Genomic DNA, 143763 nt, shown 5'->3' with positions numbered 1-143763 from the left:
GATCGGATGCATCTGATCTATTTGGGAGCAAATAACAAAAGTCCCTGTTCTATAATATGAACGTAATGCTGTATAACACTACAGTAAATTTATAGGGATTAAATTTTGTGAACAGAATTAGGTAGGTGAACACAATTATAGATATTTACAATTCCAAAAAAAAAAAATAACAACCTTGTTTGGAAATGTGTATTGAGGTGCTTTCATTACACCTCATAACTTGACTGAGGTCATCAAAATGCACTCAGAGAGTTTTAAGGTCGTCAGGTGACATTTTGGAATAAAGGAAGCCAGCTGACTGATCCAAACAATACACAGCTACATGCAAAAACCAAAATTAAGCTAAATCAAGTTTGCACAAATCTAATTCTTTGGGAAATCAGTAACACATGGTAGTTTGCTCTATTCAGGCCCAACAGCTTGACAACAGGAGCTGAGCTGAGCTGCACTGTGGGTGTGTGTTCTGCTGCTTCCCCCTAAAGGCAGAGGGCAGTAATCACATGGTCAGTGGTGTAACTCGATAGGCCTTGTCTTTTTTTGGGTTTATGGCTCCCACGTTAAACGCCTGTGTGAAATTAATGTCCACGGACCCGTTGCACTTGTCAAGTCATCAATCACCGCTAACAAGCTCAGAGACTCAACAGAGAAAGCAGAGAAAGTAGCTTTTATCTCCCTTGTATTAATGCACTGCTGCCTGTTGAGTGTATAGAGGTGTTCGTTCAATTCTATGTTCAGCGGTGCTGACATGTGTTTCTAATATTCTGCCCCCCCTCATTTATATAAGTAGGGAGGACAAAAAAATTAGAAACACCTCTCAATATAATGTAGTCCAGTATGAAACCCCTACAAACTACAACCTCGAGAATAAACACAGAATTATCCACAATGTCAACAAAAACTGAACATTATAAACTTTGTTAAAAGGTAATAAAGTGGCCACTGAGTGTGTGTATATATATATATTTCTGATATATATTCCTGAGGTCAGATTTGAACCCAAGACACTGCGATCAGGACTCAGCCTTAACAAGTGCTACGCAATATAATAATGAATAACTAAAATGATGTAGATAGATACTTAATTATAACGTAAACAGATTCCCTTTGCATTTGAAATAAGGACAGGCTTGACCTCATAAGAAGTGGAAAAAAACTGCAGACCCTCAGAGAGAATTAGTCCTCCTCAACTTCATACACCTGTCAGTGTGTGTGTGCATCTGTATGGATTTGCATGTACATCTGTGTGTAGGCTATGTGTGGGTCTGTGCTGAAGTATTATGTCCAGGGTATGACGGCGACACCATCTGCTCCTTCTGTTAATATCTCCTTGGTTTGGTTGTGAGTCTTGTTGTGTAACAGTAGGCGGCATCTGTGCACTGACAAGGAGACAGACACAGGTCCACTGCTTCACATACAGCACAGCAGTGGACTTCATCAGATACCTTCCTTCTGTAAAATCAATGTACCTCTGAATTTAAAGACCAAACATCTAAAAAAAAAAAAAAAAAAATGCATATCTTAACCCCTTTTTGTTGTCAAAGCCAAGATTCTGCTTTATGCTTGTCAAAAAAAACATCTATCCATCAATTGTCCACATCTGCTTGAGCTTATCTATGGTGATCTAGGGCAGATGGGGCTGGATCCTATCCCAGCATGCAATGGGCAGCAGGTATTGAAACACCTTGAACAGGTCACCAGCTGTCAGAAAAACAGAGGAATTAAAGCATGGCCATGGAGGAAACATCACTTTTCGATCCAGTTTTAGAGCGATTATACTAAAAATATTTTGGGAATAAGTTAGGGATGTATTTCGAAGTCTTAAAACTGGCGTGAGCACGACGGGATCTGCAGCCACTGGCGGACAGAGGTGGCTATATGGCTGAGATCTCATCTTTACAAGTTAAATATTGGTCCTCTGTCACTTTTTCCCTCTGCCACCCCATAACATTCACCATTTCATCCCCATTTCCAGTTTGTCTGTTTGAACTTTTGCAGAATGTGTATACATACATATTATACACTCAGTGTCCACTTTGTCAAGTCCACCTGTACAATCTAATGCAGGTCAAGGCAACAGTTCTGGCTTAAATTCTACCTTTTAACAAAGTTTATGATGTTCAGTTTTTGTTGACATTGTGCAGAATGTGTCAATTTAATTCTGTTTATTATCGAGGTTGTGGTTTGCAGAGGTCTTGTACTGGACTACATTATACTGAGAGGTGTTTCTAATTTTTTGTCCTCCCCATTTATATACATGAGGGAGGACAGAATAGTGGAAACAGCTCTCAATAAAATACAGTACAGTCCAACAGCAGCACTAACTATGAGCTCAATGCCAAACACAGAACTGAATGAACACCTCTATTACTGTGACAAAAAGAAAACCTGAGCATTAAAGGCAGCAGAAAAGGAAACTTGATGGCAGAACAGTTGGATTGGATTAGATTGTGCAGGTGGACCTAATAAAGTGAGAATTATATGGAGGTCCACTCAGTGCCATCTAGCGCATGTTATACATAGTTACTTAAACTTGTTAATCATACTGCATACTGCCAATATGGTCGTCATCATGTTTATTAATCTGTGTGTGTGTGTGTGTGTGTGTGTGTGTGTGTGTGTGGGTGTGTGTGTGTCGGTGTGTGTGTGTTAATTTGGGGTGTGCTGCTTTACTGCACAAAGGCCAAAAGGCTTTTGAAATAGAAAACTTTTTACAACTAATCTTTATAAAAACATAAACAGACATGATTATGCATAAGGAAGTTATTACTGTTGATGACAATGATATTAATCTAATAATAATAATTTTATATCCTTATAATATTACTGCTACATATTATATTGATAATTCTTATGCGTAATAATAGTTTTGAAGATGTTTCATAAACCCAGAGGTGGGACAACTTTCTTCACTCATAGAGGAGCAGGTAAGCCCTCAAATTAAGTTAAACTATGAAAGTCGACAAAAACTGGAGATGCAAGGTTTTAACTCGATTGCTGCCAACATTAAACAATAAGAAGAACATGTGTGTTCAGGTTACAGCTGAGAAAGTAAAGACATCTTCGCTTGTCAGGAGCCCAAAGACAGGTCACACCAGGTCGAGCGGTGAAAGAACATGAAGCAGAGCCCAGCGGAAATAAATATGGCTTTATTCTGGAACAACAGCTCTCTAGACTAGACTTGGCAGTGCAAGGAGGTAAGGTGCATAGATCTACTGAAATGGTCACAGTTGATGATGATTACATGGAAATATGATCCAGGACTTCTACATCGGTTTCTCCTACATTTTGTGCTCTACTCCAACGCTACATCAACAGTGAAAATGAGTTCTGGATTCAACTTTCACTCACATTTTGGCCACCTGGGACTGTAGTCCGACTCATGCGGTTTTATAATCCTTCAGCGTCACAATCAATCAACAAAGCAGGCAGAATGCAGAGGCATATTGCACATAAAATTTAAACATCTGACAGAAGTTAAAGTGTGTAATATTGAGTATCTGTGCTGATTTAAAAAATAGGTTTTCTTCTTCCAGGGATACTTTTGGATGATTTTGGTGTCTAGTCTCATCACTGAACATGTAAACTGGCCAATAGCACAATCTCCCAAAAACGTGGTGTATTCCTTTAAGCGTCCATATAGGTCAATAGAAGGAAACTGTGGAAATTATGGGGTTGTCCTCCTCTCACTCGGTCTGGTAACATCATGAGCACATTGTTCCATGACACAGTTGGGGCTCTCATCCCTACAGTAACAGCCATAACAGATATTTTGGGCCGGGGCCAGGCTGACATGCTACTGTTTAGTAAACTGGCGCTGTTACTCATTCATCAAATGCTCATTTTGCGAGGGAAGAGATTTGCGTCACAAAGGAAAAAATTCACCCTGAAAGGTACTGGAAGTTGTAGCCACAGTTTGTCTTTTGTCGCCTTCTTTCCACATGGTCAGATAGCAGCAAAGTGCAGCAGGTCACTGCAAATACTTTTAAATTTAGAGGTATCATGTATCTTCACGTGGATCCTATTTAAAAAAAAAAAAAAAAAAAAAAGCCCATTTGCACAAAAAGGCATTATTAACAGTATTGGAAGCATTATTGTCATTATTATAGAGTTTTAGTGTCACGTGGTCTGTGGAAAAACACTGAATACTTGCAGTGATTTTGGATTTTGTTGTCAAATTTAAAGGTATTGTATGTGAGAAAAACAGCTATTAGCAGCTTCAATCCAAAGATATCATTACTGGTATTATTGGGTTAATATTATAACTTTGAATGGACCTTATTTGGTCATTATTTACACCCGTAAGCATCTTAACCTTCCCAAAAGGAATCTCTTGCATTGGGACAGTCAGGCATGCAAAGGTTACATATAATCCATGAATCGAGGACTGTTGAAAAGTTCACGTGGTGTGTTGCGGTGTCGGTCCTTGCTGGTTGTTCTGGTTCAGCTCCTCAGGCAGGGCGGGGCCGCCTCAGGCTCGGTTGGTGAAGCGGGCGGAGTCAGCCGGCAGAACTGACCCTGAGCCGGTCCAATAGAAGCCTTCCTTACAATGGGGCTGCACCAATGCAAAGGAAATATACAGTCAGGCGGACAGTCATAATCTTAAAAGAATACTCCGACTTTTTGGGTAAAATATCCTTTTTCTGAATTATCCAGACTGAGATAAGATGTTAGATACCATTTTCACATCTGTACGTCCAGTGGTTCAGCTCCTATGGGAAGCTTTTCCTATTAGCTTAGCATAAAGACTTTAAGTCTATAGGAGTCATCAAAGTAAAAAAATAAACCTTACAGCAACTATGAAGCTGTCTCATTTACACAATACATCATGGGTATTTGAAATACATTTCTTGGAATGTTTCTGAACAAAATGAGAGGTGTTTTAGGAGATGTTAGATGGTGGAACTGTATCCTGTCGAACAGCGCAGTGATCCACACACTGCTGAAGAGATAAGGTAAATTCAGCACAAATTAACTTATCCTAAAACCAGTCATGTTTTTTTTTTTGTTTTTTTTAAGTTCCCAGACATGTATTTCAAATCCACATGATCCACCATGAAAATCAGCAGCTTCAGAGTTGCTGTAAGGTTTATTTTTTCACTTTAACTGAGCCAGGCTAATGACTCCCATAGACTTCAAGTCTTTATGCTAAGCTAACATGAAATGCTATCCATAAGAACCAGTATCGAACATCTTGCCTCAGTCTAGGTAAGTCGGAAAAAAGAGTATTTTGCCCAAAATGTTGAATTATTCCTTTAAGAAAGCACACTTTTTCCAATTACAATACAATTCAGATTGCATGTTTTTATGGCCCTGAAGGCCAAATAGTAAATAATAATGTAACAGAAGATGCAATAACTAGTCAAAAGATGTTTTTCTCTCGTCCAAATGCAAAGCCCAGCTGTGAGTGTTGCTAATTACCGAGCCGCAGAGCTCAAAGGACACAAATAGAGTTACATCATTCTTGTTCCTGTGCAGCTGTCTAATTAGCATTAGCTCGCTAACCTAAGGTACCAAAGGGCACAACACTGTTAAAAATTAAAACGGACGAGGGAAAGTTAGCGATTGCTACAATTCTGCCTGAAGAAAAGCATGAAGAGCTCATTCTGAAATACAGCGTGCAGCTAAAATTAACATGACCCAGACAGCAGAAACTGTAAAAGGCTGATTCCTGCCGTCAATGTGCTGCTGTTTCGTCGTTATTGTTATTGTTATTGTTGTTGTCGTTGTTGCCATGGCAATACATGTTTGGTTTGTCTTATTGTACAACCAAGGGTGCAGCTACAATCGACTTCTCCATTTTGACTTCTGTTGCTCATGTTGTGACCTGAGATTTAGGTCGTCCTGGGCAATCTGACCAGTGACGCTGACGTAATGCATGTTCCAGACCAACAAACAACTATAACAGCACAGCAAGTTTCAAAAGCACCATAGTTTTAATGAGACGCTGATAAGAGATGAAGGAGATGACCAAACCAAATGACTGGGTTAAAAGGCGCCTGTGTAACCATGGACCCCAGTGGCTGAAAGCTTAATAAATCTTGTCCATGTAATAAATTACCAGATAATACAACAACAATCCTCAGAGTGATAAAGTTTCACCTGTTATAATGTAACAATTGCCTCAATGCTTTCCATGTTATTTTGTAAGGAGAAGCTCGTTACAATTACGGCTTTATTATATTTGTGACATACATTTTTCGGCATGAGAAAATGGTCAAATTTAGAATGAACGCTGGTCCAAAATGTGCAGCTTCCATTCAAAAACACTGGTTTTAGCCCTCAACAGGCTTTACAGGGCAAACCCTACGACAGACCTGGGTGAAGGTAAGGAGCGATGGGGTAGAAAAGGCAATAAAAATGCCACTATTACTACTCCGTGGGTGTATTTTTTTCACCATCATCATCACCACCTCGAGGGAGACAGTATAGAGCCAGCAGACAAGCTGAGGAAGTTCACTTATACCATGGTCTGGGCAAATACTCCTTTCTTATTGGCCGGAGCATGTGTGTTAACACTGTGTAATGCACACCTTGTCCGGCTCAAGTTTAATCACTTTTCTAAAATGCATATTTTGCCCGTAAGGTTTTGAACTAATCAAGGTAATCATGGCAACAGACTGAATCTTAAGTGTTTGCCTATCTTAGCCATTAGCTGCCAAAACTGATATGTTTTTAAAATACTGATTGCTTCAAACCCATTGTGATCATTAACACCTGCATAATTTTAACACTTTAAAAAGAGGCAGAGAAAAAGGCAGAAAAAAATATATTTCCAGAGCCTATCACTTGCTAAATTAATGATCTTTCCCTATTTTTAATTGCTGGAAAGTGACCATAGTATAGGCGGTATAATCTGCAATGAGGTGTCCATTAAAGGGTAAAACTGACCAAGATTACTGGATGTTACTGAATTCATGATGAGTCTATTAAATAAAACACTGGTTTGGACATTAGTCTGACATGAACTCTCTGTTTCAGGGAATGGAAACAAGATTAGTTGTTTTTTTTTTATCAGTGCTTTGTGAGCACGCTGCACGCCAGTAATAAAAACTTTAGACTGATGTCTCATGTTTCAGCTATCATAGATAACTGCAGCATAGCTGTGGAAACACGTCAGCGCAGAGCCATAAATCACCCTTCATGGTTCTTACCCTTCCTCCATGTCCTCTTGTTGCTCCCCGTCCCCACAGCCCTCTGTCTGATCGGCGGAGCTGTCCTCCTCCTGATTATTGCCCATGTAGCATCGTGGAGGCCAGCACAGCTCCCCGCTCTCCAGCTCGCTCTGCTCCGTGGGCTCCACAACGATGGAGGGAAGACGCTCCCTCTGGTAGCGAAAGTCTTCAGGATAGCTGCTGTCCGACTCTGTGTCCATGTTTATTTCAGGGAAGATCTGGACAGGGCAAGAGACAGAAAGACATCAAAATGTTTCTGTGATATGAAAAGGACAATGGAGTGATGTGACCAATAGTTTGGCCCACTGGTCCAATCTATAGGCTATAGAAGGAAAAAAATAATACCAAGTTTGGCTTACTAAAGAGATGTATCTTCATACTTTGGATGATGCTGATAAGATACAAATGTAAATGAAGTGATTGCAACTTTCAAAGGTGGTCTTGAATTGTACCTGGTACGCCCTGCTCCCTCGTCTCTGTACCGGACTCTCCTCCATGGGCGAATCTACTTGGCCGAGTGTTGTGATCATACTGCACACGCACACACACACACACACACACACACACACACACACACACACACACACACACACACAAACAAACAAACAAACACATTGGATTAACATTACTAAATACTGTTTGAAACTCATACAACCAAGATGAACCCTCATACGCAAAACCAATTTGAACAACCAACAATTTGAAACAAGACGGAGGTGCCAGGCCATGAGATCCAGCGTTCAAAGGATCCAAAGATGCCAAAAAAATCTACCCAAATCTTGTCCAAAATCTGTATTAAATCAGAATTAAGGCGCCAATGATGTGCTGACAGGATGAATTGGCATAAAAGAACTGCAAAAAAAAAAAAACACCAGTTCAGGTGAAAAAGATCCATACAATATCAAAAGTTACCTTGCCTGACTCAAAAATGCTTGGACCCTTGATGTTCTACAGATGCAGCCTTATAAATAGTTTCTTCAGGACTAATCCGAGACACATTTATTCTGTTGCAAGACTGAAGCCAACGAGAGCACAGTCTGCATGAGCAACGTAACACTGGCGTTTGAATGCAAGACTGATAGCATTTTTCCACCAAATGCCAATATTCAGTATCTTAAAATATCCCCCAGAATTATTTTGTCAGGGTGTAAATGTCTCTGAAATATTTAGGTTATCATGGGACACCACAACTCTCCACTGAAGCCCAGACTAATGAATTTCCTTTCGAGTTCTTTAAAGACAGCTTCATTATTAATTGCGCTGCGTGTCGGCGAGCTGCAATCCCTCTTGAGTTCTTGCTGCCCCATCAAAGTTCACAAGTTAGCACCCACTTAATCCCCAGCCCAGGCTGTATGGCTGGAGTTTTTAAAGACTCCATAGCCCGCACAGATGCCTCATAAAACTTGACCTAAGATCAGAGAGCTTCATCTCCAAGGGATTACAAACTGAGCTCCGGCCCACGAGGAGCGGTGGCTGGAGGAGTGTGCTGCTGCTGCTGCATGTTTAGGCCAGACACGTTGTGATGCGGGTAACTGGGTAGCATGGACGATAAGCGTGTTAAGAAGAGGAGGAGCAGGGCAGGGCGAGCGTTTGCCCTGCTGTGCCAATCTGCACATAAGAATAAGAACTTAATGACATAACGAGCTTGGAGAATGAGCGACTCTTCAACTCCCAGGAGGGGGGCGGCGAGAGCGTGGGGGGGGAGAAGAAGGTATGGGATGGAGTAATTGTGATGAAGAAGCAATTAAGAGAACATGGGTCCTCTTAATGGCATTAATGGAATATACCAGGTCCTGTAGTTTATCCAAGCTCTGAGAATTACACCTCAGAATGGTTGAAAAGGCCAACAAAAGAGTGTTTTCTGAAAGTCGAGAGTAAGAAGGATGAAAAACTGAGCTGATTTGAACAAATACTAGAAGCTCGAAAAGGGCAGTGATGCAGCGTGCGTTTGTCATATGGTTGAATTCAGACTGACAGATTGTCGATGGCGAAATAAGCTTAACCTGGAAAAGGAAAACTATCAGTCCTATTCAGATGAAACTATAACTTAAAAATTGGGCATAGTGATTTTATCGATGTGTTCGTGAATATCCAGAGCAGTTTAGAATTAACTGATTGAATCATCACTGACATGTCCGCTATCGAAATAGTGATTTATTATCTAGGACACTGGACAGAACGGAGATTAAGAAAAGGCCAAACTAGAGCACAGTGCAGAGTGCCGGAGGAGGAGGAGGAGGGGGCAGAGAAAAGAAAAAAAAATATCATTAAGGGGAGATTTAGTAGTATTAGTAGTATTTAGACTATGTGGAGCTGTAGGAGCGTTAACTGTTTGAGAGATGGCTGCGCCGAGTCTTGGCAGGGATGGTTCCCAAATCACCCTCATTACACAACTGCATGCTCCCCGCGGCCAAAAACAGCCCGCGTCTCTGCACTTCTGGCATCTTCACCGTACATCTTCGTACACCTCGAAAAACAATCTCAGAGGGTGTTGTACAGCAGTCAGGACCTGCACTGGGTACATTTAAGGGACGTCTGGACCTCCCTTGAAATTAAGAGCAGTTTTAAGTCAAAAGAAACTCGCTAAACACAAGTTTTAGTGTGAAAGTAAAATGAAGGGGTTTTCCTTTTATTTTCCACTTAAGGCCACTTAAGGGTTTTTGAGATATTGTCCTGTTGATCAGTTTACCCGTTAAGTTAGGAGAGCAACGCCAAAATCATCCATACGTCCCCGGTAGATCGGCCGCCTCCCGATCTCCGTTTTAACACTTAATGTTGAGTGAGAGCAGGCTGCTAACGCTATAAGGAAGACAAAACCGCCACACTTAGCGGAATATCATTTAGAAATAGTTTCACTTTAGCTTTGCAACTGCGACAAGTCCTCTCTTTTTTCAAACTTTGGAGATAATCTCTGTAGTGATCACCTAATATCATCAGCATATTGTAACGCCAAGGCATGGTGCATGGGAACCAGCAATCTGTTGGGGACCGATGCATGATTTTGGTGTCTGTGACAGCCTGTTTACTGAAAAGACAGGCTTACCTGTTTCTGTTGTTGTATGTATTGGCCTTGAAATGTGCGCTGAGCTGTTCAAATTGGATCAATGATTGACTGGATCCCATCAAATTAGGCAAGTTGCTGGTGTCTAATCCCATTTCCACTTTTAGGTTTCGATAAATTTAGTTTGAAGTACAGGGAAACCTAATGAATCATTAATCTTGTTAGCTTATTAAACTTTCTTTTGTCACCCAAACCTTCAATGTAAAAGGAAATACAGTGTCCTCATTATTGTAATGATGGCAGATTGTGTTTCTATCGTTGTACTCTGCTGTTGTAACAGTTTCTCACCGCTATAGCAGACTCAGCATGTTGTAACACATTGTTTTTATATTAAGAATAATATTAGAGAAATCAAACTTGGGCCAGTGCTGCACCATCATGCTCCACTTCTCCACAGTTGAACTGTTTCACCTTCCAGCTTACCTGTGTGAGGCAGGAATACAGCTCATCTTCACTGGGACGTAGAACCAAGGACCCAGGGAACCAAAGTAGGAAGTTAGTCCAAATGTGTCCCCTCAGAAAAGTGACAAAGAAAGTTGCCTTTTCTAATCCAGAGTCTGCCGGTGTGTACTGTCGGTCACTTTCCTTTCCTTGTATTTTTCTAGCCTCTCACCCTCCGTACTCTATCTGCCCCCTCCTTCCCTCCCTTTGTTTTCACACAGCGTCTCTTTCAGTGACGCACACAGCCTCACATTCAGATAGACGCGCAAACCAGCTTTCCAAAGCGACAGGCTTAGCGTCACCTTCGATTAGAGACAAAGCCCTGACATGACATGTGAGTGTGCAGCGGCACACGGCCGCACAGATAGGAGATTACCAGGTGAGCTGCTGTGGCCGCACAGATACATCACATTTTGCAGATTATTTTATATAACATAATGCCAGATGTGCTCCCCAAAATAGCCCTGGCTAAACTGTCGGTCATTCAGCTCAGTTGTTGATGCCACAGAAGATTATGAGATTCCCTGAAGAGGCGTCCTAATAGGGAATCAAAGAGGATTGTTGGTAGTTGGTTTCCAATCAACACAGTTTGGGGGTGAAAACAGTTCTATCAAGTGGGTATTCTGGGAATCACAGTTGAGTGTAAGTTGCCAAGGCTACAGCTCGACCAGGAAAACAGCAAAACACACTCCACCACGCTGACTGAAAGGTCAGTCCAGACCAAAGTTATTTTCTGTGTACCCGCACGAACACTTGAAGTAAATTTATCTGTCTATTTTTAGTCAGTGTTCTTGTCAATTCTGATTCAATCTTAATCCAGCAGCCAAGGGAGTCTTTTTGTAAACCAACCACTAAGAGGCGCTAGCACATTTGGGGCAGTATTGTGCTCCACTGGTGCATTTTGCCATCGACCACCTTGCAGCAGGAGGTGTGGTCCTCAGTGTGTTCAGCTCCGTGCTGCAGCTGATTTCACAGCCTGACCGTCACCCGAAGGTGGAGAAAGATTCATTTTTGAAATCAACAGCCAGATTGAGCGTCCCTTGCGCTCACATTCACTCCTTTCCCCCCATCTCCCCTCCCCCTCCCCCTTCCCCCCTGTCCTGTGCATGAACTCCGCCGCTGATTGGCTAGAGTCGTGTTGTGCGGCCACTGTGGTCCGAGCCGCTGTGTTTGTTTCCCATTTTCAGAGCCGGGGCTGCACACGCACATCAGATGTGTTTTATCAGCACACACACACACACACACACACACATATTCGTTGAATTTGTTGAGTTGCAATCAATCAACAAACTCAGCATCCTCAGAATCGCTGATTCCACCTTTAAACGCCTGCGTGCTCTCCAGTAAACACAAAGGTTTTCGACATTTTTTTAATGTTATTTTTACTTTTTTTTTTTTTCCTTCACTAAACACTTGTCATTCTTCATTGGCTTCATAATAACATGACTTTTTTAGTGCAATATTTGGTGCAGTGTACTAGAGATTTTATTTTTTTTTTAATCATGTTACAAATGTCTCATGTGCAAATAAGTAAGTAAGTGAGTAATAACTAAAATTTTAAAATTAATTAATAAATAAATGGTTTGATAAATTATTGCATAAATTAATAGATTGATAGATGAATGAATAATTAAATAAATAAAGTAAAATTCAAAATGGCAATGTGGGTAGATTCTGATGTAACATTTACAAAAATTAAAAATAAGGAAAAAAGAAAGAAACCAATAAGATAGAGAACACTGGCAGCATGGGTGGCCTTGAGATCTTTTTACAGGACAGCCCATGTGGGCCAGGCCTCCACCCTGCTGAAGTATCCTGGAGCTGCTCGCTGAGTCACTATCAGCTGCAGGGCTGCTGCTCTGGGACTGGCACTGACCTCTGACTCCTCTAAAGGGGGCGGGGGTCCCTGTGAGGATCTCTGAAGTTTAAAAATATTATAACCAATAAGGTAAGACTGTAAGAGAATGAAAACAGCTAGGGCTAAGAAAAAAAGAAAGAAAGAAGAAAAGAGGGGAGGCGGGGGAAACAATGAAGGGAACTTCCAAAAGCCTAAAAAAGGACCAGAAGGTGGGCACAGTCAAACACTTACATTAAGCTTCCTTGACATCCTGCCAGTTCATAAATCACAGGTGTAACACGACCTAAATATTGTTTGACAGCACCCGCTCAGCTTTTCTGACTCAATCAGAAGAGAAAAACAAAAGAACAACACATGTGAATTGAACTACTTTTGTAAAGTTTTACTCACAGGCTGTTAACCTGTTGCTGCCGACATCAAACTGCCCATAAAGAGTCTTCTGCTGTTTCTCATTTAGCAGGCGGGCTGCTTTCTCAATGCCTTCACCTTTCCAGTGAAAATAATAAGAATTCTACCATCAAAAATACACCTGCATAATATGAGCTGCAAATGCACAACACAAATCATTTCAGAGCCTCCTGATATTATTCTATTATTTGCCTAAGCTATTCTCGTGGCAGGCATCAGCGGCTGGAAGGGCGACAGCACCCAGTGGTGAATGCTGCAGTTTGGCCAGGTCGCCATTTTCAGAGCAAATCATTCCAGCAAACAGTGTGTGGACTACGCAGACCCTGGTGTATGGGCCGTACATCAGTATTATCCACAGTTATCATGTATGCAATGCCCTGTAGACTACCTGCAAATCCTGTGGGCTACAAATATCCACTCAGTGGCCGCTTTATTAGGTCCCCCTGCACAATCTAATCCAATCCAATCCAACTGTTCTACCATAAAGTTTCCTTTCCTGCTGCCTATAATGCTCAGGTTTTCTTGTTGTCACAGTAATAGAGGTGTTCATTCAATTCTATGTTTGGCATTGAGCTTATGGACTGCATTTTATTGAGAGGTGTTTCCACCATTCTGTCCCTCCTCATTGTATATTAATAGTGAGGACAAAAAATCGGAAACACATCTCAATATAATGTAGTCCAGTGCAAGACTTCTGCAAACTACAACCTCAATAATAAAAATAGAATTAAATTTACACATTCTCCGTGATCTTAATAAAAAACTAAACTTTCTTGAAAACTAAAATTTATGGTGTACATAGTAGCCACTGATGCATATTCAGTCATTATTATGAGAATATTATTCCATGTTGAACAGGGTTAGCATCATCATCCCAAATCAACTCATGTTTCTGCCTGTAAAATCACAATCCATGTGCCTTTTATCCATGTCCAGTGTTTCCTGAGGCATGCAACAAATAATCACCCATCTACTCGTAATAAATCTAATCTCATTACTGCTGTTTTTTTCACATACCCCATCATAGCAATGAGATTATCCTATCTTGTCCTACAATCTGAAAGTCTGCACGGAAACCCTGCATAAAAGCAAACACACTCCGCCCATTCATTCAAAAAATAAGCCAGCAAAACACACACACACACACACACACACACACACACAAGCTTATGTTTCCATGTGTATCAGAGTGGCTGTGGATTGAGAAAAACACACACACCCTACACCTATGAGGTATTTTTTCAGATAGAGGTGCAAAAGTTTTTTTTGTTTGTTTTTTTGTTTTGTTTTGTTTTTTGTTTTAATTTGAAGGAGATAATGCAGTTTTAAATGAAATGCAACCGAGAGATTGACCCAGGAACAATAAAAATTGAGGCGGTGCTGTCTAACAGCTGTGGGGTATTTATAAAGAGAGAAGAGGAAGGAGGCAGTTCACTCAAAAAGTCAAAACAGAAAAGCTGGGGAGGAGAGACACACAGAGAGAGGAGAGAGAGAGAGAGGAGACAGGGAGAGAGAGAGAGAGAGAGAGAGAGTACAGACACAGCGAGCGAGAGACACCGCAGGAGAAGAGGAGAGGGACAGGGAGAGTGAACGGGTGAAGGGACAGACGCAGAGTGGAGGATTTTCAAAGCCAGTGAACTGGGTGAGAGGAGAAGATGACCGCTGCATCTCAGAAAAAGAGTGAGTGAGTGAAGGAGGGAGGGAGGGAGGGAGAGGTAGACATTAAGTGGGGAGGACTGTGCAGGGTGACAAAAGTGAGAAAAGGGTGAGACAGCGGGGGTGCAAAAAAAAAAAAAAAAAAATCAAGGCACCGAAAAAGATCCTTGGATGGTTGACAAAATAAGAGATTTGCGCTCTTCAAAACAGGACAGAGTGTAACAGCAACAGCTTCCACTGATTCAGGTCAGTGGTTCCTGTTTGTTCTGTAACAGTGGGAAGTAAAAGGCGGGGAAAAAGCAAACAAGGCCAGGTAATGAGAAATAATTAACCGACTGGGGGAAGAGGACAGAGGAATCTCTTTTGGAGCATATAGTTTTCTCCACCGGGCTACATTGTTGTGATATAAAGTTTGGAGCACTTTGAATAGAGGGAGTGGGAAGAGAGGGAGAGGGAGAAAGGCTGAGAGAGAGAGAGAGAGAGAGAGAGAGAGAGAGAGAGAGAGAGAGACTCAAAGACCAAAAAAGGTCTGGAGTCAGAGCTGGAGAAATTGCAGGCTTGACAGATGCTGCACAGCCATGGAGAGAGAAGAATAAGGAGAGAGAGAGAGAGAGGGAGAGAGAGAGAAAGAGAGAGAGAGAGAGGACAGACATATAAAGACAAATAGGACCGGAAAGATTAAATAAAGAAAAAAAAAAAAAAACAGACCGACAAGCAGATTAGGAGCAAAAGGGAAGGGAAATAACAAACCAACGGGAACATGAAATGTGAAAAGAGGATGCATGTGTAGGAAACACACCCTCCCATACTGTGATTAAGCAGAGTAAAAAAAAAAAAAAGAGAGAGAGAGACAGACAGAGAGAGAGACAGGTCAGGAGGAGGTGGGGGGGGTGGGTGGTCATCCAGAGAGACATCCAGAGGGGTGAGGGGAGCCGTCCAAAAAAGATAGGCGAGGGTGGGCCGTTACAGTAAGTGTGATAGAGTGCAAGAGAGCAGCCGGAGTGACTGTAAAACCACAAGGCAGGACGAGACCCAGCCTGCCTTCACTGTAACTCCGAGACTTGAGAGCCAGACACCCGGGCACCGATGGACACCGGGGGTCCACTGGAGCGCTGAACCCGACCGAGGCCCCTCACCCGCCGGGCGTCATGTCGACGGGCCCTGGCCTCGGGGAGCCGGGCCTGGCCGAGGGCACCCAGGCCACAGGACCGGTGGGGCTCCAGACTCTGCTGGACCTGCTGGTGGGCGTCTACCAGGAGTTCTGCTCCTCGCACCTCGCAAGGGAGAAGTATGTCTCAGGTTTCTTGCAATGGGGTGAGCATTTTCTTCCAATTTTATGTGTATATTTGGATATTTGCTTTTTTTTTTTAAATGAAAGATATAGCGCCAGTCCTCAGTTCTGATTAGCTGAGTTGTAAACATCTTTGGCCATATAAAAGTTCATCTGAATGTTAACTGACTCGTCCTGGTACTTGTGCGTCGCTGAGCAGCCACTTTCTTTAGCCAACAATTAATGAATGCAAATCAGCACTCATACTGAATCATGTGACTTCACGGCTTTACAGTCTTTAGCTGCTTCTTTGAAAAAACTCCTGCACTTTTGTTGACTTTGAAACGCCTCGAGTCCCTCAGTGGAAGTCTTTGACAAGAGCTGTGGCAAAGTGGCTGACCCCTCCACACAGGGAGAGGGCAAATGAGTCCGCTGAGGAGGTGACGTGAAATTTGTAAAAAAATGCGAAATAAATGACGGAACTGGAACAAATATGCATGTGAGAGAGTCACACATGGTACAAGATGTGTTCATCAGGAGCCAAGTTCAGGGCAGTCAACCTGTTAATGAAAATAGATTTGCAGCTCTACAGAGTCATATTTTTTGTGAAAAAAAAAATACATTTCTTGGTGGCAAATATTTTTATGACAACTACACTGAGCTTGCAAAGCAGTTTATTGCATATCAGATATAATTACTTTGCCCAATGCTAATCAAACAGCTCTTGCTCATTTTGTCACAGTGGCTTTTAGAAGTGCACTGGCCAACTCATATGTAACTCAAGATATTTTACTGGTGAATATTACATAAATCTAAAATATAAATAGTGTGCTTGCAAGGCCGGTTTACCTCACAGCAAACAAAACATGTTGGCATAGCCTACAGGTTACAAGCATGCTTGAAACATCTGTTTGTTGGTTGGTTTTTGTTGGTTTTTGTTTGTTTGTTTACCCACAACTACCTTTAGAAAAAAGGCAGGTGACATCATTGAAATTATCAGAAGTCCTGTACAGACTAAATTCAGACACACTTGGACAGACACACTTGGAGGTGCGTATCGCAGGAAGACCCGCCCCTTCTCTGTCTCTGATTGGCTAGTAATCACTGCCTTCGGTTAGGGTTAGCCAATCAGAGACAGCTCGGGAGCCATTTGAGGCCTTCTACCGTTTGACATGAACAGCAGGTAAACACAGGGGTTACTAAGATATTCATGATGGTTACGTCACATTTAAGTGTAGCAGAACACGGTGATTTATTGGTAATTTATCAAATATGCATAGTTTAATAACAGACTTGAGCAGAGTCAGCATTGGGCTTTGGTTTATGCCAAGTCACCAAAGTGTTGGCAGAAGAGTTTCTTCATGTCAGTGACAGCAGTAAGTTTAACATCAAGAATGTTCTTTTGTCTCTAAAAATCATGTACAAGTCTAGTATTTTCATTAAAAAATTAAATAAAAAAAATTAAAAGTTGGCTTTGGGAGTGGTCACGCTGCATCTGGTAGGTCGGCCACGTTGCCATGAGGCCTGTTGACAAAAACAGAGCAAATATTCACTGACACCGTGATTAAATCAGCTGCTTTTACCCTTAACTTTACCTTATTGAGCTGGCGTGACAGAGGCTGGTGTGCCTGCTAATTATAGCAATATGAGCCAGAGTAACATCTTGTGGACCAAATTAAATTATCTGTATCTTGGTTTAGATCGCTTGTGTAGATATCTTGCATTACCAGCAAATTTATTGTTACTTGGTTTTTTTTGTCGGGACTGAACTGTCAGTAAAGTTATTCCATTGGTTCCCAAAATCAATTTCATTTCTGTGGGTTAAAGCTGCACTGAGAAAAATTCATTGGAGTTTAGGACTTGAATGCAGGGTCGACTTGTTTGCACTTAAGTCTCACAAGTGGGCGGGTTTTTATTTTCAGTGTCTAAGATACTGAGCGTCATGACCCTGAGTGTAGCTGTGTAGCGGACTGGATCTACTCCTCTCGATGATACGCTGGATTATTGATGTGCTAATCCTGATTAATCCAGGACAAGTAACTTCAACCACAGCAACAGTTGATGCTGCACACCGAGCAAGGTGCTGTGGGACTGGACAGCATCTGGACTTGCCTCAGTATTGGTTCACAGGAGTCCTCTTCCTGTTTGGATTCAGGGCCCTCCTTTGTGCTATGACTTGACTCTTGTACATTTTGCACCCAGTGTATCCCAGGATATAAAGCAACACATCTGCTTTCATTGGGAGAGTTTCACGTTGGGGCTGTAATTGTTACTTAATGCATTTACCAAGTCAACCACTTTGTTTAGCTGCTGTTCGAGAATAGATTTCCTTTGAAGAAAAACAGCATTGCAAAGAAATTCTTTTACCATTATGTTCCTTTCTGTTACAGTGGTGTGTGATGGCAGGTTTATAAATGTAATAGGCCCCTTTAAGGCAATGGTTTACAGTGATTTAAGACCCGCTAATAGGAGCAGCATCGCTAACAAGGCCTCTTAGCTGTTCTCAAATCAATGTAAACCACATCCTCGAGTGGCTTATTGCTTAAAATGATGCCACCCAAGGTTGATACCAGGAAACATGAGAGGAACTCTAAACACAATGGCGGCTTTCGCTGTGTCACGCACTTCAGCTGAAACGAGCCTCCGAGCACAGCTTGTTAATCAAAGCATGATTCTAAAATGTCGGCAGGATTGATCTGTGGTTATTCTGGTGTTCTCCAAACTCCTGGCATTCTGGTGTATTTTGCCTATAAATGGTCTGTTAAGTTGATTTTTCTTACAATCTCGGCAAACATCAAGTGGCAATTTTGATCTTTTTGTAAAGAACATTTGGATTCCTCAAACCTATTTGTATGTTTTCTGTACGTTAGTATTTCCACACACAATAAGGAGGAGGGTCAGCAGTACATTAAAACTCCAAAGCCTGTTTGCATGGATCGCTCACCTGCTAAAGGTAGAAACACCTCTGGCAACTGAGTTTGTTAATCCAAAGATTAGTATCTGAGATTCTGCCCTCATCTTACAAGAGGAAGGAAGAATGAACTGTGAGGCTGTTTTATCATGATGGGAAAATGATATTACAGGGTGTGTTTTTCCAATGTGTGACCATGAAGTAGATTTTGCTTTGGGCCTCAAATGAATCATATCACACTGAAAAAAAAAAAATATTGTAAGTAATATGGAGGTTGTGGTTTGTTATACTTCTACTAAAGATAAAAGTATAAATTAGTAGTATCTGCCTCTCATGGCTGTTCAGGTAATATGTGCATAAATTACAGCATGACTGTCCCTGTCTACGATGTGATGCTTTATGACTTCCATGGGGGGATATAGTATTTCTTGAACCCTCCGCTGCGGGGTCAAAGGTCAGGTTCAGATCTGGAACAGCAGCTTTGGTGGCTGATAGGGATTCAGGGTGTTGCTCAAGGGCTCCTCAGGGGTGCAGATACTTGCTGACACAGGAGCCGAACCTGAGTTGCTCAGCTGAATGACGATGTCTTTAAATCCCCAGACCACCCTGATAGCGGAGTTAAAGGTTTTAGATTATCTTTTATTTCAGGATTATTCTACTTTTGCTGCTCTTCTGTACTCTCCATCAGAGTACTTCAACCCAGTGTAACCTATGTGGCATACTGCTGGATCACATTCAGTTTCTGCTCTAAGATAGAGAACTCAGAGGACAGAGAGGACGCTTTTGTGTTAGTGAATAGGCAATAAGGGCCTTATAAGTCCTTTATAAGATTTGTGTATTAATAATAACATTATAAACATGTTTTAGATTATAAGACATTTAGAGGCATTATGCTTTTTGCAGTTGCCACATCTGAAATGAGCACTACATGAAGTCAAAACCTTATTTAAAAAAAAGCCTTGCCCACATTTTTTCTTGACTTTTATGCTTTTGTAGTTCTCTGCATTTTGATTCTGTGTTTGAGTCCAATTAACTGCATGCAGTACAAAAATAAATAAATAAAAATAAATAAGATGAAAATGCATATATGTTTATATTTCATGACTAATACATCATATTCATAGTTGAAACGCTGATTGACTTCACATAAAACCACAGGCATGCAGGGTCAAAATTTCCCAGGGATTACAGTGCTTTGAGAAGTTTCAGGCACCACACCTCTAAAAGGATTCCCTTAGTTTTTGGGCGCAGGGTGTGTTTGAACACCTTTCAGAGCAGAGGTGGGACACGCCACACAATCTAAGAGATATGGCTCAGAATACACTGCCTGTACAAGAAATGGGACCAACACAAGGTCATGTAAGCCTGCACTCCTCTCCTGACGCTCTGCCAGCCCCCCTAAACCCCCTGGGAGTTTTTAACTAGTGTCATCTTGTTAAGACCACCATGAGTCACCTACAGACACATGGGGAAACATGCACGTGTTCGTCATAATGCACCCAGAGACACAAAAGTGACACGCACTGCCTGCACACAGCCCCCTGAGGATATTTCAGTTGATTTCGCCCTGTCATGCTGATTATTTATGTCATTTATGGGCAAATATACACACACACACACACATACACACATGGAATGGCTTGTAAATGACTGCCATTGTGGCAACACTGGCCGGCTGCCATCACTCTGTGTGTACCTCTGTTGTCTCGTTTCAACCCCTCAACTTTCACCCCCTTCCATCCTCGCTCCCTCCTTCTTTCTCTATTGACAGTCTCTGTCCATGCATGTGACTGTGACTATGTGTGCACTCATGCATTGTTCAGTGGCCAAGGGGGTATCATATGTCCCCAAGTGATGGGGTTTTCCAAATTTAACCACACCATGTGTCCACGATGAGGATTCAGTGTCGGAGTTGGCCGGCCGACTGGTGATGAAGCAGGTTTCAGGGTTTAAGCGGACTTTAGGCCGGACAATTAGAGTAAATCTGCTTAACACAGCTAGAGTGGATTAAAAAGAATAATAGGTGTTTTAAAGCTACAATGCAGGACTCTTTACTTTTAGGCAGTAAAGACAAGTGTATTGCAAGCCCTGCCCTCTGCTCCACCAATTAGGGCACCCCTCAACGCTTGTCAGTCATCTTAACAAGCTGTCTTCTTTGAAACTGCATCTAACCAGGATGAATCAGCTGCAGCCACGATACTGGTGTCCATCTGTATTTCTTTTAGTGAGAGACTCAAATACGTAAAGCAGCTGGTACCACAAATGCGGATATAGATGTTGAGGGAGTTCCCAGGGCCCTGTATTTGTGCTTTTTTTTTTTTTTTTTTTTCATAAACCATTTTCAAACAAGGTTTTCCTCACTGAACGTCAGATTACACATTTTTTGTTAATATCCCAGAGAACATAGACATTATGGACATTTTTATGTTGAGGTAACATAAGATTGTGTCGGTTGCTAATTAATAATTAACTTTATGCATCTGGCCGATGCTGTTCAAGCCAATGCTAATGTCAAACCTGTTCATATTTTGTAATGCTAATAGAACAAAAAAGTATGTTTGTATCTTTGGAATCAGCTCGAGCAATAATAACATTTTAGATATTATTCCAATGGAACACGGGATTGAGAGAATTTGAGGCTGATTTTAATTTGAAATAAATAAATAAATAAATAAATACATTGAGGTAACATGTAACCCTGAGAACATAAGGGGGGGACCCTGAAGTGGACTAAAGCAAATATTATCACTGGCCTATCATCTGTCACCGTGGTTATGGGTTAATCTAGGAAGGTTAATCCTGTGGGGTAATCTGGCACTGCTATGCTATGTAGAAACCTAACTAATACCTGGCTAGCATCCGAGCTTTGCATTGCATCTTTGCTTTTTTGTTTCCTTCAGACACCAAAGTCACTGCAGATGTTCAAGATGTTTCTGAATGAGTCACACAGTTAGCTGTGCAGTACTTTATTTTATTTTATTTTATTTTTATTTTTATTTTTTTTGTATTCTTGAGTGTTGGGATGTAGGATTACCTGGATGTTAATGAGTTCACATGGTGGTGAGATGTCCTCCTTGGTTGCTCTTTCCTTCTCCGGGCTGCTAATCCACAATACTGCATTTGTGTCCCTCCATTCACTTCCATAGCAAAACAGCTCCCAAAATAACACTTTCAGCACCTCAACAACCTCCAACAATGTAGATTATTCCTCTAAGAGAGAACAGATTGCACCCATTTTTGGAAAATAGATCCAGCAGGTTGTATCTGCAGGAAACTTCTGCAGAATAACATTGTGCCCGGAAGAAATGACCTGCCTACCTAGCACTTTCACATAGAACTGTAATTTCATAGGGGGAAATGGGTATCAAGGCTTGTTTTTTATGTTGGCATAATCCGCTTTGCTCATTTATGTGTTAAAAGTGTTATTTTGAGAGCTTTTTTGCTGCACTACGTAAGTGAATGGAGAGATGGAACTACACTATTGTGGATTAGCAGCCCAGAGGAGCACAGAGCAACTAATGCGGATATTTCACCACCATGTGGACGCATATAACACCCTGGAAACTATAGAACCCAACACTCTACCAAAGTTCAGTTTACCTTTAAGTTACATTACACATGTTAGTATAGTATTATTACAATAGTGATTGTCCAAGTTGTGGGCTGTATTGTGAAGATCAGTGCACAGGCCCATGTCAGTCAGACAAGTTCAGAATCTGGATTAAAGTCTGGATTAAGTCTTTGAGCTAAATTAAAAGGAGCATTTCTGGGATGATGTTGCTGAACACTGAGATCAAGTCAACAAAATCTAGGCTCTCATCAACTTCCCAGTTCCATTCTTCAGTTTCCATTTACCTTTCTCTGTGTCGGTCCTGCCCTGCCTCCCTGCCTTTCTCTGCCTGGGTCGCTCACGGTCCTGTCACTCCCTACATGGCTCTCTAAACACGACAAGCCAGTTGATGGGTACAAAGCCAGAGTCAATATTTAGGGGAACCAGCCATGACTCCATCACTGTTGTTGCTCTTTGCCATGTTATGGCCTCAACGATATCATTAGGGAATATCACGTGCCAGTAGAGTTGGCAGTTTATGTAGCCTGGTGTGTTAATCATGATAGTTGCACACAGTCATTTTGGGTCAAACTACACTGAAGCTAATATGGGGATGTGCACACATCCAAATTCTATCTTGGCACGGAATAACATTTTATCTTTTTAGATATTGTTGAAATGAGGTGCAGAGGGCAAATATGATGGTGTGATTCCAACTAATACATCTTATGTAATGGCCCAGTGCTCTCAGATGACCTAGTTGGACTAATAAGGGTTTTAAATTTGTATGATATTACAATACCCAATTTACTATATGATGTAAAATGGATGAAAATCAATTGAAAATGTTGAAAGCCTATAAAAATGTCAATTAGCAATGATTTTACCTCATATTTGTGGACTTGGAGCATGAATGGATCTATTCCAGTAGATGGGATTTTCAAGGCATACTGACCAAGATATTGGAGCAAACTTCATGAATGGTCATTAGTCATCAGCATGTGAATTTGTGGTGGAGTCATAAGATATGATCACAAGACTCGCTTCAGCGTTTCAGATCTGTTTCTAATCCCTTCACGTCCCATTGAGAATTCTTTCCACATGCCTGGAGGTATATTATGTGAGTGATAGTTAGAAATATCATCAGCAAACTGTGTATGTGCACTCTGCCACCTAAATGTCCGACACCACTGCAAATCCATTTGTAACTGTGGTGACAAAACCGATTCGCTGTCTTGATTTTCCTCTCTTTGCCCCGTGTCCCTCCTCATGGAGTGGAAGAATTTCTGTCCATGAGCCCAGTCGGCTGGCAGAGGGGTTGGGAGGGCACTAATGGTGACTGTCCTGAATAAACACAAGCAGCCACAGACAAAGGATTGCCTCTACCTACACACACATAGACACACAGACATAAACACACCTTTCCATTAAGACCTTGCTTTTTTGGGAGGATACAGCTGCAGGAAGTCCAGAGAACAGGATGAGCTGAAATGTCCCTATCCTGCACAGCAACAACAGTTCTCCTTCATTGTGGGAGTCTGAAATATTACAAGGCGGGCACCAGGAAAAATGTTGGCATTTTATGCATGTTTTCTGCAAACCAAGGATACGTTCAAATGTCATGTTTTCCAGCTTCCTGACTTGACATAAAATAAGTAAATAACACTATATTAGCAGGTAGGTGTGGTTGATGGCACAATCAGCAGGACTTTGCCTCTACACAACAGAGTCCTGTTTCGAGCAAAAGCTGTTGTGTTTAGCTAACGTTTGCAAGCTGTTATTCGTGAATTTTAACTATGACCCTTTCCTACCCTTAACCATGAAAACAAACTTTTTCCTAACACTAACCATGACCTTTTCCAAACCTTAACCGTGAAAACAAACCTTTCCCAAACATTCACTTTGACTTTTCCTCACATTAAGCATGACAACAAAGCCTTTTCTAACATTAACCATGACCTTTTCCTATCCTTAACCATGAAAACAAACTTTATACTAAAGCTAACTATGACCTTTTCCAAACCTTAACCATGAAAACAAACCTTTCCCAACATTAACTATTACCTTTCCTAACCTTAACCGTCAAAATAAACCTTTTCCTAACTTTAACCATGACAACCAACATAGCAAGCATCTCCACATGCACAACATTTACAGTCACGTGATGATGATGCAGGCTCCATCACATTGACTGTGACTGTAAATGTGGAGTTGCAGCATATTTCTGGTTCAGAAACTGTTGACATTTTAATGTGTTTGTTGGTTTGCAGAAAGGTAAGATGGCAGTATTTTATTGTGGCGATTGGGTTGAATATTAATGCCAATAACTCAGCACGTTGAATCATACAGTTGTTGTGGTTCTGTGGTTTTTGGACTTTTTGGACAAGGCTTTCATGTTCTGACTCATGTTTTGGACCTATATTTTCTCTTTTCCCAGTGTTTCATCGTCTCATTTTGCTCCTATTGTTCTTCCATAGTCTTGTCAGATCGCTCATCTCCACACCTGTCCTGCATTGTGTCATTAGCCTCATGTTGTTTCAGCCTGTCCTCTGTTCCCTGCAGTCTTGTGTCCCTCCAATTCTCCAGGTGTGTTCAATTTGCCAATCAGGTTGTATTTAAGTCATGTCTAGCTCTTTGTTGGCTCATTGTGTTTGCCAGCCTCTGTGCAGCATGTGTGTTCCTTGTGCTGTCTTCTTTGTCCCTGGTTGCCTATGTTCAGTTTTCATCAAATAAGATTCTTCATTTCAAGCCTGTTTCCCTGCCGTCTCCTGTGTTTGGGTCCTTCAGCACGTCTCTCCATAAAAACAACAACTTTGTACTTGAAATGCAATCTGATTCTTGGCAGATATGTTAGTTTACAGATATATAGGGCCAGTATTGGTGCACCTCTCATCTTATCTGAGAGTTTGATACATATTTACTGTATAATTCAGTATTCATTGTTATTGGGAGACCATTAAACTGAACTGATGGTGATGGTAATGAAGATAAAAAATGGGGTTAGATCATTTCTTTCCAATGCAAATCAAATTGTTTCAGTAACTTCATTGGCTCTTTGGTCTTTTTCTTGAATCCAGCAGGGGGATCTGTCGAATCGCGCTTTGTTTCAAGATATTGACTAATTCCTGAAACAAACTGTGTTGCAGAAAAGAGCAGTTATTTCACCATATATGGCAGAATTTATCAGTTGTTTTCAGAAGAATCTTCTCAAACTGAATATGACACTAAATGACTCGTGTGGTTGGCTTTAACATGGCTGTCATTTCTGTTTGCCTCGTAAATTGTGAATGATAAATGCATTCAAAGAAAAAAAAAAAAAAAGCCACAAGCCTGTGCCAAAGCAAAAGTCACATGGCAGTCACAGTCTGGTCTTCAATTCTAGGAATTTATAAAGGATCCTATTCATAGTATTTTTTTTTTTTATTGATTTTTTTTTTTTTTTTTTTTTTTTTTTGTTACTTTAGAAGGCTTTTAAGGTCCAATTGACCTTCATGTGTCTAAAAGTTGCTCTCTCTATCTAAAACAGTTAACATTTGCCTCTGTCTCTCTTACATTCCTTTCAGTGTGAGCGGAGGTGTGGTATGAAAATAAAAATAAAGGCCTGGAAAACTTGCTTCTATTCATAAATGGTAGCTGCTATTTTTAGCTGCGCAGAGTGACTCTAATTCAAACAGTCTCTCTGTTAAAGAGGAACTCTATGTTGCAAATAGATTTTTTTACCAACAGGCCTACATGTTCAATCATACATGTTCATGACGTGTGTTGCATTTCGCTGGAGGCTGCAGTGGAAAGCTCTGGTGCACGGAAGTGTTTGTTTGAAGGGCAAAAGGAAATGGAAGGGCCATGTTTGAGACAAGGAAGTGCATGACGAGATTCCACTTTCTGAGACTTCTGGGAATTCAGAAAGTCTGTCCACTCGTCCGACTGGCTATATTTACGTAACCAAGCAACATCCAGGCCACAAACAGTGGATTTTTTTCCCTTCATTTTTTTCCTTTTTTTCTCTGCAAACATTAGAAAGTTTTGCCCCTAATCAAAAGGAAGGACGTCAAAGTCTACGACTATCTATATGAAGTGTCTGTGGCATCTTAAAGCTGCTATGTGTCATATTTTAATATCAACAAAGCATCTGACTTTGAGACGTTAGTGTGATTACCATTAACCAGTGAGACCATCGCTGAGAAGATCGGCAGTGGCATTTTTAGTTGTGTGCCGTCAGATCAAATTTGGCAGGAAATCTGCTGGAATTACGCCACAAAACGAGAAGAGGTTGCTGTTTCTCCGGCTACACTGAAAGCTTTCAGTTTCTGGAAATGGCAGGTAGTGGAAGTAAAGCTGTTGAGCAAACAAACATGTTTGAAATGATGCAGGTGCTTTAACAATGAGCGCATTTACATGCACACCATATTCCTGTATTATTCAGAATATCCTCAATATTCCGGTTGCACATGAGTCATGTAAACACGCACCGAACCCGATTAAGGTCATATTCCGGTTGGACAAAATTCAGAATCAGACACCTGGCATATGCCTGTTCCGGAATATTGTGCCATGTAAACGCCTTAATCGGAAAATGCATACTCAGTCGGAATATTCAGTCACGACTGCGCATACTCGATTCACGAGGAATCCTGGGGCGTCTTTGTTGCTATGGTTACTGCAAGCGGTGAGGACAACATGGCGAACAGCAGCAAGAGCCAGGAGACTGCAGTCCGCCTTCAGCTGATCAAAGACTTAGGCTGTGTCCGAAATCACTCCCTAATCACAATATAGTGCACTATATAGTGATTGCGCCATTTTGTAGGGGTGTCTGAATGTTTAGTGATTATTAATGTTCACTATATAGTCCACTGGATGTATCCCACAATCCACCGCGAAATGTAGTGGACATCCGATGGTCACTAACCAGGCAATATATCCCGTCATGCATTGCGGAACGGCGCCAAACAACGAACGAAGTAGTGTCCGAAATGGTCCGCTATTGAGTTCACTATATAGTCCACTACATTGAATTCCCTATATAGTAAGTAGAGAATAGTGAGCGAGTGAGTGATTTCGGACACAGCCTTAAATATCATGGTGTATCGATGGGAGAAAACACAGAAATAGCGACAGCTTCTTCTTCTTCTTCTTCTTCTGTATTTCAGGCAGACCAGACGCCTATATGCGTATTGCTGCCCCCCGCAGGTTGAGTGTTGCATTACATAAGAGCGTGGAATACGCCGAAACACAGGAATATACCCAGTAACATGTAAATGAATATTCCAGTTTCCGCAGCTTATTCGGAAAATTACCTTAACCAGAATATTGACCCGAATCGGAATATGCTGTGCATGTAAACGTAGTTACTGTGATTTATAGTGATTTAGCAAGTGCTCACGCTGCCCCCAATGGCCAGACAGCTATACTGCACTCTTCTTAATGGCCGTGGTTCAGCTTTCTCTGTCCATAGCGGCTCTGGTCACACTCTCTGTTTCCTCCCCCTGATCCCAGCGGAGCCCCTGGTGAGGCAGGTGAAGAGGACTCGCATCAAGAGAGATGACTTCCACATCTTGAAGGTGATTGGCCGAGGCACTTTCAGCGAGGTGAGGCCAAGTTCCAACCAGCTTTGTGTTTGGTTACAAAATACAAACTGTGATTTTTGTTTTTGCATGCTTTCTTCAGTTAATCTGTCATAGCTGGACATGACCACATTAGCAACCCTGCCTATTCAACAGCTGAAAATCCTCTTTTTTTTTTTTTTTTTTTTCTTGCACCATGACCTCTGTCTTTCAGAGTGCAAATAAATGTCAACAATCTACTATTTACATTTGGACTAAGGTTTGTTTCTTCAGTGTCTTTTTAAACAAACATCATATCTCTGCCAGTCACCACAGTCCAGCTCACCAGAATTTATTATTTTTGTTGTATTTATATTTGTTGTGTATTTGATTTAGGTTCATGACCCCAGTTACATTTCATTCCCTCTGTGTTTTATTATTTTTCCTGTCACTCTTTGTACATTCTGTTCTCTGTAAAAGCACAAATGCCATGAAATAATACGGAATAATAATCTCTCCCCTCTTGTTTTGTTTTGCTCTTCTCCTCCTCAGTTTGGCCAACCTTTTTTCAGCACTGCCTCATTTCATTATCACTGACTGCATCATGCCTGCACACAATTTGTGTGTGAAGTAATGCTTGGATCATTTTTCATGCTTTATTTGTGTATTTCTTTGATAGATTTTTATCTGGTTACAATTATTACGTCTCTTGTTGCCTTATCTGCAGGTTGCTGTGGCAAGGATGCGACGCACACAACAAGTTTATGCTCTGAAGATTATGAACAAGTGGGACATGCTGAGGCGAGGGGAGGTAAACACACACAAATCTATATGTACTTCTATGAATAAATCACAGGATGAAGCAGTCAAGGTTTTTTACGCTGATTTCAGGAGGAATGCACGTTTGTCTTTCTGTTTGTGTTGCTTGCAGACGGCGTGTTACCAGGAGGAAAGGGAAGTGTTGCTGAAGGGAGACAGACGGTGGATCACAGAGTTGCACTACGCCTTTCAGGACGACAACTACCTGGTATATTTGAACGTAACCAATCAATCCTGCCAGTGTAAATATACCTGAAAAATGTCCCGTGGGTCAATGGCACACACATGCTTGAGCTCATTTCCCCTCCTCCCTCAGTACTTGGTGATGGACTACTACGTGGGAGGTGACCTGCTGACGCTGCTCAGTAAGTTTGGAGACCGGATCCCGGAGGACATGGCTCAGTTCTACCTGGCTGAGATGGTCATGGCCATCGACTCCGTCCACAGACTGGGTTACGTGCACAGGTAGACCCGCACACAGGAAAATGACCTCCAAGTTTCCTCACAGAGAAAAGTGCTCATATTGCAGGGTCTGATTCACCTTGTATCCAGCACACTGCAAAAACGCAAAATCTTACCAAGATTATTTGTCTTATTTCAAGTCAAAAACGTCTTATTTCTAGTCAAAATATCTTATTACACTTAAAATAAGACATGATCACCTCAGAAGTGAATTGATTTTAGACAATTTTCACTTGTTTCAAGTGAAAATTTTGCCAATGAAACAAGCAAATTTTCATTTGTTTCAAGTGAATTTTCAATATTTTAAGTGTAATGAGATATTTTGACTAGTAATAAGACATTTTTGACTTGAAATAAGACAAATAATCTTGGTAAGATTTTGCATTTTTGCAGTGCATGAGGCTATTATGAGGGCATTATAAGTCTCACCAGTGTTGCTGTTTCACTCGTTGTATCATTTGGGTTGGCCAATCAATCTAATTAGCCTTTATTTCCTCTGCTATCACCCTGTAATCTAAAAACTATTTCCCGCCCCATCCCCTCGTTCATTTATGTAATGATTATCCATGAAACAAAGCCCCTCAGTTCGAATTAGATGAGAAATTATTTTTAAAAAAGAATGTCGAGGACATTAGACATCAACACTATTTGGTTTATTTTTATTTTTAAGGGTAAGAGAGAATGTCATCACCAATTTTGAGGGTGTACCGGAAAAGCAGTATGTAGCATACTACTTTTCAGATTAACTGAAAATGAAATGGTTGTTGAATAGGCCGATTTTTTTGAGTAAAAAACCAAGAACTGATGCACTGTGTCCTGGAACTATGAAGTGAACTGGATTGAAAACGCCTGTGCTATGTTCCTGGTGCAATTTGAACTACAGAGATGCAAACACTGTCGCTCTCCCTGTGTTTCTCTCAGAGACATCAAACCCGACAACATCCTGCTCACAGCAGAGGGACACATCAGGCTCGGGGACTTTGGTTCCTGTTTGAGAGTGCTAGAGGACGGGATGGTGAGTGTTCCCTGAGGGCCCATAGGCTAAAATATGAATGAAAACAAAAAAAAAAAAAAAACTCATATGACCACAGGTTGTCTGTTCCAACCCTCTAATACGACCTAAAGGACCGTTTCCAGAGCGAGTTAGCCACTAAAACACTTGGCTAAGGTCAGGAAAAGATTATTGTTACAGTTTGGGAAAGCTTTGTCATAATTAAAGTCAGGAAAAGGTCAGGGTTGAGGTCATAAAATAATACTTGCTTTAGGTGGGATTTGAACTCAGGTTGGCTGAGTGAAAGGTGTGTTCATAGACCCATTCGCCAACCATCAACTTACAGAAACATGATATAATAAGAACTTGCTGTTTGTAAGTAAGTTTCTCTGTTTCTATAAGAGATAAAGATGGTGGGCAGCTGGAGACTGTGTGCAGCTCACATGGCCACATGGCAGCTCACTTGAAATAAAATAAACTTGGCTAAATTAACTTCTGACACACTAATATATGATTTTATATAATATAATGTAGGAATCTGAGGTTGGATAATGAAATCACAAACAGCTTTTCATCAGTTAAGTCAACTCTCTTATTTTGGATACTGACAGTATCATATAGCCATTAACATGAGCCACTACATCAGTTTTAGCGTGATGATTTACAAAATTTCAACATTCAAAACAGTCAAAAGTGGAAAGTTTCTCTGGGTATCAATGGAAAATATGGAAAGTGATGGAAACTCAGAAGAGTTAAAGGTAAATTGTGAAGAATATATGCCTGAGCTCAATCAATCAAACCATTCATATAGCACTTTTCATAAAAATGAATGCAATAGAAAGTGCTTCACGAAAATAAAATAAGCAAAATCAAACAGAAATCACCAAAAAAAGAACAAAGGCAACGTGAAATGTATGTAAAAGTATGAGGAGCATTTGCTGTGTCATATCCAGACAGAATCATGAACATTTTGCCTCAGAAAAAAAGACATTTCCAGTGGAATAAAACAGACAGTGTCTTTGAGTTGAACTTGAATGAAATGGCTTTACTCTTTACAGTACTGCTGTATGAAGTGAGTGTATGATGTGAGTGCTACTCGTCTGAGGACTGGATCAGTGTGATTATGTGAACGTTATGGAGGAGTGGAAGGATGCACAGTGCAGGGTTGCATATCAACTGAATTCCCATTGAATTTGGATGGTTTAATCATATTCCCTATCACTGACTTGCTTAAAAACATTCCAAAAACTTTCTCGGGCATGAATAAGTTTCTGCATCTTTGCAACCCTACTACTATCCCTCAACGTAGTGTGTGTGTCAGAGCGCATGGAGCACACAGATAATTTTGCCTGTCCTCAACAATTTTGAACTCCTTTTATCAGCTGAAACCACCATATCCTAAAAAGTGCATGGTTTATGGGACACTCCCTTTCGACAGTCTGTGTTGTCTTTGCAGGTCCACTCGTCCCTAGCGGTCGGGACCCCTGACTATTTGTCCCCAGAGATACTGAGGGCAGTCGAAGGAGGGGGAGGCTACGGTCCCGAATGTGACTGGTGGGCCCTGGGGATCTGTGCCTATGAGATGCTGCTGGGGACCACACCCTTCTTCGCGGATTCCATCTCTGAGACATATGCTAAGATAATCCACTTTCAGGTTGACACTCATTCTGACACAGTCGATAAACGAGTGAAGTGAGAATGTTGAGGAGTCTGAGAATGTAAACAACACCCACATGACACTGTGAGCGGGATTGTTGAGCCCTTTTAGATTTTGCCCCAGTGTTTATATAGCCACTGGACTCAAGTAGAATCAACCAATCGCGGCTTGAGAATGGGGTTGGGCCTCCGGTGTTGCCCGCCAATCAGAGAAGTGGCTCATTCTGCTTTGGTGCCAAGTCCCAAAAATAGCCTGTGGCATTTCTGAGTAGAAGAGAAGCACAACAATGGTCAAAAATACTTCTAAACATTTTTAGTGGAAGGAAAAAATAACAAAGTGTCTGGTCGTGACATAAAATTGCTGAAAAGGGGAAAAACAAGCCCTCTTCAAGTGCCAGTGCTCTAATATGGTTGTATTATTTTTACTTACTTACGTCCATTTTAGTGGTAATAGTAGTAGCAGTAGCCATAGTAATTGTCGTAGCAGTAGTGCTAATGATAACAGTGATAGTAGTACAGTAATTGTAACAGTAGTAGTAGTAATAGTAGTATCACTAGCTAAAGCAAAGGTAGTAGTATAAACAAAGACTGCCACATGGTCACCCAAAGTCAAAGTTGTTGTTTTTTTTTTTTTTCTTGTAATCCCCAGGAGTATTTTGAGTTCCCTCCATCTGGCCCAGAGATTTCAGACGAGGCTCGTTCTTTCATCACGGGACTCATCTGTGAGAGAGACGTTCGACTAGGGAGTAAAGGCTCCAGTGATTTCAGGAGCCATCCGTTTTTCTGTGGACTAGACTGGGGTTCCCTCCATAAGATCCCCGCCCCGTTCTTACCCGAAGTATCTAATCCCACCGACACCTCCAACTTTGACATTTTGGACGACGGCCTAAGTGAAATGGTATCGCCTTTGGAGAATATAACTCTTTATGTGCTGCAAGCATGATATCGTCTTAAGTTGCAGCTTAAGGGAAAGTCCAGAAAAATCAGTTGCTTGTACACACTGCAAATCTGCAGACACAACGTTTTTGACATCATCATTCCATCATTTTGATGAGTTAATATAACTTGCAAGCAAGCAAGAATTAGATAGCATTAATCAAACCAAGCATTTTGCATTTACGTAACTATTTTCCATGAAATTAACCCACATGAGTTGGAAAATACACCGTGGAAATCTGTCAATGACCATAAAAAGTTCAGCCAAGGCCAGTTGTTCTCACCTGACAAGCTCGCTGAGCTTCCACTCAGCAGTTTTCCTGCACACTAGGATGCAAAGGTCTTCTGGTTTTTATCTTGTTGCTTCTAGTTTGACCACATGGAAACTTTAATTTTAACAAAATGATATTAACTGGTGGTTGGTGTACAAATTGGTAGTGTGACTTTGCACCATTGTGTTGTGTCTTGCAGGAGACGCTGTCCGATGTAATGGACAGAGCTCCAGTTGGGGTACACTTGGCTTTTGTCGGATACTCTTACACGGCAACCAGGTGATCTTAACTTCATATATCATATGTCTCATGTCCATCACCCCGCTGAAGCCTCACTGTTATAAATAGAACCACGATGGGTATCGTTTAATTGGTCTTCCTTCTATAGCCAGACAGGTGCCATCGACCGCAGTCACGACATCATGATGCAGATTGACCACAGGACACTCAGGGAGCGCGAGGGCCTTTACTCCCCAGAGAAACTGGTGAGAAGGCCGAGGGGTGTGAACCAGTCCAGTAACTCAATTTGGTGCATTTGTCCCAATACATCAACTGCATCCCAAAAGTGACTGGAATATATGATGTGTACCATTTATCAGACAGCTGTGTACGCTTCTGATCTGCACATGTTTCCTCATGGTGTGTCTGGTGTGTGACCGGTGTGTGTGTGTGTTTCAGAGTGAACTGTGGCAGCTCCGAGACACTCTGCCAGATGACCTGCCTGCCTTGCTGGAGCTTCCTCTAACCCTGGAGCAAGGCACTACAGCATCCACACACACCACAACAGAGGAGGAAGAGGAGGCCGACCAAATATCAGGGCTTGATGAAGATTTGCACAGGTAGCGTGTTAGAGGCTGGCTCACTATAGGGCGTTTTCCTAGACAGGGATTAAGCCTAGTTGTAGACTAAAATGCCTTTTTAAGATGGAATGACTTTAATTCACATTCTAGGTCATGGATTGAAACAGTCCTGGATTTAGGAAGTAAATGAAGTAAATGAAGGTTTACATCAAATCTCAAAGGAAGCAGGTGTAATTTCAGATTACTGCTGTTTGTCAGAGGAGAAACGACATCCATCCTGTTTCTCAGTTCTGCACAGTTCAGGGCTTATCTACATCCAGTCCTGTATTTATGAGTTTTATAAGTTAATAGTGATAGTTTTTTAATTATTTTTTACTGGTACTGGTGTTTGTTTTGTAACTTTTTTAAACCTGCATCTGCTCCATGAAAGCTTTCACATTTTGCACATATTCTAAATTCCTATGAGAATAGACGGCTGTTTCCCTGAAAAGCATCCTTCATAAGTGATGTTTTATGTTTATAGAGACAACAACAGTAGGTTGTTTGTAATAAATATGAGACAGGTATTACGCAGGGCAGACGCTTGCACCGAATGCCGAAGCAATGAGCACTTCTCACCAAAGGTGTTACCAAAAACAAGAAAAACATGGATCTGCGTCACTTAAATTCAGTCAAGGACTCCATGGTCCAGAAGTAACTAAAGTAGAGTTGACATGTGTTTTAGAAAGTCACTTTTTAGGCCATGATTAACAATTCAGATTAAGATTAGTCCCATTTTATTTTAATCCTGCCCCCATATGTACAGGAGCAGGGCCGCTGATGTTGGAGGAACACCAGGTCAGTCGTCCCGGGTCCTGGGTCAGGGGAGGGCCCAAAATGGCTCTCTAACCTTTTAAATAATCTGCTGGGGGACATTTGGAGATCATCTTGTCCTGGGCAAGAGCAAGACACACGGCTGTCCTGTACAGGAGCCACTCATTAGTCAAAGGGGAAAATCCACACCCTTTCACATTTCAAAAGAACAAGGAACAAACAAGGAACGGCTCAGTGTGTCAGAATCAATCTGCCAGCCATATCTTCAGGGAAACATGTTCTACACTAAAAATTACACACATAGAAGAGGCAATTTCATGTCAAAATTGTGGATCATTTGCAATTATCAATTTGTAAATAATTACCTTATTGCACAACTCTTAATACTTTACCCTAAAGGAACGGTTTAGGGTTAGGGTTAGGTTAGGGTTAGTTTCTGCCCATGCGATTTTGTATGCATAACCTCATATACATATAATTACGCTCAAAACTACAAATAAATCCTTTCAAACAATTCTGTCTTCTGCTATTACTAACTATGGAAGTATATGGACCAGCTTGCCTGCACATAAACCTCTATGAGAGGCTGCTGTGGCTCTGTGGAGAAGGTTGGGAACGCAGTGGTGCCAACCTTCTGAGGACAAGGGCTTTGAAGTCAAATTCTGGGTCACTCGAAGGCAGCACTAGAGTAGACATTTGGCATACTTGTAGCAAAATAAAACCTCAGCGTATAAATCTAGTTACCGCTGTTCGTATGACAGTCAAGGCTAAAAGTGGCCCGTTGGTATATTTTAAGTCAGCGATTTGTATTATGTTACACTTTTTTTTTTTCTTTTGTGGCAGAAACATATTCATTTGCAAATAGTCCATGTATTGCATTTGAATGTGGGTTTATCCTTTTAAACAAAACAAAACAAAAAATAATAATTGCATTGCATCATTTCCATTTTAATGCACTTCAAGGGGTGAAAATGAAACAAGAGGATATGATGAACGTTTGAAAGCTCAGTCTTTTCCCCTTGCTCACCAGACGGCTGCAGGAAGCAGAGAGGAGATACTGCGAGCTGGAAAAAGAGATGGAGAGACTGAAGGGGGAGATCCAGGACTGGAGGGCCCCCAAGGAGACAGGCAAGGGATTAACACCTGCGCTTCCTCATTGCCTCCTCACCATCATCATCGAGGCTCTCATAATCATCCATCCTCTGCAGCCTGGTTTGCCCCCCTGCATTCTACTTTGTATGATGTCTAGTTTTATTATGTCCATAAATGTGTCATGGCACATTTATGACAACCTACCTTTTAAGTTTAGTCGTAAATCCGATCACAGTGTAGCTGATAGATGGCTCCATAAAAACTGGTATCATTGAGGTGAGAGCAGTTATGGTATGATGGAACAGCATGGCAGTTGTCTCTTATTTTGCTTTCCACATGAATTTATGAAAAAGCAGTAAACATGTAGGGAAAACACTTAAAGCCAAGGCCATATAGAGCTAGAGATGTGGTTTCCTCTCTGGTTTGCCATTACAGATTTGACCCACTTGATAAAAAAAAAAGAAAAAAGAAAAAAACTTCTAAAGCTGTTGTCAGAATGCCAGGTACTTGTGTAACATTACCTAATCACACAGACATCCACACAACCCAAGGACTACTTTACTGCTCTCACTCTCTTAAGAACAACATAAATGGGACGTGGAATGAGTTCCAGACAATATGAGCCACTCTGAATAAACACAGTGCTGCATAGCGCCAGCAGCATCTGCTTATATTGGAGCCCTCAGTCAGAACATAGTGATAAATATCCAGTCTAAGAATAGCCGCGGTATGCAGGAGCTTGGATGCCCATTTCCATAAATCAATACAGTGTCATGAGCTTTTTAAAGATGCAGTGTTGAGGGTCTTCCTGCTGCTTGACTGATGGATGAAGGTGTTATGAGTAACGACCACAACTCCTGTAAAGGCAACAGCATGTGGACAGACAGCACGTACCTCGCTCCACCTGTGACTTTAAAAAACACACGTACTTCAAACTTTTTCCATCACTGTCTCTCTCTCTCTCTCTCCTTTCACTCACTCAGCCACGCGATCATGCTTTTCATCACTGCAAATGTGTTGGTTTTTTTTTTGGGTCCTGTCTTTTTTTTTTTCTTTCTTTCTTTCTTTCTTTTTGTTATTACAAATCTGGCTGGCCAGCAGTGCACCCCAAGGCTGAATGCCTGCAACAGCGCCGCCGCACATCATGGGCTCTGATGTTCCTCTCTCTCCTCCAATCACAGAGCTGAGTATCTGCCCAGCATCTCTTGCTCTGCCTGCCCACTGTGTGGACGCACCAGGGGATGTAAGCCTATCTTTACTCCACTTTTATATTCTGCCTGAGATGGAAAAAAAACACTCTTTTAGGAGGGCATGTAACATGTTTGACTGTCTAATTCATTGCAGCATTGTCATTGTTGTGTTAGTAGCCGTGGCTGGGCTTTGCTAAGGGGCAAAAAGATTTTCTGTGAGAGCAGAGGTGCACAACAGGCCAAAGTCTTACTCAGCAGGTCAGCCTCTGTGTCTGTCCCTGCTAAGCTGCTGTCTGTTCACCGGCTTGACTTAAATGTGTTGCAGAGGGAGAGAGCGCCCCCTGCCTGTCATTACCCGCTGGTGATTCCTCGACACCGCCACCTGCTCCTGTTTCACAGGGTATGGAGATAATGGGAAAAGTTATTCAAAAATGGTTCAAAAATAGGGTTTGACTGCTTTGAAGACATAGAAGAGCTGCTAATAACTGTAATTTTGCCCTGATGTTCATTATTTCCAAATTTCAGCATTTTCATGCACAAAACATTTAAAAATATATTCAAATATTATTTAAAAATATTTTTGAAAAAGTGTTTAGTGTTTAACAATAATAATGATAATTATGACACACTGATCAAAGATTAGAATCATTTCATTTGAATCAGTTCAGGGGCTCCTCATATACAACCAGGGTATTATTTATCAGTTGCACAATAAATATGTGATCAATTAAACAACTCCAACCTATAACCAACTTTTAATAAAAGGCCAAAACTGGCAACATGTTTTAGTTTGTTTATTGCCAATCAATAGAAATAATCTTGATAATCTTGTTTTCTGTCTGTCTGCCTGTGTTTTCCTGTAGCATTTGTGCTATAACCGTCCCTCATTTGCCTCTCAGGTCCGCCTGCCACAGGTGAGGAGTGAGTCGTACCTGCTGGTGTGTGCAGAAGGGGGGGAGCTCCAAGCTTGGGAGAGACAGTGTTCCACCGAGCTTTCCTGATCACACCTCGGGGTGTCGCCCGCTGACATGAGAACAGGAGGCCGCCCCTGCTCTATGGTCACTCCCGCCCGCCCCCCCTTTCTAAACCTCCTAAGCTTCCCAAGAAGAAGGAAAAGTGGAACAAAAACCAACCAAAACCAAAAAACAAGAGCTGTTGAGACACATTTACTGTACAGGAGATGACTGTTTCATAAAGCAGCCTGGAGGATTTTTCTGCAGGGCGACGTTTCCCGGTTGATGAGGTGGGAGAGGCACGTCAGACGTCTGCAGGGTGGTTTGTTTAACGGACCAGAAAGGAATTATGAAGGCCGTCTGCTGGACTACCACGCCTGCTGTAGCACAGATACACTGAATCCAGAGCATACTGAGAAAAAGAGACTGCTTAATTCAGTGTCGCGCAATGAAAATGATGATGATGATGATGTGGATTTGAGTGACACTGACAGGGTCCAGGGAGATCCATGAGCTTACTATCTCCAGCCAAGTTAGACCATATTGGTGCATTTAGATGTTACAGTGAATACGATTTATCTTTTATATCCTGTGTTTGCACCTAGAGGTGGTTTGTACTTGTTGTGTTGCACTACTATAGGCATGTTTTTGTTGTGCCTGTTTTAGTATTCAAGAGGTTTATAAAAAACAAAAAAACTATCTGGCTTTTAATGGTATTTTAATGGTTTATGCATTTTAACTTAGGGCCATACTTACATGGGTTATTTCAGCATGAAGGGTGTGCAGCATGATTAAAGGAATACAGGTAGAACTGAGGAGTAAAGTAAGATTTTGGTTCAAATGCCATATTGCAGGGTGTGGTGTGAGAATTCATTTTCATTAAAGTGATAATCCGGGAGATGCTGTTTTCTTTTTTCTAGTGACACCTTTGGTGAAATGTGGTCATTGCTTTGGTGTTTTGCTTTTACTGTAGACACTGGCCCCATATAATGCAATAACAAAGACAGTCAATGTCAGTGGTTCTCAATCTGAGGGTCAGGATCCCCTAGGGGGTCGCGGGTGGTTTGCAAGATGATTAAGACATAGGGGAAAGAAAAAAACATTTTTAGTATGCAAAAACTTTTTTTTTTTTTTTTTTTTTTTCAGAGCTTACAGTTTTAGTTAGTAGTTTGTTTTTTGGGGGGGATTGAATATGGAGTAGTTTAGAAGCAAGTACTTTAGAAGCAAGTGCTCCTCTGATAATTAAGCAGATGAAGCAAACTGAAAAGGTCGGTCATTCAACATCATTCTTTGGGTGTTGATCTAAAGAATGTACCTGCATATGCAGCCTGTGACAGAGGGGCCTGGGTAGGTATTGCCTTGTTTTTATGGGTCACAAGCCAAAAAGATTTGAGAACCACTGGCCAGCCATCGGAACCACTGGTGGAACCACTGCAGCTAATAAACAATAGCAAAAGCTACCAATTCAAAAGAAAGGCTATAATGTATTTTACAGAGAATAAGAATATATGTAAGGTAGACGAAAGAGTTCAGCCAATACTAACATATCTGTGCTTTAACACTTAGGACTAAGTCTGGGGTAATGCTATCAATTTTTCAGGTTCACCTGAATTAGAATCAGCATCAGTGTTTTATTATCCCTGCTGTTCAGTGGCTCCCTTTTTACTGCAGGTTAAGATCAGGCAGTACATATCAAGAATATTTATATCAATCAATGAAGTGAAGGAGTAGTGGTTATAGTAGTGAGGCAGCAGAAATGGAAATAGTCAGCTACAACTTATTTCATTAGGCATTTTATTCTCAAAGGAGAATGAGTGTTTCCCCTGTTACCTTCTTTATCACAGCAAATGGGAGCATTTTGGATTTCTTTGAGGCCTATAAGAGAATATATGGTGATGTGATGTGACTTTTAAATATCTGATATTGTATGTTTTTAGGCTGTTATGGACAGGCTACAAGAGTGTAAAATATAAACAACAATCGGTCAGTTTGGCAAGGTGTTGAATCCATTTCTCTAGAAAACATTATAGCCTACAGTCTTACATCATACAAACATTTTGATTCAGCTGATTTTGAAATAGCTTGTAATCCTCTAAAGGTTTACATGTGGCTGTATCAGCCTGTGTGCTGAAGGTTTTGTCATCTTTTTGAGACAAATATTGGGCTTTTCAGGTAGTCTACATCTCACAAACAGGGTTTGGTATTACATTCAATCTGCCAAACAGCAGCACACACATCCTCACGCACAACAGATGTCCTAGACCTGGCTTAGCACCACACAACCTTCCATCAAGTGGATTTGATTATTTTACAAGTACCATACATCATCATCACATCAAAAATCTGGTTAAAGCCACTAAAGCAAAAGGCTCTTCACATTTTGCAAAACTGGTTCTTTGGTACGTGCTGTGATCATAGCAGAATTATTTTTTTTATGTTATAAGGCACCCACACTCAAAGACTCCTAACTGTTCTGACAAAATTTTCTAGGACTCTGCATCAACATGTGTGGTTGTCTCAATGTTTGCCTCAGCAGCAAATTCCACCTCATCAACTTTTTAAATAGGAAGAGCCGAAGAACACCAAAATCCACTTCAAAGAACCACCAGACAAAGAAGAGAACCAGAACTCTGCTGTGTGCACACAAAATTCAATACAAGTTGACGATATTACAGCAGCATCTGCAATTTGGTATCATTACCCTCTCGTAGTATTCACTGTAGAAATCAAGACAATCACAGCGGCACCAGAATGAGACGAGGGCAGAAACTAGGCTACAGGAGAGTGTTCAGCTCTCACCATTCAGGGTATATATGGATAATGTGACAACTATAACTACAACATCTCTCTGTACACACTGTACTTGGCTGCTTCCCAAGTTTAATGGTAACCTAAAATGGACTGGGATGAAAGTGAAGCTTGCAAATAAGGAAGCAGCTGTATTGTTCCAAGGAAACCAGTAACAAATTCGACATTTTCAGGGCTTAGAGTCATGGTGTTTTTTACACAAACCCTACAGACAAACAGCAAACCACATCATCAGTTAAAAAAAAAAAAAAAAAAAAAAAGTCATTAGATGGATTTAAAGTGTCATGTACCTTTCAGCCAGATTATCTGCATTTTGAATGTCTTGAACATCTGCAGCTCGTTGGCCATGACGTCTCTCAACATGTGGATGTAGAGAGTAACATTTCCTTACATGCTGGCTTCAACCTCGCTGCTGTCCTCCTTTGTGTTGAGGGATTACATTCGGGTTCAATTTAATTATTGAAATGTCCTATATAATGCTCTGTACTGACTTTGCTTAAGCCCTATTTTTTTTCCAGCCGTCTCTAAAATGTTGGAGATCAGTTTGATAGACCTATTAAATTTTAGCAAATTATTGGTTGGTAGCTGGTTTGTGCCGCCATCACCTTTCCACACTAAACACACACCAAATTATTTTATTTGATAGAAATTACATTGATATGCTAGTAATGTGGTGTAATAAAAAGAACAGGGCCAATTCTTCAGACAACACAGAAAACAAGCTCATTTTTCAACCCTCAAGTTTCAAGTTTAATCCTTACCAGCAACAATGTAAACAATGTGCAAGTGCAAATAAAATATATGTAGTAATAAAAGCAGAAATGTAACTTTTAGTCATATTGAAAAACACTGAGCACAGCAGATAGTTGAAAGTTCAGCAATGTACCAACCAAAGATGTAAACTTAGGACATATGGACAGATATTAAAGATAGCTTACAAAAGGACAGAGTCTGCCTTCATCAGTGGACCGCAAAAACTAAAGTGGGTAGGTTAGCTGATAAGTTCACCAGATAAACCAGCAGGTGGACTGAGGAGCAGTATTAGAATGAGCATTAGTCTCACATATAGTATGCAGGGGTCGGGTACAGAAGATAAGGGTTGAGTTTACGGTCAGCCGGTGCAAAGCTACTGTTCTCGTGGGCCTGGCGGCGGTAGTATCTGCGCAGGGCAGGGCTTCCGGGGTGGCACTGCCGCACGTGGAGGAAGTACTCATCGGGGCGGCTCGAAGTGTAACCGCAGTCCTCACACACAAAGATCTTGGAGCGTCGCTGGCGGTAGGCGTACTGCTGGTGGACGCCGTGGATCTTCCTCATGTGGGACTCCAGAGAACATCGCTGTGTGAAGGCTTTCTCACACAGCTCACACCTGTAAGGCCGGATACCTGCAGCAGGGGGAGGGAAGTGGGGTTTTGAGTGTGTGTGTGTGTGTGTGTGTAGATGCAGGTACACACTCAAGAGTATAGAGGTTCTGCAGTATCTGAAAATCTCCATCACAGGCTCCACCATGGAGATCTGTTAAAGAAATGGCTGTGTGCTACTAAAGGACACAAATAAATCAGCAGTGATGATGACATCCCCCATGATTGGTGCAGGTTGCTACGGGTGTAATTTGATGTGCGGTGTCTGAGACATTGCTGCTTGAGGTTTGGGGACTTTTTGGCCTGTTGGTGGCGCTGTGGTGGGCCGATCTCTTCCATTTTGTGCACGGGAAACTGTAAATATGCATCACTCCCCAGAGTTTCAACAAATATGACCCAGAAATGTCCCAAGTATTGAGCATGAACCATAGGACCTCAGTGTCAAAATCCATGATCCCCCCCAAGTTTCCTAAAAAAAAAATAGGCCAATAGAGGCACAGAAATCACATGTGACGGACAGATAAACAGATGGACAAGTAGGCGAAGGTTAATCTGGAGAGCCGAAGTGAGAATTGTCCAAAAATTGGTCAACATATCCAAATCTGGACCGCTATGAGACCGGAAAGTGTCTTGTTATTAGGCCATGCCCCTGTGGTCCATGTCCCTACTCTGAAATTTTGTCTTTGTTACCTTGCTAAGTAATCAAGTGCCTAATTTAACAAAGCAGCAAATATTACTGTTAATACGTGACTACTAACCACTACTAATGTTAGCTTCTACTAAGTTACAGGGGATAGCTCATTTTCAGATCCAAAAAGGCAGTGATGGGTAGCTGAGCAAATTGTTAGTTGTTGCCATTTGCTGGGAGGCCAAGTTATGTTTAGAAACGCAGTTGTTCTTAACTAGCTGTTCTTATCTTGGCCCAAGAGCTGATCGCCAACATCCCATCATCTGAAAACCCTTTCTGAAAGGACTTTCCACAGTCAACCCCTGTGTGGGATCCAGGTATTAAAGTTTTGTTACACCTTTTTGCCTTCAAAAATAAATACATAAATTCATAAATAAATAAAACAAAAGGAAAAAAAAAACCTATCCTATTGTCCTCCTTAGAATCCAGGTCATACAGCAGATTATTCTGACTAGAGGTGGGGATATTGACAGGAGATTAGGGTTAGGATTAGGGATTGCCAGACAGATCTTTTTTAGACCCAATCTTTGAATACATTGCTCTGGGTCTGATTGATTTTGTTGTAAATAAATGAAGAATTTATGATCTATGTTTATATCAGTGGTTCTCAACCCGAGGGTCAGGACCCCCCAGGGGGTCATGAGATGACTAAGACATACAGGAAAGAAAAAACGAGTGGAAAAAAATTAGTATGCGAAATTATGGATGATTATTTTCTCAGATTTGACCCTTTTTTTTACTGTTTCCTTGGAAACACTAAGTAGTTTTAAAATGCGAGGCCTCTTCTGATAATTAAGGGAATTAAACAACTGGTGGTCATTCTATAGGTGGACTGTCCTGCACTCTACATATGCAGCCTGTGACAAGGGGTCATGAGTGGGTCATGAGTTTTTTTTTTTTTCTTCTTCTTCTTTAAAGGGTCACCAGGAAAAAAGGTTGAGAACCACTGGTTTATATGTTGGCCAACATTTCATCACATGTAACAATTATTATCTTTGTGGATGTACTTTGTAAATATTGGGTAGGCTCAATGTATTTCTTGACGGTCACTGTACTATATACTGTGCCTTCTGTTTCACAGTCCATCACATACTCCATAGACTACAATACCCTTGAACTCAAGTCACTTGATGGCACTGTAAGCCTGAGGAAGATCTCTGAAAGCATGTAATGTCTGATATTTGCATGAACTGGAGTGTGTGGATGCTCATTTCTTTCCAGTTCAGTTAAAGTTTGGCTCTAGAAACCCGACCAGGCCAGGTTTTTGCCCAGCTGACAGGAGAGGCCTAAGAACGGCCGCTTTGGTCAGTCCATCTGTCTGTTCGTCCAGCACTTAACTCCAAGGCAACATTATAATGAAATTCATGATTGGGATTGTCTTGCAACTGTAGAGACACATTTTTGCTCCCCAGATGATGAACCACATCAACCCTCTGATGAGCTTTCTTCTAGAGCCACACTCAGGCCAAAAGGCCAACTTTGCATACAGTACATCAAATCTGACCTGCACACGGCATATCTCTAAATGTAATAAATTTAATACATTTGATAAGCTTGTTTATTGGTCTTGCTCCCCACAGGATGAACCCTCTCAATTCTGTTGACCTCATCGTCCTAGTGCTGCCACCCTCAGGCCAAAACATCAAATTTGCACACGCCATGTCATTAAATCAAATTAGCAGATTGCTATGATGTTTGATGAGTGCAGTCATACTCCTCAAAGGAATACTCCTCTTCATTTTTGATGACCTGATCACTTTACTCCAGTGCCACCCTGAGGCCAGACTGTCAGATCTGGTATCTCAAAATGCATTGGACTAATTGCTTGTAAATTTGTTAAAAAGGTTGTGTTATTGTTGCCATAGGTTTCTATGTCTTGTGGCTTGTCAGTCATCTGTCATCATCAGAAATTTGTGAATATAAGCAAGATTTAAATCTTGACAGCAAATGATATTTAGATCCAGGGACTTTTCCAAGGGTTAGGGATTAGTTAATTAACACCCTGAGCACATACCTTAATTATTTTGTTTCTGGTAACTGGAAGAGGAGAGAGACTTTGTATATTTGAACATCAGTGAACTTGATTTGTAAAGCTGATGTGTAAATCCCTCGAGGCCACTGCTTTCAGTGTGGCTGACACTGTGTAACACTATTGTGTGGCTCACACAATACACACCTGTGCGTATGCTCACCTGTATGTGTGCGCATATGCCTCTTGAGGTCGAAGGTATCGTTGAATCCTTTACCGCAGAAACGACAAGGGTGTCTCTTCACCAGGCTGTGGCACTTGAGGTGGCGTGTCAACATGCGCTGAAGCGGGAACACCTTGTGGCATACCGAACACAGGAAGTCCCCTGAGCTGGGAGACGTGCGGGTGCGGGGCTAGAAGAAGGAAAAATGTTGTGGTCACAGTGAAAAAGTGCTTTGACAACCCCTCCACGTGAAAAATTATTTTACTACTATTACTACTAGTAATAATAACAACAATAATAATTATAATAATACTGTTGTTGTTGTTGTTTTATCAAACCAAGCTCAAGGCATATCCCTTATACCCCTACAAAGTACAGTAATTTGTAGTTTGCTAATAGAAAAGAAGTCATTCTCATCAAAAATAAATAAACTGCTTCTAAAACAGTGATTCAACTGAGCAAATTGGGGGCAGGCAAGCAATTGATCTTGGCTGCATTTTACAATGTGTTTTTTCCTAGGAACCACGTCTGACAGTGTATTTCACAAACAAATCCTGACCTTACCTTAGCTCGGCTGGCCAGCACCAGTGCACTGGGGTGATAGAAGGGGTTCTGGGGTACCAGGGCGGGCCAGTCCTGCCTCGTTCCAGCCCCCGGCCTGTCCGATCCTGCCAGAGGTACTGGCGCTCTTATTTCTGGTGCTGGCCCGGGTCCAAAGGTGGCTACAGGCTGAGGGAGAGTGGCAGGCTTTTGGGCATCAGGGCCGCTGAGAGTGCTGTGTGAAGCTTTCTCACTCGCTAGGAGGGATCAGAACAAGTTCAATTATCTACCATTAGTAGATTTACAGGTTCTACTGAATTATATCTGGTAATTAATTGAAACGTAGTCTTAATAATCTGTCACCATTATTGTACAGGGATTAATACTATAGGTAAAATTACTTCTTTGTAATTTTAGTTAACAATTAAAATGGTTAAATGACTGTAAAATGAAAATGATAATAAAACAGTGTACTTGGTTGATACTCTTACCTGTTATATTGTCTTCTTTCCACTCTATCTGCTCTGGTTCTTTCCATCGCCACGCTCCATAGGCCGCCTGTTTCTTTTTGACAAGGAAAGATCTTGGCATGCTTCGCTTCCTTCCCTACTTTTTTCTTTTGCTTCTGTTCCTGCTGATCTGCCTCTAATCTGACCTCCAAACTGTACTGTTTGCATTAAAATGCCACAAAATGCTTCGAGTTTCTGATCAGCCACTGGACGGGACCGATCACAGAATCACCGTAGCTCGCCCTCAACAGCTCATCTTCATCCCTGAGCAACTTCCAGGTAGCCCAACGAAAAATCACTGCTCTCATTTCCATAACACTCTCTTGGAGGAGTGGTGAAGGTTTGGAGTTGGGGGGTGGAACGGGGAGTGTTTTGACTGGTGTACACCTGTGTTGACTGTGCGCGTGCGCTGCTTTAACTGGTCCCCCACTGGTTTTGCATGTCAGGCAGTGAGAATCCGGGGGCCTATGCACTCAAGTGGCCCTCGGCATGCAAATTTGGGCCCTGGACCAAGCCCTGGCCCCAGACAAAGGGCACGGTCTGAGTAACAGGAGTATGCACAGAGGAGCCACAACCTTAACTGCTAGGTAAATCAGCCCTTTCTCTTTTTTTTGCCCCTTTCTGTTTCAATTGTTCAGTGGGATTACAGAGCTTCTAGTAATGCAGACAAAGACCATTCAAAGGCATTGAGGAGATGTCAGGCATGCATGTTTGCTGTCCGTTGACTGAGTGGTTATACAGACATACAAGATGACACTATATTCCTGAGGTGTCACTGATTTCACAACTAGGCTGCTGTGTTTTTAAGGATTAAGATGCCTGCTGCTGTCAAATGTCCATAATGCACCTCTGTCTAGCGATTCTACCACTGAAGAGTGGAGAGTTTGTAATTCAACTTTGTCTAATGATCTGCATAGCCGGTAAGAAAGTGCTCACGCAAGAGGAAATGAACTCATCATGCATCTTATTTCACTGGATTCTGCATGGCAAATAGAGATGCAGCCTGCGACTAAATCCCATCATGCAAATATCAATAGAGGTCAGTCCAAGAACGCCTCAGCTCATCAGAGGAATCATCAACAGTGTACATGTGTTTTTCACGTCTTTATTCTACGCATGTCCACAATTTCAGCAGCATTTCCCGAAGATTAGTGGTACCTGTTTTTCTCCTTTGGATTTAATGTTGATCTGCAAAGCTGGCTGCCAAGGACATGTAAATAATGGAAGAAATCAAGAAATCAAATATCAAATCAAGGGCTCTTGTATATTTAGGAAATCTGTGTTTACACTCAATTTACTGTAAGTCGCTGTGGCCTAAAATGTAAGTGTAAAATGTATTGCTTGCATATTGGTGAATCTATTCAGGTGCAGGTAATAATAAAAACACACCTATTACTTTTTGAAAAATCTCTTCAGACTATAAGTTAGGGTTTGTAGTGCCAGCGTTGCCTATAGCGCCTACAGGAGACTGTTGGCTGTACCGTGTGTTGCTAGCCTCCGGAGCTGCGCTCTAACTGTATGCAAAGCAGCAGCCTGTGTGCTGCAGCATGGAAATCAAATGGTAAAAAGGCAGCTCCTCTTTACTTTGCACACACAGATGGTGGAAAGGATCTATTGTGACTCATCAAACATGCGAGACAGAAACCCTTTAAATGACTCACTGTCCTTGGAAGCATTTCTTATATGGACAACAGCAGTTTTTCCACTTGATTTCCAGATTAGAGAAAAAAAATATGGCTAAAGGTATGAGAGATATCCAGCATGGAGAACATTCTGTTAGGCTACACACAGCACATTAACATCATCGTATTCATTAAAAATCATTATAATATAGCGCATTATAGAGCAAACAAACAAAACTGACACTAAAAAGACTGGCTGTAGCATCTTTTACCTCTGCATTTTATGTTGCGTTGCACCAGGTCAGAATTTGCTGATGTGCTTTGTGGCACAAAAGGAAATTAGTTTATGGCACAAAACAGGAAGAGTGGAGACCCTAGTATAAAAAAAAAAAAAAAAGTTTGACGACCGTTTGATAACCATTGTTAACCTTTGCTAGATGCTGCCTGTACTTTGTTTGAGTACTTGTGCCGTAGAAAATTAACTTGCCAGAGGCATTATCCTCCGTGTGACCCTGCACTCAGCGGACTGACAGCGATGACACAGAATAAAACCGCTGATCCTCTGGCGGGTCTGATTTGCTCCAGGTGACTGACCAGCCTGAACATGAGCAGACGTGTACGGTCTGCCACACCCTCGCTCTTCTTTCATGTACAGGGATAGCAGTGTGTGTATGTGTGTGTTTGACTAATTTATGCTGCTCTTTAGTTATACAAACTAGGCTGTTACAGACTACTACAAGTTTAGGGTCAGTACTCTCTCTATGTGTGGAATATTTCAGTATATCATTCGCAAATGAATTGTAATAGTAATATATGGCTGTAGAAATTGAGACCATTAAATGACTTGGTTCAAAGATGCAGCCTCAGGCAATACAGGCAGAGGACTCACTTTGTATTTGCTCTATTTATTGGCACAGAAACAAATACAGACACTTACAAATGCTGATCAGTTCCACAACATCTGAAATTACCACCTGGAGAACAGATCCACTCTACAATACACTGGTAGGTTGCAGCACAGTGAGTCATTTTGTACACATTTTGCTAAATAAAATCACCCCCAGTAATTGGTCTTCATCATAAAACGTGATGGTGACACACAAAAACATTTCAGACGTTACATGCTGTTTCTTATTTGCCATGCACTATCCAGATTGATTCCTTTTATCAAGTTCATTTCATGTCAATTATGTTGTGGCTGCAGCTACTGAAGCACGAGAGAATCATAAGATAGGTAATGTCGTATTCCTAGAGGGGCGTTTTGCTCCTTTCCTCCATCAGACTTGCACACTCATTAGCTCCTGTTGGGAGCACCAGAGGGGCGTTTGGTGAAATTGAGGTTTGCTTCTCTCATTTAAAGGCTTACATAGCAGGTAGACCTAGTTTGTAGTTTTGGGTAGCTCCTATTGTGTGGTAAACACTTGATCCGTGATTTGCATTCTTTTGTTTATCTCTGTAGATTGACGATACAAATGCAGCATGTTGTTCTGGACTGAGTGACTTTCATTCTCAGAGGAGACTTCAGGCAGACTTTTCTGTGTTGATCTGGTCTGCTTTAAAAGCCGTACCTGCTTGATTGACGACAGATTCGGTGGACAGAAAAGGAATACACCTCCTTCAAAAAATGTCAATGTTTTGTTAACCTATAGCCCAGAATTAAAATGCAATCAAGCTATATTTTTTTCAATCTACACACAATACTTACAGGTTTTGGTTGCAGCTCTACTCTTTCACACCATGTAAGGTCCATGCACCTTCATGCACGCCCTGTTCAGGTAGATTTGTTTCAACCAGTCAGCATGAAGCCCTTAAATGGATCAGGTGTGAAAGAGCAGAGCTGAAACAAAAACCTGCAGGACAGGGGGTCTATCAGGACCGAGTTGGGGACCAATGTCTTAAATTATCTCAGGAATAATCAGCTGCATTTAAAATCGCATGATAATCCAACATCTGTGTTAACACCTGTGTAGAATCACAGCAATGAGCCACCACGGCTGTTTACTACATTATTATTACAAATCCCAAAGCTGTGGAAAGGTGCACAGCAGATGAGGGGTATAAAAAGATTTCTAAGGCTTTGAAAATTCCTCAAGCCACTGCTAAGTCCATCAGTAAGAAGTGGGAAATGCATGGGACTACCCACAGTCTGCCAAAATCAGGTTGCCCGTCAAAACTAAATGACAGGGAGAGAACAGGATTGGTCAGAAAGGCTGCCAGGAATCCAATGGCAATCTTTAAAAAATATAAATAAATAAATAATGAATAAACGTGCATCATAAAACAAGTTATTAAACAAATCTGACCTTTTTCTGTCGGATAATTAAACACTCTCTCTTGTCCAATTAAAATTATTTCACTGCATTCATATGGTACGTTGTTTACTTTGGATGAGGGCGAAATAGGTCCCATTTGATTCCATGGAACGTACAGACACAACAAAAGCTTTGAGGGGAGGTGCATTCATTTCCTATCCACTGTATATTATATCTGTTTATGTCTTGCCTGGCAGAGCAGGTAGTAGCTAGCAATGCAAGAAACTGGAAATTTGATTTTGCCAAACTGAATTTGAATTCCTAACCCAGAAATTAGGCCAATGATCAAATAAAATTCCCTCACTAGCATACGTCAGCCAGCACATAATGTGTGCACCTGGACTACAGGTAATAATCAACCAAATAACCAAAATCAATCCAGTTTGATCTGTGATTGTTACAGCAGACTACATGTAATGTGAGCATCTTTATTTATCACTTGCATTTTTCACTGATTGAGATTCAAAATCACACATATCTGTCTGATCTGAAATTCCCATGGTAAAGCCGTGGTTTCTTTAAAACAGAGTATTGTCATTATTCTTCATTACTTAAATGAAAAGTTGACTATTCAATCAAAGTACTTGCTCTCTCATGGCCCATATCTACTGTGTACTGCTGAGGAAACGTGGCATTTGATCGCCCTCTAGTGTTAAATTACATTTATTGATCATGACAGCAGCAGCAGCAGTAGTATAGTTGTGTGTAAAATTCCTTTAATACAACACAGTTAATATCCATACAGTATCATCCATCATAATCACTGATTTGAATAATACATATATGGTGCGTCTCTGTGAAATGAAGGTATTTTATTTTGGTTGCTTCAGGACTAAATTACACCAGAGGCAAAAATACGCCAACATAAAAACAAGTCATCTGTCACTCAGACAGTAAAAAACTATGCTTCATTCTAGCAAGCTTATATTGTTCCAGTGTAGTTATACAATGGATTTTGCTCAGTACAGTGCAGAATACGTGACTGACTGAAAGAAGGGATCAGAAACCACAGCTTGATGGGAGGAAAAAATCATCACACTGTCACTTGTAGGCTCAGCAGGGACGACATGCACATATTGCAAGGCTGCTTAAAAAGCAACTTGTATGGTTTGAACATTGCTATGATGTATAATGCAAAATGGCTGCAAAAAAATGCTAAATGTTTGATGGCATATCATGAAAAACCTTATGAGATTTGGCTCACAAATGCCTGTTTTTGCCTGTTTTCTACATAAACAATCACAAATATTTTCTGTCACTGCTGTCAGCCACCAGGGAGCTGATTTGTAAAGAAAGAAGTGAGGATGGGAAAAAAAAAAAGTCGATAGAAGACATGAGCGCAAAGAGAGATGAGCTTGATTTCTCTTTTTGGCCCAGTTAAAGGGACGTGAATTTGAATTGTTGAAAGAGGATGTTATGAGAAAAGACCTTAATATAAAACGCAATCATGCACAGCTTCCTCCAACTCAGTGCACTTGACCAAAAAGCAGCAGAGGACGTACAGGGTGCAGACCAGTGAGATGCCACGCCCCTTCGGCTCAGCTCCCCTCCCCTTGAACCAGGAAATTGAGCCGGTCCACTCCATCCCATTCTGTGTAATTGAGCGCAGCCTAATTCAGATGGCGGGTTTGATTGGCTCAATGTGGATCATGTGTATTATCATCTCATCGATGTGTGTTTAACTTTATGAACTGATCTGTACGCTGCCATCACACATCTTGCTTGGAAGAAAGGGATTTTGGCTCACCTAACAATGAGGTAAGAGCTTTTGGATTTGATTTGTGCACATTCTGTTTCACTTATGTTGCATGCGGAGGCCAACTACAGTGCCTTTTTAGGTCTACTTTTTGTCATTCTCATATGGAAAACAGTGCATTGTAATATTTAATGGACAATGGGGCTCTGCAAGTGATTGATGGCAGGGGGAATTGACAAAGACTTGCAAAAGAGAGCTGCAGTACACCAGCAATCACTTCATGTTGTGTTTACATTATTTTTCCATGATGTTCCAGTCAAAGCAGAAGCACTGGTTTTATGTTGCCAGGAAATGTGGGTTTGATTTCGCTGCTCAGTAGGGGATTACTGGCAGACGTTGCAAGGAAGCGATTTTGTGGCCATCACAGTTGTGTGCATGCAACTCTACAGTAGTCGCTGTGACTTTCAGCGAGAAGAAACACGGTCTCAGTTTCTCTTCTGTGTCAAAAGCATGAAGACTTAAAATACAGACTGCTGACCCGAGTCATTAAGATATTCACAGCCTGGGGCCACAGTGCTACTTCGAAACTTTGTGGTCACTTCCCTGTCAGCCACTCTGTGCTTTAAAGTTCATTAATAGACCCGGTGAGGTGCTAAGGCCTCATACATGTTCAGCTCTTCACATGTTGGAAATTGTTTGCCTGAAACTGCTTGCTGTTTGGGTAGTTGCTGTTTTATTCAGTAGGAAAAAGATGCAACAATTCTCTTTACACAAAATAATTTCCAAGCATCATCACTCATCAGTATCTTAACTGTGATCTGTTGTGACTTTACTTCACCAAAGTGTCAGAGGTTGCAGGTTTCCTTTCCTGCTGCCTATAATACTCAGGTTATCTTGTTGTCACAGTAATAGAGGTGTTCATTCACTTCTGTGTTTGGCATTGAGCTCACAGTTAGTGCTGCTGAGAATTGTTTCCACTATTCTGTCCCCCCCTCATGTATATAAATAGGGAGGACAAAAAATTAGAAACACCTCTCAATATAATGTAGTCCAGTACAAGACCTCTGCAAACTACAACCTCAATAATAAACACAGAATTAAATCTACACATTCTCCACAATGTCAACAAAAACTGAACATTATAAACTTTATTAAAAGGTAGAATTCATGGCAGAGCCGTTGCATTGAACTGCATTAGATTGTACAGGTGGAACTGATAAAGTGGACACTGTAAATCTACTATTAGGATGAGAGTTAAGAAGCCCAGTTTATGCCACTTCTATTTTGGTTAGTTTTACTTTGTGGATATATTTTCAAAGCCTCTTCCAGCATTTTTTTTTTCATACATGAGCAAAACAACAAGAAAAGTCATGTCACATACAGTATATTTTTATTTTATGTTACATTCTATAACTAGACAAGATAATTCAGCTTCACAGACACATTTTAACTTATTGCGTTTTTGTCTCAGGGTAAGTTTACGATAATAATCTTCAGGGAAAACAGGCGTTTGTGTTGAGATTACATGAGCAGCTGCTGAAGTGGGACCACCAGAGACTTTCTCTCTGACAGAGCAGCAGACACTGCCTCACATTAAAGGCTCGCGCCCGGGTCGACCCACCCAAAGTGCCCCTCTGGAGGGAGTCGGATTCCATGAATAATGATTTGATTACATCATCAGGACCAGGCTCATGTTCCCACCGCAGGAGATGCTATGCTCAGGACGTTTACTGATGGTTCAGGAAAATATTGCTGGATTGACCTGAGCATGTAGAAATACACATGGAAATTAGTCAGGTCAATACTGGAGAAGTCTGGCAAAGCTGAATGAATGCATTCATGCAAAGTTGGGAACATTTGTTAAAATAGTTAACTGTAATACTGGTCTGCTGATAAAACTAGGTGTATTTGAGGGGATAGTGAGCCAGTTACATCTTATTTTGCCACATACAGCTTGGCAGTCAATGGTTGTGTTGATGTTTGAACGTTTACAACAAGACAAGAGCAGTGAAAGACAACAACCTCCACCCAGCTGCACAGTCCCCTGCATCGACGTAACGCACCTTGCTGCATCTTTGTACACAGCTTTGATCCAGAGATATTGCCTAAAATGTGAATTTTGATCTTCAGGTGACCCTGATCTTTGACCTTGATGGGGTAGGTGTTCCCATTAAGCCCAGGTACCCTTTAAAAAAACTGGGGACATGTGCTTTAGCAGATAAAAAAGACTTACACTAACTTTATGAAAACACTACAATTCTTCATTTCTGTTTTCTATACATCAGTAAGAGGCATGTTTATGAATGATATATCCCATTTTTGTCCTCAGTTAAAATCCAGCACACTGTACCTATAAATCATAGCAGCACCTGGCATCAGAGAGAACACCGAGACTTCCATTCACTCCGTAATACACAGTAATACACATAACCTTGTTTAGGTAGCTCTCAACCTGTTTACAGTATCACATGTCATCAAAAAATTTGCTTAATACACATTTCCAAGGCAATATAAATTTGACTCATGACATTGAAATTTACCACATCATAGCAGAATTTCAAAACCAGAATCATGGCTGGGGAAATAATATCTTGTTTCGGCTAATCAAGGTGAAGGCATCAAAGAGGCATCTTGTACTGAGTCTGTGCTCACCTTTTCATCGTTGAACAGAGTACAGCAGGGCTTTCTGTCAGATTTGTTCACTAGACAGGTGGGGAGGAAGGCCAGAAGCATCCCCTCAGATGCCTCCCATCCCCTGTTCTCTGAGTTTTAGTCCCTGCCCTCCAGGTGCAGGTTCCCTACTGTCAAAACTAATAGGTATAAGCATTCGTTTATTCCTACAGCCATCACATTCTTAAATGCAGAGCAGAAAGGAGGGAACTAGCCCCCCCATCCGGTACAGGGTAAAATTGTGGCCATGAGTTGCTGTTGGGTCTTTTAGCATCTCTTCACTTCTTATATTTTATCCTTGAATTGTCTGGCTTTTTATTTATTTAGGTAAGGTGTGGCAGGCAATTTGGCTTTTTTTTTTATCACTGACTGTTCTGCTCTCTGCATTGTGCTATTTATATTTTTATATGTATATTTTGTATCCTTTGTGTGCTTGTTTGTTTGTGTGCTTGTTTGTGTATGTGTTCTTGCTGCAAAACCAATTGCCCCACTTTGGGGACACAAATAAAGGTTGAAGGTTGAAGGTTGAAGAGGGATGTGGGTGTGGAATTTGATGCCCATCAGCACTTATATGCAGTACTCGAGTTGAGGGGGGATGAGGGTGAATGGCACCCTCCCCCGAAATAAAAACGGTCAAAATCATCCCCCCTGTAAAACTGCCATCCTCACTTTTCATCAAGTGAAAAAAAAATGACCATCCCCCCTGATTTTTTTTTTACAACTTGACTACTGCTTATATGGAAAAACATTAGTTCTGACTACAACTTACCTTCTGCTAAAAAGCTGCTGGCCAGCTAGAATGGTAACCAATGATGGGCCAAGTTGAGAATGAAATCATATAAACTGATGAGTATTTGTACACCAAGTGGCAAGAGAAAATACAGCAACAAAAATATCTGGACTCTCGGTGATTTAATTGAACCTCACAGACAAACAGCAGATGGATGGGTTAAGGTGTAGGGTGCTACCAGGAAAGCTCAACACGTGGGAAGACCAAAGTGTGTCGACAGTTTTGGCTGATGCCCCGGCGGATGTGACCATCGACAGTGTTTGTGAGAAACCCCGGCAGAAACATTACAGAGGATTTGAAAAGGGGAAGCTAGTCATTGACAAGAACATGGCCAACGCAAAGAGGCAAGGCAAGGTGTGCCTGAGAATTTCATCAAGAAAAAAATGTAGAAAGGGATGTCATTTGGAAAAATATACAGTGCAGCAATATCGGGAATTAAATATTTATTATATTTTTGTGTCGAGCATTTAACCTTGTCGGTAAGCAAACTAAAAATGAGGGTTTTATTACAGCTCTCAGAGGGCTCTGGAGTGGTTTCACATTTCGCTGTACAAAGTGGCTTACCTGGTGCATGAGCTTTGTTTTTGTGTGACAGTGTGAATGTTAAGCCGACACGCCGGACGGTTTGCGACACAGAGCCATCTGAGAAGTTGGAAACTCTTTGGAAAAGGGCAGGCACTTTCAAGAAGTACTTGCAGGTGACTCAATGTCTATCACTGTCTACTGTCATGTAGCAGGAGAGTGATGAGGAGGAAACAACAACAGTGTAAGGAACTTTGGAAGTCGGTGCAGCTGCCTATGAATTCAGTGAACATGTAGTGAATCCTCTCCAGTTCTCATATAACCGATGATGTAGCAGCATCTACACTAACGCCACTAACCTCTTCAGGAGTTGCTATTATTATCACTTCTCGCCATCGTCACACAGAAACCACAGCCGGAGCTTCCAGTTGGCCCCACGGTTGGCCCAAACCACTGTGGTTCAGATATCACCGGCTACGGCTGCAGCACAAACTCGGAGGAAGTTGAACCTCCCAGTATGTGGCAAGTGGGTGGGGAAAGGTTAGGTTTAGGCGTAAAAACGTGGGACATGGACACGCAAATGTCTCACTTGAAAGCATGCACAGTTCCCACACAAAGGAAGATGACTTTGCAGTGTACCGGTCTCGTTTCCCATTTCCTGTTTCTCTAGAGGCGAAACCGGGCCTCCTGCATTTTTGCTTTCTATTCACCACCAGCAACAGTTCTCATGACCAAACCGGGGCTGAGTTTTGAGGCTTAAGTGCCTTAAAGTGCAGTTTTTCCTAATTGCCGTTAGGTTGGCTGCAAAAAGAGTCAGTGCATAGCCTGTATGTGGCCTCTCTCTCTCAGGAGCCAGTATCTTTTGCATTGAGACTACATTTTAATGTTAGCTACATTTTCTTAATTCTGTTAGCACATCACCAAATATGTCTTATTCCATGTTCAACTTTTCTTCCAGATTCTTTAAAGAGTTTACTATTTCACTGTGACTTTTAATGCCAAAGATCAAGTGAGCATAACTTTTTTTAGACTACGTATTATCATTTTTTATTCATTTTTCTGTTCCCCTGTGGTCTTGACATTGTCTGAAGCAACACACCTAATTCGTTTTGCTTATCTTTTTTTTTTCCAGTTAACCAATCTGGAGTCTCTGGGTTCGTAACAAAGAGTCACTTTAATTACAGAAAAATCCAGCATCCAAACAAGCATAATGCTATCTAAGTGTACTCCACAAGGCGGGTGCGGACAGTAAATCTAAACTGAATACATCTAAATTCTCATCTAAACTGATCAGTTTGTAATGTTTTTTGGGGGTTGACAGGAAACCACAGATGACTTGTTTTTGTTCATAAATGCAGTGTTTGGTAAGCCACTTTGAAACCGAAAATTGACAAGCAACAAGCTTCTCTTTATTTAAAGTAGATAAGCTACCGCAAAGCGACCTTTTGGGGAAAGTAGCTACTTACACCACAAACTACTCAGAAAATGTAGTTAGTTACTTTGAAACTACTTATCAGCTACGGCCACAAAAAACCCTGCAACAATCACTGTTACATCAAAGCAAGAGCCTTTCTTTTTTGCCAAGACTTTTTTTTTATTTCGACAACAATCTCACACCACCTGACATAAACCAAGGGGTCATTTAAACGATGAATGGGGTCAGATGCAACAAAATGATCAGTGGGCAAACTGTTTTAGGAAAATAAGCATGTAATTTGTAATACTGGTGGTTTGCGAAGATGTATGTTTGAGTTCTGATGCACAGTGGGGTAGCTTTTTTATCACAAGACTTATGTTTGAACTAGTTAGAAATAAACGGCTGTAATGTCGTGAACTGGGTGTGAAACCATTTGCAGATGAGCTGTAGTTCACTGTGTTCAACGTGGAGGTGTCTTAATAACCTGACAACGTCGTGTCCCATGTCTGCCATCCCCACCCTTTACTGTAACAAAACATCCAAGCCACTTCTACAAAGCTTCAAACGGCACAGATTACATCACAGCTTGTGTGTTATTATTTATGGTGCATGCGCCCACAAAGTCTCGCTGGCAGCTGCTGTTCAGAGTTGTTTCCCCTGATGCTGGAGTAGATTTATGATGGCACAGCCAGATTTGTTTATGGCACTCATTAACATGATAGCATATCATTCTGTTAAACTGGGTCTCAGAATAAATATGACTCAACATCATGTGTTGTTATGCTGATAAGTGAAATATATATTAACAATTTCTAACAATGCACATGATGTGGTTATTTTTTGTTAAATAATATAATGGCTTCATTAGGCCTGATAAGGACAGACATGGAAAATGAGGAAAAGCAAACTGATGGTGAGAAGTAAGAAGAAATGAACATCATTTTTAATGTTACCATGTATGGCTGTAGCTTTTAAAGTGACTGTGGTGAGTCACTGACAACCCAATGTGTCTCTCACACACGTGTTGAGACACACACTCACACTCGGGGTTACGCATATAAACATGCACAGATGTAGCACATATAAATACATATCGACAAAGACAACACAGCCATATTTCCGGTGTTACTTACAGTTCTTGCTGCATATTTCTGCATAATGCACATGAGTCTTTTAAAGTCATTTTCTTTTGCTTTAATGCTAACATAAACCTGTTTTTTTTTGTTTGTTTGTTTGTTTGTTTTACCTCAGTTTAGTAGTATACAAAATGCTTTATGCACAAAAATGTTTTATTTATATGTGCAGTCCACACAGGCTGGACATGCATGGTGCATGACGCCTAGGCATAACTGGTCATGATAAGAGGTGAGATGAGGGTTAAAAACATTTTACCGGACGTTGTTCCTCATTTCTCTGGGCCAACAGTATTTCCTGTCATGTAGTTGCAAAAACAATGAAGTAAAGAGTTCTTCTTTTATTACTTGCCCAGCCCCACTAGGAAGGACCTTTGCATTTCAGCTGTAAGTGCTAGTTGACAGAGACTGGGAGATATGAAGTCAAATGATCAGCATGCATGCATCCAGTTGCACACAAACAATTTATGCTGCATACCTGCAAAAAAAGTGCAATCATATAGCACAAGGGCCCTCCCCATCCCTAAAAGCAGCCCCGTTTTTTTTTTTGTTTTTTTTTTTCAACCTGTTCTTGAAGACAAATCATATCTGACTGCAATGAATAAAATGCAAATTGTGTCAGGAAAACGATGCATGTACATATTTGCTTCGTATGAGTGGGTAAGTTGAAACAGACATGGGCAGCACAATGTTGCAGTGTGAGTTAACATACAGTTTCTGATGGACGGGTACACAGTAACATTATGAGCTATCTGGAATTAAAAAAAAAATGATAATACTATTTCATGTCGCCTGTATTCAGAGGTCAAACTCAAAACATGAACTGTGTGCTGTGTATTTTCTTTTCTTTTATTATTTTATGTCATCCTTACAAAGCAAACCAATTCATCAGAGGTCAAATGACAACAGGCAGACACATTAATCCAATGTGTTTATTTTTATTTATCTTTTACATGTATGACATGCTATTATTGGGGTGGGACAACCACCCCACCCCCCACTCCCCGCCTGAAATCTTCGCCAGTGACGCAAATTGTTTTAATAGTTTCGCAGCTTCCTTTTTTCAGGGTCACACAGAATTTTTTTGATGTGGCTGCAAATTCCCTTCCCTGCTGTGTCTGATGTGGCAGATCCACGTGCACACACACACACACACACACACACACACACACTCTGAGGTGTTTACGTACCTGTGTATGTGTATATGCAGGCCTACCTGAGAGCATTTACATCTCCAATAATGCAAGTAAAGAGAGCAAAGAGAGTACAGAGAGTATTTCTGCTTTGACTAGTCTACTGCTGCGTTCGCCGCAACTACCAGCTCTGCTACAACTTCAACTTCTGGTGGTACTGCTGCAACTACTTGTAGTAATTCTACTGCCAGTACTACAGCTTATAGCCTATTACTACAACTAGTGTTACTGTTACTGTTGCTACTACAATTACTAGCAGTACTGCAACCACTACCACTTCCACTACACCTGCATTACTGCTATAGCTACTTATACTATGAGACTGTCCACAGGCAAATAATAATCCCATATGGCGCTTGAACAGCAGCTTAATACACTCAGTGGCCACTTTATTAGGTCCGCCTGCACAATCTAATCCAATCCAATCCAACTGTTGTGCCATAAAGTTTCCCTTTCTGCTGCCTATAATGCTCAGGTTTTCATTCTGTCACAGTAATAGAGGTGTTCATTCACTTCTATGTTTGGCATTGAGCTCATAGTTAGTGCTGCTGTTGGACTGGACTGCATTTTCTTGAGAGGTGTTTCCACTATTCTGTCCTCCCTCGTGTATATAAATAGGGGAGGACAAAAAATTAGAAACACCTCTCTATATAATGTAGTTCAGTAGCAGACCTCTGCAAACTACAACCTCAATAATAAAGACAAAATTAAATTGACACATTCTCCACAATGTCATCACAAACTGAACATCATAAACTTTATTAAAAGGGAGAATTTATGGCAGAGCTGTTGCATTGAACTGCATCAGATTGTACAGGTGGACCTGATAAAGTGACCACTGAGTGTATAGTTACAATTTGAAGTTAAGTAATCTCTTGCTGTCCTGCATTTACCGTATTAAGGGAGTGACAAAATCCACATATGGAGGCTGCTAACTTTTTGCAACCTTAATCCTGACCTTCTCCAACCATTACACCAAACCTTTCCCTAACCATAAGAAATACCTTTTCCTAACCTAACTGTTACATATGGTGGTGGAGGACTTAAATACAATGAGATATACTACATTTTTATGAATGCCATCCAATCATTTTGAGGTGAAATATATGTTTGAAACATCACTTCTTTACATTAGTAGGAGCCGTTGTATACTGATACTAGTACTTGCACTGGTTGTAATGTGCATTTTTATTAGTTACACCTTATTTTACACTGTTTTGCCTCAGATGGACTGGCACTGAAGCACCACATCCGACATGGAGACTTTTTCCTAAACTGTCTTTATCTGAAGTAGTCTAAATAATTATGTGAAGACTCATGACTGGTGTATTAGTGTGGTGCACCATGTCATTTTTTCCCCCAGCACGCACACACACTCACACACACACACACACACACACACACACACAGAGCCAGAGACCTTGTACACTGTTAACAACTCCTGCCCCCCAGACAGACATAACTAGATGGAGGAAAAGGAAAAGTGAGACCAGAGATCGGGGAGGTGAGAAAATGAGAAATAGAGCAAGTAGACGAGACGAGAACAGGGTGGGAGGAAGAGTGAAAAAACCTAGGAAATGAGAAAACAAGGGCAGAAGTGGTTTGTGGTTGCTGTTCGACAACGTGTTTCGATCGTGACAGGGCAGAGATGGAGGTATGAAGGAAATGGTAACAGGGGGTTTGACTTGATAGACAATGAGGAAGAAGTAATTCAAAGTGATGAAAAGAGGCAGATTGTTTAAAAGCGACTGAGAGTGTGGATTCAGGCTACAGCTGGAATATGGGGTGAGTGTTTTTCTAATGACGGTGAACTCTGATAGTCTCTGTGCCGATTACATGAAAGTCAGTGTGAGGCAAGAAAGACGAGACATGAAATGCACATGCAGCCAGCTTTCGAACTCATTCAGGTACTTGTAAGCGTAGTTGGACTGATTCTTGTTAATCTGCTTGATTTAGAACAACCTTGTTCTCTCTCGAAGCATTTCAGCACATGAACCGGATATATTATGCAGAACAGAAATTAAATTAACTGAATTCTGCGTATCACAGCTCTATGGTCATAAATATATTTCCTGTTCTCATGTCTAGAGCTCATAGCAGGTGTTCTCTTTTTTTCAGTTTTCATATGCCAGCTAATGTGCATTAACCCAGTATTTCCAGTGCACAGTGCAGCTTATGGTACCCTCAATGAGATTACTAATATAAGATTTTGCCCCTGTTCATGTGCATAAGAATACATGCATTCAGACACAGTGGTTGTGACTTTAAAGTGAAACTCATGTAATCTTATACTTTGCATCGAACTGCAATCAAATCTAATTCCAGCTACACGAGTAGACATCATTTTGGACCAATGTGCCAAATGCGAACCGAAGAAATCTGGGGTTATTATCACTGCCAGGTGCACTAAACAAGTCCATATTAGGCAGCAGCTGCACTCGAACCCAGGAAGTGGTCAAAGCATGAAGACTTCTGTGTAGGAAGTAGAGATTTTTTGCACAGGCTTCACCTCAAATGAGATGGCAAGAAGCTGCAGCGCTTTGTCAGTACATCAAGAACCATCACTATGATTCATTTCCCCGCAGCTTATGTGAGAAATTAGTCTCTGTGCTGTAAATGTTCCCTCGGCATGAATTTATTACCACCATTTGGAGACATAAAAACCATGTAAACAGACACCATATGTCAACACAAAGACCTGTGGTAACTTTGCATAGCGCTGGTTGCACACTGGGTATCCTGCACCATCTGCACAGCATACAATGTATGCATTCCCCTGGTGCAGCACGTGGCTTTTTAAAGAAATCATTGATATCTGTAAGATAAAACAGTGATTTACCATAATAGTGATTTAGCCTGTCAACAATCGTGCAAGCTTTCACATTTGCTGCTCCAGACAATTGGTGTCTGGTAGGTCTTTTCTTCTGGTGCACAGGAAGTGATGCAGTGATTCAGCAGAGGTATCAAACAGACCTTTTTCATAGCACCTATTTTGACATAAATAGCAGAGTGTAAACAGAAGAAGAACTATGTAGCTGTCATGAGCTGCATTTTCCTCTGCAGGTTTGATAACAGTTTAATTGTGTCACCTTTTTATATAGACTTGAAGAATTGTAATATTTATAGTAATATTGGCTTAATTTATCTTTCTGTTGACTTTACTTGTCGTCTGACATGAACCCACAGAGCTTGAATGGAGTAGAACAGATACTGAACGGCTTTCCGTGGTCATGGCTACTTAAAAATAAAATAGCGCTTGTGGTTTGTTGCTAAGGTGACAGCGCACGTGAGTAAGGGCCATGAAGACACTCGCTTGACAGCTGAGACGACATGTCGTGCTGTTGCTGTTGGCAAAAAGTGGTGGTCAGCTTAGTGAGCGACCACAAACTGGAATGGGGAAGTTAACCCGGTGCAAGAGCCACGGTTCTTTGCAATGGCAACGATGCACATAAAAATGGCCGCCTCTGTGATTATCCTGCTTTATTGATTTGTATAGGAAAGTCCATTCTGCTCCAATTCAAGTTCTGTGCATGTGGGGTGAACATACCATGAGCACATACCACCACCAAGGACAAAGACATTGAAAAATGAGTTTGAATCCACAAAAACTTAAAAAAAAAAGAGAGACTGTGATTAGTGCCCACCACTTTAGTGTAGTTTTAAATGCATGGTATGTAACCTCAGAGCACATTTAATTTTAGTGACTGATTTTCGAGACTTCAAACTTTCTTCACACCAGTTTTCCAGCACCTCAATAAAGTCGCCCACATTAGTTTTCCTAAAAGCAGCAGCACTGTCGTGTTTGATGACTTGAAATTAGGGCGGACTGAAACAGTTTCTCCGCCAGAAAATAGTCCCCGGGGAAACGTTTGCTTTCTACAGCCGATTTTCAGTTCTGTGGTTTATGAATGGCAATGACTTTGTTAGCTGCAGAAGCAGAACATAGAAAGGTCTGTGTTTCATCCAAAAATTCAAATTTTAGAAAGGAGGGATTTTGATTATGTCTTGTGAAATCTTTAGCACCCCTGCATGATTTGTAAAACAGTTTGTTGCAATGTAAAATGTAGTAAATGGGTCAAAATCACAGATATGGTCCTTACCCTCCTGACAGTCTTTCTCATCCTCCTTTTTGTTCCCTTACTCACCCTCTCCCCTCCATTATATCTTTTATGCCTCATCCGTCTCTCTCTCCTGTCTCTCCAACAGTGAGTCCAGCATCTGCCAGGTGAGGGCGACGGTCATGGTGTACGATGACACAAACAAGCGCTGGGTGCCAGTGGGTTCTGACAGTCCGGCCTTCAGTCGCATCCAGATCTACCACAACCCCGCCACTAACACCTACCGGGTGGTGGGACGCAAGATGCAGGCTGACCAGCAGGTACAAAGCATGTGTAATGCATCAGTCATAGTCTGTTTTTTTTTTTTTTTTCATAAAAAATATGTTTTTATATAATTTGATTATTTACCCTGATGCACACTGATCAGTCATAACATTATGACCACCTGTACAATCTGATGCAGTTCAATGCAACAGCTCTGCCATGAATTCTACCTTTAAATAAAGTTTATGATGTTCAGTTTTTGATGACATTGTGCACAATGTGTAAATTTAATTCTGTGTTTATTATTGAGGTTGTAGTTTGCAGAGGTCTTGTACTGGATTACATTATATTGAGAGGTGTTTCTAATTTTTTGTCCTCCCTATTTATATACATGAGGGGGGACAAAATATTGGAAACACCTCTCAATAAAATGCAGTCCAGTCCAACAACAGCACTAACTATGAGCTCAATGCCAAACATAGAAGTGAATGAACACCTCTGTTACCATGACAACAAGAAAAGCTGAGCATTATAGGCAGCAGAAAAGGAAACTTTATGGCACAACAGGTGTGTTGGATTATATTAGACTGTACATGTGGTTATAATGTTATCTCTGATTGGTGTATGCTTAAACTTTACCTCATAAAGGAAGTATATCAAGATAAAAACAGATATAAAATCTGGTCCACACATGAGAAAAGGTGAGTGATTATGTTAGGCAGCTTTACCCTCCAGTAAATCCCTGCCTCGTTTGTGTGTTGAAGTCACACACACCATACTTCAGACACTTGCACGCTGTCATGCCTACAGCTGTAGTTGGCGATGCAATAACATATCAAGTCTCAGAGATAAGAGTGTTAGCTTCTGAAATCTGCCTACTACTATAAATAAAAATAAAACTAGAAATAGTGCCACTCTGTCCTTCAAATAACTCACAGCTTGCTTCCTACTGTTTGAGGTTTTACTCATGAATATTGCTGAGCTCTGGTGCCTTCCTGTTGGTTTATAACTTCCTCATCTCACTTCTGTGAACTTTATATACACTGTGCTCTCTACAGCTCAGACTCTGTGAAGAGGCAGGTATGCAGGTAGTTTGCCTTTTGTTAAAGGTGATATTTGCAGCAATTTAAAAATCAAGAGGTCATTGTCAAATTAATTGTAAATCTTAGGTATGATTACTGTAAGCCAATGGCAGTCTCACACCACTATCAGTGCCAGTGTTTCAAAATAAAGAGCTCATTTCCCACAAACTGTATTTGCTTTCTGTCACAAAGAGGATGTTGCTACTTGCCCCCCCTCGCCACGCCAACACACACACACACACACACATACCCCTACCCCCATCAACATTGCTCTACACATGTTCCTTTTCTCCTTGGCTTTGCTCAGGAGGATTATTACTGTACATAAGACACCAGATGACTGCTAGCTTCTGCTTCACTGTGTTATTGTTAGTGCAACTTTTTACTGAAATGAATGACACACTTCCCATAAAACCTCGCTGCTTCCTGTCACACAGAGGATGTTACTTATTTAACCAAAGGCTTTCTCTTTGCCTTTACTGGAGAAGATAAATATGTTGGAAGCGATTTTACAAGTTTTTATTTTAGCTCCATATTTACTGGATGTGTGCCTGTTGTCTGTCTTAGCTGTCTTATTTAATTGTCCATTCTTATTAATTGCACTGATCAGGAGTTTTGTTGTGCTTGACAATAAAGACATTTTTTCATGACTTTCAGTTAATTTCCAGAGTGGGTTTGATTGTTTCAATTTAGCGTTTATTGTTCAAAAATGTTTAGCTGTAGTTCCGTTTTTATTAGTTTCAGTATTAGTTTGAGGGAGGTTTTTTTTTTTGTTTGTTTGCTTGTTTGTTTTTTCTAATATGGGGAATGTTTGTCAGAACAAGAATTATAATCCAAACCAGTGCTTTGTGAAGTCTCAATAAACATCAGCACCAATGCCTCCTCACGCTGGTTGTGTTGATAAATTTGACCAAATTGACAAAGACTGAAACTAAACTAGTTTTGTTCTAGTTAACTATAATAACCTTCTGTTGGGGCCGAGGACATTCTCAGTGAAAGTCATATTTGTTTAGATTAATTACACTAATGTCCCAAAAGTAATGTGGTGATGATTTACTGATGTTAGAATTTTACAAACAGTACCTTTAAGTCCCTTTCACTATTTCATGTTGAAAACCACGTGCTGACAATACAAGCTTCAAATGTGATATCAAGGGAAGAATAAACACCATTTCCTGTGCTTTTGAACTCTGCAGTCTTTACACCCTCTAGAGGACTTTTTTTCTCATTGCATTTGGCTTAAACCTCCAGACTTGAACGAAGGTTAAGATGACACCCAATCAAGAAAATCCACAGCCTTTTGATTTTTTTTAAACAACTAATTCCCTTCCTTTATTTTCTTCCTGTTTTCCCTGCCAGGTGGTGATCAACTGTCCAATTATCAAAGGGATGAAGTACAACCAGGCCACACCGAACTTCCACCAGTGGCGGGATGCCAGACAGGTGTGGGGGCTGAACTTTGGCAGCAAGGACGACGCTGCTCTCTTTGCCAAATCCATGATGCATGCGTTAGAGGCGGTCAGTGCACCTCCTGAGCCAGGTAAACATGCCACAGCAAGAGAACACACCTCAGTTTAGCAGCTTCAGATCAGGCAGCATCCTTGTGCAATTCACAGTGGCTGCCATCAGTGCTGCGTTTCTGGAGCATAAATGAAATCCCGGGTATGACTTTCAAAATTGGGGAAAATAAGTGGTGATTGTTGTAATTTTTTGGACGCCAGTGGATTTCACTGTGGCTTTTCTCTTGTAATACTCCCACTACGTTCATGAGTTTTCTGACTATTGCAACGACAAAAGGTCTCATTCAGGTGCACACTCATCCAAGAACCGCTACCTTGGGCAGGTGCTCAAACAACACTGCACACAGCAGGGCTCCATTTAGATTCTATAATGTGTAAGTGCATTAAAGAATCTCAGTGATAAATGGTTTGAAATGAATGCCATTATATACGAGTGGTAGTAAATGAAAAGGTCTGTCAACTAAGACCTCCAGTCAGTGATCCTCAGAAAGTAACCAAACTATAACAGATACTAAAACAGTTATATTCTCAGAAAATTACACCAGCTACATACTGCCTATTAGGATATATGCTATGGATTTATACTATCAAGATTTATGTGAGGCCTAAAAGGTTGTTGAACTGAGTTTAGTTGGGTTTACGCTCCACTATGTTCCTGCCTGATAACATTTTTCCTCAGGTCACTGCTCTGCTCAGAATGGACCCTCTGCAGAGGAGCTGGAACACCAGAGGAGGTACTGCTCATTATATTTCTGGAGCATAATGATGCTATTCTGAATTTACAGCAGACTGCTTCCTTACTCCTACCTGCTATCAAAGGCAGCTGAGTGTAAACACCAACAGGAGAAAGCTCCTGTAGGCCCTCCATACCATATACCTCCATGCCCATGTCGCTGTTTTCCCCCGTTTTCCCCTCTTCTTCCCTCTAGACTAGAGCAACAGAGGCAGGAACAGCAAGAGAGGGAGCGTCTAGCGAGAGAGAGACAGGCCTCAGCTGCCCCTCCTGCTCCTCCTGCTCCTCCTGCACCCCCCGCCCCTCCTGCTCCGCCTGCCCCACCGGCCGGTCCACCTGCCCCACCACCCCCCTCTGGTGGTCCTCCACCGCCCCCAGGCCCACCCCCGCCTCCTGGACCACCACCACCACCTGGACCGCCACCTCCTCCTGGAGGCGGGGCCCCACCTGCACCACCCCCGCCTAGTGGAGGGGGTGGGGGAGGCGGTGGGGGATCAGATCTGGCTGCGGCCCTGGCCGGAGCTAAACTGCGGAAGGTAGCCAAGGTGAGAGCCAGGAATATATATGCAGCTGCTGTCATGTGAAACCCTCCTGACTCTGGTTTATTTGATTTTCACGTTGAAGCAATACATAATCTTGAATGGGCTGAAAAGAAAAAGGAAAACCTTGGGTTTATTATTTCACCATTGGATAAACTCCAAAAAGTATGGTGGTCAATCTGAGAAGAGATCTGAAAGGTTTACACAACACAATATGCAACAATATGCTATCAGTGTCTGTTATTTTGCACATTTGGGTCTGTCCATTTTTCAACAGGATAACTCACAAAGTACTGGACAGATTTGCATGAAATTTGATCCTGATCCAACTTTTTGATCCATTCAGCCTCAAAGAGGCATGGTAATGGGCAGGGTTTAGCACAAACAGGGCTGTAGTTTCCTAACTCATCCATCTAATATCACAAAACCTGTCAGGGGGGTTAGTTCTAGATCAAGGCGGAGAACATGGACAACATCATCCATGTGTAGGTCATTCATTCCAATGCTCCATGCTAACACTTCAGTATACACTATGCTGAGTGATAGTAGGTACATAGGGTGTATTTCTTTAAACATAGTGGTTGGATGTGATCATCTCTTTATGTATGTAGGATGAAGGTGGAGCAGCAGCCCCGGCACCCAAAGCAGCAGCTTCATCAGGAGGTGGAGGAGGAGGCGGAGGAGGTGGAGGTGGAGGTGGTGGACTAATGGGAGAGATGAGTGCTATCCTTGCCCGGCGGTAAGTTAATAGTTTTGACGGATACATAAGCCACATAGACTAATGGCTATATTTTAAAGCTGTATTCACTAATTCTGGATTGAGGACCGTGTAAATTCAACCTCATTGCAATCACACTGAATGTGAATATAATGTATTGGCAAGTCTGCACATTTCTCATTTTAGAAGTCTGCTAGACCGGCTCAATTGCATTCATATTTGTAACTATACCATGGTTGATTCTACATAGTCTGCATTTCCAATCTACATGAATGTAACTTTAAAAACAGTGTCTCAGTGTTAGCATTGCAACTCTTAACAGGCGGAAAGCCGCAGATAGTCCAGCCGCAAAGAAAGAAGAACCTCAAAATGTAAGTCTACAGTCTACAGTCACTTTTCTCAGCAGTGTGTCTCTGTCATTAGAGTGGTTTGTCTAAAAAGCTATGAGAAGGAGCCTATTAAAATGCTGTTATATGTCCTGTGCACAGGACGATCCTGACTCCTCGATATCAAAATCCTCAGGACCTGGAGGTGAGTAAGTTCACTTCCACTTTACAGGACTGCCTAAAGAGTTTAGTTTAAAGGATAAGATTTTACCTTTTTTACCATTAATGCCAATGTAAAGTTCAAAATCATCAACCTGTTTGCCATTATTCAGAAGCTACTATTATCTCTTCTACTGCAGATTTCTTTTGCATACCAGAAGTCAGACACTCATTTTTCATTGTAAATTGCATGATTATTATATTTTTTCTTGGGCATGAATTGTTAAAGGAAAAAAATATATATTACACTGGCATTACCCTTTTAAGATACTATAAACAGCCTCTCTTTTACAGCAATGTGTTATTGCCAAAAAATAAAATAAAATAAAATAAAATTTCAGTTAATTACTGGATAATTCCTGCATGCATCATAACAATGATTACATGCTTCATGTCTTATTCTCCAGAAATCCTTGGAAAACCCAAGGAAAAATCTGCCACCATGCCAAGGTAAGTGTCTGATTCACTGAGTGCAAACTTACTTGCACCAACAACCATGATGAATCACCCAACCCAACACATTTTTCTCAGTGAATTAATGTTAAGTAATTATGTCTGTGGAGCCATGAGAATTCTAAGGCCAAATCAGCAGCATGTCTTGAAGGATCTGCATGTTTTGAAACAGGCCCAAATCCTCATCCATCAATCAGAAGGACTCTGGAGTCAGTCCCAGTTCTCCACTCCCCTCTAACGTCACTTCTTCCCCAGTGTCCAGGTACTAGTCCTTCCTCTGTCCGATATTTGCTCACCACTTCAACAGCTGCTTGTCTGCTGCTGCCGCCATTTAAAGCTTTTTCCTGCCCCAAGATGGTACTTCTCAGTGCCATCTGCTCTGAATAGATTGTCCTTTGGGGCGGTTAACCAAGGAGTAAATTACTGATGCCGCTGCTTTAGACTGGTAGGGTGTGCTTGCTGATGGGTTCCTAATAAACCAGTCAACATGTACTGGTTTCTCCTTAGTGCTTTAACTATAGAAGGTGAGATCTATCTATTGCTATTAAGCTGCTTTGATGGGCATTATAAGTGGACCCCAAACTTCTGCTTCATTCACTCCAACTCTAATGCAATGCGGACACAAGCATCCCAGACCACCTCCAAATGCGTCCTGAGATCCGATCAATCAGGACGCATTTAGGACACATTGCTGCAGCACCCCCTTGATAAAGACATCTGGGACTACCTGTTTAAGTAAAGGCTAACGGATGCTCTTTCTCTCTCAGGATGAAGGTGATGAAAAGGAACTCAGATGTTGGTGGATGTGAAGGTACCGATCTGGAACGAATCAAACAGGTTGGTGTGTCCACTACTGGTAGCAGTGCATCATGATTACTGTGATGACCTGTATTCAGGGTACAGCAACAAGCCCAGTCAGATCAAAAATGTTTACTGAGTTTCTAACACCAAGCTCTTACCTATGTATCTGTGTTTGAAGGAGATCCTCGAGGAAGTGAAAAAAGAACTTCACAAAGTGAAGGAGGAGATTATTACAGGTGAGACCCACCTTGCATTTTTTCATATCTCATTCAAATCCTGGGATCACTCTGTCACTTTGTCCACAGATCACTATGTTAGTATCTCGTTTTATGTGGTTGGATGCTTGTTTACATCTACACGGTACCATTAAATAGCTTAGCAAGTACATGATATTTCAAGTTAAGCACTCATTTGACAGTCACTTAACAGTCATCATCAGCAATAAAAGCAACTTAGCATCATAGCATATAGACAGAGGACATAAAAAAGATGTGCCCCAAATATATTCTTATATGAAGGAGGTACCAAATCTAGAAATAAAAGCCCTGCATTAGCATTAAATAAATTATCTGTGTTGCCTATATATTATGCTCCTGTGTGTCTTGCAGCATTGATTCAGCAGCTACAAGGTGCAGGGATCCAGAACGAAGACTCCTGAGTGTGGGATGACCAGATAACATCTGTGAATGAAGGGTGGTGAATGTCCTATCATGCTATGCTCAAGCCATCTGCATCACGTTTACCATCTAGCCCATCCAAAATACGTGGTCTCTACATACTCGTTCTCCTGAGCATCTCTGATGTTTATTATTATACCTTTTTTATTTTACCATGATGTATGCAACAGCCAGCCTCCTCCCTTTCTGTCTTTGCTTGGAGAGACATCAAGTTGGGCACTGAAATTGGGTATTAAGTGTTGCCTGGACTGTTTCACCACTCACTCCTTCATTTTATATCTAAATACAACATGGGGTAAAGCAGGGAACAGTGCAACTCAGTATTGAAAATTGCCATTAAGTTGAAAAAAGCAAATTGTGGATTGGATGTGTGCTGAAATTGAGTGTGGATGCTAATGATTCCTCAAGTGTCATAAGTTATTCATGAAGTATAGACATGTTGATCATCTGGGCAAACATTTCAGGCAGTCTGACATGATGTTTTCTCCTGCACAAAGAGAGAAAGAGACAGGAGTTAATATCAGGGTCAACTGAACATCCTCTCTCATGTTGCTGGTACAGAGATTCAGGGAAAACCATTATCCACATTAACAGTAGTAGCAGTATTACTACTGGATGTTAAAAATGGGCTCTTTTGGTTCATCCTTCACACTGTGAATGCAGCCCCCACTTTTTTTGTTTATTTGTTTGGTTTGTCCTCTGCCTTCTCTTTCTCCCTTTTCAATTCATAAGTGCTTTGGAGGCTGGGAAGGTATTTTGATTTACTTACTTACAGCATAAAATGCACTGGGGGTGACATGGGAACAAGCATCCCAGCAAGTTTTTAATATAGTTTCTTTGACGTTGTTTGTGAGACCGGTTTTATATTTTTACTTTTTATTTTTTTAATTTTTTTTAACCAATCCATGAGCATACGTATGAAAAACTGTTTGACTGTGGTTTATACAAAAATAAACATGGTGAATTTCCAGGTTTTCAACCTTAATTGATTTATTTTTTTAATAAATCATGGACCTTATTTTATTTTTTGGCCTCATAAAAAGTGCTATTTTAAAGAGGGAATCTTCACTGATAAGATATGAGAAAATGCTATAAAAACAGGAATAATTTAATTTGTAATATCTGCCAAAAGAGGTTTTTGTATTTTATAATTATGGGTAAAAAATAAAAACAATCATAACCTGTCATATCTAACCCTAACACTGCTAGCTGGGATCACATAAAATCTGGTGCACATATACATAAGCTTTGCTCCTCAAACTGGTATCCAGGATTTCATTTTTCTTAAAAGCAATTTCCCAGTTTAGACTAAACACGTATATTTACTGATGGGCCCCCAAGGGGAGTGCAGCTGAGTTTTGGTGTGTTTTGACTCACTCCAGTGAATGCATTAGCCAACAGAGGGCAGCAACAAGAGGATTCATCAAGTCTGTATGACCAAGACAAGGCAGAGAGACTTCAGAGTGCCTTTAAACGTGCATACTGCAAAGAACAACAACAGGAGTTGAAGTTAAAGATAAAGTGAATTGTGATGGTCATGGCAGTTTGGGACACAGCTCAAGATTGATTGTCTTTATGTGACGTTCAAGCATTTAAAGGTGCAGTGTCCAAAACTGAGGTGGGATGACATGAAGTCCCTATAGACTCAAGCACCACATCACATTTTATCCACTGGAGGCTCATCCATTAAGAAACTTCTCTCATTCTCACACATGTAGGGACTCCCTTTACAGCTCTGCATCACATTTTATCCACTGCAGAGGCACTTCTAAATTAAAGGAACACCTAATTTATTATAATGATCTATAATGTATTATTTATTTATTGCATGAAGGGGCAACTTTGGGGGCATTCAATCTTTTTTTCCTGTGTTCTGGACTGACAATGGGGTGCTTCCTCTTGTTTTTGGCACTCAATATGGCAATCCACGTCCATCCTTGGTAGTATAGTGAACACCACTATCCTAGATGTAGGAAAAGCACCATGAGTCTTTCCTATGGTCTTTCCAAGAGATGTTGCTATTCCCTCCTTTTGTGTCCACAGGTCATTTGTGCCTGCCTGGATGTATTTAGACACCACAATTATCCCACCTTGTGCCCAAGAAAAAGCCTTTTCTCCTGAAGGATCTTTCAGTTTGAATCAATCAACATGACAATGTCTGCCAGGGTTGTGCTCTCTGATGTAGTGAGGTCTTCAGGGTGTGTGGTGTGGCTGTCTTGGTTCCTGGTGAGGAGGCTGAGCAGTCTGTGCATACTCAGACTTGTGTGTGACTGTGCAGACCTGAATCCTGACAGCCTGCTGCGCTTCATTATCATCAGCAAGAGTTGTGCAGACAGAGGCAGCTGCTAAAGGAAGAAGAGAGTCCATGGTGGGCATTCATAAGGTAGCCCTGGTAGGCTGAAGAGATGATAAACAGTTAATGTGCAATTTATGCATGTGGATGCACAGCTAGAAATATTGGTTTGAAATATTGCAATATCTCTGACAAAAAATCATACCGATGACTATTAATGCATAAGCTCAAGAGATTTTTGATGAACAGTCATGTGGCTATGATGACCAAGGCAGGGGCGTTGTAGTGGGGGGAAAAGTGGGACTGATTACCCAGGGCCACAATGTGGGAGGGGGCCCTCGAAAGGCCTGAAATAAAAAGGTTTGCCTATTGGCTGGCTATACAAGGGCCCAATAAGATTTATTTTTATGGGGCCCAAAATCCCTGGCGGTGCCCCTGGACCAAGGTGCTACAACGGTCTAATAAGTTCAGAAAAATGCATCTCTTTCCTGTTACACAGCTGTTAAAACCAGCAAAAGACATGCCACAAGTCATATACTTCAAAATACACATGATATCTAGTCTTTTATAACAATGTCACAGTATGAACAATGATTTCAAATATCCGTTCAATGCCATTTAAGATCAGATAAGATATGCCTTTATTGTGCCTTTAATGTACCTATACAAAAAGGGCAACATGAATAGGCAGTGCAAATGATACAATTCAAAAGTGAAACAATAATCCGATGTAGACAGAGCTGCTGTTGTTAAATTAACTAGACTGCTTGGACTAAACATCCACTCTCGACTGGCAGAACCAAATTTGCAGCGCACAAGACCACAGCATTTAAATTGCAATGAAAGCAAGTACCAGTAGAGGGCAGTAACACGACATGGGTGCGTTTACGCTGCCGAGCGTCTACAAGAAGAAGAAGAGAGTCCATGGTGTTTTCCTGGGTGGATGGCCTTCTCTGGATCTAGCCTGTCAAAACTGCCCTAAGACAAGAGCAACGTGGGGTAAAGACGGAGTGAAATGTATGTTGAACTGCTAGCTTATATCACTAAACACACGTTGTAGCGGATCGCGGCGGCTTTCCAAGAGTTTGGAGCTCAAACCCGATCGGACGAGGCTTTGACTGGCATGAGTCGCTACTAGCGCAGCTAACGTTACCTGCTCCAGGAGCGTTACGTTACAGCACGGCGTCTGATCGCTAATGTAAGCCTTTTTTTACTTCTTAGAAACAAACATTTGCTAACTAAGCTTAGCACAAGAATCACCCATTGTAGTTTTACTTTAGAAAACACGCGGATACTGTAGGATTTGGCGATAGTAATTAAGTTAGCTTTTTTTTTTAACAGTATTGTGTTGATAGTTTGCTTCTGTAACTTCAAGATAGCTAAAGTCACTAAATGACAGTTGTTAACCAGCTGTTGCAGTTATTTTACTGGTGTTATCTTCACGCTAAATGTAAGAACTTCATTGTCAAACTTAAACCGTCTTGTCAAACACAAATTGTGCCCCGGTTCCCCCTGAACGCCTTGTTGAAAGTTAACCAAGCCGAGGCTGCTAGCTAGCTGATAGTTAGCTAGGTGCTGTCAGCGTTAGGTAATATTGCTGATGGTACAAATCAAACGGCACCTTGACTAAACCACAAGCAACTTCTAGTGAAGTTTCGTGGTTTGACTGGCAGATTAGACTTGTTGTGTAGTTTGCAAAGTCATGCTTTTTTTTCCCACATTCACCGTCGCGTTAAGTAAACCAACGTTAGCGAGCTACCTGCCACCAAGTGTTGCCCTTTGGTTTTAAATTTAGCTCTAACTCGCTCCCCGTACGCGTCGTTCTCCCCGGATAGAAAAACACACCAAAGTCTGTTCAAAATATGTGAGTTTAATGTGTAAACTCTTTAGATCAATCTACTGGACCTTTTGCAAGTACGGCTTATATACGGCTTGTAGTGTACCAAGATTGTTGAAAATATCTTTAAATAACTGGCTCTTGGCTTTTTTTGCATTTTACATTATTTTATTCTATTAAAATTATAATTGTATTATTATTATAATTTTATTTTATTTTATTTTTATTTTATTATTTTATTTTAATATTTTTATATATGTTATTTATTCTATCCTATTGTTTTATTATTTTATTATTATTATTATTATTATTACTTACTTACTTTATCTGACTTTATTTTAATTGATCTTATCTTATTTTATTGTGTTATCCTACTGTGTTTTTTACCTTTTTATTCTGCTCTTGTTGTGTTATTTTGTGGTGTTTTATCTTGCTGTGCAGCACTTTGGAAACCTTGTGTTTGTTAAATTGTGCTATATAAATAAAGTGGATTGGATTGGATTGGATTGTTTCATATAGTGAATTAAAGAGCTGCTCCTTCATACTGTAGGTGAGTTATGTTTTATAATTATGGGCAGCCTTCTGAACAGAGTTTGGAGCTGCAAGAGGGAATAGCACATATTAGCACACTTTATGTGCTAAGTTATGTTTTAGAGGTCTTATGCTGACTTTGTACGCCATTTTTCATGTTGAGTAATCAGGCCAGTCACACTGACCTGTATTCTGTCTGATAAGTTGTTTGTTTTTGGCTTGTGGCTCACTTGTGAAATTGGTCTTGTATTTTATCCTTTCTGGTAACATTATAACTAAGCAGTAAAATGGCTTAACGTTTCAAGTTTAAGTTGAAGAAAGACCCAAACACCTTGTAATGTGGCTGGGCTGTGTGGACAATGTCAAATATCATGATATCTTTGTCTGAACACTCCATTGATATTGTAGTGGTGACTTTTTGTTCTTTCATGGTGTATTTATATACATGACATTTTGGTAGACAGTCATTAGTAATGTGGATATGATGAACAAGCAGGTAGAGAGGAAGAGTAGATCAGCTGGAACACTCTAATAAATCCAGAAAATTGCATTCCTGTCCTGAAAAGCTGCATTTAAACCAGGAAAAGGCAATGTTTATGCCACATGACAGTATTAGAGTATCCACAAACCCTTATGATATTCATAATATTGTTATACAATCCAGCCCTGTCTTGTTAATACATCGCCTGAATAGTTTGTTGAAAAAAAAATTAAAGATTGTCTTTCGTCTTTCTTTTCTTTATGCTGTTTGTTCTATTTAGCAGGTGCTGTTCAGATTTGTCGGCTCTGATTGAGACCTGAGCAGGCCAAGAGAGAAATCCACTGTCCCCTTCCCCGACCTCCTGTTCCTGACCCTCTCTGAAACACATCTTTCACCATGAATGAAGTCAGTATAGTCAGAGAGGGCTGGCTCCACAAAAGAGGTAAGAATGTCAAGATGAGCAAGGTTTTAGCATGCTGATAATTCAAACTAGAAAATATGCTCAGCTTCACTAGAGTTTAAAACTAAAACCCTTGGGCTCAGTTTGATTTTTCTGGAGCTCCTATGCAAAATATTCATAATGGTCTGATAATACTCAGAAATGCATCTGATTGTCTTGTCCAGGTGAGTACATCAAGACATGGAGGCCCAGGTACTTCATCCTGAAGAGTGATGGCTCCTTCATCGGATACAAGGAGAAGCCTGATGTAACAGACCAGAGCTTACCACCACTCAACAACTTCTCAGTGGCAGGTTAGTCCCCCACATATTAAAACTAGAGTGCAGATAGAGTTACATATTTTTGTCTGAACCCGAGCCGAGATGGGAGCATAATAACCAAGCTTGACCCAAACCTGACAAGCATTTTGTTTTTTTGTGTTTGAACCCAAAACCAACCCCGAGATTGTGCTTGTCCTCCGTCCATTTTTAAAGCTTCTCATGTGAGCCACTTTAGGGTCTTAAATAATTCTCTTCAATATTAATCCTCTTCGCAGAATGCCAGTTAATGAAGACTGAACGCCCCCGGCCCAACACATTTGTCATCCGTTGCTTACAGTGGACCACCGTTATTGAACGCACCTTTCATGTTGACAGCAATGAGGAAAGGTAAGAACAAGGATGAGTACACACTTGAACTTGAGTTATGTTTTGTTGGGTTATGTTTTCATCAGGGTCTTGTTACACTGAAAGCAAAATATTAAGTGACTCTAAAAATTAATTGTTAGCTCTAGCATCCAGCTGTTACCACCTGCTGGTTTAAATGAGGAATGCAAAAGCCATTTTGTGGTGGTTTGGAGCACCAGAGGTATTTTCTCAACACTGTGGCAAGGAAATGTGGTAGACTAATGAGAGTTTATCTCTGTGTTACTGCTCTATCTGGTCACTAAGGATGCCAGGTGCAAAAACAATAGAGACACCATAATCTCCCCGTAACTTGGTTTATTCTGTTAAGAATTAGTAAGTATGGGTGTGATGAGTTTGTGGGGTTTTGCCTCTCAGGGAGGAGTGGATGAGGGCTATCCAAGCTGTGGCCAACGGTCTGAAGATGCGTGAACAGGAGGAGGAGGAACCCATGGATGTCTTCGGCTCCCCAAGTGAATGCAGCCTGGAGGAGATGGAGGTCGCCATGTCCAAGAGCCGCACCAAAGTGGTGAGAATATCTGCTGTTGTGTGTATATATATGATGGTCGGCAGTTTGACTTAATAAAACATAAAATTAAGTGTTCATATCACAGAAACAAAGGTGACAGTGAAATTTTATCATCTAAACCCAGCCTAGTTAAGTGTGACAGTAGAGTTGTTTGTTTTAGTCTCTCTTTTGTGAGAAATCAGTGTAGTGGGAGTAGTCTTATTTCCTTCTGGCATTTACAGATGAAGCCTTAAATTGAACTTTTTTGAAATTGCAGACATCTGTATGGTAAATCGAAACAATCACAGTGTTCAGCAGCTTGTCACCAGAAAAGCATTAGTTGTATAAAGCCATGTGTTTTCAGTATTTTTCCCATTTTTCCCCATTGGTCACCTTTTCCTTATTTGGCACAAAGCTGATTGATTTTTTTTTTTTTTTTTTTTTACCCCCTGGCCCAAGGCTGACATGTTTGTGTCATTACTCAATCAGATGAAACTTTAAAGATCCCACTGGGAAATTTTGAAATTAAAATGCTACTGGATGAGCCCATGATACATTTTGCTGTTAGTGGGGAAATATAATTGACAGTGACACTATAATACAATACTGTAATGTTGAACGGTGCTCTTAAAGATGAGATGTGAAAAAGCAGGTATGGGACAGACGCAGTACATGTCTAAAGAACCAGTCAGCTGTGCCTCTTTCAGTACAGCTTGTTTTTCTTTTATATAAGTTGTTTGTATGTTCAAAAGTTATTTAAATATCCCCCTTTTTGAATTCCCTCACCTCAGTCTGAGATTGATTAATCGGGTCCTTAAGAGCCACCTTGTCTACTTTCCAGACAATGAGCGACTTTGAGTACCTGAAGCTGCTTGGCAAGGGGACGTTTGGGAAAGTGATCCTGGTCAAAGAAAAGTCCACTGGTGTGCACTATGCCATGAAAATACTGCGCAAAGAGGTCATCATCGCCAAGGTAAAGAGGAAATCTGTTTGTGAATGCAGTTCAACTGGATCAAGATGGAGGTTTCCTGTTCTCTGGCTTTTTTCCCTTTCAAGTGCGAAGGACATTTGAATGCCTCGCACTGTTATTGGCAGAAAAAAAAAAAGATGAAGTCAAACCAGAAGATTACTATCTTGATATCTTGATACATCTAGCCCCTCATCAGCTGCATAGCACATAGGGGACTAGCGGTGTGTAAAGGTATTATGTTGCATACAGTGTGTGTCCAGTGTTTCTGACAGGAATCTGTGTGTGTGCAGGATGAAGTGGCCCACACAGTTACAGAAAGCAGAGTGTTACAAAACACGCGGCATCCCTTCCTCACGGTGAGTGCAGCATCCTTTCCCCACTTCTTACATGCTTGTACATAAGTGTAGTACTGCACTAGTTAAAAAAAAAAAAAACAGGCTCTATCTCGAACACAACAGCCAGCTTTTAGCCACTTGAGATTTGATTTTTCAAGAGCCAAGTGGTATTTTTGGATAATCTGTGAGCTCTGAGTGAAGAGCCCCTCTTGGATTGTTCCTCAGCCACTTGGCTCACAACCAGCAGCGCTGCTCACCATGCACCATCGTATATTGTTTAGCAACTGTGCAATCAGGTTTGTTGCATTATTGCTAAATAACTGCTGGTAAAGTAAGTATCCATTGTCTAATTTCTTACTGCAAAGACAGTTGAGTGACAGTTTTAGAACATTCAATGGCTGTATACAGTAGAAATCAATTCAGTACACTCATATTGACGAATGGGTACAATGGGTTGCATGTTTGATAGATAAATACTTTATTTGTCCCTGTGGGGGAAATTGATTTGCAGCATAATCACAAAGGCATTTCATGTCAACATAAGCGTCACCAATAGACAGTCAACACTCAAATCCATATAATATCTGGCACAGATTAGGAGCAAAACAAAAAAGAAACAGGAGAACCATAGTTAGGATGGGAAACTCCTACCCAGACCGTCTGGCCATCCTGTTTAATTAATTCTATACATTGCCTGTTTAAAAACTTAATGGCTTGCGGGACAAATTCAAATTTTGATCTGATTTCAGTCAATATCGGGGAAAAATTTGTCAGTCTGTCACATGCTCACTTGTTTGTAGCTCCTTCTCGGATTAGTCTGCATTTATTTGTTTGCCTTAGTTCGCTTCACACACCTCCTCAACCTTATGTCCGCCCGTATCTCAGGGGTTTTCAGATATTATCTTGACAAATCTTGTTTTTAAATGAATATCGAGAAACTGACACTGATAAAGCCTATTAGCGAAACTAGCTTACTTGGGCGTGATATGAGAACACATGTTGGGGAAATACCCTCATTAGATGTCAGTGCTTCCCCCTGGGCTGCTAATCCACAATACTGTGTTTGTGTCAGTCCATTCACATAGCAACAAAACAGTTCCCAAATAACACTGCTAGCACATACGCAAATGCGATTATGCCAACATAAAAAACAATTCCCTGTACCTTTTTTTTTTCATGTAAATATTAGGTTGTTCCTTCCTGGCACAAGATAACTATGCAGACCTTGCCTACAGACAATACCTGCTGGATCTACTTTCCAATTCAAAGAGAAAAATAATGAGAAAAGAGTTTTTTTAATTTCCCCCAAAAATGGGAACCAGATCTTGCTGTTTTTATACTGGCATAATCTACTCTGTGATTATGTTTGAGCTGTTTTGCCCCACCATGGAAGTGAATGGAGAGACACAAATGCAGTGTTGTGGATTAGCAGCCCAGGGGGGCACAGAGCAACTGATGAGGATATTTTACAACCGTGTGGACTCGCATCACACCCAGGGAGCTGGACAAGTCAACACTCTGCCAGCGTTTAACTTGTGAAGGTAGCCGGTCTAGTTTGTGACCACTGTCGGCTTTACAGTGCACACCAGGAAACCTCGGTCCCTGTTGTGTTTACATAACATGTTCTTCCAGCATGCCATGTGCATGGGGGTGACACATCACACACACAGTGCCAGCTTTAAAAAATATTCCAAAATAAGGCTTTGCAAATGTCTTTGGAGGAGGGAAAATTTATTCAGTATAATTATCAAGCATCAAGGACGCACACAATGTGTTTTGGTGAGAAATTGAAGTGTGTTTACAGTGAAAACTATTTTGTGTGCCTTTTTTAAATGTCTCCTTGATCAGTTTTACAGAGGCAGGGTGGCTGATTTGTGATAGAACAGTAATACTGTACGTTTAAACTCAGAGTATTTTGAAGTCTGACACAAATATGGATTGAAGCTGCTTGTATTCTGCATTCATATTAAATACCTTAAAATTTGAACATTTTTATAGCCGAAAAAATACAAGGCTTCATTGTTTCCTACCAAAATATATTCGTATCAGGGTGGAAACAGCATTTAGACCATCAACTCTGGAAGCCAGACTGGTAAAATAGAAAAACATAATCACTGTCTGTCATGTCATTGCATTGGAGCCGGATGACACTGACAGGCAAATCTAAGCTTGATATATTGCAAACAAATGTATTGATATAGATCTAAATAATAAAGTGTGTGTGTATGTTTTATTTGTTTGTTCATTTCTGTTTCTTACCTCATAATTCTTGTCTTCCAGACACTGAAATACGCTTTCCAAACCCATGATCGGTTGTGCTTTGTAATGGAATATGCCAACGGAGGCGAGGTGGGCCATATTCACGTCTTCACACACAAATAATCTCACATGGTGTCCGCAGCTCAGCATGAACACTCAACCAGATCATCTTCAACCTTTTTCTAAGTGTTGGGCTCCATCTGCTCTTGCCTCCCGCAGCTTTTCTTTCACCTGTCACGGGAACGAGTGTTCACGGAAGACCGGGCGCGATTCTACGGCGCTGAAATCGTGTCAGCACTGGAGTACCTCCATTCACGTGATGTAGTTTACCGGGATCTAAAGGTGAAAGCCCTTTAACAGCCCTCAGCATTGACCTTATCTAAAACCCACATAGGTTGTACAACATGACTTCAGATAGACGGTTTAGGGTCTTATTTTGATTCTGTGGGGAATTTAGAGAAGCTTTTTTTTTTTTTTTTAATTGAATTTATAATACATTTTTCATTCTCTGGATCCAAAAGTCAAAACTTAACATTTTACAGGTGAGATGGACACTGCAGAGTAATTTTTAATTTGCCTTATTAATTGTTGTCGTCACAGATTTGAGCACTGAAGTCAGTTTCATTTTATTTTTGAGATTACTTGGAAGTTGAGGTTTAAAAAGGTGAGGAAATAAATTAAAAGGAACATTTTCAAGTCTCAAGACATTTAAGGCATGGATTGCTCCAAATGCAGCAGATTGAGGAAAATGGTGTTAATATCACGCTCACTTGCTCATAACTGTTCAAACTCTGCTTCTGCACTTTGAAAGGAAATGCTCCACTTAATTTAATCTGAAATTAATGTCAGCTGCACGTTGTCGGGACAGAATTGGTGTTTTTCCCTTTTTAACCTCAACAATGAGGACTAACAATGTTGAAGCTTGCCTTGTGCATAGTAAAATTAGTATGCAACCCAGAACAATTAGTTTCAACGTATTATTAATAATTACAATTACTGTTACATTTACATTGCCAAGCTAATATTGGTTTAGTTCCTAGGTACTTCTTAAGGGAAAGGGAGGAATTTATGACCCTGATCAGTGACCATTAGAAATGTCAGAGTTTTTTGCCCTTTTACATTAATTTCTGGCAAATAACACCCACGTAATCTCCATCCCTTCTGTCCCCTTGAGCTACGGTCGTCTTTAATTAGCACAAACAATTTAGTCACATTTTCACAGTAAGCAGAGTAGGACATTCAGTCACAGCAGAGATGCAAGAGAAACATCTAGCAAAGAAGTGATGTTCACCATTCTAAGGATTGGGATAATACTGCTTTGTTATGTGCGTTTGTTGGATTGAGAACCAGGCTCTGGCCTTCATGGATGAAATAAATGTCTTGTGGGGCCAGTGGCTCTCAGTCCGTCATAGAGCGGTTAGATTTGCAATAGACAGGACAGAAAGGGAGTTTTTAAAGGCCAGAAATTCCAGCGCCTGGCCAGTCATTGGTGTTAATTAAAGACCCAAGCGCCGCACACATGTTCTCACACTTATATTTATTACTTTATCCATCTGTCCGTCACATGTGATTTCTTAGCCTCTGCTGCCTGTTTTGGATTACAGGCCGGCGAATGATGTATCTTGACACTGGGGTCTAGTATTTTGAATATAAACTTGATTGGCGTACCACAGCGCCATCACATGGTTAAAACATCCTCAAGCTTCAGCCAGCAATGTCTCAGATAACACGCATAATGAAAATAAATTTACTCTCAGGAAAACTTGTGGATAACGCAAATATATTTTTTTTTATAAAGATCCTTACACTTCTAAGCTCATGATGTGGCACTTGGCCCCCTAAGAGCACACTCACATCTCTTTTGTCTGTATATGTTCTCTCTCTCTCTCTCTCTTTCTCTCTCTCTCTCTCTCTTTCTCTCTCAGCTGGAGAATCTGATGCTGGACAAGGACGGCCATATCAAAATCACTGACTTTGGTCTGTGTAAGGAGGGCATCACCCCTGATGCCACCATGAAGACTTTCTGTGGAACTCCTGAGTACCTGGCGCCCGAGGTACAGCACACCACAAACCTCATGGGTCACATCACACATGTTAAACTGTGCTTCTGCCTGCCCTCCACGTTAACATTTTCACATCCCACAAATGTTTATTCGCCCTCAGTGTCCCCACTTCATGTATTTCTCACAAGCACCAGCTGTCAGATAATTTAAGCTAATTAACTGCAAACATGAATACATTACCTGTGTATTTAACGATTTTGGAGCCATGTGTCATCGCTGCATGTTTTTTTTTCTCCTTATCACCTTACCTGATTCATATCTTCTTGATCATCTTGTTTGTGCTAGATAGAGCTAAAATTCAGTGTGACGTTACTGTATGTGAAAGGATGCACAAATCAGTGTATAGGTCTATATCAAACTTATAATTTGTATATTTAATATTGATTAGATGATTACCTTTAGAAACACTCTGGTCCCCTGGTACTTCAGGGGATGGTCTTTTATTAAAATACTGAAATTCATATTTTGGAGATTAAGCGATAGAAGGGTTTTTTGTTTGTTTGTTTGTTTGTTATTCTTTTTTTAAATACACAAACTGATCCAAAGCACTGATATGAGCTTTAGGGAGATAGTGTAACTTGAAATAGTTAATTTTGGATCTGTATAGATACAATGAGTACATGTATTTTAGGTTTTTCAATTATATGGACGTAAATCTGTGAAATTCAAAAAACTTCACATTGGCATGAGCAGAAATGTAGCTCCAAATAATAATGTCAGTCAGCCTCACACAACCATGATTGTGTTTCGTGTAACAAAGCCAGGTTCGGCCCCATTCAAAATGAAACTCCCAGTAGTCTTTTATAATTGAGTTACAAACAATATGTGACCTTGTATTGATACTAAGAAGTACATACTTAGGTCTGAGGAATGCACAGTTTACTCACGTCCTCTATGACCTTCGGGTATTGAAGTCCCTCATCTCATCTGATGAAGAGCATCATGGCAGAAATGTTACAGTCTAATACATAGAGTTTATTTTTGCACGGAGCAAGAGTCGCACCTCACTCGTCTTCTTTGCTGTCTTAAAGGCAGCACCTTGAACAACATAGTGTATGAAGGGTACTGAAGTCCTAAAATTCAAAGAGTCGTCTATCAGTGTGGCTTTGCATGTGAAAGTTCCTAGTCTACTTTTAAGGTCTGTGACTAAAGGCTGAATTATGCTTCCGCGTAGGAAGAGCGTACGGGGGTTGTGCGAAGCACGCATTTCCTACACAGCGCGTGTGTGTCCAACATACCTCTGCGAAACACACTGAGCAATCCTCCGCCCACCAACGTAGACCCTGTGACGTATGGTCGCCGCTCTTCTGTACGTCTTTGTAATGGCGAGTGGACGAGTCGTATAGGTGCGGGTACTTGCGCACCTCCTCGGCCAGGCGTTCTTCCGCGAGATCCAGCACTCTCCAAAGTTTTCAAAGACAACCGACGAGTCGAGACACAACAGTTGTTTTAAAAACGGCGCTGCCGGCCGGCACAACAACAGGATGTGATGCCGGTTGCAACGAAATGCCAGAAATGATGTACTTCGGCGGACCAATCACAGCTCTTGTGGGGCTGCGTAGGGTCCGCGTAGTTACAATTTTTGGGAGGCACGCGGCAAGGCCCTGCGGCGGTCGCACAACCCCCGTAAGCTTCGCACAACCTCCGTACGCTCTTCCTACTCGGAAGCATAATTCAGCCTTAAGAAAACTGGTTTGGTTGCCCCCTGCAGGAAGTAACTGCTGTAAAAGGTTCATAAGGGAACTCTCTGTTCGTCCCCCAGGTCCTAGAAGACAATGACTACGGCCGGGCGGTGGACTGGTGGGGTCTGGGTGTGGTCATGTATGAGATGATGTGTGGCCGGCTGCCTTTCTACAACCAAGACCACGAGCGTCTGTTTGAGCTCATCCTCATGGAGGAGATCCGCTTCCCCAGGAACCTGGCACCAGAGGCCAAGTCCCTGCTGGCCGGCCTGCTCAAGAAGGACCCCAAGCAGAGGTACTTTTGCCCGGCTGGCTGTGTGGCTTGTGTGTTTGGGTATGAGAGAGATATGAAATCAGTGCTTAGATTATCATGTGTCGTCTGACAGGTTAGGTGGAGGTCCTAATGATGCCAAAGAAGTAATGAGCCACAAATTCTTCATCTCCATCAACTGGCAGGATGTGGTACAGAAGAAGGTAAGAAATTGTTAAAAAAAAAAAAAAAAAAAAAAAAAAACAGGATACAAGAAGTTGAGCTGGAACTTGTTTTGCGGTCACAAAAAGAGGATGTCCTGGGCTTGTTTATTCAGTTTTCATAGCTGTGATGTCAGATGTGTTCCAGAATAAACCCTGACACAAGTCACAGGCAAAGCTCCTACCAGACATGGCACTCTTTCTGCTAAACATTTTTATATCTGTTTCGGTTCCTATAGTATCTATAGCCGTATTTTTGTCAAGCTATAACAACAATTATAAGCTGTTGAGTTGAAACAAATAAAAAGGCTTTGAACACAGAATTGCTTTAACAAACAGCTACAGCAACAAAAGAAGACAGGTTTACCTGGGCCTCGTTGTGAAGTCTGCAGAGACGAGCAACAAAATTGGAAAATACTTTGACAAACCTCAAAGTGACAGTCACTGAAAACCAGGAACATTTAACTGTGTGATTGCATTTCGTACATAGTTCATAGACAGTCCCACAGGGGCAACATGAGTTACTGTCTATAAAGCAGAATAGCTAGTGTTAGTTAGTCCACGGCCAAATAATGTTAGCTGAAGATAGTAATAGTTAAACGATGATGATAAAAATTGGTGCTGAATAAGTAATAAATATAAATACATATAACTAAACACATCCCCACACATCCATACATACATGCAAACACACACCAGCAATAAGTGACAACAAATTAGATAAAATTACAACTCACTGCTTATGTGTCTAGTTAACAGCCAAATACAGTCAAATGCAGTTTGAAATGGGAGTGCACACCACTTTGTTTACTGATGTTAATGATGAGGATGAGGAAGGATAAACCTCTCTGGTTCATGCTAAGACTAATAACCCAAAGTATTAGTGGATTAGTGTGAATCCAATGTTTTATAACAACAATAGGGTAAAAGGCTCTTATATTTTGGGTTACACTGGGGTAAAAGACTTGTCCTGAACTCCTGAGGCATTTCTAAATGATATTGTTTTGGAAACTGCATTGTCTGCCTTAAAAGCTCATTACCTGCATTTGGATGCATGCATGATCCAGCGCTGGGGGGGGGGTCAGTCAAATCAGTGAAAGCATGGAAAGCATCTTTCATCAGGTGATGCATGTATTGAAAGTCTTGCTGTTACTTTTTTTGCCAGCAGAAGTTGGTGTCATTTGTGCTTTCTGTGCTTTCAAAACAAATATGTTCAGGTCACTATTCTGGTGGAAAAATTGCAGCTAATAGTCGGACAACAGTTACAGGATATCTACTGTTTTTTTTTTTTTTTTTTTTTTCAGAAGTACAAAATCAAGTGACCCAAATTTTATGTTGTTTTTTTTTAGACTTGTCTTAAATATAAAGTGCATTCAGAAAGTAGAAAGTTTTCCAACCCCCTTCACTTTTTTCACATTTGTTATGTTGCATGCTTACGCTAAAATCATCAGTCTATAGTCAGCACCCCATATTGACAAATTGAAAACAGAATTCTTTGTACACCTGGATTTGAGGATTTTCTGCTATTCTCCTCTGCAGATCCTCTCAAGCTCCATCAGACTTCCACTTCGTTATTATGGAGTATTTAGTGTAGATTGATGAGGGGAAAAATGAACTTAAACAATTGTAGCGTAAGGCTGCAACATAACAAATGTGGAAAAAAGTGAAGGGGTTCTGAATACTTTGTGAATGCACTTCAGGAAGTAGTGAGTCTTAATTTTATTAGTTTGGCAGGTTGACATTTAATTTCCTGGTGTCTTTTTTCTTACGCTGGGTCATTGTAGAGCTCCATCATCATGATAATCTCTGTTCAGCTGAGATTAGTATGTTTTTCCAGGTTTTTGTTTGCTCAGCTGGTCTTAAATCCAATGCCTGTTTGCATTTAAAAAAAAAAAAAAAAAAAAGTTCAGCCTTCAGAAAGCAACAGATACCCTGTAGTTTCAGGAGATGTGACATCTCGTGGAGTTTCCGGTGGGAAAATTTTTTACAGACACCATTTCAGAACATCCAAACCCGTTTTGACCTGTTGTACAGTGAGAATTAACATTTTTGTCAGGCCACTCCAAGTCTGCAATGTTATTTATTTGACCGTTGGTGTCCATTGCTTATTCATTAAAGCATTTCTTCAACAACAAAAATCCTCTCCAGCTAAAGTTAGTGTGAAAACTTGTTTTGTGACTGTGACGAAGTTTTATGGGACTTTGCCTCTTCCGTTCACTCTGTCTGACTTGACACATCCGAAGTTGTGTGTAAATACTTTGATGGAAATCCAGCCCCTGTGGTTCTGAGTGGTTGACTCACTCCGTTACTGGTCCGTGTTTTCTTCCCGCCACAGCTCACCCCGCTCTTCAAGCCGCAGGTAACATCAGAGACGGACACCCGGTACTTTGATGACGAGTTCACTGCACAGACCATCACGCTCACACCCCCAGACAAGTGTAAGTATTATGAGCTGCATTTCCATAAATCATACAGGTTAAAACATACCCATTAACAATTAAATCATGCCAAAAGCTCTGTCTGAGGTCAGAGGTCAAAGAGCAGCTGGTCAAGGGATTCAATCCCATGTGCATTTCTGATTTTGTTTAGCAAATGTGTTTCCATTGCACATTATCCTTTTTTTCGTCAAAAATAAAAGCAAGCGCATAAGCGCTTAGCAACATTTTTGTCGTTCAACATTTTCCGTTTCCATCAAGCATTTTTTTTTAATTCAGTACAGCAAAATGTGCAGAAAAAGTGGTTGACGGAAATGCGGTTATTATCTGTGTTGAGGGCTTTAGGCCTGGATGGCCAATCAGCAGGGACTTATCCATTGGCAGCAATGGAAAACGCAGGTCTGATTTGATTCATGTATAGTGACTTTTCCTCTATTTCTTTGTTTTGTTTTGTAGATGACAGTCTGGATAGTGAGGATACCAACCAGCAAGCACATTTCCCCCAGTTCTCCTATTCTGCTAGCATAAGAGAGTGATACTGTCCCCACCACCACCACCACCACACACACACAAAAACACACACAGCAAACACACACACACACACATGAGGCATGAAGACAGACACCCCATACAGCTGTAAATGACCAGAATCTCCGTACAACACAGTGGAGTTTTGGTCCCGGCAGGATCCAAGTGCCTAGACTGGCGGCCATATTGCTCTCTACAAGCCCCCCTCCCTCGTCCACACTACGGACAAAGCCTGGCCGCGTTGGCTGTACTGTATCAAACTGGACTTCTGTACCTCACACTGTCATCAGCACAAACCAACAACACAATCAGGACTCCGTCAAGCACCTTCGGATGGCCTATACCTGACTGCTGCTGCTTCTCTGGACTGTAAAACCACCGGTCATTTCTAGCGCTCTTTCTCTCCCTCTTATTTTTATAAGTCTTCTAAGTCTTATAAGAAGCCATACAGTTTCTCCGCAACTTTTCCAAGTGCTCTTCTTTGGAGCTGGCTGTTACCAGTGGTGACAAGCCACTCCTTGCATGAGAGTGGGGGACAAGTGTGGCAATTTATAGGCTGTTTTTTTTTTTTTTTTTTTTTTTTTTTCCTGCTAGGTGTGTGTTTCTTGAGAAAACGGGCATCAAATCCAAAATGAATGTCATCATATTTGTCGGAGAGAGAGTGTGAGAGCATGAGGTTTATTTTGTGTGTGTGTGTGTCTTTTATATAACGCTTGCCCAATATGCATCAGGAACAACAGATGAACTTGGTAATACTGCAGATACACGAGTCTCCTCAGTGGAAACCTATTACAGTGCGAACAGTGAGGTGTGGGAGAGAGGGTGTCCTTTTTAACCTGTATGCAATGACAAATTGAACTCGTATTATTAGTTTGCTCTTGTCTCGGAATGTGATCTCTGTTAATAGATCTCAAGTGCTACACAGCAGCGAATGGGAATTGGGAATAGCTAAATGCACAAGGTGTATATGTTATTTTTTTAAAACAAGGTTTTTAATTCTAACACTTTTTTTTTTTTTTTTGGATCGTTGATCAGAGAAAATACACGCCAGCCATGCAATTGAAGAGGGTCAATAAGCACTTAGTTACTTCAAGCAGACCTCAGTTTTCAGTTTTCTCAGATGGACCATGTGCATACTGTAGATGAAAGCTTCCTGGTTAGGTGTCTTTTTTTTTTTTTTTTTTTTTTTTTTTTTTTTTTGTCAACACCCATTCAAAATACCTATTCATAAACTGGGAGTAATAAACACCCAAATTTACTTTGGCACCAAACTGGGTGCCTTTGTAAATTCATTATCTGTTCATTATTTGCTGAATCCCCATCGTGGCTGAGGGGCTAATAATATCCACATGAAGTTTACAGTCATAGCTAAATTATTATGCCAAGCTAATTGTGTCTCTAAAGAGTGAAAATAACTTCACATCAGATCATAACTCACCAGCTTGTACTCTGCCAGCCAGAGTACACAGTGGTGGCTGTCAGTTTACTCTTTTTCACCTCCTCATGGCCAAACTGTGTCTGTCCACCTGTTTTCTAAATCCTATTTTTCTGGTGTTCCTGTGCATCCAGTGTACTTTTTTTCTCTTCAAATTAGCATGTGACATTGGATGTGAGTGGAAATACCTGAGCTGCACGCCATACGTTAAAAGGGAGCTGGAGAACTGAAAATCCTCATCCAGGGAAGCTGATGCATTTCATGAACATGGTCCATTGTGAAATTTGTGTTTCAGTGCAATTACTCCTTGCAATGACGTCTCTTTTTTTTTTCCTTTTTCTTTTTCTCCTTTTGAATTTTCTCAGTTCGTCCCATCCATCAAAATACGACAGCACAGTGGAACATTATGAAATGTTAACTGGGAAGGGTGCACCTTTTTCAAGGTGCAGTATTGGGTGTGTTATAACCGGAAATGCGCCCACCTTTGTATTTGGTGCTACTCCTCTGAGTCACTGGCGATGAATAGAAGGCCAGTGCAGATGACCCGCTTGAATTCCCCATCACTCAAAGTGCCCTCTGTCCCATGTGCTGTTTTCAGTTTGTTTCCGTTATTTTATTATTACTTTTTTTGTTTGTTTTTGCCTTGTTTTCCCCTCCGGTTTCTTTTCTCAACTTGCTGTTTTACCCCCATCTTTTCCCGTATCCCGAAACCCTTTGAACGATGATAATCTCAAATAAGGAAATTCATAATGGTTGAAAGAAATGTATGATGTTGTTTTTTTTTTTCCCAGTTACGTTATTCTATTCAATCAATCCATTTCTTTTTGTCTATGAATGTAATTCCGAAAGACAATGATCGAATACATGTTTTTGTCTTAATACATTTTCATCTGTCTGTGTCTGCATCGTCATTGTGTTTGTATCTTCATGGTTTTCTGCCTATCAGCTGAGGCCTTCACCTCCGATATTCAGGTGCTAAACCTCTCGTACCACCACCTGGCTTGAAGATGCCCTGCCTGTTGTGAATTTGACAGTGTGTGTTGGCATAATCAGCTGAAAATTCTTGCACGTGTCCGGGCCTCAGTTTGAAGTAGTCAAAGTCACACCATGCAACTTTTCACTTTGAGGCAGCAAGTATATCATTAGTCGCACCCCTCTCGCCTTCGAGATGACGTTCCTGCACCAACGCATGTCACTCATCTTGATGAATTTTCTCCCATGTGGAATATGACCACACACACACACTCCTCTGCAGCAAACTGAATAATACATTAGCCGCAGGATAGTAAGTGAATCAATCATGCGGAGAAGAAGTGTGGGTGAAAATCTCCCAAGTTATGTCTTGACAAAAAAAAAAAAAAAAAAAAAACATCTCTGCAACATCACACACTATTCACCTAAAGCAGCAGAGGATACATGTTCCAATTGCAGTATTACATAATCAGGTAATAAACAATGTGGGGAGGTTTTTTTGTGAGTGTGAGTGTGTGTGTGGTGTGTGTTTTGCCAGATTGTGGGGCTGCTGTGTTCTCCCGTCCAGACACACGGGAGCCTCACGGTGCTTTTCAACACTCCCCCAGCAGGGAACATGTGCTGCCGGGGAGCGACCACGCCTCCTCCGCCTTTTACTCACATGTTACAGCACACATTCATACTGTGTTATGCTGCGTTCAGGTCCTATGGGAATAAGCAAAGGGAAATCCCGACTGTAGACTTAACGTTGCTCCCTTTTTATACCACACATAAAACTTGAGCGAACGATGCGTTTGGTTCATAATTTTACAGCAAACACACGGATCTGCAGAGCAACTTGTAATGTGAAGAAATGGGCTCACTTAGTGTAAAAACATTGTTCACCATGTTTGCCGACGGACATTGCTGTTGACGTCAGAATTCAACAAGTAGAGGAAAAAAAAGGATCACGATCCATCATTATAAGCCCCAAGTTTACAAGTGATGTTTCTCACCTGAGGGAAGTAGCCTTATTTCCCACCTGGCGTGAACGTGTTCGTGTATTTTGCAAAGAAAGAGAATCAGAAACCCACATTACATTAAGACGTTTGTTTTGTCCTGTTTCCCATAGGACCTGAATGTTGCATCGTGTAACCAGTGTGTAGGCGACATGCAAGGAAACATTGTAGCATTTTGATTATTATTATTTTTTTAAGCAGCCTGTTTGGCGATGCTCAGTGTGTTAAAATAATAAAGTAAAAATGTTGTGCACTTCAAGTCTCGGACTGTCAGAACTGACAATCTCAACTTTCCTAAAACAGCAGGTTAGCTCAAGGAAAGGCGGACTCGTTTTATCATCATCTGACGCACAGACACAGACACAGACACACACAGACACACACACCGTCCTCATTGATGCCTTCAGGTGCTCCGTCTGGCTCCCGTCCCTCCGAGCTCCGCAGCCAAAAGCACGACGCGTCGGGCATCCAAAGGCTGCCCACAAGTCCAGTGGAAAAGAGTGATTTTACGCTGTATCAATGCCACGTGCCAGAGAAAATATTCACGTAAATGATATTTTGATTTATTAAAACAACAAGAATGTTGGTAATCAAAGTTAATCAAAGAATTAAGGTGGAAACAGTTAAACAATTCTAATTATTTCCCCACGCCAGTCTTGTGCTGGGCCGTATGGACAAAATTAAATATTACAATATTTTTGACTACCTCGATGTGGATATTGTGACAATATTTTATGACTGACTATTGGTGCTTCCACAAAATACATATACAATGAGATTTTGTGATATGCAATCAATAGTAATGTGCAGGAGTGCTGTATATGGGGGAAAAGTAAGGACAATTTCAAGGGCCCTTGCCTGACAGGGGCCCCCAAAAAATAGGTAAAAACTAATATAAAATTATTAAACCATCATCCAGTATGTATGTATGTATGTATGTATGTATGTATGTATTTATTTATTTATTTATCGGGGCCAAAATTCCTGGTGGCACCCCTGGTAATGTGGATATGATTACCAAGTAGGTAGAGGCTAAAAATGAAACCGCTACAAAGGTCCAATAACTCCAGAAAATTGCATTTATTTACTGTAAAGCAGCATTTAAAACCAGAGAAGACAACAATTATGGCATATCATGATATTTGAACATCCAAAAAAACAGAAAATATCTAGTTTTATATCATGATAACAATATAATATTTATTATAGTACCCAGCCAATGGTGTGTGATAATGAAATCCCACCCTTTTCTACCACCGGTTTTTATTCAGCTTCCATGCTGTCTGCACATTATGGCAATTTGGGTAATTTTGTGTTTATATTGCACACCACTTATTTATTATTAGTAGTAGTAGTAGTAATAGTAGTAGTAGTAGTAGTAGTAGTAGTAGTAGTAATAGTAGTAGTAGTAGTAGAGGTCGTAATATTTTACTGAAAATGGATATTTTGTTTTATCTTGAGCTGTTTATAAACCTCTTGTACGTGATGTCCAAGAGAATGAAAATTTGCCCCACTGACAGTGTCCGTATTTCCGGCAGCAATTGAAGGCACCACCATAGTACTAACTGTACCCCTCACGTGGACTGTCCCACGTCACCGCCTCCACACGTGTCTCGGCACGGGATTGGCCAGACCGTGGCTGTTACGTTGCTGCTGCCCGGTTCAAAGCGACGGGGACACTCATTAATATTCCCATGAGGGGGCGTGGCTATGCGAATGAACATCATGGATGCTTTCAGTACGTGGGACTGGACGTGCTGCCGAGACAAGGACAGCTAGAGGAACAATACCCTCAACATGTGTCTACTTATCCAGCCAGTGACAGCCAAAACTTTAATTCCCTTTGTTCTTTTTCCTTCTTTCTAAAGATTCCTCAACCCAGAGGGGAATATACATCTTTTTTTTTTTTTCCTCAAGGATCATGGGACCCTAAAACTCAGAAGTGGAGGAGAGCTGTTGCCTCCCAGGACCTGAAGATGCTGTGTTTCCCTGCTGCCAAAAGTGAGCTCTTTTAGATTCACTGGATAAAATCACAAGACAAGTAAGTAAAACAATTTAACACTGAGTTTGCTTGTGATTCAACTTTTCAACTTGTCAACACTATAATCTGTCATGCAAAAGTCCATCTGCAGAAGCTCTACTATTATGTTGTGGTGTGTTTTATTGTAGACATAATATTTAACGTTTATTATATTCATATAAATATGTCCTGCATGGGGAATGATCAGTTTTGCCTCATCCATGATGTTAAAACTTGTGTCACAGGCTAAGACAAACTGGTACATCCTGGCCTACATGCCTTATTATGTCATCCGAGCGGTGTGCTGTACACTGTCTGGGGAGCCGCTTTGTGCACTTACACCAGGCTTATTATTTCCGCCGAACAGTGGCAGCAGGCTGGGGCTATTACATAATAGTGTTGGGGGTGGGACCCGATAGTCCTGCCACAGACCATCTTATCAGATTCCTGCTGCCGCCTCATCCGCATGTGCACGCTGAGGTGTTTACACAGGAGGCTTAAGGAAAACACATGGCACAGCCTGCCTTACTCCACGCCGCACTGATGAATGGGAGTCTGGGCGGGCAGGGTGTCCTTCCAGCCCGCTGTCCGTTCCATTTCAGCAGGTTACATCAGCTTCACACTGTACAAGCTCATGTTTTGGGTGTCTCTTATTCACATAATTGCTGGTGTTAAAGCATTCAACCGTTCACTCTAACAAAAATCCACTTCATATGCCTGTAGTGTTTTTGCAGGACTAGGACTATATCAAAATACTAGTATAGACTAGTATAATGTATCTGTGGCACCCAATAGTACTGCACTAAATGTTTGTTAAATGCTCTTTTTCATAAGCGTATGAAATGACCTACCTCATCATAACTCAACATTTTATTATCGTGGTATCGCCCTTTTTTATTATTTTGTCCTCAGAGTGACTCACATGCCCAGTCAAACATGTTCAACCAGTTATTTGTACAGCCTCAGGATACAAGTTACCCAGTTTACTTGCGTTCCATGTACCATCATGTCTGACTGGAAATTAACTTGTTTGTGAATAACTCCCCATAAACAGCATCCCATGGAACTGGTTATACCTGAGAATGCACGTCATGGTGCTCACTGCATTTATTTTGAGAGCACCGTGAAAGTCTTCAGCACTGTATTTTTGAGAAATACTTGCAGACACTTGTCCAGTTTTTCCACCTGTACCTTCACCCGTCACCAAGGTTCACTTTATTATACTAAAATTGTTTCTAAAAGTTTCGATAGTGACCTGCGTGGTTCAACTGGTAACAAAGTACAAGCTCTGGGTTTCAAAAAGACAAAACTGTTTTAGTGTTAGTGTTCATACAACAAATGGGGAGTAACGTCTGCATCTGGTACCAGTGACAATTTGCTGGATAATGCACTAACATCATGTTACAGCACTTGTTACCTCTTAAGGTCTGTTATTAGATGTAAAACGTTCACTGAGCGAAGCCACCATAATATTATAATGTCATCATTTAAAACAACAGGATCAAAATTGGCGAGGGACTCAAATGACAAATAAACATGTAATTTGATGGCTGATTTAATGGTTCTTTTTTGTGATTTCAATTATTTTAGAATCCTTGAATAATAAAGGATTTAATGCAACTTAGTAAGAAATAATAAGCAGTTAATGCCATAATGCAATACTATATGTGGCACTGTGATGACTACATTATCTAGGAATTTATTACAATAACAGATTTTTCTGGCCTTCCACCATGATACAGGGCATGCAGGATATGATATCATGATGTTGGTGTGAGTGTGTGTGTGTGTGTGTGTGTGTCTATAGGCACTTTATTGTGAACACAGTAAGCCAAAGCTTGACAGTGAGGACAAACTGGTTTTCTTGGGACTACTCGAACTGCACACTTTAAGATACAGAGTTCATATTAACACCACCAGGTAATGTTTGCTGATTCATGCCTGAAATTGGTTTTAATTTAAATAAGATAACGACTCGTGTTTGACATGTCATGGTGAGGGCAGCAGGGTGGCTAAAGTGGTTCGTGTTTTTGCCTCACAGCAATAAGGTCCTGGGTTTGAATTTTCATGTTTGCGCTCCTGTTTCCTCCCCCAGTCCAAACCCATGCAACTCAGGTGAACTGATGGATCTGTCTATGAGGTGTGATTGTAAGTGTGTGTGTGATTGTGTGTGTGTGTGTTTTAGCCCTGTGATGGAATGGCCAGAGACCTGAAGAAACAGAGACGGCTGAATTGCAGGGCACCTCCATCAGCATATCTAGAAAGAATAAGGACTCTCGTGCGCTGAACCTTAATTGGCTTGAACTAGATGGCAGCCTAGAGGAGATCCTGTATTTGGACCAGTGTGTGTGTGTGTGTGTGTGTGTCTGTGTGTCTGTCCTCAGCTAATACTGAAAACTACTGGCCCTCAATCCTCAATCAGCCTCTCCTGAGTTTTGCTCAGCACGTAGTCTGGAAAAAGGAAGATACGCCTGGTGATCTGCACTGCACTGTTTTAGGCGTGCTTGTATATAGTACAAGAATGTGGTACCATACACAAAGTGTATTTTGCAGTTTGCCTTTGTTGATAGCCTACATTTATCAAAAAAAAAAAAAGAAAAATCTGAATCCCCAAATTGGATATTTGTTCATTGGCATTTGGTTTTCAAATAGTCAAATATTTGGGTCCATATCAATTACCAATTTTTTTTACTCCCTAATATCAGAATCAGCATCGGTCACTCCAGTTTGAACATATTTTTTCTTCTACCAATAAAAGTACATGACTCCTCTTTGTTTATAATAATAATAATGCCTGCTTGCAGCAACAAAAACTGTCATTTGAAAAGATGGTGTCATCCTGTAGATGACACCATCTTTTCAAATGACAGTTTTTAACATCTGGGTGCGATTTGAGAACGAAGGCCTGTGATTTGAGTTCGTAAATGTTTTGGTGCAGAGCCGTCTTCTCCACCGTGTATGAAAGGGATGGATTTTCTCGTCATAATAACAATGCACAACATGTGTGTAACAATTCGTCTTATTGTTACTGTTCCGCTCACAGTATCAGTGGCTGACATTACCTTCCTACACGAGGTCCACCGTGGACAGCAGCTAACTTGTCGAGGACGTCGCCTCTCGTCCATTTGACCTGAGCTACACCTCTTGTTCCAACCTTTATCCTCTTTGGAATGGCTCTGCCTTCTGCCCAGTGCATGCTGGGATAGGCTCTAGTCCTCTGCAACCCTGATGAGGAGAAAGAGATTATAGAAAATGGATGGAAAGCATGGTGATAATGGCGGAGCGTTAGGCAGTTCAGGTGGCCCTTACATTGCATTTTAACAAATTATTACATCATGATGGAGTTGCTGCAGGATTTACTGCTACGAGGCTTGAGGGGAGCAAAATCACTTCCCTGAAGGAAAAGTGGTTGCCTTTCCAACACATTTTCAAGGCCTTTAATGGATGATGCATGGGCAATTTCTCTACTGTCAGTGGTATTATAATGTAGGACTTTTGCTGTTAAATTGTTCATTTGATGGGCCAAGTCAGCTCATTGTAGACCTCCGGCTTAGGGAACCAAATTTCCCCTCCCAGCAACTATCATGATGTCACTGTGCAGCTGTTTGGCCCACAATGCTCCATTTGACAGTAACATTATATCTGAGAAGCAAGGCTTGCTGCTCGAGTCATTGTCCCCTGACACACACACACACACACACACACACACACACACAGTTCAATCTTAAATCAGAGCTACAGGTGGAGATGTGTGAACAAGGTCATGGGATGAGCAAGCACATGACTTCCTCAGTGTCTCACCTGTGAGAGTCATTTCAGTCACACTCAAAAGGTTTCATAACAGATTTTGCAAATCACGGTCAAGCTTCGCCACAGCCTGGCAGAGAAACATGAAACCTACCAACCTCTGATTTCCAGTGTTGCTGTTTACCCGAGCGCTTTCTCTTCCCAAGGTCTGGAATGCCAAAGGAACAGCGGCATTTTGGAGAGTGTGGCGCCCATAGCACCTCAAAGAATGCCAAGGATAAAAGCAACAGCGCCACCCTGCGGGCCTCTCAGGGTGGCACCCACAGGGGCCAGTCTGGGATGGGTGACATGAGCAACAGGCTGTCGCGCTGTGACTCAGAGAAGGACTCAGAAAAAGACTCAGGGTACTCAGGTGAGCAGATGTGAGCCGAGTGAATGAGCACCTCACATGTTACATCCTCTCTATTTCCATACACTACAAATGATTTTCTGCTCTTTGTTGATGGAAATGGCAGTCGCCACACCAGACGCCCACACATGAGGGTCCGGCCCAGTTTCAGAGGGATTTCAGCAGCCAACACTGACATCAGTGTTTTCATATCGAGGCTGCCAGTAGCTGATGTTTTTAAGCCGACATTCAGTGTCTTTAAATTCCCAGCAAAGATGGAAATATTCTGTTTCCTTCTTTCTGTTCTTGTCGCAGTGGAAAAGCTTCTGAAAGCACATTTATACCACCATAAGACACAAACCTCTCGCGAGTGAAAGCCGGGCTACTGAAATTCTTTTAGGTGACTCATCACACCTCATCACCAAGAAGGAAACTCAAGGATAGATTAGTTATCTTCAAAAGAGTAGTTAACAAAACATTGAAACAGAAAATCAAATCTCATTGCATGTTTTCTAGGCTGTTTATGTAACTGTGGTCATAATGAGAGCAGACAACATGACCAGCTGATATCCAATATTTAAAACTGATCAAAGGCCAATTTCAGCCTGATATATCAGCAAACTGATGTATTGATCTAACACTTACACATACACATGACTCGGCATGCTTTTCGTTTTCCCTATCTCCTTTTCTCCCTCTTTTCCACATTTAATTCATCTTTTCCTCCCTGTGTACACTTTGCTCCTACATTTAATGTTTCTGTTTGTCTCCGTACTCCCATCAATCTCTTCACCACCCTCCTCCTCCTCGTCATCCTCCTCCTCAGAGGCTGGCTCGGACACAGTGCAGACTGATGTGGACGACCAGCGCAGCAGTGTGAGCGAACCTCACAGGCAGAGCAGCAAAAGCTCGGACATCCGAGGCGGTCATAATGCCGGCGGCCGCAACATGCCACCTTACGAGGAGCTCACGCCCATCTACGTCATCGAAAACCTGGTGGTCAAGCCGGTGAGCTGTTCAGTTACAGATAACAGTGTGCTTTTTCATGCGTTTGATTTTGTTGAATTGGTACACAGAGATGCAGCAATGCACGCAAACAAAAGTAAAGGCAACGAAATGGGCAACACTTTATTGAAATGCACTCACTCGCTATTATTTGCTCATTGTGTGTATGTTCATAAATTATCATCTTGCACTGCAAAAAGTCAAAATCTTACCAAGATTATTTGTCTTATTTCAAGTCAAAAATGTCTTATTTCTAGTCAAAATATCTCATTACACTTAAAATAAGACATGATCAGCTCAGAAATAACTTGTCTTTAGACAATTTTCACTTGTTTCAAGTGAAAATCTACTTGAAACAAGTGAAAATTAGCTTGAAACAAGAAACAAATTTTGCCAATGGAACAAGAAAATTTTTACTTGTGACACAAGTGAACAAGTAAAAATTTGCTTGTTCCATTGGCAAAATTTGTTTCTTGTTTCTTGGTAAGATTTTGACTTTTTACAGTGTGGTTTAATCCTCATTAGAACAATAATCATTGATGATTAGATGTCAGTATTTTTATTTTCATTAGCTTATTCGGCCAAGCCATCTTCTACTCAAAGCATAATTTAAGTGTTAAGAAAAAAGCAACATTGCGTTTGGTTGGCTGCCACACGTTTTATATTCATTAGCATGAGCTGTGACTTCCTTTCCAACATATAGCCGAACCATTGTGGCCAAAATATTACCATGAGTTTCATTTTATACACTTTATGTATTTGGTCAAAGCTTAAATAGCAAAAATCCGAATGGGAATCTCATACTCACATCCCATTTTCACATGATTTATAATGCGACATAACATTGCAGTGCATTTTTAATTCAACTCTTTGCTCCAGTTTTCACTGAACTTTGTAGTTGTACGACCTTGTAGTGTTGAAAATGTGGCACAGTGGTACAGGCAACCGTAAGTTTATCCTCATTTGGCAGACTATCTATATGATATTTACTAAATTACTAAATCACTGAACTACTTAGAACAAAAAAATCCTCATTTGTATGGTCTCAGTTATTTGTGTCCCTGTTTACTTCTGCTTATCTCTTTGTGACTTTAACCTCCTACCCATCTTTTGCTCTGTGTCTTACATTGGTCTTCAATCGCTGCTCACAACCACCACCACCACCACCACCACCCCCCCGACCCGATCACAACCTCCTGATGGTACAGTCCAGACCGGAGCAGCTTCTGCATGGCCCCCTGGCATGGGGGGGAGGTTGGCACAGCCTTACGGGTGCTAAGGCGCCCACCCAACTCTTGCTGATCCAACAGCCAGCAATACCCGCCCCCTCTTCCTCCACCCCGACCCCATCCTCCAGTGTAGCTAAACCACAGGGCCAAATGAAGAAAGGAGGCAGTCGCACCAACAAGAACCACAGCAGCAAGATTTCGTATCTCCCAATCCTCAATTCGTACCCCCGCATCGCTCCTCACCCCAGGAAGGAGAGCCATGAGGGCAAGGGCGCCGCTGCAGTAGGAGGGGCTAAGGAGAGTGGTAATGAGGGCCATAGCCAGAGCAAGAGGGTGTGCACTGAGGAGGGGAAGAGGGAGGCTGTGTCGACCACCAGCCATCCTTTGAAGCTCCAGCAGCAGCACCACCAGAAAGAAGGCAGAGGCCATTCCCAGTATAACGTCAAGGGCGGCCATAACTCTTTACTTAACCCGCAGGGACACGCTGCCTCCTCCACCACCCAGCCCAAATCCCACCACTGCCACCAAAGCTCCTGCTCTGACAGCGTGAGCTCGCCTTCTGTCTCCAGCTCCCAGACGCCCTCCCCACCTTTCTCCTCTGAGTCCCCTTCCTCTTCCTCTCCCTCCTCCTCCTCCTCCGTGGCACACAGCTGCTACCGACCGGCCCCCGAGGCGGCGGTGGGCAGCTCCCTTCCGGACTACCAGTCAGAGTCTTCGCCGACACGCCAGCGCCGTTTCCTGAACACGGTGGAGATCCTGAACCAGTCGGGCCTGCTGGCCATCACGCTACGCGCCAAGGAGCTGCTGAAGCAGAACGCCGCCACCGAGAGGGAGATCGCCCAGCTGCGTCAGCACACCCAGCTCCTGTGCCAAGCGGCCCAGGCCAGCCAGCAGGGATCCACCGACGGCTCCAGCAGCCTCGAGAAACTCCTCCAAGCCATGAGCGAGTCAGGCTCCTACCCCAAGCTAGACTTGAAGCAGCTCGAGGCCCTCAGCAACAACCACCAACAGGGCAAGAGGAAAGATGAGGAGGATAAAGGGAGGGACAGCAACCGAAAAAACAATGAGGCACATACCAGTTCTCAGCAAAACCTGGTGTCCTTACGCAATTTAGACGATGAGACGTCACCACCGTCTCCGCTGTTCGCCCCCTCTCCAGAAGCAGAGACGACAGAGCATCCCGATGGCCTGTTGGAGCCCCTCGCCTCGTCCCTGTCAGCGCCTCTACCCAGACCCGTTCCCGCGCCGGGACACAAACCACCAGGGATGGAAAAGGACCTGACTGATCTGACTATGTCCCCGGAGAGCTCCACACACCACAAGTATCTACTCTAGCTCCTGGAGGTGAACGAGCACGGATCTGCAGGGTAAAAAGTGGACCTACCAATACTGGATGTCATGATTTTTTTTTTTTTGTTTTTGTGTGTTTGTTTTTCATTTTGAATCATCTTAAATTTCAATATAACATTTAATATAATTGGTTGAAAGGATAATATGATGATTGTTTACTTTTCCTATGGTGATTCAAAGTTGAATATGACAGATATATTTTCCTAAATTTTTTTAGTTGTCAATTTCAGAATTGAAAACATGTCCCTTTCTCCATCTTTGCCTTCTGTGGGGAAACGTTTCGCAGCACCGGCAGTGACAGGAACAGTTTTGAGTGCGGGCTGATACGGCGTAGCTAATATTTAAGTGTCCGCACAAGCTCTTGGTGATGGACGTCCCGCGTGTCACATGAACGACGGCATCACTTTGAAACGCATCAGCTGATGTGGTGACAGAAACACTCGATCACCTGAAGCATGAGCCAACTCCTGCTCCAATTAAATCGGCTTCATTCTGTGTATAAACCCCCACAATCCAAGGTTTCTTCTATCTTATGCTGAATATTTGCTGCTTGTTACAGCTTTGACAACATAACATTATTTCGCATCGGCGTTGACAAGCTTTCAGTGTGTGTGACGTTTAGGGCTTGGGTGATGCCGCCCGCCCACTTATGGCCAAATTGGAGGTCCTCAGCTCCCAGGCAACAATGACTGATAACTACACACTGCAGCTCTGAGGATGCAATTTAACTCAGGATATAATTAACACACTTTAATTGTCATGCTTAACCCTTTTGTTGCTGATGAATCTGATAGGCTGCATCGAATAACTTGTTAGCCAGCAAATCTCAGTATCAGCTCAACTAACTTGTCCTCATTTTGTACACTGGCTAATGCATCAAGTGAAAAGCAACCTTAGTGGTGGCTAGTTGCAGCGTCTTAACGTTAACATTGGTTGCTTTGGTAAATTAACTAGATAGCAAGCTAACAAAGCCAAAAAAACAACTGTTTGTTCAGGTAAACTGAGATGAGATGCTATAACTCAGTATTTTGTAATAGAGAATATAAAAACAGTTTATTGTGTCATACTTTAAAATCAAATCTCTCCTGTCAGACTAAAGAAATTTACTGAATGGACCTACAACACACCATGACAATGGTTTTCCAAGTTGTTGTTTTTTTTTCTTTTTTTGTTTTTTAGTTTTCTTTTGGTAAGGTGGCAGTTCTTTATCTCGATATTATTTGTATACAGACGATTTCCAGATGGACCTGCATGCAGTTCTCCCACATTTTCTCACCCGCAAACCAGGTGTATTTCACACCTAGATGACTGGTAGATCTAACAACCTGTGGATGGCGCTATGGAGCCCCTGGCACAGAGGTGTTAAATGAAATCATCCATACGTGACCTACAGCAATCAGTTCTTTTGTTGTGGACTTTGTCTAACATGGAGTGTCTTTACTGATGTCGCACACTCAAGTTTGACTCAAAGGACGGCTGATTGAAATCATTTTACTCGATGAATTTCTACTGAAAAACAGAAACTTCTCCAGGAGTTGTACAATCGTCTTCAGCAGTGCACAACCGTGGATTATTTTGGATTTATTTTCATTATTTCTCTCTCTCTCTCTCTGTCATGCTTGAATGTCTGGCGTGTGCATGTTTGTGCGTGTATGTGCACGTTTGTGATAGTGAGTGCATACAGATCTGTGATGCATTAGCTTGTACAACATAAGTTTGCTTGATTAAAAATGTTTTTTTATTATTATTATTATTATTATAGAGCAGGGTAATTGATATAGACTGGTCGTAGTTATGAGCCATTGATCATGATTGCTGTCTAACTGGATGTAATTTTGTCACAAGACCTTTTCTCTCATGCTCTCAAAACACACCCTCAAACAATAAACCACTCTTACCTGTGAACAAGATCCTTTATGTGTTGATCATTTCATTAACATTTGGGCTGTTGAATACCTGGCAGCAAAAAGTTTAACATTACTCTTTCTGACAGAAATAATAATAATAGGCAGCTAAGGCTACATTAACGATTTATAGTTATATAATGCATTTTGTCTTTCCACCACATGCAGAATAAGTAAGAAGAGTACTGGCGTCTTTGTCCGAATGCTGACATAGTATAGTTACTTCATAATACTGTATTTATACAAACATGAACTTAGTGGGAATCTATCATTTATGTGAATCTTTAAAGTGTTTGTTTAATTCTCTCTTATATGTGAGCTAGTATTTAATATTTTAGTAAATATACTAGATTAGTAAGGATGTAGAATTCCATCTCCAAGTATTCATCATGTTTACCAAGCATATGCCATCATGCTCTTCAAAAAAAAAAAAAAAAATTTTGGAGCATTTATTCACCATGAACTGAATTCAAAAGGCACACTATACTTCTCCTCCTGGCTTCTGCCTTTGAGTCTGACAAACTTCTCTGTTGTGATGCCACGCAAGTGAAAAACAGTGGGAAGAGACACAACAAAATACCGTTTAATCTGTATTCTACATCAAAAATGAGGTCAAATTCATACCACTCTCTGCAACGCAAGATTACTGTCTGAACCAAGATTACATTTAGCCCGCTCTTAGACAAAACAAATATTTGAGGCAGATAGAAGACACGACTGATGCAGCGATGACACACCAGTGGGTAGGTTTCTGACTATGACAGTGACATCAAATCTTGAAAAAAGGCCTCTTGGTTGAAATGTTGATTCATCAAGTGATGGAACAAAAAAGTGTGCCCGTGAAGGAAACCAAAAGCACTGTAGAGGCAATAAATGACTGCAGAGGTGAGGAAATGCTCTGCCTGCACCTCTGCTTATATAATGTATAGAGCAACCTTTAAAATCAAAGCTAGTCTCACCTGCATGCTGTTGGTCTAATAAAAAATATGCATCATGATAACAGTATGATCAAATACGCTGAAAACGCTCAGCAGAGTATTCAGTAGAGCAAAATTAGAAAAAGGGGAAACAAGGAACATAAGGGAAATGACTGCTTCATAAGGCAAAGACAGCACACTGAGCCACGACTACATCTGCTCTAACAACCTGTCAGACTCAGCTGAGTGAACCCAAAGTGATTTTTAATTTATTTGATTTATTTTACACGTCTGGCTTATCTTCAGCTTGCATATTATTTTAAGGTGAATACCTCAGCTGTCCAGCAAATGGAGTCCAGCAGCTTTAATTGACACAGAGTTGGTCTACACTGTCTGTGCACTGTTTGTCTTATTGACTTGACATCTCACCTACTGCCTGCTGACACATTTTTCCCCAGTAGGTGGCAGTGTAATACTGAGTGAACTGACCAATCACAGCCTTTAGCAGCAACAGCAAACAGACTGTAAATAGAAATGCCCAATTTTGGAGGAATATAATTTGCAAAAAATTCACGTCATGCTGCATTATTTGTGCACCTGGACTTTAGATAATCAGATTCAAAGTGTCAGGAGTGAAAACATATTTTATGTTGAGTATAAGTGCCAGAAAAGCTAATCTTGTAGTAGTACACTTGTAGTACACTGCCTGTGTATCAAGTCTGACAGTTCCTGAATCCCAGTACCAGGTGTCGGGTTCTGTCACATGGTCCATTTATATGTGCTGCTATATCTATTCATATACACTGTTTATATTATATATATACTGTTTATATTTATACAGGCTGTTTATATTTATTTATATTTATTATATTTATACTGTTTATATTTATATAGGCTGTTTATATTTACTTATGTACACTGTTTATAGTTTATACATACTGTTTATATTTATACATATTGTTTATATTTATATATGCTGTTTATAGTTTATACATACTGTTTATATTTATACAATACTGTTTATACTTATATATACTGTTTATAGTTTATACATACTGTTTATATTTATACAATACTGTTTATACTTATATATACTGTTTATACTTATATATTTTATATTTACACTCCTTTTTCTTTACCTTGCTTTATTTATTTATTCAGGCTTATACCAGGACCTGAGTCCTAATTTCGTACCACTAACGTGTAAATGTGAGCTGGTATGACAATAAAGTTCCTTGAATCCTTGAATCCTTGAATTATGGTACCTCTGTCTTTCCCAGACAATACCCCATTTCTGCTTTAGTCATCCATTGTTCTCTCTCTTTACTCTGCTGTCATCCTCACAGCGGTCTTTCTCTCTTCTCAGTTGTCCCATAATTTATCCTCGTTCCTTTGTTTCAGGCACAGAGAAGGTTGGAAGGCAGCGCTGACAAGAGCCATTCCTCACCTGGAAAATCATCAATCTCGTTGTTAACCCAAAGATCTCTGCCTTGTTCGACACACCCTGAAGACATCATGCATAAGAACACATAATGGCTTTTTAATGTTAATACTGGGCTACATTTAGATATACTTTTTAAAATTCAGGGGGGAAAACTGTCTTTTCACGTTCTGGTTGGGGCGCAGGGCCAGGTTAAGTATCATGTTCCAGAAAGAGTGGACATAGAAAGATAAAACACAGAAACCCTGACACTACGAATAAATTATAGAGGGAAAGAAAATCCAGGTAACTTTGATGATTGGATTCTGATTTGACTTGCGCCTCAAGAAAACTTCCCACTGTAATTCCACCTTGGCTGTTAACTTTGGAAAGTTAAGCTGCCAAAGAAAAAGAGACATAAAGAACAAAACTGTCTTGTCTGCAGCGTAGGCTACAACGTTGTCTGGCTTGATGATGTGAACTCTTTTAGCTGACATAAAGACATTTTTCCGGGGCCAGAGGAACTCCTCTGCTGATGCTGACAAATCAAAGAAAACTTAACCTAACCCTAAAGCCCTAGACTTCTTTTCTCCTTTTTTGTTCAGTCGAGTCTAAAGGCTGTCACTTCAATCAACTCTCTGCAGTTTAAGATACTGCACCTGGATGCTTCTCATGCAAATGTGACACAATAAGTGGACAATGTGTGAAGCAGGCCTAAGTGGAAGCACATGCTGTATTTGTAGTATGAGGCTGGCTGGCACAACTTCAATAGGGCAGAAGAGCCTTTCCCATACAAATCAATATTGCAAATGTTAAGAGCAGCACTCATTATTTAAGTGTGCAGCTCCTATGGACATCGATCAAAGTTAGGTTAAACTACTGCCGTTCGTAGCGTTTGAGGGATCGTATTAAGTAAAGGTTAGTAACATGTTTGATGATGCTGAACAGTGAAGTTTTCTAGTTTGCAGATGCAGATGAGACAAGCTGCCAAGAGAAGCCCAATCTTTTTATAATATCGTGTTGACCTTATTTCTGATTAGTTTTAACAGCTGCCTATAAGCACTCATGCATCACACCAACACACAGATGCAAATTATCTCAGTTCCTTTATTAACTTTATTTTAGGCTACAGCCACTGCACATCATACTGTATGCCATTTTTCCCCCCAGGGATGGCGAAGGCATTTTTTTACATTTTGGGTGGTCATTTATACCTAGTGATGTTGTTAAAGGCTACCATTAGGGAAAGACTGTGGGGAATGATTGCAAGTCAGTAGGATCATACCTTCACCATCCTAGAACATAAAAAAATTTGCATACTGTATCTGCTCAGTTCTCCAGTAAGGGATGCACACTTTAAAGACAAAGATAATCCTTTATTGTTCATGGATGTGGAAATTTGCATTCAGCTTCACAAGTTGGTCAAAAACACAATCACATTGTATTTAGAAATGATAAAAAAACACAACATGCTGACTACAGACAACAATAACAGACACGGTTCCAGTGTGAATGGTGTTTACGTGTCTAGCAGAGTTATTGCATTTGGTATGAAAAACTTTTTGTAGATGTTCTTGGTTGCTGCAGCGGCTCTACAGCATCTTCCCGGAGGCAGATTTATGATTCTTTAAAAATGGGAAGAACAGAATCAGACTCAAAATTTCCATCTTTTTGTTTCACCTGCATTTTATATATACATCCCAATTGCCTCTGCTCTTTCTCATTATTTTTACTGGTCATGGTTACAGTTCTGGATAGTCTGTTAGTATTCCTAGACCCCAGGTGGCCATACCATGTCCACATATTAAAAACTTTCAACAAGACTTCTTTCAAAAATGTCTCTAAAATGTCCTTCCGTATATGAATCCAGTTTCCTGATTAGATACAAGTGCTGCATTGCTTTTTAAAGACAGATTCTGTGTTAGTGGTGAAACTTAAAGTGCCGTCAAAAAAGATCCCTAAATATTTAAACTCCTATGGCCTTACTGACGGTCAGCATAACCATAATCACTGTTTTATGTATTGCACTGGCCAAATGACCCTGGCAAGCAGTGCAAAGATCTTTCTGTGGGGAGGCCTTGCAAAAGGACAACAACTCAAAATCCAAAAGCAAGGTGAAAATGCCACTTACCTAACATTATGTTTGCCTGAACCTCACAGAAAATGCAAAATACAGCATTCAATTTGTCAATCAGTTCAACTAGAATGATTTACACCCTGTGTTAATTCCATAAAATGCAGTGCAATGTTTCTGCAAACACAGCAAGCAATAAATCTGGAGCGGCATCGGCCTCACCAGCCCCTCTCTACAGCCAGATGGGCTTCAAATGTCTGAGGCAGCTTGCAGTCAGCTACACAAAGGAAACGTCAGTGCTGGAAACTGGAAATGACATTTAATGCTGTAGGTAGCTGGTTTCCTCTGAATGAGCTCATTTAATTAAGTCTTGGTTTTGGGACAGGTATCATAGAAGTATTCTTCAGAGAAAAACACTTGGCCCATTGAGCATTTCCTCCTAAATTCATGACATTAAACATGTTCCATAATGTATTACACAGATGTTGCCGCATGCACTGTGTGTACATGTGTTTTCCCACTTTGTGAGAGTCTTGTGTGGGTCAGGAAGAGGTACTCAGAGGCCTATCAGGGGCAAGAGAGATAAAAAGAGACAGAAAGAAACTTGAAATAACATGTAATCACGCCTGGTTTCCCATTTACATAAAAAGCTGACTGATCTTACATGGTAGGGATGACTATTATTCTTCCTTCTCTCTTTATATGTATATTAACACAGAAGTTGATCAGTCTAGAGTCTAGTCACAAGTCAGTAATGGGTAATTTTTGACATTTTGGTGTTTTTGCTGAGAATAACATTCAGTAACGTGAGGTTTTATGCTGAATGCTGTGTTGTGGGGGCATTAATCTCATGTGCAAGAATTGCTGACATTTTCAGGCTGAAAGGCGGTCCTGCTGACATTTAAGTTGTTCAGTATCTTACAGTCAGGTTGCGCCCTCTAGTGATGATGTGGTCCTGCAGTGTGTGACAGAGATGATGCCTAAGCTTAGTGTGGATTTAACTGACTGATGTGGTCTTAATATGCTAAAAAAAAAAAAAAAAAAAAAACAATAACAGCCAATTATTTCTGACCTAGTTTGCAACACAACACATGAAGTTACACGTCACACTTAGCTGGTCATCAAAGGTTAATACTGTTTTTTTATGCAAATTGTTTGGGTGCTCACTGTCTCCTTTATTAATGTCTATGCAGCGTCTGTACAGTCAGCGTGCTGGAGATAGCAGGGCTCCTTCAGAAGAAGTCATCTGCTGCCGTGCGTTGTTTAAGAGAGTGAAAAACCACCGCCACAAACTTGAAAACTGCCTAAGGCGAGTAATCCATCAAAGCAAACATGACATCTTACTCTGTGCCTGAGCTGAGTGTTTTCTCATCAGTGTGTGCATTCAGAGAGCTCTCATTATTGGACCAGAGACGACACCAGACTCTCGGGTTGGGTGTGACTGTGGAGGACTGCTGCCTTTGAGATTAAGTTACTGCCGGCTTACTGTCAATCACCTGACACCCACATGAAGAAATGGGAGTCTCTGCATGGAAATTATTCCTAAAAACATGGTGCATGATAAACTCCCACATCATTTTATTTAGGGTATTGTTTAGGGCCACACCGGTGACTGGAAACTTAATGTCTGATTGGCTTTAGGCTGTTTAGAGACATATTTCTGGACTGCACAAATTGAAAAAAAAGGAAAAAAGAAATATAGCCATATTACAGTCCTTGGGTTTTTACACCACATTTCCTTTATATTGATATTAATCTAAATTATTAATGTACTATTTAAACCTGGTGCAAACTTGGTGGTGGCAATTGTATTGTTCCTGGTGTTGAACAGAAGATGAAGAAGAAGAAAAAAAAAAACTCCTTGCACAGCCCTCCACATGATGAAGAGAGCTGTAATCTGTGGCTGCAGACAGTTCACACACTTCTCTCCAACTGCCTTTTAATTAAACACACTGCAAAGGATTAACTAAGATATTTTTCCTCAAAAGGAGCTGTTTCAACTGCCTAGCACCCACCTGAAATGAAATGAAACTGAAATGTTTTGAAAAGTATTTCTCAAAGAGTTTAGCTCATCTCAGTGTGAAGGCCTGGTAAATGTATTGCCAGGTCAATAGTGAATACTGTGGCTGGTTTATGGCTGATCAGTGAAGTTAAACCATAGAAACCTGGAGGAAAATGATATAAAACATTCAGTTCGTCACTAACACTAACAATGTATTCATACTGGAGGCTAACACATATTTTTTTCCTAGGATGGCAAAGGCATGACCTATTGACTTACATTCGCTCAAAACGTAAAAACATGACTTCGCCATCCTATGAAAAAAATTCCAACTGTACGCTCTGTACATTATTACTTCATAAATGCGGTGCTTTGGAAAGAGGGAGTTATTTGAGGGCAACAGTAAAATGAGAAGTTCATAAAAACCCAAAATCAACTTAAATATAACCTGATAACTTTATAACGTGCTCGCTAGCTGTTTTTAAAACTTGACGCTGGCAGACCTCCAGGAAGGCCACCGACTACTGTGTCATTTCCGGTTAGTAAAAATATAATAGTTAAAAAAAAAAAAACAAAAAAAAAACGGTACATTATATAAAATTTCTGTCATACTAACTGCCAAAACAATATACTTTGGAGGTGAGTACTGATGAGTATACAGAAGGTAGTAGTAGTATGTTCGTGTTTTTGGGACACAGACACTGTCATCAGCAGCTAGCGAGCATGTAGACTGTCATTGCCCGGCTGCTTATACAAGAAATATGAAATAAATTTTCTTTTTGTCTTTTTGGCTCAGATTGAAAATAAAGGCCTGTGTTTTATATGTGGCTATTTATGGTAATTAATAATAACCAGGGACCAGGACTTCCTCCCCAAAGAAGTCGAGATTTCTCAGCTAACTTTAGTCCACAAATCCTAATAATTACGTTACAAATGGCAAAAGAGTATATTTTTGGTACTTGTTAGTTTGCCTGTATGTGTTAACAGGATATCTCAATATTTAAGTAAATATTTACATAAAGTTTGGTGAATTAATAGATCTGTGGACAGGGAACAATTGGTTAGATACAGGTTGGTTTCATTGGTTAGTAATTACTATTTAAATAACTTTTAATATGCCAGTTCTTGACTTGATTGTTTCTTGAGCAAGATAAATCTACCTCCTCTATCTGGCTGACTATATTACCCGACCAGCAGGTGAAAACATCATTTTCCCCGCTGGAATTTATGAAGCATGTCAGGGTAGCTCAATATTTTAAAAAAAAAAAAAAAAAAAAAAAAAAACATCTTGTGCTCTCATACATAACTTGTTGGGTTAATGCAGAGATCTTTAGGTTAGGTTTAGGTTTTTTTTTTTTTTTTTTTGCAGGGTGAAGAAGTGAATAGTGTCCTGGTGGCTAATTTATTCTTATATAATTACCACTAATGTAATAATGACAGTGATATTTAGGCTTGTATTAATCTCAATGCCATGATACACTATATTACCAAAAGTATTCGCTCACCTGCCTTTACTCATACTATGAACTGAAGTGCCATCCCATTCCTAACCCATAGAGTTCAATATGATGTCGGTCCACCTTTTGCAGCTATTACAGCTTCAACTCTTCTGGGAAGACTGTCCACAAGGTTGAGGAGAGTGTTTATAGGAATTTTTGACCATTCTTCCAAAAGCGCATTGGTGAGGTCACACACTGATGTTGGTCGAGAAGGCCTGGCTCTCAGTCTCCGCTCTAATTCATCCCAAAGGTGTTCTATCGGGTTCAGGTCAGGACTCTGTGCAGGCCAGTCAAGTTCATCCACACCAGACTCTGTCATCCATGTCTTTATGGACCTTGCTTTGTGCACTGGTGCACAGTCATGTTGGAAGAGGAAGGGGCCCGCTCCAAACTGTTCCCACAAGGTTGGGCGCATGGAATTGTCCAAAATGTTTTGGTATCCTGAAGCATTCAAAGTTCCTTTCACTGGAACTAAGGGGCCAAGCCCAGCTCCTGAAAAACAACCCCACACCATAATTCCTCCTCCACCAAATTTCACAGTCGGCACAATGCAGTCTGAAATGTACCGTTCTCCTGGCAACCTCCAAACCCAGACTCGTCCATCAGATTGCCAGATGGAAAAGCGTGATTCATCACTCCAGAGAACGCGTCTCCACTGCTCTAGAGGCCAGTGGCGGCGTGCTTTACACCATTGCATCCGACGCTTTGCATTGCACTTGGTGATGTGTGGCTTGGCTGCAGCTGCTCGGCCATGGAAACCCATTCCATGAAGCTCTCTGCGTACTGTACTTGGGCTAATCTGAAGGTCACATGAAGTTTGTAGCTCTGTAGCAATTGACTGTGCAGAAAGTCGGCGACCTCTTTGCACTATGCGCTTCAGCATCCGCTGACCCCTCTCCGTCACTTTACGTGGCCTACCACTTCGTGGCTGAGTTGCTGTTGTTCCCAAACGCTTCCATTTTGTTATAATAGAGCTGACAGTTGACTGTGGAATATTTAGGAGCGAGGAAATTTCACGACTGGATTTGTTGCACAGGTGGCATCCTATGACAGTTCCACGCTGGAATTCACTGAGCTCCTGAGAGCGGCCCATTCTTTCACAAATGTCTTGTTTCACAGTCTGCATGCCTGAGTGCTTGATTTTATACACCTGTGGCCAGGCCAAGTGATTAGGACACCTGATTCTGATCATTTGAATGGGTGAGCGAATACTTTTGGTAATATAGTGTAAATTACCATTTCAAATTCTGAAGTTAATCATTGTCTCTATCAGTAGAAATAAATGTACTTCCTAAAAAGAAAAGGCCACACCTACAGCTTGATGAGGATGATGAATTTTTCCCCCACTCTTGTAATCCTTTTGACTCTGTGGCCGTCTTTATATCAAAAGAGATTGTAAATTAATTTTTCTTCCATTTTCTGTGCTGTTTAGGGTCCTGTTTTCTTGAGGAATCAAGTCAAGAGCAGTGGCGGTCCAAAGGTGGTTCCAAAGGTGGTGTGATGTGAAATCCAACTGACTTTTGTAGGAGGTGGATCAACTGTGTGCCTATCGCTAGTCTTTCAAGAAATGAGCCTGAACATTTTAAATGTGCCCCTGTTGGAAAACTAAATTAATTAAATTAATTGATTAATCTAAATTATTAAATTAATATGTCGATTACTTAGTACTTATAGCAACTAGCTGAGCAGCCACAACAACTTTTCCTTGTCAGTGTTATGCCTCGCTGTACGTTTTTCATTTCAGAGGCATGCTGGGATGTACCAGGAGCGTCATCCACAAGTGGAGCAGAGACGTCACTTTGCAACATCTGGGGAAAAGGTCATCATTCGTGGGGATATGAAGACAGTCTCACCAGGTGATGAAAACGAACCATTTCATGATTATCTTGGTTACCTGCATCTGTATGGGAAACTTTATAACATGCAGAGGTAGAGAATAATGTATAGTACATTTACTCCAATGCTGTACTTATGTAGTTTTGAGGTACAGGTACTTTACCTAAGAAATTCTATTTTTTCAGACTTAGCAATTATGTACATTTCAGAGGGAAGTAAGTCATTGTACTTTGTACTCCACTACACTTATATGATAACTGTAATTGGTACTTACTTTGCAGAATATGCTTTAACATTCAAAACATTTGGTAACTTCATAAACTAACCCTAACCCTAACCCTAACCCAACAGTGTATTCAGTAGGTATGCCTAGTGCCACCTGGACCATGTGATTGCATGAGGGACCTCTCTTGAATAGGACTAATTTGGCTTTTGATAATAAAGGTCATTTTACTGCTAATATTCATATAAATGTACTTTAACTTTAAAAGAGTACTTTTCTATTATGGTATTACTATTTACTTTTAGTCAAGCCGGAGATTTGAGTTCCTCACCACTGCATGTATATGTTCCTCTTCTATAAATGTGGCTTGAAATAGGACTGATGTTTTAAAGTAAAAATACATGCCCCCATGCCACTCTGACACGTTTGGCAGCTATTTATGTGATCAGCCTTTAAAGTAATACCATCACTGACATCTTGATACTGTAACACAGGTTGTATGTATCGTATGCCCAGCAACAAAGAAGTGTAACACACATCTTTTCTATGTTTGTTGTGTGATATTCATCTGGCATAAAACATTAGTTAATAGTATTTGGCAACTGTCTATTCTATAGCTGAAGTAATAAAAATAGTGAGCATGAAACAAATGGTTAAATGGACATTCTTCTGCATTTTTCACTTGTGAGGATAACAGTGAAAACTATTCCTCATTTGTGCTGGGGATCCCCTCGAACCCTGTCAAGGACACCCAGGGGGCCCTGGATTCCACTCAGGAGTCATAGTAACAAATAATATGCTTCACTCTGCTTTGCCAAAAGATATATTACAATGGATTTGTGAAATTAAATAATAGTAGCTTTTCAGTCACCTGCAAGTTCATTATGTGGAGTGATTTCATTTGCCAAAACAGATAAATTAAGACACCACCATGAAAAGCATTGTATATAATATGATTGTTTTTATTTAGAAAAACATGCTTTACTTGAAGCTTTACACGCTTTCACACATATGTATATGTAAGTGTATTGCAATAATGAGCATACAAGTACTTTGGGCTCCTCTTCCACAAAAACTCCTCCAGATGGCCCCCAAAAGATTTTTGTGCCTGTCTTGCTCCAAAATGATCTGAAATGTTTCAGCTTAGCTTTACATTAACATGAATAAAACTCAAGCTTCTATTTACTACTACTTCTGTTAAAGCAACTTCAGCTGATGTTGTATCATTTGATATTTATGTTATTATATAGTAGTGCATTTTTTTTTTGGCAAGAATAGCAAACATAGCGTATTGCATTCCCAATATGTTAAATAACTAACTTCTGTGATGATGTATATGAAACATTATATTCAAATGGAGTTCAGAGTAAACTGAGAAGTTTATATGAAAACAATACTTGTGATTCTGACATGGTATTACAAAAACTGGGACAGACAACTGAAAAATTCTGAAATGATGCTCGTGCATAAGATTATGCCTTTGCAAAACTGTAATATGCTGATGTATGGTGATGAAGAAAATTATTATTCTGCATTTAAATACATATGCAAAAAAAAAAAAAAAAAAAAAAAAAAAAACACACACACAGCACTGTTGTCCTAAATGTCTTAAACACACAACAGACTTTTCAATCTAGTCTTCAAAGATGTGCTTAGACATTTTTCATTTGAGTATTACTGTTGTTTGTAGATACTTGATGGTAAAACAAAACAAAACAAAAAAAAACAAACAAACAAACAAACAAAAAACAACAACAACTGCCATACAGCTCAGCAGTAGGGAGTGTCTAAACAATAGTATATGGCAGTTAGGATTACAGATGGATAGCATGATTAAGTGTATCTTAGCAAAACACTGTATTGTTAGCATGTACTTCACATTTAGGCATATTGAAGTTTCTCACAAAAATTAAATAATTTATGCCTCTTCATTGCACACTTGTCCACAGCAGTCGCAGCATGGGCAGCAGCAGCGATAGCAGTAATGTCGCAGTAATGCCAGTCCAGTGGATCTGCCTGAAGCTGCGGCACTTTCTTGGATCTTCTGCTCCTCAGCTTGTTCTCCTTGTTCTTGACAAGTCACTTGAGACTTTTTGGCCGTCCTGTCAGTTTGTTCCTCTGTCAGCTGCAGTATCACTCCCTGTGTGGTTACATCCACTTCGAGTGTTTGCATGGCTTTCTCAGTAGTTGCAACTTTTTCTTTGAAATTTAGTTTTTCAATCTGTCTGAGCATCTGTACCTTAAGTAGCTCGAGCTCTCTGTATTTGTCATGTAGCATCTTTCGGTCTGTCTCCCGGTGACTTTCATGGGTAAGATGTCCTTGCTCCAGCACAACATCCATCTTTTGTAATGGCTCTTTATCTCTTTGTACCCAAGTTTTCCTAACAAAATCGTTGATCAACTTGAGTCTTTTTTCCAGGTTCTTCTTCATCTCATGACCTCTGCGCTTAATTTGATCAATCTCCTTCCGCTCTGTTTTAGTCTCTTTCCAGATCTTTCTTAAGTGATCTATTTCTGAGATGTCATCCTCTGTGAAATCATCCTGGCCTGGTATTGCCATTTGTTCAAGATCTTTGTCAGTGTATTGTGGAGAATCTTTTTCCAGTCTGTGTGTGTAAATGTCCCCTGTTTCAAGCTCAGTAGGTCTCAACATGTTGTCTTTTTCCTCAATCTTATCTTTGGTTATTTGTGTTTCTAACTGAAGCGTCTTCTGGTCAATGTCTTCCTTCTTTGTCTTTAAATTCTGTAAAAGTTCAACTACATTTTTAATTTGTGTTTGTTTTCTTGCCTTCATTTCAGTGCTCTGGTCATCTACTGTTTTCATAACAGGTTCAGGCTCAAATTCATCTATCTTTTTCTTAGTTTGGAGAACCATTTCCTCAACACCTCTCCCTTCCTCTCTCTTTGTCTTACCAATGACAAGACCAAAATCATTTTGTTGCAGTTGTAGATCATCTTGGATTTTTCGTGTATCTTGTCTTTTAATTCCTAGGTCGTCCTTATGTTTTTCCATCAACAGCTTTTTGTTCACTTCATTCTCCGTTACTTGATGTTGTATGCGCATATTTGACCTCATTCTCATCAGTCTTTCCTTTTCTCTCCCAATCATTTCAACATAAGCATCCATCTTTTCTTTCTCCTCATCAAGTTGCACATGCTTTTCCTTCAGTGTAGTGCAGAGTTTTTCTATGGCTTCATTTTTCTGTTGCAATCTGTCCATTTTTGTTCTAATGTCTTCACGTGACCTATCATTCAGCTGTTTGAGTTTTGCCCTCAAATTTTCAGTGGCTGTCAGTTTTGTGAAGAGCTCCTCCTCTCTCATTCTCAGGTTGGACCAGTCTATCTCCAGTCTGTCCTTTTCATCTCCAAGCATTTCTCTGTCTCTATCAATGTCAGCTTTAATTTGCTTGAGATATTCTTTCTCTCCATCGATACCTTCCAAGGTAGCTTCAATGTCTTCTTTCTTCTGGTGGAGATCCTTCCTGAAAAGTTCCAGCTCTTCTCTTTCTGCCAGCATGGTGTCACGGCTCTTTTGCAAGTCTTGTGCCTGTCTTTTGATGTCTTCATCCTTGAGGTCTAATTCTTTTTGTTTCATAGCACTAATGGTGATGACATTGTCAAGTTCTTCTTTTTCCTTCTGAACTTGGTTTGCCAAGTCTTTAATGTTATTTTCTCTCTGTTCATTTCGTCTAGGCTGCTATCAATGTTTTCTTTCTTGTGTTGTAGCTCAGTCTTTGTCAACTCAAGCTTCTCTTTATCTTCCTTCATTTCTTGTTTTTCTTGTTGTAAGATGTCCATTTGTTTCTGGGTGTCCGACCTCATCAATCCAGGCCCAATTTGTCTTGGTTGATCATCTCTCTGAGCTGCTCAAGCTCTTCTTTCTCTTTCTTCATTTCCATCTTGTGTTTTTCAAGATCTTGTTTTTCCATCACCAGCTTTTGGTTGACTTCATTTTCCATTACTTGTTGTTGTATGAGCATGTCTGACCTCATTCTTATCAGTCCTTCCTTTTCTCTCTCAATCATCTCAACATAAGCATCCATCTTTTCTTTCTCCTCATCAAGTTGAACATGCTTTTCTTCAGTGTACTGCAGAGTTTTTCTATGGCTTCATTTTTCTGTTGCAATCTGTCCATTTTTGTTCTAATGTCTTCACGTGACCTATCATTCAGCTGTTTGAGTTTTGCCCTCAAATTTTCAATGGCTGTCATTTTTGTGAGGAGCTCCTCCTCTCTCATTCTCAGGTCGGACCAGTCTATCTCCAGTCTGTCCTTTTCATCTCCAAGAATTTCTCTGTCTCTATCAATGTCAGCCTTAATTTGCTTGAGATATTCTTTCTGTCCATTGATACTTTCCAAGGTAGCTTCAATGTCTTCTTTTTTCTGGTGGAGATCCTTCCTGAAAAGTTCCAGCTCTTCTCTGTCTGCCAGTATGGTGTCACGGCTCTTTTGCAAGTCTTGTGCCTGTCTTTTGATGTCTTCATCCTTGAGGTCTAATTCTTTTGGTTTCATAGCACTAATGGTGCATGACATTGCGAAACTCTTCTTTGTCCTTCTTGAACTTGGTTGCCAAGTCTTTAATGTTATTTTTCTCTCTGGTCATTCGTCTAGGCTGCTATCAATGTTTTCTTTCTTGTGTTGCTAGCTCAGTCTTTGTCATTTCAAGCTTTTCTGTATCTTCTTTCATGTCTTGTTTTTCTTGTTGTAAGATGTCCATTTGTTTCTGGGTGTCCGACCTCATCAAATCCAGGCCCAATTTGTCTTGGTTGATCATCTCTCTGAGCTGCTCAAGCTCTTCTTTCTCTTTCTTCATTTCCATCTTGTGTTTTTCAAGATCTTGTTTTTCAATCACCAGCTTTTGGTTGACTTCATTTTCCATTACCTGTTGTTGTATGAGCATGTCTGACCTCATTCTCATCAGTCCTTCCTTTTCTCTCCCAATCATTTCAACAAAAGCATCCATCTTTTCTTTCTCCTCATCAAGTTGAACATGCTTTTCCTTCAGTGTAGTGCAGAGTTTTTCTATGGCTTCATTTTTCTGTTGTAATCTGTCCATTTTTGTTCTAATGTCTTCACGTGACCTATCATTCAGCTGTTTGAGTTTTGCCCTCAAATTTTCAATGGCTGTCATTTTTGTGAGGAGCTCCTCCTCTCTCATTCTCAGGTCGGACCAGTCTATCTCCAGTCTGTCCTTTTCATCTCCAAGCATTTCTCTGTCTCTATCAATGTCAGCCTTAATTTGCTTGAGATATTCTTTCTCTCCATTGATACTTTCCAAGGTAGCTTCAATGTCTTCTTTTTTCTGGTGGAGATCCTTCCTGAAAAGTTCCAGCTCTTCTCTGTCTGCCAGTATGGTGTCACGGCTCTTTTGCAAGTCTTGTGCCTGTCTTTTGATGTCTTCATCCTTGAGGTCTAATTCTTTTTGTTTCATAGCACTAATGGTGATGACATTGTCAAGTTCTTCTTTTTCCTTCTGAACTTGGTTTGCCAAGTCTTTAATGTTATTTTTCTCTCTGTTCATTTCGTCTAGGCTGCTATCAATGTTTTCTTTCTTGTGTTGTAGCTCAGTCTTTGTCAACTCAAGCTTCTCTTTATCTTCCTTCATTTCTTGTTTTTCTTGTTGTAAGATGTCCATTTGTTTCTGGGTGTCCGACCTCATCAAATCCAGGCCCAATTTGTCTTGGTTGATCATCTCTCTGAGCTGCTCAAGCTCTTCTTTCTCTTTCTTCATTTCCATCTTGTGTTTTTCAAGATCTTGTTTTTCCATCACCAGCTTTTGGTTGACTTCATTTTCCATTACCTGTTGTTGTATGAGCATGTCTGACCTCATTCTCATCAGTCCTTCCTTTTCTCTCTCAATCATCTCAACATAAACATCCATCTTTTCTTTCTCCTCATCAAGTTGAACATGCTTTTCCGTCAGTGTAGTGCAGAGTTTTTCTATGGCTTCATTTTTCTGTTGCAATCTGTCCATTTTTGTTCTAATGTCTTCACGTGACCTATCATTCAGCTGTTTGAGTTTTGCCCTCAAATTTTCAATGGCTGTCATTTTTGTGAGGAGCTCCTCCTCTCTCATTCTCAGGTCGGACCAGTCTATCTCCAGTCTGTCCTTTTCATCTCCAAGCATTTCTCTGTCTCTATCAATGTCAGCCTTAATTTGCTTGAGATATTCTTTCTCTCCATTGATACTTTCCAAGGTAGCTTCAATGTCTTCTTTTTTCTGGTGGAGATCCTTCCTGAAAAGTTCCAGCTCTTCTCTGTCTGCCAGTATGGCGTCACGGCTCTTTTGCAAGTCTTGTGCCTGTCTTTTGATGTCTTCATCCTTGAGGTCTAATTCTCTTTGGTTTAAAGCAGTAAAGTCCAAGACATCGCAAAACTCTTCTTTGTCTTCTTGAACTTGGATTGCTACATCTTTAAAGTCTCTTTTCTTTCTGGTAATTACATCAAGGACGTCATCAGTTTTTTCTTTCTCGTGTTGCTGCTCAGTCTTTGTCATTTCAAGCTTTTCTGTATCTTCCTTCATGTCTTGTTTTTCTTGTTGTGAAATGTCCATTTGTTTCTGGGGGTCTGACCTCATCAAATCCAGGCCCAATTTGTCTTGGTTGATCATCTCTCTGAGCTGCTCAAGCTCTTCTTTCTGTTTCTTCATTTCCATCTTGTGTTTTTCAAGATCTTGTTTTTCCATCACCAGCTTTTGGTTGACTTCATTTTCCATTACCTGTTGTTGTATGAGCATGTCTGACCTCATTCTCATCAGTCCTTCCTTTTCTCTCTCAATCATCTCAACATAAGCGTCCATCTTTTCTTTCTCCTCATCAAGTTGAACATGATTTTCCTTCAATGTAATGCAGAGTGTGTCTATGGCTTCATTTTTCTGTTGCAATCTGTCCATTTTTGTTCTAATGTCTTCACGTGACCTATCATTCAGCTGTTTGAGTTTTGCCCTCAAATTTTCAATGGCTGTCATTTTTGTGAGGAGCTCCTCCTCTCTCATTCTCAGATTGGACCAGTCTATCTCCAGTCTGTCCTTTTCATCTCCAAGAATTTCTCTGTCTCTATCAATGTCAGCCTTAATTTGCTTGAGATATTCTTTCTCTCCATCGATACCTTCCAAGGTAGCGTCAATGTCTTCTTTCTTCTGGTGGAGATCCTTCCTGAAAAGTTCCAGCTCTTCTCTGTCTGCCAGTATGGCGTCACGGCTCTTTTGCAAGTCTTGTGCCTGTCTTTTGATGTCTTCATCCTTGAGGTCTAATTCTCTTTGGTTTAAAGCAGTAAAGTCCAAGACATCGCAAAACTCTTCTTTGTCTTCTTGAACTTGGATTGCTACATCTTTAAAGTCTCTTTTCTTTCTGGTAATTACATCAAGGACGTCATCAGTTTTTTCTTTCTCGTGTTGCTGCTCAGTCTTTGTCATTTCAAGCTTTTCTGTATCTTCCTTCATGTCTTGTTTTTCTTGTTGTGAAATGTCCATTTGTTTCTGGGGGTCTGACCTCATCAAATCCAGGCCCAATTTGTCTTGGTTGATCATCTCTCTGAGCTGCTCAAGCTCTTCTTTCTCTTTCTTCATTTCCATCTTGTGTTTTTCAAGATCTTGTTTTTCCATCACCAGCTTTTGGTTGACTTCATTTTCCATTACCTGTTGTTGTATGAGCATGTCTGACCTCATTCTCATCAGTCCTTCCTTTTCTCTCTCAATCATCTCAACATAAGCGTCCATCTTTTCTTTCTCCTCATCAAGTTGAACATGCTTTTCCTTCAGTGTAATGCAGAGTGTGTCTATGGCTTCATTTTTCTGTTGCAATCTGTCCATTTTTGTTCTAATGTCTTCACGTGACCTATCATTCAGCTGTTTGAGTTTTGCCCTCAAATTTTCAATGGCTGTCATTTTTGTGAGGAGCTCCTCCTCTCTCATTCTCAGGTTGGACCAGTCTATCTCCAGTCTGTCCTTTTCATCTCCAAGAATTTCTCTGTCTCTATCAATGTCAGCCTTAATTTGCTTGAGATATTCTTTCTCTCCATCGATACCTTCCAAGGTAGCTTCAATGTCTTCTTTCTTCTGGTGGAGATCCTTCCTGAAAAGTTCCAGCTCTTCTCTTTCTGCCAGCATGGTGTCACGGCTCTTTTGCAAGTCTTGTGCCTGTCTTTTGATGTCTTCATCCTTGAGGTCTAATTCTTTTTGTTTCATAGCACTAATGGTGATGACATTGTCAAGTTCTTCTTTTTCCTTCTGAACTTGGTTTGCCAAGTCTTTAATGTTATTTTTCTCTCTGTTCATTTCGTCTAGGCTGCTATCAATGTTTTCTTTCTTGTGTTGTAGCTCAGTCTTTGTCAACTCAAGCTTCTCTTTATCTTCCTTCATTTCTTGTTTTTCTTGTTGTAAGATGTCCATTTGTTTCTGGGTGTCCGACCTCATCAAATCCAGGCCCAATTTGTCTTGGTTGATCATCTCTCTGAGCTGCTCAAGCTCTTCTTTCTCTTTCTTCATTTCCATCTTGTGTTTTTCAAGATCTTGTTTTTCCATCACCAGCTTTTGGTTGACTTCATTTTCCATTACCTGTTGTTGTATGAGCATGTCTGACCTCATTCTCATCAGTCCTTCCTTTTCTCTCTCAATCATCTCAACATAAGCGTCCATCTTTTCTTTCTCCTCATCAAGTTGAACATGCTTTTCCTTCAGTGTAATGCAGAGTGTGTCTATGGCTTCATTTTTCTGTTGCAATCTGTCCATTTTTGTTCTAATGTCTTCACGTGACCTATCATTCAGCTGTTTGAGTTTTGCCCTCAAATTTTCAATGGCTGTCATTTTTGTGAGGAGCTCCTCCTCTCTCATTCTCAGGTTGGACCAGTCTATCTCCAGTCTGTCCTTTTCATCTCCAAGAATTTCTCTGTCTCTATCAATGTCAGCCTTAATTTGCTTGAGATATTCTTTCTCTCCATCGATACCTTCCAAGGTAGCTTCAATGTCTTCTTTCTTCTGGTGGAGATCCTTCCTGAAAAGTTCCAGCTCTTCTCTTTCTGCCAGCATGGTGTCACGGCTCTTTTGCAAGTCTTGTGCCTGTCTTTTGATGTCTTCATCCTTGAGGTCTAATTCTTTTTGTTTCATAGCACTAATGGTGATGACATTGTCAAGTTCTTCTTTTTCCTTCTGAACTTGGTTTGCCAAGTCTTTAATGTTATTTTTCTCTCTGTTCATTTCGTCTAGGCTGCTATCAATGTTTTCTTTCTTGTGTTGTAGCTCAGTCTTTGTCAACTCAAGCTTCTCTTTATCTTCCTTCATTTCTTGTTTTTCTTGTTGTAAGATGTCCATTTGTTTCTGGGTGTCCGACCTCATCAAATCCAGGCCCAATTTGTCTTGGTTGATCATCTCTCTGAGCTGCTCAAGCTCTTCTTTCTCTTTCTTCATTTCCATCTTGTGTTTTTCAAGATCTTGTTTTTCCATCACCAGCTTTTGGTTGACTTCATTTTCCATTACTTGTTGTTGTATGAGCATGTCTGACCTCATTCTCATCAGTCCTTCCTTTTCTCTCTCAATCATCTCAACATAAGCATCCATCTTTTCTTTCTCCTCATCAAGTTGAACATGCTTTTCCTTCAGTGTAATGCAGAGTGTGTCTATGGCTTCATTTTTCTGTTGCAATCTGTCCATTTTTGTTCTAATGTCTTCACGTGACCTATCATTCAGCTGTTTGAGTTTTGCCCTCAAATTTTCAATGGCTGTCATTTTTGTGAGGAGCTCCTCCTCTCTCATTCTCAGGTTGGACCAGTCTATCTCCAGTCTGTCCTTTTCATCTCCAAGAATTTCTCTGTCTCTATCAATGTCAGCCTTAATTTGCTTGAGATATTCTTTCTCTCCATCGATACCTTCCAAGGTAGCTTCAATGTCTTCTTTCTTCTGGTGGAGATCCTTCCTGAAAAGTTCCAGCTCTTCTCTTTCTGCCAGCATGGTGTCACGGCTCTTTTGCAAGTCTTGTGCCTGTCTTTTGATGTCTTCATCCTTGAGGTCTAATTCTTTTTGTTTCATAGCACTAATGGTGATGACATTGTCAAGTTCTTCTTTTTCCTTCTGAACTTGGTTTGCCAAGTCTTTAATGTTATTTTTCTCTCTGTTCATTTCGTCTAGGCTGCTATCAATGTTTTCTTTCTTGTGTTGTAGCTCAGTCTTTGTCAACTCAAGCTTCTCTTTATCTTCCTTCATTTCTTGTTTTTCTTGTTGTAAGATGTCCATTTGTTTCTGGGTGTCCGACCTCATCAAATCCAGGCCCAATTTGTCTTGGTTGATCATCTCTCTGAGCTGCTCAAGCTCTTCTTTCTCTTTCTTCATTTCCATCTTGTGTTTTTCAAGATCTTGTTTTTCCATCACCAGCTTTTGGTTGACTTCATTTTCCATTACCTGTTGTTGTATGAGCATGTCTGACCTCATTCTCATCAGTCCTTCCTTTTCTCTCTCAATCATCTCAACATAAGCGTCCATCTTTTCTTTCTCCTCATCAAGTTGAACATGCTTTTCCTTCAGTGTAATGCAGAGTGTGTCTATGGCTTCATTTTTCTGTTGCAATCTGTCCATTTTTGTTCTAATGTCTTCACGTGACCTATCATTCAGCTGTTTGAGTTTTGCCCTCAAATTTTCAATGGCTGTCATTTTTGTGAGGAGCTCCTCCTCTCTCATTCTCAGGTTGGACCAGTCTATCTCCAGTCTGTCCTTTTCATCTCCAAGAATTTCTCTGTCTCTATCAATGTCAGCCTTAATTTGCTTGAGATATTCTTTCTCTCCATCGATACCTTCCAAGGTAGCTTCAATGTCTTCTTTCTTCTGGTGGAGATCCTTCCTGAAAAGTTCCAGCTCTTCTCTTTCTGCCAGCATGGTGTCACGGCTCTTTTGCAAGTCTTGTGCCTGTCTTTTGATGTCTTCATCCTTGAGGTCTAATTCTTTTTGTTTCATAGCACTAATGGTGATGACATTGTCAAGTTCTTCTTTTTCCTTCTGAACTTGGTTTGCCAAGTCTTTAATGTTATTTTTCTCTCTGTTCATTTCGTCTAGGCTGCTATCAATGTTTTCTTTCTTGTGTTGTAGCTCAGTCTTTGTCAACTCAAGCTTCTCTTTATCTTCCTTCATTTCTTGTTTTTCTTGTTGTAAGATGTCCATTTGTTTCTGGGTGTCCGACCTCATCAAATCCAGGCCCAATTTGTCTTGGTTGATCATCTCTCTGAGCTGCTCAAGCTCTTCTTTCTCTTTCTTCATTTCCATCTTGTGTTTTTCAAGATCTTGTTTTTCCATCACCAGCTTTTGGTTGACTTCATTTTCCATTACTTGTTGTTGTATGAGCATGTCTGACCTCATTCTCATCAGTCCTTCCTTTTCTCTCTCAATCATCTCAACATAAGCGTCCATCTTTTCTTTCTCCTCATCAAGTTGAACATGCTTTTCCTTCAGTGTAATGCAGAGTGTGTCTATGGCTTCATTTTTCTGTTGCAATCTGTCCATTTTTGTTCTAATGTCTTCACGTGACCTATCATTCAGCTGTTTGAGTTTTGCCCTCAAATTTTCAATGGCTGTCATTTTTGTGAGGAGCTCCTCCTCTCTCATTCTCAGATTGGACCAGTCTATCTCCAGTCTGTCCTTTTCATCTCCAAGAATTTCTCTGTCTCTATCAATGTCAGCCTTAATTTGCTTGAGATATTCTTTCTCTCCATCGATACCTTCCAAGGTAGCTTCAATGTCTTCTTTCTTCTGGTGGAGATCCTTCCTGAAAAGTTCCAGCTCTTCTCTTTCTGCCAGTATGGTGTCACGGCTCTTTTGCAAGTCTTGTGCCTGTCTTTTGATGTCTTCATACATGAGGTCTAATTCTTTTTGTTTCATAGCACTAATGGTGATGACATTGTCAAGTTCTTCTTTTTCCTTCTGAACTTGGTTTGCCAAGTCTTTAATGTTATTTTTCTCTCTGTTCATTTCGTCTAGGCTGCTATCAATGTTTTCTTTCTCGTGCTGCTGCTCAGTCTTTGTCATTTCAAGCCCCTCTTTTTCTTCCTTCATGTCCTGTTGTTCTTGTTGTAAGATGTCCATTTCTTTCTGAGTGTCTGACCTCATCAAATCCAGGCCCGATTTGTCTTTGTTGATCATCTCCCTGAGCTGCTCAAGCTCTTCTTTCTCTTTCTTCATTTCCATCTTGTGTTTTTCAAGATCTTGTTTCTCCATCACCAGCTTTTTATTGATTTCATTTTCCATTACTTGTTGTTGTTTGAGCATGTCTGACCTCATTCTCATCAGTCCTTCCTTTTCTCTCTCAATCATCTCAACATAAGCGTCCATCTTTTCTTTCTCCTCATCAAGTTGAACATGCTTTTCCTTCAGTGTAATGCAGAGTGTGTCTATGGCTTCATTTTTCTGTTGCAATCTGTCCATTTTTGTTCTAATGTCTTCACGTGACCTATCATTCAGCTGTTTGAGTTTTGCCCTCAAATTTTCAATGGCTGTCATTTTTGTGAGGAGCTCCTCCTCTCTCATTCTCAGGTTGGACCAGTCTATCTCCAGTCTGTCCTTTTCATCTCCAAGAATTTCTCTGTCTCTATCAATGTCAGCCTTAATTTGCTTGAGATATTCTTTCTCTCCATCGATACCTTCCAAGGTAGCTTCAATGTCTTCTTTCTTCTGGTGGAGATCCTTCCTGAAAAGTTCCAGCTCTTCTCTTTCTGCCAGCATGGTGTCACGGCTCTTTTGCAAGTCTTGTGCCTGTCTTTTGATGTCTTCATCCTTGAGGTCTAATTCTTTTTGTTTCATAGCACTAATGGTGATGACATTGTCAAGTTCTTCTTTTTCCTTCTGAACTTGGTTTGCCAAGTCTTTAATGTTACTTTTCTCTCTGTTCATTTCATCTAGGCTGCTATCAATGTTTTCTTTCTTGTGTTGTAGCTCAGTCTTTGTCAACTCAAGCTTCTCTTTATCTTCCTTCATTTCTTGTTTTTCTTGTTGTAAGATGTCCATTTGTTTCTGGGTGTCCGACCTCATCAAATCCAGGCCCAATTTGTCTTGGTTGATCATCTCTCTGAGCTGCTCAAGCTCTTCTTTCTCTTTCTTCATTTCCATCTTGTGTTTTTCAAGATCTTGTTTTTCCATCACCAGCTTTTGGTTGACTTCATTTTCCATTACTTGTTGTTGTATGAGCATGTCTGACCTCATTCTCATCAGTCCTTCCTTTTCTCTCTCAATCATCTCAACATAAGCATCCATCTTTTCTTTCTCCTCATCAAGTTGAACATGCTTTTCCTTCAATGTAATGCAGAGTGTGTCTATGGCTTCATTTTTCTGTTGCAATCTGTCCATTTTTGTTCTAATGTCTTCACGTGACCTATCATTCAGCTGTTTGAGTTTTGCCCTCAAATTTTCAATGGCTGTCATTTTTGTGAAGAGCTCCTCCTCTCTCATTCTCAGGTTGGACCAGTCTATCTCCAGTCTGTCCTTTTCATCTCCAAGAATTTCTCTGTCTCTATCAATGTCAGCCTTAATTTGCTTGAGATATTCTTTCTCTCCATCGATACCTTCCAAGGTAGCTTCAATGTCTTCTTTCTTCTGGTGGAGATCCTTCCTGAAAAGTTCCAGCTCTTCTTTTTCTGCCAGCATGGTGTCACGGCTCTTTTGCAAGTCTTGTGCCTGTCTTTTGATGTCTTCATCCTTGAGGTCTAATTCTTTTTGTTTCATAGCACTAATGGTGATGACATTGTCAAGTTCTTCTTTTTCTTTCTGAACTTGGTTTGCCAAGTCTTTAATGTTATTTTTCTCTCTGTTCATTTCGTCTAGGCTGCTATCAATGTTTTCTTTCTTGTGTTGTAGCTCAGTCTTTGTCAACTCAAGCTTCTCTTTATCTTCCTTCATTTCTTGTTTTTCTTGTTGTAAGATGTCCATTTGTTTCTGGGTGTCCGACCTCATCAAATCCAGGCCCAATTTGTCTTGGTTGATCATCTCTCTGAGCTGCTCAAGCTCTTCTTTCTCTTTCTTCATTTCCATCTTGTGTTTTTCAAGATCTTGTTTTTCCATCACCAGCTTTTGGTTGACTTCATTTTCCATTACTTGTTGTTGTATGAGCATGTCTGACCTCATTCTCATCAGTCCTTCCTTTTCTCTCTCAATCATCTCAACATAAGCATCCATCTTTTCTTTCTCCTCATCAAGTTGAACATGCTTTTCCTTCAGTGTAATGCAGAGTGTGTCTATGGCTTCATTTTTCTGTTGCAATCTGTCCATTTTTGTTCTAATGTCTTCACGTGACTTATCATTCAGCTGTTTGAGTTTTGCCCTCAAATTTTCAATGGCTGTCATTTTTGTGAGGAGCTCCTCCTCTCTCATTCTCAGGTTGGACCAGTCTATCTCCAGTCTGTCCTTTTCATCTCCAAGAATTTCTCTGTCTCTAGCCCTCAAATTTCAATGGCTGTCAGTTTTGTGACAAGTTCGTCCTCTCTCATTCTCAGGTCGGACCAGTCTATCTCCAGTCTGTCCTTTTCATCTCCAAGCATTTCTCTGTCTCTATCAATGTCAACTTTAATTTGCTTGAGATATTCTTTCTCTCCACTGATACTGTCCACGGTTCCTTCAGTGTCTTCTTCCTTCTTTTGGAGATCCTTCCTGAAAAGTTCAAGCTCTTCTTTTTCTGCTGGTACGGTGTCACGGCTCTTTTGCAAGTCTTGTGCCTGTCTTTTGATGTCTTCATCCTTGAGGTCTAATTCTTTTTGTTTCATAGTACTTATGCTGATGTCATCATCAAGCTCTTTTTTGTCTTCCTGCACTTGTATTGAAACATCTTTAACGTCTCTTTTCATAATGCCAATTTCTTCAAGGACGCCATCAGTCTTTGCCTTCTTTTGTTGTAGCTCAATCTTTGTCATCTCAAGCCCCTCTTTTTCTTCCTTCATGTCTTGTTGTTCTTGTTGTAAGCTGTCCATTTGTTTCTGGGTGTCTGACCTCATTAAATCCAGGCCCAATTTGTCTTGGTTGATCATCTCTTTGAGCTGCTCAAGCTCTTCTTTCTCTTTCTTCATTTCCATCTTGTGTTTTTCAAGATCTTGTTTCTCTATCACCAGTTTTTTACTGATTTCATTTTCCATTACTTGTTGTTGTATGAGCATGTCTGACCTCATTCTCATCAGTCCTTCCTTTTCTCTCTCAATCATCTCAACATAAGCATCCATCTTTTCTTTCTCCTCATCAAGTTGAACATGCTTTTCCATCAGTGTAATGTGGAGTTTTTCTGTGGCTTCATTTTTCTCTTGCAGTCTGTCCATTTTTGTTCTAATGTCTTCACATGACTTATCATTCAGCTGTTTGAGTTTTACCCTCAAATTTTCAATGGCTGTCAGTTTTGTGACAAGCTCGTCCTCTCTCATTCTCAGGTCGGACCGGTCTATCTCCAGTCTGTCCTTTTCATCTCCAAGTATTTCTCTGTCTCTATCAATGTCAGCTTTAATTTGCTTGAGATATTCTTTCTCTCCACTGATACTGTCCACAGTTCCTTCAGTGTCTTCTTCCTTCTTTTGGAGATCCTTCCTGAAAAGTTCCAGCTCTTCTTTTTCTGCTGGTACGGTGTCACGGCTCTTTTGCAAGTCTTGTGCCTGTCTTTTGATGTCTTCATCCTTGAGGTCTAATTCTTTTTGTTTCATAGTACTTATGCTGATGTCATCATCAAGCTCTTTTTTGTCTTCCTGCACTTGTATTGAAACATCTTTAACTTCTCTTTTCATAATGCCAATTTCTTCAAGGACGCCATCAGTCTTTGCTTTCTTTTGTTGTAGCTCAGTCTTTGTCATCTCAAGCCCCTCTTTTTCTTCCTTCATGTCTTGTTGTTCTTGTTGTGTCATATCCATTTGTTTCTGGGTGTCCGACCTCATCAAATCCAGGCCCAATTTGTCTTGGTTGATCTTCTCCCTGAGCTGCTCAAGCTCTTCTTTCTCTTTCTTCATTTCCATCTTGTGTTTTTCAAAATCTTGTTTTTCCATCACCAGCTTTTGGTTGACTTCATTTTCCATTACTTGTTGTTGTATGAGCATGTCTGACCTCATTTGCATCAGTCCTTCCTTTTCTCTCTCAATCATCTCAACATAAGCATCCGTCTTTTCTTTCTCCTCATCAAGTTTCATATACTTTTCCTTCAGTGTAATGTGGAGTTTTTCTGTGGCTTCATTTTTCTCTTGCAGTCTGTCTATTTTTGTTCTAATGTCTTCACGTGACCTATCATTCAGCTGTTTGAGTTTTCCTCTCAAATTTTCAATGGCTGTCAGTTTTGTGAAGAGCTCCTCCTCTCTCATTCTCAGGTCGGACCGGTCTATCTCCAGTCTGTCCTTTTCATCTCCAAGCATTTCTCTGTCTCTATCAATGTCAGCTTTAATTTGCTTGAGATATTCTTTCTCTCCATTGATACTGTCCATAGTAGCTTCAATATCTTCTTTCTTGTGGTTTAGCGCCTTCCTCAATAGCTCCAGCTCTTCTCTCTCCGCCCTTGTATTTCTTTTTTCTCTTTCTGTTTTGTCATGGAGGCTTATAATTTCATCCTTTCTTTTCTGTATTTCAGTCTTTGTAATTTCTATCATTTCTTTCTCTTCTTCAATTTTTTGTTTTTCTTTTTGTAGCATGTCCTTTTGTTTCTTGGTTTTACGTTTCATCATTTCAATTTCAAGTTTCTCTTCTAGAAACAGCTCTTTTTCTCTTCTTAGACTTTCCTTTTCTCTTTCCATTTCTTCTTTTAGTTCCTCAAGATATTGGTTTTCAGTCACAGGTTCCAGTTTCCATTCATTTTCCAGCTTCTTCTCTTTTGGTTTAATGTCATATTTATTATTTTTCGCCACTTTACTTTTCATCTTTCTTTTAATCTTTACATCTCCCTCAAATGGTTCAGTGGGTTCAATTGTTGCTCCACGTTTTTCCATCTCTTCAGTGCTAATCATTTTAACATCCATTTCACTCTGCAAATCCACCTGTGGTCCTTGTTTTTGCCTTAGCTTCTCATGTTGGATAATTACTTCAGTTTTCTTTTCATCTTGCTGATTTTTTATTTCCCTTTTTTCTATTTTCTCAATATTAATTTCTTCCTCCTCAGTTTCAGTATTTTCTCGTAATCTTTTTCGTTTACTTTGTTTTCTTTCTGTGGATGTTTTTCTTGTTACATCCTCATATGTTTGCTGTTTTGCCACTGTGACTTGAGAGGACTGGATTTTAATCTCTTTCTCATTCCCCAACTTCTTCACCATCAGTTCGTTTGATATTTTCATGAGTCTTTCTTTCTCTTGATCAATTTCTTTTTGCTTGGTGTTTATATTCATCTCAGTTTGCTCAAGGCATGCTTGTCTTTCCTTTATATCATCCAACACTGATAACATTATTTCTTTTTGCTTTTTGATTTCCATCTTTATACTTTCCACTTTAATTCTTTCCTGGGCTATAACTCCCTGACTTTTTAGTATGTCTTGTTTTTCTCTCTTAATTGCACCACTTATATCTTCAAAGTAAATTTTCTTCAGTTTATTTTCTTCCATACTTGTTTTAATTTCTTCCCATTGCTTTAGAATGTGATTCAACTGCTTTGTCATCTTCTGTGTTTTCTGTGCCTCTCCTGTTTCATCTTTTCTCTTATCCTTTTCTCTTTCAAGCTTCAGCTTTATGATTTCTAATTCATCTCTTTCTCTGATGATCCTCTCCAGCCTTTGATCCAGCTCTTTCTTTCTTTTTTGTGTCTCCCTCTTCAGGGCATCCCTCTCTCCTTTTATCTCAGCCCACATCCTTTTAACTTCTTGCTCTTTTCGAATGCCCTTCCGTATTGTCAGTTCATTTTCTCTTCTCCTAATCTCCAGTTCAGACTTCAAAAGTTCCATCTCTCTGATTTCTCTTTTAGTCTTCTCAAATCTTTCATCAAGCTCCAGTTTCTGCCTTTGGATATCGTCCTTCATAATGTTCATCTCATCCCTTTCTTTTTTAGTTTGTTTCACTATTTTGTCAAAGTCTGTCTTTTTGATCTCTAACTGAGACTTCACTCTGTCCATTTTTTCTTGGTCAATCTTGTTCTCAGCCCTCAATGCTTCAATCCGTTCTCTTTGCTTGTCTAGATTAACTTTCAGCTTTTCAAAATTTCCCATTTCCCTCTTGGTTATTTCCAAGGCAGCTTGAATCTTTTGTGCCAGCTGTAAGAGGTTACTAATGGAATGATTAAGGGTTTCGGTTTCTCTGGTATCCTTTTTGATAATACCCTGTTCATCTGTCATAGATTCTTTGTCTTTCAAAATTATTTTAAATTTTTCCCTTTGTTTTTGCATAAGAGCAGTCTGGTCTTCTATACTTTTCTTCTCTCTCTTGATTACTTCCATCTCGTCTATCAGCTCTTGCTTTTGCCGTTGCATCTTGATCTTCATAACCTCTAACTCATCCCTCTCTCTCATGATCTTCTCCAGTCTTTGTTCTTGCTCCCTTCTTTTCTTTTTTGTCTCTGTCCTCAGCATTTCCTTTTCTCTATGTATGTCAGCCCACATCATTTCCATCTCCCCTTTTTTTCTCATGTCTTTTCTAATTGTCTTTTCGTTTTCCTTCCTCTGCATTTCCAACTCTGACTTCAACAGCTCCATTTCCTTTATTTCTCGTTTGGTTTTTTGCATTTTGTCGTCAAGCTCTTGATTTTGCTTCTTGATGCTTTCCTTCATGTGATTCATCTGAATTATCTCTGCCTCAGCACGTTGTCCTGCCAATCTCATATTATTTCTTTCCTCCTGCATCTGATGTTTCAATATTTCAATCGTCGATCTCTTAGTCTTGGTTTGTGCCTGCAGTGTTTCAATGTCCTCTCTTTGTCTTTGTAAATCAGCCTGGACATTTTGTAGAGTTCTCATGTCTCTCGTTGTCTTTTCCACCTTTGCTTCAATCTCGTCCTTTTGTCGCTGTTGGTCACTGATTGCCTTGCTTAATTTTTCAGTTTTGCTGTGTTTCTGATCTAAATTCTTCTTTAGCAATCCCAGTTCGCCCTCGATCTTCTCTTTTGCTGATTTGAGTCTGAAGAGTTCATTTTCCATGGTGTCCTTTTCTGTGACTATTTTCTTTTCTTTTAATTCAAGATCACCACTATCACTTTCTATGCTGTCCTTTTCAGGTGTTTGTTTTTTCTCTATGTCTGTCTTCAGTAGTAACAGATATTCCTTTTCTTTTTTAATATTTTCCAAGGCAGACTCCATGGCCTTCCTTTGTTCCTTGATTTCATTCTTTACATTTTCAAGTTCAGCTCTTTCCTTGGATATTACATTGAATCTGTTTTTTATTTCTTGTTTTTCCGCCTCAATCTTGAAAACCAGATCTTCCAAGTGTCTCTGTTTTAGCTTGCTTTCTTTTATTAAATCTTGTATGTCTTCATTTTTCTTTTGAGTGTTAATAGCCATTTTCTCTATTCTGCTTTTTGCGTTTGCTATGCTCTCCAACTTCTGCTTCATAACCTCTGTTTGTCTCTGTAACTTCACTTTTAAAATGTCTAATTCATCTCTCTCTCTCAAGGTTTTCTCTAACCTCTGGTCCAGTTCTCTCTTCTGTTTTTTTATGGCAGTTTTCATCCATTTTATGTTGCTTATTTCTTCTTTCAAATGCATTTTACTTTGCTTCATTTCATTTTTTACCATCTTTAAAACCTCTCTGATTTGTTTCACCTCCACCACTAATCTCTGAATTGCATTTCTCTCTCCATCTTTCTGATCTTTGTCAATATTATTTTCTTCAACTTGGTATTCAGGTTCTGGTTTTATTTGTCTTACAATTCCACTGGTTTTATAAATCTCCTGAATAAGTTCTTTTATATCAGCACTGCTTGTATCCCTTTGATCAGCCCCTGCAAGAGTCTCCTCAATATTTATCTGTAGATCCTCTTTTGTCTTGTGTATTTCCTCCTTTGGTTTTTCACTTTCATGCTTTTCTATATCCTTTTGACTTTGTGACTCCCAAATAATATGCTCAAACTCCTCCATAGCCATTTCAGTATCCACTCTTTTTGCCTTCATTTCTTTGGTGGTTTTCATTCTCTTTTTTCCTGTCTGCTCATTTTCTTTTGTTGGCTTTGGAATCTCTGGCTTAAGCAGTTTCACCTTCAGCTCCTGTTTTTGCTTCTCGGGGTCTAATCTCTTAAAGTTAATCTCATCTGTTTCTGTCTGTTCCAGGGCTTCCCCACTCTCTTCTTTCTTCACCTGTAATTCATATCTTATTGTCATTTTTTCATCTCTCACAATATTGCCTTCCTCCCTCAAGACATCTGCATATTCTGTTGTTTTCAGCAGTCCAATATTTCTTTCTCTCAGATTACTCATTTCCTCACTCAAATCCATTTCAACCCCTCGTTTCTGGCTCTGTAGGTCATTTATTTCTAAAATGAGTCTTTCAATCTCTTGATTTTTTTGTTCCATGTTATCCATAGCCTGCGTTATTTGCACCTTTATTCTCTCCTCTTTTTCCTTGAGCATGGATATCTGGTTTTCTATTTCTTTCTTTTCCCTTGTAGTTATCTCCATTTCAGTCTGATCTTCATGAATCTCTGTCTGCAGTTGTAATAAAAGATTTTGTTCTTCTTTTATCCCCACTGTGAAAGATTTCAGTTCTTCTTGCAGTGTTGGAGTTGGAGATGTTTCATCTTTGAGGAGGTCATCTGTCTCTTTCTGTGATTCATGAGTAATGGCTTTACTTACTGTAATAGCCTCTTTGGTTGCATTTTCCATCAGTATCCATCTGCTGAGCTCAGCTTTCATTGAATTCAGCTGATCCTTTTGAAATAAGGAAAAAAGTCATTAAACCCACAATGTATCCTCATGTTGCAGTAATTACACACAGCTATGCAGTTGCCTATTAATTATGAAAACATCTTCATAACTAATTTTACATTGCAGTTTGCAGACAGTCTGTTAAGTGCTTGCATAAAATTTTCAGTTACTCAACGATCCATTGTCTACTTTCCTGGTCAGTTCTCCTTTCAGGCTAATAGGACAACAGGCACCTCATTAACGTTCCGGCTTGGTCTCAAGATGCTGCTGCAATTCATTGAGTCTATACACTATCCATTAAAAACCCATATGTCAAGCTACATTAATTTTTTTCTTAACTCATTTTTAGTGATGTTTTCCATAAAAATTGGAATTCATCGAGTTTTTCCAAGTCTAACTTTTTGGACTTTCTAATGACGACCTTAGACCCCACCTAGGCTGTACATTAACACTAGAGTTCATCTACAGTTCATCTTTTACAATAAGTCTTTCACTTTTCTAGATGAAACTAGGGGCTCTAGTTTCGCAGACCAGGCGAGGCGGGGGTGCAGCACACCTGCGCTTCACCAACTGGGTGTGGCCAGGTGGATTTTGCAAGTTTGGCAGGCCGCGTGCGCTGGCGCAGGTACTCTGCCATCCCTCCTACCGGCGGAAGGGAGGAGAGAAGGCGTGGAGAGAGTTTGACACAGCCGATTCACTTTAAACCAATCAAATGAGCCCCTGTCCTCGCCTTTAAAATGCGTTGCACGAAGGCGTCATGAAAGTTTACAAAATTGACATGGAGGAAGAGAGCAGCAGCAACACACACTCAGGACAATGAGGCCAGTCTTGGCTGCTGGAATGTTGCTAGAGCTACCTGCCATCCATCTGTCCACCCGTCCATGCATCTATTCTTACATTCGTCTTTCTCATTCCCATGTCTTTCCATTACCTACCTGCCTCGCATCTCTCTTTTTCCAGCTCTGTCACCGTTATTGATTTTTGCGAGCAAATATAAATTTAACTGTGAAGCCGCCATTTTTAATGAATGTTTTTACCTCAAACGATAATCCTTGCCATCTTCATATAAATACATGTTTGTTTTGCAACTTTCGACTCCATCACTTACTGATGCAACAACGCACTAGAGATTAAAACAAAATCTGGTTCATGAAAGCTTTTACATTCGCTGTTCTAAATGCCCAGTGTCTGGCAACTGTTGACTGACAGGTGATCAGTTTGGGTTTTCATTACGCTGCCAAACGGTGCCAATTTCCTTTGATCTGACATCAGATGTGATGGGACAGTCGATCTGGAGATAAATTTATGTGCTGATTGAGATAGTAGCATTGAATAGTGGTTTTTGTGGGTATTTATTGCATTGTTACTGTGCCTGACATTCTGGAAACCTGCCTGTGAGGTTTTGGTGACCTGTGCGCCGTTCAGCCAAACTTCCACTACACCAGCTGCGCTCCGCCTGCGCTGACAGTAGACCTGCTCGAAACTAGCTCTGCTCACTACCTCACTGCGCCATCCTGCCTTTTCTCTAGTAAATACATAGCATAAAAAAACAATATTTATAGAATATAATTTTAAAGAATTATATTTGAAAGAATATAATTTGTTGTTGTTGTTGAAAGAATATAATTTGTTACAGATATAGATGCTGTTGTTGTAGATGGATGATACTGCCATCCCCATTTGGATCAATGCCTAAAAACCAGCAGATCCCCAAAGATGGCACCCATACACTTTAAGTGTGAGAGAGGGCATCGGTAGTTGTTCTCAGGCCCCTTCCGATTTTTTGAGTTAGCTGTGATACACTTTTAGTGAACAGATTTAAATCAAACATTTTATTTGAATTATTGCATGGCTCTGTTAAAATAACAAAAAGCATTCACCTGCTCCCTGATCATCTTCAATATCATCCATATGTCAATGCTTCTGCTGGTGAATAGTGAGCTAATAGTGTCGTATTGAGGTTTACCTCAATTTCTGCATCACTGAAATTCTTCTTTTTGTTTTTGTAAAGGTGATTTTGGTCTGGGTGTTTTTTTAATACAGGCAATATCTTTTGCCTAATTTTGCAGTGGGATGGGAACCGTATGCCCCCAAACCCTTAATATATATGGTAGCAGTTGTTAATGTCTAAAATATATGTGGAAGACTCTAAGAACTTAGTGTGCATTAAAAACCCAATGATCCCAATACATGGTCTCATAGTTTATCTTGTTTTTTGTTTTTTTTCATTAGTATTTGGTTGTTTGGTCTGTATATCATTCTTGAAGTTTGATCTGCATGTGCCAGAGGCAGTGCTGTTCACCATGTGTTCACCATGTGACACAGTAAATGAGTGGTGGGCTTTTACATTTATGAGACATTAATTCAGAGTGGTTTTCAATAACAAAATAGAGGGTTTGAGTGTATTTTTTAAATTTATTTTACTGCTGTGCACATATACTTTAATAAAGTGTATGTGCAAGGACAAGGCAATCACATCAGCTCCTATGTACTCGCCAAAATGTATGTGGTCAGTTCTCCAAACATCTGAATGGGTCATATTCAGACTCAAGATGCAAGTCAATGCAAATGAACTGCAGCAACATAGGGAGGCCATTTACTTATTAGCTGGCTATAACTTCTCCTATCTTTGTCATATTACCTGGGATTGCAGAAAGGGTTGTGCCTTTGAAACTAAGTTGACACGAACAAATTAGTGAATAGGTCTGATATTCTTGTTTACTTTGTTTGTAAAATATCTGCTCATATATTTATTGGGACTACTATGTTTGTGTCTCTAGTACTGTCCCAAACATATTGAGATGAGCCAGCATACTCTGTCTCCACAATGAAAAGATAACACTGACACACATTATTATCTTGAAGGACATTTTAAGGTCTTAAAATTTACTTAGTAATTCCAAATTGCAATTACTAATTACAGTTGCGAATTAATTCATTTCTTATAATTTAAACATGCAGTGACAGATATGTGACAATTAGCAATTTTTTCTGTCATTTTTCTCAGTTTTCAATTTCATATGGCAAGTATTATAATTGTTTGCCCAACGTACAAATTACTTTAAATGAAGAAATGAAGGAATGTTGTACTTACCATGTCTGCTCTTACTTTCTCTTTGTCCTCCTCCAGCTTCCTTTGGACCTGATGCATCTCTTCCTTAGTGTTGTCTATCTCTGCAGCAGCCTTTTCTATGTCAGCTTTCATCTCATCCACATTCTGAATTTGAGACCGTATCTCTTCCATTTTCTGTTCAAGCTCCTCCCTTTGCCGTTGCATCTTTATCTTCATAATTTCTAATTTATCTCTCTCTTGCATGGTCTTCTCCAGCCTTTGGTCAAGCTCTCTGTGCTTTTTCTGTGCCTTAAAATTCATCCATTTGATTTGACTCTTTTCTTCCGTAAAGTCTCTTTGACTTTGCTCTGCATCTTCTTTCACCATCTTCAACACCTTTCTGATTTCCTCCACCTCAAGAGTCAATCTATGGATTTCAGCACTCACTCTGTCTCTGTCACTCATCTCCATGTTGCCCTCCTCCAGTTGAAACTCCATGCCTTCTAGTGTGTGTTGCATCATTTCTCTGGTTGTGTCAACCTCTTGAAGTCTTCCCTGAATTTCAGAAATTATATCCTGACTCTCATCATCCTCACTAAAACTGTCCTGCATGTTAATCTCCCTTGACATCTCTGTGTCACTTCTTGCTTTCTCAACAGTCATTCGTTGTGATTCTTCTTGTTCTTGTCTAGCTCGCTCGATCTCCTCCTTCATCTTGTTGATCTCTTCTTTTTTTCTCATGCTCAGTCTGATTCTCTTCTCCAGGTCCTTTTTCTTTATTTCAATCTCTGCATTCAACACCTCCATCTCTCGTATCTCTTTCTTCGTCTTATGTAACTTGTCATCAAGCTCCTGCTTTTGCCTCTCAATAGTCTCCTTCATGCAGTTAATTTCGTCAATCTCTGCTTTTACCAGTTGCCTGTCTCTTTTTATTTCTTCTCTTTGTGCTTGTATTTCACTTTTTACTCTTTCTATCTCTTCCCTTTCAGATTTCGCCTTTGCAATCTTGTCCTCGAGGTCTTCTTTTTGTCTCAGCACATCATCTTTTATCTGTTGCAGCTTTTTGATTTCGCTCACAGAAATCTCCATGCTGCCTTTTTCTGCCTTGAACTCTTCTGTTTCTCCACTCAGTCTCACTTCATGTTCTTGTTCACACTCCTCCAACAAACTCCAAAGTGTCTCCATCTCTTCTTTCACTGTGCTTAAATCATTTTTCACCCTTTCATAAGGATCTTTGTCCTTTGTCATCTCTATGGTTTCTTTTTCTTGTTGCTCTTTTTCTGTACTTTCCTTTTCTTGTATTACCTCCACCCTGCTGATGGAAGCCTTTTCTTTGGTTCTCTCAATCTCAGCTTGCAAACTTATAACCTCTTTTCTCTCTTTTTGGGTCCCGGCTTTCTGCATTTCCTCATCTTCTCTGTCAGTTCCAGTCCATCTTTCCTCCAGCTTTTTGATATTTGTGTTTAAATAATGTTTGATATGCTCAATTTGCACTTTCTGTCTTGTAATGCCCTCTTTGTTTCTCTCCAACTCCTGTTGTATGTCTGCCATCATTTTTTGCATTTGGTCTTTTGCCTCATTTGCGCTTCTCAGTTTTTTCTTATTTTCTTGCATTTGGATTTGAATATCAGCTGTCAACCTCTCTATTCTCTTTTGTTCTTGTTTTATCTGCTCCTTGGATTCCTTATTTTGATGTGCTTTTAGCTCTTCACACTTGATCGCTTCTATTTTGTGTTGCTCACTGATTAGCTCATCGCGCCTCTTTTCCAGAGTGTCTTTTTCTCTCTGTATATCGGCCCACATTTGTTGAATTTGCTCTTTTTCTTCACTGATTTCTTCTTTAGTCTCTTCAAGTTTTTTTGTGGCCTTCTGTATCTCTGATTTCAGTCTGTCTATCAAGAAGCACTGCTCGTGTTTTTCAGCCATCAGTCTGTTAATGTCTTCCTGTTGTTGATCTATCTTTACCTTCATGTGGTCCATTTCTTCTCTTTCTCTTTGTGTCCCTTCCCAGAATCGTTCAATCTCTTCTATTGCTTGCATAGTTTTTTGTCTTCGTCTTTGAATACTGTCTTTCTTTGTTTTTATGTCAGCTTTTGATCCTTTGTCTCCAGATTGCTCAGTATCTCCCATTATCTGATCCTGCTCTGTTTGTGTCATCTTTGTGTTTCCGTGTCTTTGCTCTTTGGTGAAAGAAATGGACAAAATTTCAGTTCTTTCAGATCTCATAATTTAGGAAGGATATTAAGACCTCCAGAGCAGTGTTCCCCAACCCAGTCCTCAAGGACCGCTTGACCTGCAGGTTTTGGTTTCAGCTCTGCTCTTGCACACCTGACCCAATTAAGGCCCACACATCTTTCTGCACGCCCTGTTCAGGTAGATCTGCTTTAACCTTAGCATGACGCCCTTAAATACATCAGGTGTGAAAGAGCAGAGCTGAAACAAAAACCTGCAGGACAGGCGGTCCTTGAGTATAGCTTGAAAATTAGTCTTTAAGTTGGGTAGTCATTACTCTCTTTTAGTAAATTGCATCTCTGAATTTCTGTTCTCATAGCAGTATGATTATCAAACCAATAATGAAATGATAGGCACTATATGTAGCAACCAGAGAGAAAATGAACATGGAAAATGACATCAGCGAGGGGGAGGGAACACACCCTGTGTAACAGGATACAACAGTCTATATAGGAAATGTAGTCTTAATTTTGAGAAAAGATAGCATGATTAATAGCAATGTTTTGTTAGCTAGAGCCACCAGTCTTCTCAGCCATGGCCATTTGTTTACAGTAATTCTAACTTGGTATCATGGTTAATTCAACAGTGACATATTGAGTTCTGTGTGATTCATCTTTAATAAGCTTGTCTTACCTAATTCAGCCATGAGTTCGGGTTCTTCCAGTGTTAGTATCTGGTACAAGTCGGCTTTGGCTTGTGGTGTCCCTTGCTCTACAGCGTCCAGCAGAGCCCTCATCTGATCCTGTGATGTCTGAGCTTCAGTGATGGTGGTCGTTTCCTCTTGTGGGTTTAGCTGCTGTGAGATCCAGGCCTCTACGATGGCACCGCTCGATCTCACCCCAGCGATGATTTGCTCCCTGAATTCCTCCAGGAAGTTTCCCACTAGAAACGAATGGGGTTTTGTTTTTCAGTTTTCCATGAATTAATTTCAAATCACAGAGGGCAGCAGGCATGGATTCATGCATTAATCATTACATTTGTAGAACAGTTTTCTAATGTTAATTTAGACAGTTGCTCCACTTCACGGTGTAGCAGTTTTCATGATTATGAGACAAACTATAGAAAACTACATACATTTATAAACAAAACAAACCCTAACACAAAAACAAACCTGCTGTGTATGACAGGCACTAGAAACATGTCTTAATTATTTCAGGTCAAATGTAATATTGAAAAGTAATATTTACCATGGTCTCTTGATTCGGCCATGTTTCTGTATCAGAAGTTCAAAATTGGTGTTTCCCATGAGATCATAGACCTAAATGGGAATGATATGAAAATGAAAATGAAAAACATAAAACATAAAATACATACATTTTGTGTAACTTAAATGCATACATTGGCTCCATTTCACAAGATGTGCATAGGTAAATTATTTTTTATTCATTTTTATTTTCGTGTGCAGGCATGTTGTGTTTGTACATAAAATACCATATCAACTGAACACAATTAACAAAATGTATGCAAACCTTAATGCAAATTTATAAAAGTATGGTTCTCTCACCTCTGCTTGCTTTTCTTCTCAGTTTTGTGTAGTAAATTAATTAACCCAATAATTAAGACAAATTAAAATAAGTAATTACTATCACGGAGCACTTTGCTGGTCTGCCTCGGTGTTATGCAGATCAGCTGAGATGGGGCAAGTTGGCACAGTTGTCCTAAAAACACAGTATATCTCCTCCCTCCACGTGTTTGGTGCCCACCTAATTTGGTTGCCAGATAGACGTGACACCCAGTGAGCGTCAGTGTCAGCAGATAGCAGCGTACACTTGGGTGGTAAAATATCATGCCACCCGCTCTGCTTCAAGCCTGTATTCCTCTGATAAGGTTTGGGTGTCTGGGATCTCCCACACCTCTCTGATGAAAGCACTGAGTAATCATACATGAACAGGCTGTGGCACCCATACCCATGCATACATCACACACACATACACACACATCGTTGTACTCTGTCATGTCTGTTGATATTTTAAGCAGAAGTTATTACCTTGATATAAAATTATCCACTAATAAAAAATGCTTAAGCCTTATATGAATTACATTATTGATTTTCAGTAAGGTCCTGTATCAAAATTATACATTCAGTTGAGCAGATATGCAGATAATTATTGGCAGGTTATACCCTTATTTAGTGAGGTTGAGCATGTTTGCGTAAATGCATTATCACTTTTGATAAAATACCACAGTGGGTGGTGTGCAGTCGTGTGCTTGCCCAGTCTGTCCACTCCTCCCCGTCTCTGTGCACTCGTTTGTTGGCTGCTGCAGTTTCTAATTAAACACTAAGTGTAGATTTTCTTTATTGATCTCTGCCCCTTTTAATGACCTCTGGGTTTATTATTCCCAGCTATTCCCTGCATTTCCCTCGTCGCTATTTTAAGTGTACCAGTGGCCACAACCTTTTTGCAAACATTTCTTGCACTGTTTTTATCCTACTTGTGCCTTGATGGTGGAACGTTAAAATGTCTGTTCCCGATGTATGTATTTTTAACTCATTTATTTTACCTTATTTTATTTATTCCAGTTTTATTTATTAATTATTTATTTATTCTAGTTTTACTTGTTTTCTTAGTTTTATTTGGGAAGTAGTACAGCGTTGTCCAGAGGTCTGTGTTATGATCCTGTGGTTTATGGACTTTTGGGTTGAACTTTTGGGACTTTTTTGTTTTACCTTATCTGTCTGTCTGTCACATGCACACACACACACACACACGCACACACACACACACTTTCAAGGCTGATAATAACAACTGCAATAACAATGATGATAATAATGACAATGATAATAATCCTTTTTAAAAATATTTATTAGTAGTAGAATAAAATATATAATAATAATGATAATACAGACATAAACAATCAGTCTCCACCATCTTAAAAATACCTGTCAATGTACTCAAGGCAGTACAAGCAATAATCTTAACAGTCCAGGAAACAATCAGCCTGTTAACCCTGTGAAGTTGAGCAGTTGCCTTTTCCCCAGGAATACATCGCCCTCTACTGGGCAGCAACTCGCTACTGGTTGTGGCACAGCTGTCAAGAGGGTCAAGTCATAATTTATTTATTTAAATTAATTCTCATAATGTGTCATGCGTTGGGTGTATTTTCGTCTCATATATATTTGTGATTTATTTTTTGTTCTCAGTAAGTTCTTCTGCTTTCCTTTTTTCTTTGCATATCTGCTGTAACTCCAATACTTCACACTTTTCATTCTGCTTACTGTAAAACATTCTAATTTTGTAGCTGTTTATTGCATTATTTTATAACCTCATTTGCTCTATTTACTGTTATATTTTGCTTGCTGTGTCATATTACCATTTGCGGCTGCACAACATAATTTCCCCACGGGAATCATTAAAGTTTCATCAGATCTTATCTTACGTAAGACTTCCCTTATTCCCCTTATTTCATTATTTACTCCTCTACTGTAAATGTGGCCGCCAGGCATGGCTTCTTCAGCAGCACAACAAGCTTATTCTGTATGTACAGTATGAATCCAGTCTTGCCTTCCAAGTCAAGATGCCTTTAGGTGCTGTACTAAATCATTTTTGTTTTAATTGCATTTTAAAGTGGTGTGACATAATGTGCAGAGTATTATGCTGGTACTTGTGACTTTTCCTTAGAAGACTTTTCCTTAAGGCTTAAAGATTATTTTTGTGAACTATGGGAGGAAGATTGCAGTTAACTCTGGGTCAGCAAAGACCCAAATCCATCCATCCATTCACCCTGCACTGTTTTAATTAAAGTTCAGATATTTATTAAAATATAATAATGTACAGAGGAGATTTAACAGCGTCTGTGACAGAGAGATGATCTCAGCTACGATTGGATAGATGTATTACTCCTGTAATATTCTTACAGGAACCTAAAGTGTGCATGGAAGTTTATTTATACTGACATCACATCAATATATTTCATAGTGTTTTTCATCCTTCATACAACTATGTATTCCTAGTGTATTGTGCTTCAAAAATGAAATTTTTATTCTTTTACCATGGCTCTGTTTCTTGCACAACATCTACTAGCAGGTTAAATGATATTGATATTAAATTGCTGCTCGTATGTCCAATTATGGGCCTGTATACTCCTAACACCCACTCGTCTGGTTGTGTCATTTCCGGCAGCCCTTTGCTCCTTATTTCTTGTGAAGTGAGAGGAGTTGAATGGATTTATTTGGGAGCGGCCCTTCTCCTGTCACTCTCCTCAGTGGCTACGTGAAGGCGGTCGGATAAAACCAGAGCAATACTGGAAGTTAAGCCACTTCACCTTTTAAAAATAAGAGCACATCATTCTGTCACACTTGAAATCGAATAGTTGGCGACTACTGGTGGAGCAAACAAAGTAGGGAGATGTCTGTGTCCGGTGGGGAAATCCATTTCCACTCCACAGTTAAGTTTTTGCAATTTATTTTCACGAAAGAGCAACATTACATTTCATGAGGGAAGGTGATGAAGATAATGAATAAATGAATGAATGAATGAAGCAAAATTGAGGTCAGCAGATAA

General features: G+C 40.5%; 7 protein-coding genes across 12 annotated transcripts; 4 read left to right on the top strand and 3 right to left on the bottom strand.

The window, feature by feature from the left end:
* Positions 1-14477: 14477 nt before the first annotated feature.
* On the top strand, positions 14478-41233 carry dmpk (DM1 protein kinase). Its single transcript, XM_030068411.1, has 15 exons — positions 14478-15910; positions 27821-27912; positions 28595-28678; positions 28799-28894; positions 29003-29151; positions 30070-30163; positions 31596-31793; positions 32445-32693; positions 33203-33282; positions 33392-33488; positions 33682-33842; positions 35647-35744; positions 36890-36951; positions 37224-37298; positions 37798-41233. Exons 1-15 carry the CDS (start codon positions 15745-15747, stop codon positions 37897-37899), a joined length of 1803 nt encoding a protein of 600 aa, XP_029924271.1. The 5' UTR covers positions 14478-15744; the 3' UTR covers positions 37900-41233.
* A 485-nt stretch (positions 41234-41718) lies between these two features.
* LOC115371012 (transcription factor Ovo-like 2) lies at positions 41719-45051 on the bottom strand. The gene is made up of 2 exons (XM_030068128.1): positions 44898-45051; positions 41719-42041 (listed from the first exon to the last, which is right to left on the bottom strand). Exons 1-2 carry the CDS (start codon positions 45010-45012, stop codon positions 41719-41721), a joined length of 438 nt encoding a protein of 145 aa, XP_029923988.1. The 5' UTR covers positions 45013-45051.
* Positions 45052-51497: 6446 nt separating this feature from the next.
* vaspa (vasodilator stimulated phosphoprotein a) lies at positions 51498-71304 on the top strand. 2 transcript variants are annotated; one of them, XM_030068413.1, is made up of 13 exons: positions 51498-51638; positions 63508-63679; positions 66065-66245; positions 66905-66959; positions 67155-67503; positions 68109-68236; positions 68538-68586; positions 68704-68746; positions 69168-69210; positions 69386-69475; positions 69981-70050; positions 70193-70250; positions 70623-71304. In XM_030068413.1, the coding sequence occupies exons 1-13, from the start codon at positions 51634-51636 to the stop codon at positions 70670-70672; spliced, it is 1293 nt and encodes a 430-aa protein (XP_029924273.1). In that variant the 5' UTR covers positions 51498-51633; the 3' UTR covers positions 70673-71304. The 2 variants fall into 2 exon arrangements, with proteins under 2 accessions (XP_029924273.1, XP_029924272.1); XM_030068412.1 differs by lacking the exon at positions 51498-51638 and adding an exon at positions 60803-61086.
* Positions 71305-73867: 2563 nt separating this feature from the next.
* On the top strand, positions 73868-90525 carry LOC115371125 (RAC-beta serine/threonine-protein kinase-like). 5 transcript variants are annotated; one of them, XM_030068281.1, is made up of 14 exons: positions 73868-74001; positions 76114-76275; positions 76458-76586; positions 76829-76940; positions 77334-77484; positions 78305-78436; positions 78724-78789; positions 81049-81117; positions 81247-81369; positions 82953-83081; positions 84853-85067; positions 85159-85246; positions 87579-87681; positions 88135-90525. In XM_030068281.1, exons 2-14 carry the CDS (start codon positions 76230-76232, stop codon positions 88212-88214), a joined length of 1443 nt encoding a protein of 480 aa, XP_029924141.1. In that variant the 5' UTR covers positions 73868-74001; positions 76114-76229; the 3' UTR covers positions 88215-90525. The 5 variants fall into 5 exon arrangements, with proteins under 5 accessions (XP_029924141.1, XP_029924143.1, XP_029924142.1 ...); XM_030068283.1 differs by having other exon boundaries at positions 73902-74001; positions 76117-76275; XM_030068282.1 differs by having other exon boundaries at positions 73916-74182; positions 76117-76275.
* A 2816-nt stretch (positions 90526-93341) lies between these two features.
* On the top strand, positions 93342-103260 carry LOC115371124 (CLOCK-interacting pacemaker-like). Its single transcript, XM_030068279.1, has 4 exons — positions 93342-93652; positions 97585-97790; positions 98593-98774; positions 99980-103260. Exons 2-4 carry the CDS (start codon positions 97592-97594, stop codon positions 101333-101335), a joined length of 1737 nt encoding a protein of 578 aa, XP_029924139.1. The 5' UTR covers positions 93342-93652; positions 97585-97591; the 3' UTR covers positions 101336-103260.
* An 11883-nt stretch (positions 103261-115143) lies between these two features.
* On the bottom strand, positions 115144-116890 carry LOC115371011 (myosin-2 heavy chain, non muscle-like). Its single transcript, XM_030068127.1, has one exon. It carries the CDS (start codon positions 116818-116820, stop codon positions 115144-115146), a length of 1677 nt encoding a protein of 558 aa, XP_029923987.1. The 5' UTR covers positions 116821-116890.
* Positions 116891-117818: 928 nt separating this feature from the next.
* On the bottom strand, positions 117819-140788 carry LOC115371093 (golgin subfamily B member 1-like). Its single transcript, XM_030068220.1, has 7 exons — positions 140766-140788; positions 140449-140519; positions 139895-140143; positions 137072-139209; positions 133539-133980; positions 129555-129788; positions 117819-127602 (listed from the first exon to the last, which is right to left on the bottom strand). Exons 2-7 carry the CDS (start codon positions 140468-140470, stop codon positions 117842-117844), a joined length of 12846 nt encoding a protein of 4281 aa, XP_029924080.1. The 5' UTR covers positions 140471-140519; positions 140766-140788; the 3' UTR covers positions 117819-117841.
* Positions 140789-143763: the final 2975 nt, after the last annotated feature.

Source organism: Myripristis murdjan, chromosome 14, assembly GCF_902150065.1.
Source record: "Myripristis murdjan chromosome 14, fMyrMur1.1, whole genome shotgun sequence".
NCBI classification, from domain to species: domain Eukaryota; kingdom Metazoa; phylum Chordata; class Actinopteri; order Holocentriformes; family Holocentridae; genus Myripristis; species Myripristis murdjan.
This window is presented reverse-complemented; position numbering and strand designations above follow the sequence as displayed.

Bases quoted from the DNA above. Each gene is read 5' to 3' on its own strand.
- dmpk (XM_030068411.1), top strand. From the start codon at position 15,745: ATGTCGACGGGCCCTGGCCTCGGGGAGCCGGGCCTGGCCGAGGGCACC. The intron at 15,911-27,820 runs GTGAGCATTTTC...CCCTGATCCCAG, and splicing joins CTCAGGTTTCTTGCAATGGG to CGGAGCCCCTGGTGAGGCAG. The intron at 37,299-37,797 runs GTATGGAGATAA...TTTGCCTCTCAG, and splicing joins ACCTGCTCCTGTTTCACAGG to GTCCGCCTGCCACAGGTGAG.
- LOC115371012 (XM_030068128.1), bottom strand. From the start codon at position 45,012: ATGTTGACACGCCACCTCAAGTGCCACAGCCTGGTGAAGAGACACCCT. The intron at 42,042-44,897 runs GTGAGCATACGC...CCCCTGCTGCAG, and splicing joins GCATATGCGCACACATACAG to GTATCCGGCCTTACAGGTGT.
- vaspa (XM_030068413.1), top strand. The intron at 66,960-67,154 runs GTACTGCTCATT...TCTTCCCTCTAG, and splicing joins GAGCTGGAACACCAGAGGAG to ACTAGAGCAACAGAGGCAGG. The intron at 68,587-68,703 runs GTAAGTCTACAG...TCCTGTGCACAG, and splicing joins AGAAAGAAGAACCTCAAAAT to GACGATCCTGACTCCTCGAT.
- LOC115371125 (XM_030068281.1), top strand. From the start codon at position 76,230: ATGAATGAAGTCAGTATAGTCAGAGAGGGCTGGCTCCACAAAAGAG. The intron at 76,276-76,457 runs GTAAGAATGTCA...TGTCTTGTCCAG, and splicing joins GGGCTGGCTCCACAAAAGAG to GTGAGTACATCAAGACATGG. The intron at 81,370-82,952 runs GTGAAAGCCCTT...TTTCTCTCTCAG, and splicing joins TAGTTTACCGGGATCTAAAG to CTGGAGAATCTGATGCTGGA.
- LOC115371124 (XM_030068279.1), top strand. From the start codon at position 97,592: ATGCCAAAGGAACAGCGGCATTTTGGAGAGTGTGGCGCCCATAGCACC. The intron at 97,791-98,592 runs GTGAGCAGATGT...CCTCCTCCTCAG, and splicing joins AAAAGACTCAGGGTACTCAG to AGGCTGGCTCGGACACAGTG. The intron at 98,775-99,979 runs GTGAGCTGTTCA...CTGATGGTACAG, and splicing joins AAAACCTGGTGGTCAAGCCG to TCCAGACCGGAGCAGCTTCT.
- LOC115371011 (XM_030068127.1), bottom strand. From the start codon at position 116,820: ATGAAACAAAAAGAATTAGACCTCAAGGATGAAGACATCAAAAGACAG.
- LOC115371093 (XM_030068220.1), bottom strand. From the start codon at position 140,470: ATGGCCGAATCAAGAGACCATG. The intron at 139,210-139,894 runs GTAAGACAAGCT...CTTTCACCAAAG, and splicing joins CGAACTCATGGCTGAATTAG to AGCAAAGACACGGAAACACA. The intron at 127,603-129,554 runs ATGAAAAGGACA...AAATTCTTGGAG, and splicing joins AGACAGAGAAATGCTTGGAG to ATGAAAAGGACAGACTGGAG.